The following is a 133,400-nucleotide window of genomic DNA, read 5'->3' as shown; positions in this document are numbered from 1 at the left end:
CGAGCCTATTGCGGCTTAAACAACTTTTAACTGAGAAGCAAGGAATCGTGGCGATTCCTTGCAGTGCCCGTGACTTTTAAGCTCAATGCGCATGTGCATTGAGCTTAAAAGCGCGTGCACAGCCGCAATCGCCGTCAGCCGCATTCCTCCGACACCTTTTGAAGTGAAGCTTAGCTTCACTTCAAAGGCCCGGCTTCTTAACACCCACATGCCGCTCTCCCCGCTCCGCCCCCTCCCCTGCCCGCCTTGTGCATTTCTCCCGACTGACTGTCTGCTCTCTGTAAGCCCGGCTTCTTAACACCCACATGCCGCTCTCCCCGCTCCGCCCCCTCCCCTGCCCGCCGTGTGCATTTCTCCTCCACCCCCTCCCCACAGCAATGCCCTCCGTCTTGTGTTCTCATTCCCGCCACCCTTTTAAATTCAACTGCTTTCAATCCAACAGAAAGCTTTTACCAACGCAGCACTGTAATCCCGTTCAGAGGCCTTACATGTCATCACGTGATTGAGTAATTTCATTCGATGCATTGAAAGGAATTCTGAGGACATTGTAAACCTCAGCTCGGTTTTATTTTATTTTAACTTCAAGAATGCTTTCTGCCGTAGCTGTTTGTTTATAGGACACTTTTGGTGAATCTTATAAACATCCTCTGCCTCTGCCTTTCCTTTGTTGTCACGCCTCTCACAACAGCCCCTGACCCTCCCACTCCCCCACCACAGAGCGTGTCTCAAGTCCGCACTTTCACGGCCGTGTCTCTTTCACGGCCAATGCTTGTCTTGACATTTTTCGTAGAACATTGAAATATTGCTGTTGGACATTTTTAATTAAAGCATGTGTAAAAATGATAGCAAGACATCTGCATTCATGTAATTTAACCTTAAAAAGCATGGGTCGGCAGGGCCTTGGAAAACGTGCATTATGTGCTCGCTGCATAATATACCGAAAATGGACACATCTACAGATAAATAGACATAAACATACAAGGAGCGTGTCTCTCGGCCGCACTTTCACTTTTACGGCCGTGTCTCTTTCACGGCCAATGCTTTTCTTGACATTTTTCGTAGAACATTGAAATATTGCTGCGACACATTTTCAGCAGAAATGATGGTACACTGCAAGGATCTTATTTCAAAAGACAGCCAGGAGCATGTGATGTGGAGAGAATATCAATTCATATATTTTTAAAGTTTGCATCTAAGCGTCATTTAACTGGCATTTTAAGTTTCCTCTTTGTTTATGACAAGAACGGGTTGGAAGTCTGTCTTTGGGAAATCCTCGCTAATGGCAAATTCAGAAATTCAGTTCCTGCAAATATGCAGCCAGCTTCTGTTCACTATCCCACTTCTCATTTTAACACATAATTTTATTTTCTGCAAAAACATATGACAGTATACATTTAATTTCTTCAAAAACGTGTTTAATAACTTTCATTTTTTTATTACAAGTGCACTCGCTCTACACCGCGCCCGTGTGATCTCTCCAGCTGGTGCACAGCAGTGCATTCAAGCCGCTTTCAAGTCATGCAAACATGGGTGGGCCCTGGCGGGAGAAAGTGTGAAGGACGAAATATAACCCTAGCCCTTTCTGCTGAGTCACAACACACTGCTGGAACAGTTGGCAGCATTACCTATCTCTGCTCCTCCACCCTCTCGCTCCGCCCTGAGCAAACCGCGTCCACCATCTGCGAGATGAAGGAGTGTTGCACCCTGCTAGTGTGAAAGCTCCCGAATGCCCTGGTAATTGCTGACTGTTGCTGCTCCTGCACTGTCGCCGTGTACACTGTCACAACAGACGATAACAGTTTATTTCAGGAAGTGCTCACGCATTCACCACCTTTGAACAGCTCAACCCACAACAGACTCACTTTAGATTATGATTGTGATACAACATGGTAGAGTTCTATGCCAGGCTTCACCTCCGGGACAGTTTGTGTGCTCCTCTGCAATTCTGGTTTTGGTCTTTCCTCGCCATCTGCTGCTTGCCCATTCACATCCCTGCCCCCCCCTTCTCTATGTTACTCTTCCAACCAAATGCTTTTTTCCACCATTTGCTTACATCCTGAACACCCATCCCCTCCATCGCTGCTTCCTCTGAGCCTCTTCCCACTGCAAACAAAACAAGCATTGGCATAGCCCACCAGGTCTCGCTTTTGGGACCTTCTAAGTCATTTCTGATGGAGAGAGAGTCATTTTGTTAGACCCCCCACTCTATTCTTTCTCACCCTTTCTCTCTCTTGCTCCTTCTCCCACTCCCATTCCCTCTTCCCCCCTCCTTCCCTCACTCTCTCGCTCTCTTCCTTCTCTCTCTTTCTTTCTCCCCCTCTCTCCTCCCTCCCTCCCCTCTCTCTCTCTTTCTCTCCCTCCTTCTTACCTCCCCTCTCTCCACCCTCTCTTGCCCCTTCCTTCTCTCTCTCTTGCTCCCTCTCCCCTTCCCTCTTCCCTCCCTCCATCTCTCGGCCCTTCTTTCTCTCTCTCCCTCTTCCCTCCCTCTCCTCTCTCTCTCTCTCTCCCCTTCCTTCTCTCTCTCACCCTCTTGCCTCCCATCCCTACCTCACTCTCCCTCCCCCTTCCTTCTCTTTCTCTCTCCCTCACCCTTCTCCTTTCCTTCTCTCTGTCTCTCGTATATTCAGTGCTTTTCAAGTACATTTGCAAAATATACTTTTGTGACCTCTGTCACATGAAACTAGGGTGATTCTTCTCTTGTAGTTGCTTTCTTGATCTAACATGGTTGTTTTCTGCAGTGAGAAGATAAGAGCGCACGTTCCCCGAATGTCTGAGCTGGGTTCCGGGTCTTCCCGGCTGTGATTGGTTGTAAGGTGGAACACAAACAGAGGCAGAAGTTACACAGTGATGTTTCCCATATGCCGTTAAATGAGAAGGGGATGTTGATGAATAAACACGTTACAAATCTGCCCCACTCCACGCAAATATTCGACAAACACATCGTTTAAATACGTAGGGTGAACTTGGGGAGATACTAAAACAAGCACTGGCGTTGCCAATAGCTTTCGCATTTGGAAAGTTGGAGATATTGGTTTTGTAAATGACATTTTATATTTATATATTGTTATTGACAATGCCAATAACGATATATAAATATAAAATGTCATTTACAAAACCAATAGCTCCAACGTTCCTACTGCGAGACCTATTGGCAACGCCAGTGCTTGTTTAAATGATCTTCTTGATGTTGATGGCTTTGGTGGAGAACTTTGATACGAAAACGTTACGTGCTGTGGTTGTGGATTTAATTTTGTTTCTCAGAAGTGTTTCACGATTGATGGTTTTAACTCGTACTGCTGCTTTTTCAATACATGTCGCTGGATAACCTCTGTCTTTGAATCTTTTCTTTGATCGTTCTAGATCTTCCTCATGGGCCTCCGTGGTAGAACAAATCCTTTTACTTCTTAACATCTGCGAAAACTGTAGATTTTCTATTAATTGAGGTGAATGAAAACTTTGATATAGCAGCGTATTGTTGCGATCCGTGGTTTTGACAAACGTTTGGGTTTGGATTTTGGTTTCCTTCTTTGTGATTTTCACGTCCAGAAACGATATTTCCTCACTGTTTATGAGAGATGTGAGTTTAATTCTTGGATTCTTTTCATTCAATTCTGTGATGTTGTGTTACAGTGTGTTTCGAGAACCTTTCCAGATAAGGAAAATATCATCTATAAATCGTCTATACATAATAAAATCTTTGTACCACTTCTCATTGGACAAGATATGTTGTTCCTCAAACTGCGCCATAAATATGTTGGCGTATGTTGGAGCTCCTCCAAATCCCATGCTTGTCCCACTGATTTGCAGGTAAAACTCTTCTTCAAATTTGAAATAGCTGTGTTGTAAACAGAATGTTAGTAGTTCTAGTAACAAGGCTTTGTTAGCTCCAATATTTTCTAGTTGTAATAGAGCCCATTCTGTTGCTTCAATACCTTCCTTTAAGGGGATTGTCGTATATAGGGCAGTAACATCAATAGTGCACATAATCCATTGTTGGTTCCCATCCGTGTCAAGCGAGTTCATGTGATTCAAAAAATCTGTGGTGTCTTTGATGTTTGTTTTCCATTGATTGACAAATTTTTGTAGAAACAGATCTATATACTTTCCCAGTGGTTCAAACAGCGATCCTACTCCAGAGACAATGGGTCTGAAGGGGGGGTCGTATAGATGTTTATGTACCTTGGGTAACATGTATAGATGTGGTCGCTTGGGGTTCTGTTTCGTCAAATATTGTTGAGTTTTACTGGATATCCAATCCATTGTCCGTGCATGTTGCAAGATGTTTTCAAGGGTTGTAGTAATTTCTTGTGTTGGATCTTTCTCCAACAGTATGTATGTGGATTCATCGGCAAGATGTTCTTTCACTTTCTTAATATAATGGGCAGTGTCCATTATGATAAGGGCTCCCCCTTTATCAGCTCGTTGAAACGTTAAATCCTTTTTGTTCTATAGTTGTTGCAATATTTTTCTTTCTTGTTTGGAAAAGTTGGATCTCTTTTTATTTGAAAAGTCTAATTTTTGTATATCTTGCAAAACTAATGTTTCAAATAAATCAATGGTTTTGTGAGATGTGGGGGCGATGTATGTGCTTTTGGGTTTGAACTCCACATATTCTTTCGGTTCTGGTGGATTGATGTTCAGAACTGTGTTAGCAAAAAAATGTCTCAATCTGATGTTTCTCATGAATTTATAAACGGCTATTTCCGTTTCTGGCAAATTAGAATGGTATGTTGGGACAAAAGATGTTCCTTTGTTTAAAACTTTCATTTGTTGGTTGGTGAGTTGTGTAGATGAGATGTTAATTACTATGTTCTCTGACTCCGTAGGTTGGGTTTGTTCTTTTCTTTTGGCTTTTCCCCTCCTGATCAAGTAGATTAATTTGAGTCTAACTTCACACCAAGAAGGGAACGAAGGAAACTAGCAAGGAGTGCCATTGGCCACATTTCACTTTTTTCATTAAATGTACCCACTTGCCAGCCCCAAACTTTCCCTTGTCTTACATGTAAGACACCCCTTGGGTAGACCCAAGGTACCCCCATGGGCAAGGTGCAGTGTATGTTCAAGGTAGGACATGTTCTGGTTTGTGACATGTCCTGATAGTGAAATACTGCCAATTTCTTTTTCACTATTGAAAGACTACCTGTGCCATTGGCTATCATGGGAGTTGCTTTGTAACATCTTACAAGCATAACTTTCCATTGGGACAAGAGGAAGAAACAACGTTTAGACTTCCTTACTCAAAATGTAAAAGTACATATTTTAGTGAAGATGATTTTTATGTTGTGTGTTTGAAAATGCCACTTTTAGAAAGTGGGCATTTTCTCGCCTTACCGTCCTGTGTGCCTCATACCTAGCTGGTTTCACTGCTGTCCCTCGTGGGGTTGTATGTGGAGTCCCCCAAGGTTCCTCACTTTCTCCCCTTTTGTTTAATTTATACATCTACCCCCTTATTTTTTTGTTACAGCAGCTGGAGGTCACGGTGTTTAACTACGCCGATGACCTCCAGCTTATCTTTAACCTTTCCCATTCTTCCTCCTCATCCCTGAACGTCCAATCCATCATGTTGTTCATTCAGGATTGGATGAACTGCAACCACCTCAAACTCAATCCGGACAAAACGGAACTAGTCCTAACCGGAGGTGGTTGCAGTCCCTGGTCTTCCTCTCACTGGCCTCCCTCACTTGGTGTCCCTCCGATTCCGGTTCCTACGGTCAAAACCCTTGGTATTTTTCTGAACTCCTCACTTTCTGTTCACTCCCAGGTCAACTCAGTTGTTTCTTCCAGTTTTTTTTCCCTTAGAACCATTAGGAAGATCTCTCGCTTCTTCTCTCTGCCCGCTCTAAAGATCATAGTGATGGCTATGGTGCTTTCGCGCCTTGATTACGGCAACATCATCTACAACGGCGCCCCAGCCTATGCCATTCGCCGTCTGCAGCTAGTGCAGAATCAGGCTGCCCGCCTGATTCATGGCCTGCCTAAATTCCATCGCGTCACTCCTTTATTGCAGGCCCTGCACTGGCTGCCGGTGAAAGAACGAGCCTTGTTTAAGCTTGGCTGCACCACCTTTCAGGCCAGAATGGGCACCGCTCCGGAGTTCATCTGCTCCGCCATTATGCCCTACACGCCGGGCAGAGAGCTTCGTTCCTCTCATCAGGCCTTGTTAACCATCCCTCGTTTCAGAAAGAAAAAGGCAGGCGGAACAAAATTCGCAGTTCTCGCTCCTGCGTTCTGGAACTCCCTCCCGACGGAACTCCGCGGGACACCCTCCTACACTGAGTTCCGGAAAGGTCTAAAAACCCTGCTCTTTTCTCGAGCTTACAATGCATAGTCTTCCCTCTGCTCCTGTTGGCCCTCCTACTATTCAAAAGCGCCAAGAAACCGCGTGGTAAAAGTGCGCTATAGAAATATTTTAAAATTCAAATTCAAATTTGTGTATTCACTGTCTGGGTTCAGAGTGACAGGAGCAGGGATGTGCATTTACACTAGACAGACACAAGGGGGGGGTTCGGTGTGCCCTGCCTTTCCTGGGTGACTCATAGCCAGGCAGAATAGACCTGGCTGCATTTAGATTAATGGGAGGGGTTGTCACTTGCACCTGAATGGAATGTGGCTGCCTTTCACAATGCGGTCTCCACCCCCTGTATTGAACCTGGCTTCAGCAGAACAGAACTGGTGTACTTGTGCCAGGAAAACTTTGTTTGTGCCATCACCACAGAACTTCAAAGGGAAATGTGGTATAAATATTGGGTATTCAGACCACAGGATTTTCGAACTCTTTGGGATCAAGAAGCCTGCAAAGAAGAAGAGTCGGAGAAGCTGTGAGGACGAACTACCACTTTGCTGTGTTCTCTGCTGTGTTACAGTGGCTGCTTCTGTCTTGGGCAGTGAAAGGACTGAACTTTCTACACCTTCTTCTGCTGACTATCTCCAAGGGCTTGAAGTAGAGCTTGGCCCCTGTTCAAGTAGTCTCAGGAACAGCAAAGACTTTTCTTGCCTCTGGGTACTGCCTCTGGGACCAGGTGTCCCAGTTGCTACAGAGGGAACCCACAATCTGACGCCTTTACCAAGACCGCCGGCGGTACTGTGACCAGAAGGCACCACAGAGGGCACTGCCGCACTTCGCACCGCAACCCTGGTCTCACCAACGATGACGTCCCCTGCTGCCACCAAGCAGCAGCTTGCACCGTGACCTGTAGGCACCGCTTCACTTCACTCCGCCGCCCCGGTCTCACAGACAATGACGCTGACAGCTGACATCACCGCCACTATCAGCACTGTGATTTTGGGGCTCCCCTTGTAAGTTACATGAAGCACTGACTCGTCCTACGCCGCAGCCTCAGCATACCAACGCCAACCTCATCGACCACGGATCCTCGACGGACGTCGTTGCTTTCACTGTGACCATCGGCACCACCCCACTTTGCACAGCAGTCCCGGTCTCACCGTCGCTGCTGGATGACTGCCACGGAGCCGCAGCGTGCCCCGCGATCTGAGGGCACCGCACGCTGCACCACTTCGCTACACACCGCAGCCTCGACCCCCGCTGCAGCTGGCCCGCACTGCCACAGTCGGCCTGAAGAAAAGGTACTGTTTAAGGATTTTCCAATACCACAGCCGGGCAGCACCGCATCAGTCAGCAGGAACCGTGGCATTTGTTGATCCACACGCCACCGTGGTAGCCCCGATGGAGCTATCCACTTCAGAGACCCCCATTTCTAACACATATTATCACTCACATGAAACTTATGGCTAACCCGATAATCATAGAAAACTTTAACATAGTCTCCCCGAATGTCAAAGGACTGAATCATCTAGTAAAGAGACGTAAGATAATAGACTACCTCTATAAATCTAAAGGTGATAGTTTCCTCTTACAGGAAATGAGAATCATTGACAAAGAAGCATCCTCGCTCAAAAGCAACTGGATATCTGAAGTCCATTGCTCACCCACAATACACAGAAAACATGCATGATCACACTAATTTCCAAGCGATCCAACATTAAACTTGATTTGTGCTTCATGGATGAGATGGTAAATGGCTTACACCTAGCTTACAAAAAGGAGACTCTCTGTTCCACGTACTAAACATCTATGGTCCTAACAATGATGACAAATCCTTTTGAAAAAAAATCAGTGATACTCTAGTACTGAGTGAGGATTGCTGTGCATAAGGGTAGGGAGAGCCACCCTCTTCCCCAACGTGTGGATATCCACTGGTAAAACAGAACAGTTCCCTGCACGCGCTAACAGTATATCAATTATATCAATAACAGTGTGACAAAAGCTTGAGTCTTTGCTGTAACATACGCTTCAGTTTATTCACAACAGCCTTAGGCAGCACGTGTTTCGTCACGCTTACGGTTGTGCGCAGCAACTTTTTCAGGGCTAAGAAACAAACAATAGTACAGAATTGGGAATGAAAGGTATGCAACAATAGCATCCAATGTCAGTTTCCCATTGTGACAGACACATTTTTTTTTTTTTTTTTTTTTAAACCTTTATTGAAGCTTTCAAAAGCATTACAAGCACAGGCCTACAACCACAGGGGCCGGACGTAAACTCAGCAAATCAGATAGGAAATTTACTTATCAGTCAACAGCCCTGGCACCAGCTGTGATGCAAGTTACAGCGTATAGTAGAATGCAATATCAATAAACAGGATAATACAGAGGTTTCTATTTTTCTTTTTTGAAGAAGCAGTAGCGGCATTACTATAAGAGGCGCCACACCATATGAGAAGGAGCAAGTAGAGGTGGGGGGATGTACCTCGCACTGCAGTCGATAGAAGGTAACGAATAATATAGCCGTAGTAACGCAACGCCTAGCAGAGGCAGACAAGTAGTAAAGGATAATCTATTAGCGAGCGATCTAGTGCGAGTACCATCCAGAAAACCCACTCTTAGGAGACAGTAAAGTAAAAGCTAGTATAGACGCCCAGTAGAGTAAGGAGTAACTGAAGGATAAACAGCCAACCACCCTGAAAGGAAAGAAAGGAAAAGAAAGGGACCATAGAACAAAACAAACTAAAATAACAAAACCCCCCCGTATCGCCCCACCCTGCACCCCTGTAATGGCTACGGCCTACCCCACTAACAGCGTGCCTGTCGCCCCGAAACTCGCCCTAAAAGAAGGAAAAGAAAAGCAGAGGAGGAGAACAAAAAACACACACTCCCGGGCTCCCATGCCCCCCGCCATCAGCGACCTCCCCAAGACGTATTATCTACTGTTTAAAGCTAAGTATTAAACCCCAGCCTGGGGAGGACATCAACAAAACCATCCGACTCCCGTTACACTATAAGGTACAATCCCGGCACATATCACGTAAATTAGCAAACCCTAAAAGTCAAAGTCAACCCTAGCCAGTACGGTTCTTTACGAGAGCCATTGTCGGCCAGGCCACAGCCACCATGAGGAAATTGAAGCGTTCACAAAAGTTCAAGTCAATGAAATCGGATCGAAGACAGGATATAAGTTCGCGACATCCACAAAACCGGCAAGGAAGAGTGAAGAAGACTGGCAAACCTCTCCGATAGTCACTGAAGAACTGTTTGTGGTGATCAAAACCTTTAGCAACGATGTTACGCCGAGCAGGGTTCGAGCAGGGAAAGCTGACGATGATCATAGGTGCGCTATCTATGAAGCCAGAGTCATCAAAGCGGGCTGAATCAGGCTTCCGCACGGGGACCTCAAAATGGTAGGCAGAGTACTCCACGGGAACCACAGTTTGCTGATAGCATGTCGGAGTGTCGTCGTCCGGTCTCGGACAGACATTGTCCAGCGTTACAGACAACTGATGGCACATGGCGGTGATTTGAGAGTGGAGCGCCCCAATGGCGGCCAGTACGAACCTCAACGTTGGTGTGCCGTCCGTCCCCTCCATCTCCTCTCGCGAAGCGACGAAGCAGGACCCGAACCCAGGAGAGGACAACTCCAAGGAACCAGGCACACACGGAGCCGATGACAACAGTGGGCGCTCTCAAAACTGGCAATGGCGACACCTTCGCCGCTCGCGGGGCCCAGGCCCGTCAACCCCGGCCCCCCCAGCAGGGTCTCCGGGCGTCGGACCCCCGACCTCGGCTACCGATGTGCACTTGCGTCACTGAACCGTGTCCTTAGCATAGGCCGGATACTGAGCAGCGAATCGTAAATGCAAGTTTGATCCGAGTTCGGAAGACCAGAGGCAACCCTGGTCCCACAGCCGATGTTGATCAACTCTAACCCGGATGGTCTAGAAATCGAGGCCCCGGCTTCAGCCCTGAAGTAGGCCGAAAATAAAACAAGACATATCTTCGTCACCCGGTAAGTTGGAAATTCCAGGATTGCACCGCAGGAGTCAGGAGCACTTCATATGCACGGGAGTCCGGTGTGAGGAAAGGATAGAAAGCAGGATATCCGAGCTGCCGGCGGAGGTCGGCGGAGCCGGGAGCTTATGCGGCCATCTTGCTTCGCAGCGTAGCTTCTCTGTGACAGACTAAATTTGAAGGATCTGCTCAAATTGGCTACTCGAGCCTGTGCAAACCCATGCTATTTTAAATGTGTCACCTCAGTTGTTTAGTGACAAACTAGTGTAATTTAGGAAAAAATATAAAAACACTCTTAGATAAAATAAACTGGACGGGAGTTAAGGCATGCTTGTTCCTTGTGAGTCAATTTGTGACATACGAACCTAAACAGTCAACAGTGAATTTGCTAAAGTGAATTTAACATAACGATACCCCCTTAATGTTACCTGGTACCCGAAGGTATGTAGTAAAAAACAAAATACCTATTCTCACTACGTGAAGATCCTAGGGGAAAAGAGACAGGTAAAGAAGGAAGAAAAATAATAATAAGTAAACAAGCCCTGTAAGAGCAAGTTTATCGTGCTAAAGTGACCAGTTTGAGATTTGAGCCCGTAACTTACTATAACTACGCCACATTGCTGCAGCCACTTCTGCTTCCTCACGTTAGCCCAACCTTCCACTCTGGTATCTGTGCTCCTCTCACCTTTACTCCATGTTATACCGTGGGCAGCGTGGGGGGCTCTGTGCGTGTGGGGGTCTCTGTGTCCATGTGTGGGGCTCTGTGTGTGTGTGGGGGGCTCTGCGTGTGGGTGGCTCTGTGTGTGTGTGTGGGGGGCTCTCTGTGTGTGTGCGGGGGGGCTCTGTGTGTGTGTGTGTGTGTGGGGCTCTCCGTGTGTGTGTGTGGGGGGGGCTCTCTGTGTGTGGGGGGGCTCTCTGTGTGTGTGTGGGGGTCTGTGTGTGTGTGGCTCTGTGTGTGTGTGGCTCTGTGTGTGTGGGGGGCTCTGTGTGTGTGTGTGTGGGGGGGGCTCTCTCTCTGTGTGTGGGGGGTTCTCTGTGTGTGTGTGTGTGTGTGTGTGTGTGTGTGTGTGTGAGGGGCTCTCTCGGTGTGTGGGGGGCTCTCGGTGTGTGTGTGGCTCTCTGTGTGTGTGGGGGACTCTGTGGGTAGCTTTTTTTGTAGGTGGCTCTATGTGTGGGTGGCTCTGTGTGTGTGTGTGGGTGGCTCTATGTGAATGACTGTGTAGGTGGCTCTGTATGTGTGTTTGGGTGGCTTTGTGTGTGTGGCTCTGTGTGTGGGTGCAAATGCAATAGGTCTCGCATTTGCGAGAGATTAAGCTATTGTGTGGAGGTCTAAATAATGTAGGCCACTCGAGGTTTGGAGGGTAAGTTACTCTTTATCCGACCCGGAGCGCCGGGAAACACCACTGCTCTCTGTTGCGGTCGGCGCCAGCAAAGATGGCCGCCTTCCGCTTCCGCTAGCGCCCTTCCGGTTCCGGCCAGCAAAGACTAGACCGTCACCACATATCTCCCCCCTTTACACAACATTAACCAACCAACAAGTCTTACTGTCAGTCCATCTCAAAGTCCTTGAACCTCTCTGGAATTCTCACCCTTCTTCCAGCTCTCGTCCTCTTCACTCCCTCGCTTTGTTCACTGCTTTGTCCTTCTGACGTCCGTTCCACGGTCCTTGCCTTCACGCTGACCTCTCCGGTTCCATTTTCCCTTCTGCCTTCACCTTTCTCTTCCTTAGGCCCTCGGACCTCCTCGTTCTCGTTTCCCGTTCCATCTTCCACTTGCTGCATGCCTTCTTCTACTTGCTCATTTATCTGTCCACCACTTCCTTTCTCACTAGTCTCCACATTCTCTATCTTCTCGCCTCCCTCTGTTCCCCAATTCAAGATCTTGCTACATTTGGCCATCCTGTCCGTCGACCACACCTTTCCGTCGCTTAGCAGTGCAGATCTGGCATATGGTTCTAGTACTTGTAGGGGTGGGGTGAACTTGCTTTCCCCTTTTCTTTTGAGCGTGGGTATTTTCACTCTCACCCAATCGCCTCTATCCAATGTCACTCCTTGGACCCCATGTCGTTTATTGAAATGTTCAGTGTATGTTTCCTGCGCTCTTTCCAGGTTTCTCTTGACTACCGCTGGAGACCATTTGCTCTGTACAACCATCTTCCTCCACACAGCATTGTCCTTTGTGAAGGGTTCTCTTCCCCGTAGCACCTTGAATGGGCTGTAACCAGTGCTACCCGGAGTGATCCGGTAGGCCCATAACATTTTTGGTAACTCCTTCTCCCAGTCCAATCCATCGTTGATGGCCGCCTGAATGGTGCCCATGATCACCCTGTTGAAACGTTCAACTTGCCCATTTCCTGAGGGATGATATATGGGCGTGTGTTTGACCTCTATGCCATTCCTTGACACAAATGCTTCCCATTTTGCAGACGTAAATTGAGGTCCATTGTCACAAATGATCACCTTCGGGATTCCTTCCTTGAGGAACGCATTTCTTAGGAAGGATATGACGGCTTCCGTGTCCATAGCTTCCTGCACATCAATCTCCGGCCATTTGGAGTACTTGTCAATCAACACTACCACATATTTTTGTAGTCCTTCCTTGTCTAGAATGGGTCCCATGATGTCGACGGACACCATCTCCCAGGGTCCTTCTGGTATAGGGAATCGCCCCCATGGAGGTCTCATTACACTCTGGGATTTGTCTGCCCTTGCGCACGACTCACATTGTCTTACATATCTCTCCACCTGGGAGTCGATGGCTGGCCACCAGTACATCTGTCTAGCCAGGGCTTTGGTCTTTGTGATTCCCGGATGTCCTTCATGCAGCAATGCCAGTAAAAGGTCTATCACCCCTTGGGGGGCACCACCTTGTCGCCCCTTAACAGGAACACGGGATTCTCTCCCAGCGATATCTCGTCCCGCACTTCCCAGTATCTCCGTAACGTTTCTCTGAGATGTCTCTTCTCGGGCCATCCATGGACGACGTACCCTTTTATTGCTTCCAGATCATCGTCCAATTTGTACGCCTCTTCCCATTCTTGGGCACTTATTACTCCTTCCATGTCCTGAAAGGTGGCCATCACATAGTCATCCCAGTTCGGGGTCTCTTGCATGTCGGTTCTTTTCTTTGCAGCCGCCCGGCTCAGGAAGTCGGCCACCTTATTTTGTGGCCCTGGTATGTGCCACATGATGTCAATACTTTTACCAAGGGCTTGTGGTCAGTTCTCACTAGGAATTTTGCTCCCCACAAATATTGCCTGAATCTCTCCATGCCCCACACCACCGCCAGCATCTCTTTCTCAATGACGCTGAACTTTTCTTCATTCGGCGCCAAGGACCTCGAAGCAAAACTGATGGTGGACATCTCTCCCTTCTCCGACTTCTGCATCAGCACTGCCCCAAGACCTTTTTCACTGGCATCAGTGGTGAGGACAGAATAAGCATCAGGATCAAACCCTGTCAACGGTATCGTAGTACTGAGCTCTTGCTTCAGCTTGGTGAATTCTTCCTGTTCTGCCTCCCGCCATTGGAAGCCATTCTTCTCCTTCAGTAGTTGGCGCATGCAATGAGTTTTTGTGGCAAAGTTGGGAATAAATTTGCTATAGTACTCCGCCATCCCCAGGAATGATCTGACATCCTCCTTCTTCTCTGGGGCTGGCGCATCCACGATTGCTTGCAAGTTGGCCCTCTTTGGCTCTATACCTCTCTCACTCACCTCATGACCGAGGTACGTTACTGATGGCACCCCCAGCTTGCACTTGGACCATTCTGCCGTCAATCCGTTTGCCTGCAGGGTGCGCAGAACCTGATGCAATTTCTCATTGTTATCCTGTTTGGACGTTCCCATGACCAGGATGTCATCTTGGAAGAACTGGACGCCACCCATTTTCCTGAACAGTCTATGCATTAGATTTTGGAACACAGCAGCTGCAGATGCCAACCCAAATGGCATTCTAACAAATTTGTAGCAACCAAAAGGTGTGATGAAAGACGTGAGGTGGCTGCATGATGGATGGAGTCTCACCTGGTGGTAAGCTGAGGATAAGTCCAACGTGGAGAACCATCTGATGCCTTTCGTTTTTGCTAACATCTCATTGATGCGGGGAAGAGGGAATTTATCGACCAAGATGTTTTTGTTCAATTCTCTCAGATCGATGAATAGCCTCACCTTCCCATTTGGTTTCTGGGCCACCACCAAGGGCGAGAGCCACTCCGAGCTCTCTATGGCTTGTATGACACCGCTTTTTTCCAGTCTGTCCAGTTCCGCCTGGACTGCCTCCTGACATCTGAGTGGAATGTTCCTTACTTTGTGCACAACTGGCGTGGCTCCGTCTTTCAACTTGATGAGGTGTTGGTGTTTGACCAGTTCCCCTATTTGTCCTCCTAACACCTTGGGGTACTCCCTGCGCCATGCTTCGGTGTCGCAGCTCTGTTCCATGTCCATCAACAGAATCTTCTCCACTCCACCAGGGTTAAGTTGTATCCCTAACGCTCCCTGGTCCTTCCAACTGAGCACCGACGGTCCTTTCTCCGCCACATACAGCTTACACATGGCTTGACGACCCCTGAACTCAAACAGCAAAGGGCAGTACCCTAACATTGGTATCCTCTGCCCCGTATACGTGACTGGTCGTAAATCCATTGGACGTAGTTCTTCCTTCACCTTCGCCACGAATTCTCTGTCCCACACCTGTCTTTGTATTATGGTGATGGGTGCTCCGCTGTCCGCAATCATTTCTATGGGCACTCTTCCTATCTGCATGTCCAATTTAGGTTTGTCCGATTCCGTGCCTCCTACGTCTAGTATTTGGGCATCGATGTATAGAAACTCCTGCTGGTCGTCCTCGTCCGTACGGCTTGCCTCTTCTTCCTGTTGTTCCTGGTCCACGTACCTGACTGTGGTCCCTCTTGGCTTACGACGACATACCTTCTCATAGTGACCGAAGGTATTGCAGTATGCGCATTTCGCTCTAAATGCAGGGCATGCCTTGTCGTTCCCCAAATGCGCTGTGCTCCCGCACCGGTAACAACTTGGCCTGCCGCCTCTTCCTGGGCTGTTCCACCGGACTGTTGCGGACCTTTCTTGTTGTCTTGACTCCTTGTCGTGTCTTTTTGCTTGGTCTTCTCTCCTCTATGGTTCGTCATGATTCTGCAAACCGTCTGAGCGCCCACCGCGTCTTTTCTAGCTGCTTGCGCACACCTTTTCGACATCTCCGCTTTCTTCACCATGGCCCAAACCTCCTTCAAGGGTGCGTCGCCATTCACCCACAGCTTCTCTTGGACGTGCGTGCTCGTCGTGTGCATGATTATTTGATCACGGATGAGCTCATCGTGGAGAGGACCAAATTTGCATGTGAGGGCTAGTTTTTGGAGCGCTGACACATACTCATCTACTGTCTCACCTCCTCCCTGCTTTCTGTGGAAAAAACTGTGCCTGCCGATTGCCACGCACACCACGGGTCTGTAGTGCGCGTCCAGGTCTGAAACAGCATGGCTGAAAACATCATCATCGGTATCGTCTCTTTGCCCTTTTACGATGGTGTCGAACACTCTTATGCCTTCCGGCCCCAAGTTATGCAACAGTATTTTCAACCTCCGCTTACTTGAATAAGCCGCTCCGCTTTCCTCTTCAAGTGCCTCCAAATAGTTCTGGAAGTACCTCTTCCAGTCTTCCCAGGGCATCGCCGGCTCCCCTCTGGAAGGAAGAAACTGTACCATTTGCGTGAGAGACGTGGATTGCGCCGCCATTCTCCTGACCAAGTTGGGGTTAGCTGGAACTGGGTTGTCGCGATTGGGAGGACTGCCTGGAGCTTGGCGTTGGTCTGCGTCAACTCCACTGCCTCCGCTGGTCGTCGCACTCCCCGACTCTGCGGCCGTGGCTCGTTGGGAACGTGGCCCTGCCCCACCGTCACTCTCCGACCGTCCTCTCTGGACTAGTTGCTCTGCCAGCTTTGCATGGAGCTCAATGCCACGAGGTAGCGTGCCCCTCCTCACCGACTGCAAGGGGCCTTACCACTGCGTCCCCCTTCTCACCTTCTCCTGGGGCAGACCGAGTGTCACTCTGGGATTTATCACGCAGGCCGCGTGCGCTTCTAGGCTCATCCGGCCTTGCTGTTGTGAATGGTCCCCGGTACCCAGGTTGGAGGGAATACGTGGGTCAAGCAGCAGACCCTTCGCCTGTCTCTTATGTCTGGACACAATGTGTTTGACAAGGATTCGCTGCTCCAGTGGCCCCTTCGGGCTGTAGACACCACTGGGGAGGCAGCAGGCGTCACCATCTGCCCACGCCGCCCTCTGCCGCGCTCCGGGTCGGTATGGACGTCCTTCTCAAGGGCGGGAACGTCCTTTGCGTGTTTCTCGACGCCACGGCGGGCTCCGTGCGTTTCAAGAGCCGCCGTGGAGAGCACCACTCGTCGCCACTGTGGAGGTCTAAATAATGTAAGCCACTCGAGGTTTGGAGGGTAAGTTACTCTTTATTCGACCCGCAGCGCCGGGAAACACCGCTGCTCTGTTGCGGTCGGCGCCAGCAAAGATGGCCGCCTTCCGCTTCCGCTAGCGCCCTTCCGGTTCCGGCCAGCAAAGACTAGACCGTCACCACATATTGGCATTGTAAATGACAATGCCATTTATTTATATGTTTTAAAAACAAAAACATAAATAAAAATAATGTCATGAGCACTGCCAATAGCTCTAACTTTAACAATGCCGAGACCATTGCATTGTAAATTCTTGTTTTCACAGGCTGTCCATAACTTCTCTGTAAGGTGGAACATAAATGACTGAATGTAATGCAACTGGTTATTATATTATAAAGAGCATCAACACTTTCGGGTGAGGTACGCGCTATATAAAAAAGCATAAATAAACGGAAGCACTAGCAGCCGCTCAATCAGTGCCCACAGAGTAGTGCCCCAAACTGTCAGAACTGCAGCCAATCAGAGACTGCCTCATCATTCTAAATCTTTCCCGATCTGCGCCTAGTGGGAGCAGAGTCTAGAGCTGCCGACTTTGGAACCGAAGAACAACTTTTGAGCTTCGGTGTCTGCTCAACGTCCTGTGAGTCTGGACAAATTACAGTTGCACCACATTTCCTGTAGATTAGGCTCAGAGCACTGCGCATGCGCAATAGAATGTCGAGGGTAGTGTCTAAACTCTATTCCTGGTTGCTGTTTTGAGGTGTCTGCATCTTCCTGCCGGGGCCAGATGTGCGTTTCGCTGCTTTGTTCCATTTTACTTATTCCTGCTGGAAACGAGTAAATTGGTATCTGTACAGAAATGCCCCAACAAGAGTTCGAAAAGGTGAGTGACGTTGCGTGGTAAAAAAAAAAAAAGCGGAATCGACTTTTTTCCATAAATACGACGGAGAGCCTTTTCAGGAGCAGGTCTGGAAGTGGCACTCTTAGGATGTGAAAGCCGAGTTACGATATGTTTGTAGTCTGGCTCTATTTACGCGGGCTGAATTCCGTGGAGGCGGAGTGGTGATATATTATATATACATGACGACAGGTCTCAATGTAAGGCTAAAGAAGTAGTGGTGGGTGAAGCCACTATACATATATATTTTTTTTAAATGTGTATTAGTTTTTATTTTGACGTACTTGGACAACGAAGCAGCTGACGATATACATAAATTTAAAGTTTAACATTTCGCACAGAGTTACACATTAGTATATGTGCTAAAATTGACTACATATTGCGGAACTGTTGTGCCAGTATTGCAAAAGGGGTGAAGCCACTAGTTAACAGTTAAGAGTCGAGTGAATAGTTTGGCTTGGCTATTAGAGCCTCTGGTTGAACCTAGGCGTGAAAATAGTTAGCAAGTAAATCAGGCAACAAACATCGTGTACAAATAACCTCTTGTAATGATTACTCGTGCACCAGCAGAAGTTCAGCAGGTGCCTTGTTTCTTCAGAGCCCTGACACAGCACAGAGAACATTTACTCCGTTTATTCAGCCTCTCTTCCTACAACTGACCACCGTCACCTACGCCTAAGGTTCTAATTAGAACCTACTTACATCACAATACCTTGGGAATAGGTAGACGGTGTCCACCCCAGGTTATACGCAGATAACATTAAAGTAAAGCCACAACACATCCCCCTTTTTTCTAAATAAAAACATAACACTCACATTGTATACTGAAACACGGCGCTTATATAATGTATCCAAAATAAACATCCTATTACCTGGAAATAATACACTTCTCACTAGAACATAAGAATGCGTCCACATAAGTAACCCTTGGAAACATCACAATGCTTATTCGCTAACAAAGTCGCGAAACTTGTCAGGGCTCTTCACCACCCGCCCACACTTACTTTGTTCTCAACCTATGACTGCAGAACCATTTGTGGGTAATAATTGATCTCAGTAGTCTACTCCAATGTATTCAGGGCACAAGTTTTAAAAAAAGAACTGGGGGGACTAACCTAGTTAGACATCACGGCGCGCAACATCACTGCACATGACATCACAGCGCATGACATCACACATGGCATCACATGAATTGACATAATAGAAAGTGGCATCACAAGCCATGACTTTACAGGAAGCGGCATCACAAGAAGTGACATCAGATCTAATCCCCTCACTTATATGTTTAGCAGGTCTATCATGTGTACGTTTGAGTGTGTTGCGAAGATAATAGCACAGTGAGCTATGGAAGATGATATGTGACTTCTACAGCTTGCAATCCCCCAGTTTTATGTACCACATCCTTTACATTAATTTATAAAAGTATATAATGTATTGTAATGTAATATGCGCCTGCTGATGTAAAGCGCTCTGACACTCTGCATTGGGATGAGTAGGGCTATAAAAGAAAAAATAATGGTACTTAAATTATTTCAACGCTTCCTCAGGTGTAGTAAGCTCTATATAAATGCAATTTGCTTTGTGTAAATACCTGGAAGACCAACACATCTGACATTCTTACAGTGCATGCGTATCTCCTAAACAGGGACTGAACAAAGTGAAAAACTGCCTTTCTTAAGTATGTGTGAAGTGCTAACAAGGTGTGAGGCTTTGTTTCCCCTTTGCTTCCCCTTTGCTTCATTTGCATCCAGGTGTGAGGCTCCTGACTGCTCCCAGCCAAGAGACTCACAAAAGGAGTCCTGATGACCCCTCAAATTCGGCCTTTGTTATGGACCCAGAAAGCCCCGTCCCCGCCTGCACGTTGTTGCTTGTTGCAGATAGAAAGCAGACAACGTGCAGCCGCTGCTGAAAGTGTCCCTGTGTTTGGAAATTATACCGGGACGAGTTCGGCACTTTATTCAGTGGGCCCAAATTCTTGGCAGGGTGGATGGCGTTTACCCTGTGAAAATAGTGAGTGGACGCCGTCCATCCGCGTGTACCCCCAGCTCGTGTCCTGACTGTATTATTGTTACAACATGGCGCACACTACCCACCATCACTCTGCTCCACCTTTTTCCTTGGTTCATGCCTTGTAGGATTCTGTTCATCAGTGACAACCTCATCCATATCATGTACCCTTTAACCACCACCATTCTCTGTCATCCAGGCAATCTTATGATTATCAGGTGATATAAGGTGGTGTGTAGATGTGTGCTGTGGCTCCTCCTCCCCCTTACGCAAAGACAAATCAGAGAAATGCCACACTTTTACATGATTCAATAACACAGAATTACAAAAGTTTTTTCAATTAAATAATGTGAGAAACGACTTTGGCCTTTCTTCAAGATACACTCTTTTTAACTCTCACTCTGTCACCTATTCTAATGTGCACAGGTCTGCTTCTGAGTGTGGCATGATAATATTTCTTGCTCAAATCCTGTGCATCTTTCAGCCTTTGTTTAACCAAATCAGATGACCAGTTCGCTTTCTTGGCTGTAACCATCCATCCAACATTATCCTTAGTGATAGGTGTTCTACCCCTTATCAACACAAAAGGGCTCAGACCAGTGGATTCACTAGGAGCAATGCGATAGGCCCACATATTGTGCAACAACTCCTTCCTCCAATCCAAATACTGTGACAGGTGGATAGACCAAATGATGTGGTTAGGTGTGATGCACCATTCGGCCGTACGCTCTGAATGTGTCGGACTCCCAGTTCTGCAGTAGCACAGGTTCTTTGGGGTTTCAGGGCAAAGGGACTCGTCGCCAAATTTATAATGATTATTCATACACCAACAGAAGTTCAACTGGTGGTTTATTTCTTCAGTGCCCTGACACCGCACAGCGAACATCAGTGTCCGTTAGTCAGGCGCTCTTCCACTAACTGCCCACTGTCACCTACCCCCAAGGTTCTAATTAGAACATACTTAAATCACAATGCCTTAGGCATAGGTAGACGATGTTCCCACTAAGTCATACGCAGATGACATTAAAGTAATGCCACAACACTTCTCTTCAAAATTAAAAAATTTGTATATCTTTAACATGCAGAGATATTTCACCTTAGTAAATCAGATCATATTGCAACATGGAGGGGAATTTATTACAAGTGATAACAGGAACCTAGAAACAATCATGCTCCCTCCCTCCTTGAAGACCCCATTAGTGAATCAAGAGGCCAGTCAGTTGTCATGTGGATCGTCTATGTGGCCTAGGTTGTTATTCTAAATGAAGCATCATCAGAGTCTATTAAATCAAACGTGAGGGTTTTGTACCACACTAAACTTAAACTCATTTATTTCAAAGTGTTTTCATATGTGCTCATGAAGAAAAAGAAGGCATGACTTTTGGCAATAGTGGAAGCTGAGAATGATCCCAGATTTTCTTGTTTCACATTGTGAATTTCAGTCACTACATGGTTATCTCTTCGTCTCGCACTTTTTACATCAAAGGTCATTGCTTTGCCTTTAATTCAGGTGCATGAGGGTACAGTGTGGGTGTCATACTGATGCCACCAGGAAAACACAGTTTGTTTAGGGCTCAAGCGTCCAAAAGGACTTCAAGCTGGGCCAAGTCTAACTAAGCATTTGGCTCCATCTTCAAGTGGCTTACCTACCATTAAAAATAAATAAGGCAAGAGATTGATGAGCCAACCATTATATCTATCAGATTATTCTGATAATGATTTGTTATGTTAGGGTGGACTTTTCCATCCATGGTCACAAAGGAGACTTTATTTACTTAGCTTACCCCTAAAGAGTCAATGCTGTAGCGTATTTGATGTTGACATCTTTATATGCATTACCTCTAGAGTTTTCATGTTCTCAGACATTTTGCCTAAAGCCAATTGAAAGGTTTTAGCCATACTTATTCTTGAGTAGACACTTTCTTCTAACCATAATTCTTTTATTGAAGAAAAGAAACACACAACACAAGAATAATAAAAACATAGTTCAGACAAAACTATACTAACTGATAGAATAAGTGATGCTTCTTTACAGTGTCTATTTGATATAAAAGAACAATACCTTTTTATATAGAGCTTGCTTCTTCATTTTACAGTTTCGAAACATTACAAACAACAGGCATTACTTTTATTCATGTTGATGGCATTACTTTACTCCATGGTGGAAGGAAGAAAAGCTGAGCTTGCTCCACCAAGGTTCAAACCGGTGATCTGCAGATTATACAGAGATGGGAGCAGAATGTAGTCAACTTGAGTGAGCTGTCCAACTACAGAGAGGAGTCCTCATATATTAATTGTGTGTGGCTATGTTCCCAAACCATGCAACTATTTCAGGGAAACATTGAGACAGTTTACTAAAGAGAGTTTGTTCTGCTGTTTTAAATTGCCCCCATTTGCTGGGTCATAGGAGCATGATGATGACAAGGTTTTTCACTTTGAGAAACGACAGAAAAATCTAAATTAAATGATTAAAACAAAATTAGAAGATACAAGTAGAGGATAGATCACCCTGTTTCTCCCCTTTCCACCACCCTTCAATTTACATTTCATTGATAGTCAGTCAGTCACACAGCTTTATTCAATCTTTTGTAAATAGACCATAAAAGCACAACAGCTCATATAAAATTGATAGTCCATACTGAACACATCTATGACAAGGTTCCCCAATGTCAGGAGTGCAACTCTCAATTTTCCATATTTGTATTTTATCTAGTGTTGTACCTCGTAGGCCAACCGGGTCCATTTAAATCCCATGATAGTGTCCTCAAGCCTCCCATATTTTAGTATGGTTCGGAGCGCAGCCTCTAGCCTTGCATATTGGATTTTCCATACTCATGCAAAAATCCATTCCCTTCCTGCACTCCTCCTTGGAGGGAGGATTTTCGTCTTTCCACCGACTAGGTCTGCAGTCGAGCAACCACCAACCCCAACTGAAGCAAAGCCAGGTTGCATCCATCTGTACACAAGTTTATATTTATAAGCAGGATAACCATCTTTGTATTAGGCTGAAGTGTCCATCCTAACACAGATCCTAAGCAGCAAAGTACAGGCTCCCCGTAGGACTTCAACAAGCTGCAACCCCATATTGTGTGTATCAAGTTTCCCTCCAGTAAAGATCACATGAGGCATGTGGGGGAAGACACCGCACCAGTCTTTAATGGTTTTCTCCTCATAAGGTATACTCTGTGTAGATATTTCAGTTTAATAAGGCGCAACGTAGCTGCAGTGGCCGAGTCCCTCAGAGACTTAAAAATTTGCAAACATTCGTGACAAGAATTTTCAATTCTATTAAGGACTAGGAGGCGAGGATTATGCTTAGTCTCATTTCTTTACTGACACATAGCAGCCAATCACATTACAGTAAAGAAAAACAGAAATAGGGCAACCATAGAGTACACCCATAGTATATAAACAGTCTCAGAGGTAACCACTTCCTCTTTCTTTGTCCAAAATCCAGTAGGAAGAACTAATTAAACATCAGAAACCAAGGAAAACATCATTCGAAAGGACCAAAATCCGAACGTGGAGGCGGAGGAACTTCCAAAAGCCACAGGAACAGAAGCAGGCCAACGAGGAGAAGAAACTCGCAGCAGAACGTCCACAAGGGCGGAGCCGGAGGAACCTCACTTGGGATCAGAGCCTGAAAAGAGACACAAAGCCGTAATACACATCCTGTGTAATCATGAGCAAATAAAGGGTGGGTAAAGAAAAAACCAAAGCATTCATCACATTTCATTAGGAAAGATCCATGAAGTATTGCATAGTAACAATATAATAGATACAGGCATATACAACGGGTGGGATAATCCTCGCCTCCTAGTCCTTAATAGAATTGAAAATTCTTGTCACGAATGTTTGCAAATTTTTAATTCTATGTCAGGACAGGAGGCTCCGATTATGCTTTTTTAAAGCTGATCTACCACCACAGAAGCAACACTATCGATAGGCTTAAAGTAAAAAGTTTTAAACACAGAAGCAGATGACCAATCTGCAGCCTTCATGATATCAAACAGAGTAACACCCATGGAATAAGCTTTGGACGCCATCGCTCCACGTGCAGAGTGTGCGCCAAACACAGAAACATCAATTCCAGCTTCAGACATAAGCCCCCGCACCCAGCGCGCCAAGGTAGCTGGAGAAACAGGGCGAAAAGGCTTTTGTAATGCAATCAGCAGTTGACCCTGCATGTCTGAGCGCAAAGAAGCAGTACTCACCTCATAATCCTTCAGACATTGAACCACACAAAGGTTGGGGTGAGAAGGGAAAGAAGGATAAGAAATAGAAGGCGCATTAGATTTGGTACGTCTGGAGAGACGAAAGGAAACTCCTTCAGGAGTGAAGCTGCGACCCGCCAGATCCAAAGCGTGCACATCCGACACGCGCTTACAAGAGACCAAACATAGCAACATAGTCAGTTTTGCAGAAAGCTGCTTGCGAGATAAGGAAGCATTGGAAGGCCAGGCCTCCAAAAATCTGAGGACAACAGAAACATCCCACAAGGTAACATATTTAGGGGTGGGAGGTTTTGCAAAACGAACTCCTTTAAGCAACCTGGAAACAAAAGGATGTTCACCCGCGGGTTTCCCATCTATGTGGGCATGACCCGCCGAGATAGCAGACCGGAAACCGTTGATAGTCGAATAAGCCAGACCAGAGGTGGCTAAGGAGGCCAAGAAATTAACAATCATGCTGATATCAGCTGAAACGGGATCAACTTGTTGTTGTGAACACCAATCACACCAACGCTTCCAAGACCCCTTATACCGTTTGTGAGTATTGGGAGCCCAAGCTTCACTAAGGAGCTTGGAAGCGTCGCTTGAAAGGCCCGGGAGCGACCAGCGATCCCCGAGATCCTCCACGCGAGAAGAGGGAGGGAGCCTGAGAGGATCAGGGGATGAGGACCTCCGAGAGGGTCCAACAGGAGATTCCACAATGGGGGAAGGAGAAACGGTGGGGCCGAACACATTTCTAGAAGGACCGGAAACCACGCTTGAGCCCTCCAGAGAGGGGCAATCAGAATCAGATCCGTCTGAAATCGTTTGGAGTAGGCCAATACCCTGGGAATCATTAGAAATGGAGGGAAGGCATAACAGAGGGTCGATGGCCACTGCTGGAGAAAGGCATCCGTGGCCAGAGCCTGAGGGTCCGGCCTCCAACTGTAAAAATGCGGAAGTTGCGCATTGAGGCGTGAGGCAAAGAGATCTAGTTGGCAAGGACCCCAACGCCGATGGAGAGCACGGAAGACCCGGGGATGCAGCCTCCAATCGCTGTAATCCCGAAGGTGCCTGGAGTGCCAGTCCGCTATCTGATTGCGGCATCCCGGAAGGTACTCCGCAATAACAGTGATCTTTTTCTGCAGACAGAAGTGCCAAAAATCTTTGGCGATCTCCGCCAGGATTCTGGACCTGGTCCCGCCCAGTTTGTTCACATAGCGGACTGCCGAGATATTGTCCATCCGGAGAAGGACTCAACAACTGGTCTGTAGGGGAGAAAAACATTTGATCGCAAAGGAACCCGCTAGGAGCTCCAGACAGTTGATATGAAGTTTCAATTCCTGAGGGGACCAACGACCCCCGGTCGAGACCGAGCCGCAACGGGCTCCCCAGCCCCACCGACTGGCATCGGATTCGATCACCAGATCCGGAGACACACCGAAGAGGGCTCGGCCGTTCCAGGCCTCCATGTGGTCCAACCACCACTGCATCTCCCACCGGACCTCCTCCGTAAGAGGAATCTGATCGGAATATCCGAGGCCTTTCCGGAGATGAAGAATTTTCAGGCGCTGCATTGCCCTGTAATGTAGGGGACCCGGAAAGATCGCCTGAATGGATGACGCCAGCAGACCGACTACACGCGCCAACGACCTCAACGACACAGTCGGTCTGGAAATAACAGACAGCAACTCTCTCTTGATATAACGCATCTTTTGGTTGGGCAAGAGAAGTTGACAAGTAACCGAGTCGATCTGAAAGCCCAGGAAATCGATACGCTGGGCTGGAACCAAAACCGATTTCTGGACATTGATTAGAAACCCCAGAGACTGTAAAAGAGTGATGGATAATTCCAGATGTTGAAGAAGTTTGAGAGGACAATCCGCCATAAGGAGAATATCGTCCAGATAAATAATCAACCTGACACCCAGTGACCGAAGATGTTCCACAACTGGTCTCAACAGCTTCGTGAAGCACCATGGTGCTGACGAAAGACCGAACGGGAGAACCTGATACTCGTACCAGACTCCCTGCCAGAGAAACTGGAGAAAACGGCGATGAGGTTTGTAAATCGGAACCGAAAGATAAGCATCCTTGAGGTCCAGTCTGACCATCCAATCCCCTTCTCGAAGGAGATCCCTCAACAGATGGATGCCCTCCATCTTGAAATGACGATAGACGACTCCGCCGTTGAAGTCTTTCAGGTTGAGAACAAGACGAGCACCGCCCCCTTTTTTCTCGACCAGAAAGACAGAACTGGCAAACCCCTTCGGATGACGGGTGGTTGGAATCACCGCCCCTTTTTTTCAGAAGAGAGTCTATCTCCTCGGAGAGACAAACCTGATCCTGAAGAGAAAAACGCAGACAAGGAGGGGGACAAGTCTGATGCATCGGGTGATAGAATTCTATTCTGAACCCCTGAACAGTTTGTAGCACCCAAGCATCGCCGGAGAGCAAGCGCCAATTCTGCAGGAAAAATTGAATGCGACCCCCCAACATCACATCGCATGCATGAATCAGGCTCACCTGTAGGGTGGGAATCTTGGTATTGTCCCTGATGACCACCGGAACGTCCTTTGCCATACTGGCCTTTTCCTTTTCTAGAAGGATAAAAGTTTGCGCGGGTGGAGTAGCCAGAGTCGTATTGGCCACCACGATGCTGCGATCCACCCCTCTGGGACTGTTGCTGAGATCCACGGCCGAACGACCGTCCCCTTTGTCGTCCGGCCTTGGTGAAAACCGGACGCATGGCCCGGCGCAAGGAAGCTTGTGCCCTATCAATGCCGCTAAAGGCAGAGACAAACTTAGTCAACTCCTGTAGAAAAGGCTGGCCAAAAAGAAGACCCTGCGCCTCTGGACCTGCCTCAGAGGTGGCCAGCTCCGCCAACTTTGGATCCAGTTTCAGGAGAATGGATCGACGACGTTCTGCTGAAATGGCACAATTAACGTTCCCAAACATGCATACGGCCCTCTGTGCCCATTCGATTAGCTCGTCAGGGTTAACTGTCGCCGAGGCTTCCTTGGCCTTGAAACCTAGGTCCAGGATCTTGGATAGGGGACCCAACATGTCCATTAGCTTGTCTTGACAAGACCGCCAGGAACGGTCCAGGCCTTTCTTGGGGTCTTTAGAATATTTTTTAAGGTAGGTGACCATCATAGGGTCCACCTCCGGGGTTTCAGCAATATGGTCTGCCAGGTCAGGCCTCGGGCACTCAGAGCGAAGCCGAGCCCGGACAGGCGCCTCAAAGGGTTGGCGAACATGCGCCTCCAGGTAAGCTGCCACCGCTGGAGCGGGCAGCCATGACGTGGAATGTGGATGGACAATGTCCTCAGGTTCGAAAGTGAGAAGGGGGGGACGCTCAAAGGCGTCAACAAAATGCTCCTTGCGGAGACGCTTTTTAGGAGGAGAGTCATGACCTGAAGAGGCTTGACCATGGTCTGACCCCTCCGCATAAAGAGACGCAGAAGACTTGGGTTTGTCTGAAGATAAAACCTTCGCCAGTCTCTGAAAATCTAATTTGTGAGGGTTACCAGGAGACTTTGCGGATTTTTGTGAAGGAGGCAACCAGCCCTGCTGAATGGCATATTCATTAAGATGGCGTTTAAGGGGATTAATGGCCCTTACCAGTGCCTTGTTAACTGAAAGTTGAACACCATTATCCAACTCCTCCACTAAGTCATATGCAAGAGAAGTATCTTCCTCCTCATCATAATAACAGTCTTCATCTTCTTCATAATACTCAGCCATTGCAACAATATGCAAAAGTCAATGCCCACAAGACTGTAGTAATATATGGAGTATCTTAGATACCAGTAATGGGGGAGTGTGAACCCCAAAGCAGGCTCAAACTGAGGTAAAACTCGATGCAAAAAACAATTTGAATGTGGAGGGAGAAAGCCTGCCGTCAAAAAACACTCTAGGCAGAGCCTATGCACAATGAAATACAACCGAAGCTCTTTCCTGAGCTCCGGCGTCAAGCGGGGTCAAAAGTTCAGGGCTGTGGGCTTGAGCACAGATTAACAGCGGTCCTTCACTCAACCGGCAGGAGGGCGTGTGAAGAAAAAATGCCTCGAGCCGGAAATAAAGCAGCGCGCACGCGCGACGCTGAAATGCCACTGAACAACACCGGCTCGAGAGCGCTCGCGCTCCCAATGCGAACCGCGGACCCCTGCTCCCGCTCCACCGAAAGCGACCGGCACAAACGGCCAGGCACTGGGAGGCGAGCAACGCGCTCCCAACAAACGCGCCGAAAACGGACGCGAAAACAGTACCAGCACACCGAAAGGCGGACCACAAAGCATACACAAGCCGCGCGCAGGTATCATAAAGCAGCGCAAGATAAGGCAAGTGCACAAACAATCATAACAATAAGATTTACAACAGCAATATAAGCATTAAAAGGGAAATAGACTTAACTGGCTGCGGAGCAGCAAAGAAAGAGGAAGTGGTTACCTCTGAGACTGTTTATATACTATGGGTGTACTCTATGGTTGCCCTATTTCTGTTTTTCTTTACTGTAATGTGATTGGCTGCTATGTGTCAGTAAAGAAATGAGACTAAGCATAATCGGAGCCTCCTGTCCTGACATAGAATTTGTAGCCTCTCCCCATTCCTCACTTGTGAGTGAACCCAGATCTCGCTCCCAAGCCAAGCACAAACGTACATCAAAGGTATTTGATGTTGTTTACCTGGGAGTGATACATCTGAGCTACTTTGTGGTCCCTAACAGTAGCTATGCCTCCAGGGGATTGAATTCTAGACGGTCATCCATCCTTGATATATATGGCATTCTCGCATGTCGCAATTGTAACTAGCGAAAAAACTGACTACGATGCAAGTCGTATTCACAGTCTGGAGGTTGTGGTAGGATTAAACATAGTTTTAAAAAAAAACTTTTTTATTGGTAGGTCATACGGCTACACAGCGTTTGTGCCTACAACCAAATCTTGGCCGGCAGCGTTGTTATCTCCTATGCATGAGGGCAGCCCAATGAGGGTAGCATACAGTGAAATCAACACAGCAAGCCGCCTACAACCGCATCGGGCTGGCCGCGTAATAATGAACAACATAAATAATACAAACTCTGTGTTTGGCTATAGGTCAAAGCAATAATGTCAGGTTAGTAAAAAATAACATATCACATTGCTCCGTAAGATAATCATCATTCAAGAAGACAGTGCATGTGGTAAGGCATCTCAGGTAGTACAAACAATTCACATCCCCTTATCTGGCAATAGGGCAGCATTCTGGACCTCTAGCCCACGGGTGGAGGGAACCGCAATGAACCTCAATTGATGTACTGAAGGGGAGTTATACTGGCCTCCTCCCCCAGCCTCGTCCCGCAAGTAAGACAGCAAGGGCGCCCAAATATCCCTGGGCCGAGATGTAATAGGTAAGAGTTCAGCATATAGTGCATTTTGCTCCTGGCAGAATATCATATCATTAAGCCACTCTTTGAACTTAGGGGCTCTCCCTCTGCCCCATCTGCAAGCTATTCGTCTTTTAGCCATCAAAAGTGCCAGCGCCGTATAACGACGGTATGCCAGTGGGACTTGCTTCACATAGCTCAGCAAAGCCACCAGTGGTGAGGCTTCTATATTTACATTACTAGTTCAATAAATAGGGCGCGCAGGGCTGTGACCGGTTCTGATAAGGAGAGCAGAATGTCGTCTGCGTATAGGCTAATGGTGTGGATGTCCCCCCCAAATGTAATCCTGGTTATAAAGGGATGCCTTCGGACTCGCAGTGCCAGAGGTTCCATATAGAGCGCAAAAAGGAGGGGTGACAGAGGGCACCCCTGCCTTGTGCCCCTGCCAATGGGAAACGAGAAGATGTGTGACCATTAACTCGGACCGTCGCCATGGGGAAGTGGTAGCAATTTAAAACTCGAGTTCGAAACTTCTCGCCGAAACCTGCAGCCATCAGTACCATCTCGAGATAAGGCCAGTGCACCCTATCAAAGGCCTTCTCTGCATCGGTGGCCAGGAGCATATATTCGCCCTGGGTACGGGATGCCTTTTCTATCAGGTGTAAAATGCGTTTGGTGTTGTCACTAGTCTGCCCTGCGGTATAAAGCCGGCTTGGTCGGGCTCAACAAATTGGGCCATATATGGAGCCAGACGGGCTGCTAGGATTCTGGTGTACAGTTTAATATCTACATTTAACAGAGAAATAGGCGTCTATGCCCAGCACTTCGTCCTATCTTTCCCTGGCTTCGGAATAACCACTACCGCCGCCCCTAACATCTCCCTTGGTATGGCGCCCGTGTGCTCGAAGGTGTTGAAGAGGCTCGTCAAGACGGGAGCCAATTGTTTGCAGAATAACTTGTAGAAGGCGGCCGTATAGCCGTCAGGGCCGGGTGATTTACCTAATTTGAGTCGAGAAATCGCTGAGATAACCTCCTCAGTCTGTATAGTGCTTTCTAGGTAATCGGCCTGGGATTGGTACAGGGCGGGCATGTGGGCCAGTGCTATATACTCTGCGCTGTGTTGAGCATCGAGAGAATCTCCGGTATAGAGATCCGCGTAAAAATCTCGGAACGTTTCAGCTAACACCGCGTCATCAGAAATAGAGTCACCCCCGGACATACGAATGGTCTGCACTCCCTGGCGTTGTCGGGCTTCACGTAGATTATTGGCAAGGAGGCGACCACATCTGTCCCCTGTTGTACAATAGAAATGTCGGAGTCTGAGAGCCGCAAACAAAGCCCTGTCCTGGTCTAATGCTGCGAGCTGCTTCCGTTTTACACAGAGCTGCCGCCAAGCATGTGAAGCCCCAGTTCTTTGGTGCAGCTGCTCAAGCTCTGTGACTCTCTGAGTGAGTTCCGCTCTCTTACGACTCCTCTCCTTGTTCTGAGCAGAAGACATGGCTATGAGTTCCCCCCTGATGACCGCTTTTAGTGCCGTCCATTGAGTCGCCGGAGAGGTGTCTGTGTTAGCATTGAGGGTGATAAAGTTAGTGATAGCCTTCTGGATTTGTTCAATCACTGTGGGGTGGTGTAGCAGTGTGTCCCGCAGTCGCCAGTGTCTAAGGGGTTGGGAGGAGCACGGCAACTGGAAGGTGGCCAGGACCGGGGAATGATCTGACAGTGAGGCCGTCAGAATTTCAGCGTCTGTTGCGTAGGCTTGGAATGAAGTAGTGCTGAGGAAATAGTCAAGGCGGGCATACGTCTTGTGGGCCCCTGAGTAAAAGGTGTAGCTGCGGGTACGTGGGTGGAAGTGTCGCCAAAGGTCAGAGAGCCCTAGGTCCTGGAGGTGTGTTTGCCCTGTGTGTGAGAGTACTCCTACTTGTGTTGTCTTCTGGCAGGAGCGATCTAGGTCATTATCAAAGATAAGGTTAAGGTCTCCACCCAGTAGCAGGTGGCGGTCCGAAGCTTTGGCCGCTTCGCGGAGGGCGGTGAGGAGAAACTTGACCTGCCCTTCATTGGGCGCGTAGACAGACCCAACGACAAACGTCATACCGCCCAGCAGGAACTGGTATGTGAGCAGGCGACCCCTAATTTCTGCCACCTTCTGTATGACCCTACCGGGGAATGAACGGAAGACCTGCAGACTTCGAGGTGCAAGAGGAAAACAGTGGCGTAGGGAAGAACTTGGACCTCAGCCTGTGATGATCTTTAGAGAGAAGGTGAGTTTCTTGAAGGAGGCAGATGTCTGCTGTGGAGTGCACTAAATAGTTCAGGACCGCTCTGCGCTTAATTGGGTTATTTCAACCCCGCAGAAGCATCAAAGGGGTTTGATAGTGGAGTGTTGCTGTGAGTGCAGCTGGGCATAGTATGCATCAAGGTGTAAAAGGCCTGACCAATAGATCGTAAGGGGAAGCATCTCAAAAGGGCAGGTAGGGAGGGTGGACGAAGGAACCCAAACTTAAAAAATCCCCAAAAAACTGGTAACAGATCATAAGTCCCAACGAGGAACAAAAAACCCAGTCCATGTAAAAAAAACAAGTTCTGGAGAAAGTGTCTGCCCTCCCGGAGGAGCTGGGAAGTCGTCGAAGTGGGGCTCATAGTGTGACCAAGGGGGGAGATTCGGGTCCCCCCGCCTCCCACCCGTTGTCAGAAAGCCGTTGTCAGGGACGAATAGGTGTCAAGTCCTCATTAGTGGTAGGGCTTGGTTCCGCCAGTGCATCAGTATCAGAGGTGAGTGCATCTTGCTGGCTTTTTACTATTTCCTGTTTGTCCGGTTTTCGGAATCTCTGCCGTCGTTTGGGTCACTGCCACCCTGAGGGAGACGTCTCTGGCACCGACTCAACGCTCTGCCGGTCATCCTCCTCGTTGGGCACCGCCAGGCCTAACAGTTGGCAGGTGTCGATGAGGGAGTGCATCTGACGAAGTGGTGAGCAGCCATCACAACGCGGGCATTACCACGCGCTGCCATTATGACGCTGCTTTTACAACGCAAGTCGCTGGAGGGCGCTGTTGGAAAAGGAATAGTTTAATTTTCTATTCCAACACCTTCGCTACTGTAAGGTGGGCTGGAGTTGGAATAGAAAATTCAACTATTCCACTATCCAGCGCTTACAGCGCAAGTCGTTGTAACGACTTGCGTTGTAAAACAGCGTTGTAATGGCACACGGGGGTAAAAGCCCGTGTTGTGATGTCGTACAACCGATGAAGTTTACCATTAAAGCGAAAAATTAGGCGGAACGGGTGCCCCCAGGAGTATGTGATGTTTTGTCGCCTATGGTGATCTGTCATTGGGTGGAACTGCCATCGATGCTGTAGGGTGATCAGGGCCAGGTCCTGGTAAAGCACCGGTGGGTGTCCTTGGATAGGAAATAGGGTGAAGGGACCTTGCTTTTGAGAGGATAGCCTCCTTGGTTTTAAAGTCTTGCAAACAGACAAGGATATTGGGTGGTGGGGCGTTGGGCGTCAGAGGTGGACCAACTCTTTGTGCCCTGTCCAGGACAATGGTAGTGCCGGCAGGAACCGCCTAGGTGTGGCGGAAGAGACCCTCTGTGAAGGCAAATAGATCTTTGGTGTCGTCGTGACTTCCACCCCCGAATACTGATGTTGTGGCGACGGGACCTGTTTTCTAAGTCTTCCAGGTGTGTTTGGACGTCCAGGTGCTGATCTTGCAGGCGTAGGATCTCTTGCTGGAGCATGGCCACCTCTGTCGTCACGGTGTCGCTCTTGTCCTCTAGGGATCCGGCTCGCTCTCCCACACTATCCATATCCATGCGGATTTCTCGCATCTCGGCAGTTAGTTCTGTTTTCACAGTTTGTATATCTGCCCTGAGTGTGTTGAAAAGCTATTCCAGGAACGCTTTGGTAATGAGTTCGCCTCCGGTGTCGGGTTGAGCCTGAGGAGTCGCCATCTGAGAAGATGTGGCTGGTAAATCAGGGATGGATTGCGCTCTTCCAAAGACATCCTTCAGGGACTTCTGTTTCCTCGTTCTGGCCGAGGACATGGTCGTGAGGTCCTCGGTATGGAGCCAATGTAGGGGCACCGCCGTTGGACACCCCACAGTTCAACAGGAATCTCCAGGTGTCGAACTAGCCACCCTCTAGGGAAGGCCACACGCTCCTGTGTCTCCTAGGCACCCCTGCCGCTCTGTAGGAGCTCAGGTAGGGCGTCGCCGACCAGGCCCGGCTTGAAGCACCCACTCCCACCGGGGTTTGCCCCAGACTGTGGGGATCCACAGGTGATGTGGAGTGAGGCCCAACGGGCTGAGGGGTTCACCTATAGCCAGCCAGTCCCAAAGATCAGTACCACTGCAGGGGGGTCACGATCCGGAACCAGTGTGCCCCAAGGATCTCCGTTCTACCACACCGTCCGCTGGAGTGCTAGCACTCGCCCCTCTGCCTCCGCAGCTCCTTGAGCAGCCTCTGGCCGCTACTCCAGGCTCGATCCAGGTTCAACAGGCCCGCACCCCCACTCAACCTCCGTAGTGTAACTCTCCAGAAGGCATCAGATGGGAGGAGTGCGGGCACTGCGGGGGCCTTGGGCTGCTCAGAGTACGTATTGAATGTGAGAAGCTGCAGCTCTGTGCAATGGCCCCCCACCGTGGAGGAGGTTGTGTGTTCCTGGGGAGCAAGGTTGAGTCACTGCCTCTCTGGTGTAAGGATTGCGGAGTCTCCCAGGGAATGACCCGGCTGTCTGGGCTAGCGGTGCGGAAACGTCACTGTCCTCGCCGGGGACGTAGGTGCCTGTTGGGTAGGTGCCAGAATCCGCTGCTATCTCCCCCAGGTGCCACCTGCGTAGGGGCGCCCTGAAGCCCAGGATGAGCCCCAGGTGTTCCCACTAAGCAGCGGGCTCTCGTTCACCGCCACTCAGCACCGTGTGCGCGGTCTCCGCCCCCGCCCGATCCTCCTCTGCCGATGGCCGACTGCCTGCCGGGGATCTCGCTGGGCCTCGCGCTGTGTGGGAGTATGGCGGCGACGCCGCTGCATCTCCTCCTCCGTCTCTACTCACTGCATTCGCCTGGGCCGTACGCCTTCCGCTCCTCACTAGGTAGGGTGTGTGCCTTTTCCTGGTCCCGGGAAGTGCTTCAGTGTGTCGTTGGGCCATGCAAGAGCTCCTTCACCGTTGATACCCGGCCGGTCTGCAGGTCTCCTCCCCCCGCTCTTGGTTGCGGGGACCGGTTATGGCCGTCGCCGGAACAGGGCCGCAGCCGCCGATGCGGGGGAGGGAGGGTCTCACCTCAGTCACTGCTGGAGGCCACCGCTGTCCGGAACTCCAGCCTCTAGGAGTTTCGAGGTAGGCGGCGCAGAACCCCAGGCGCGGTGGGGGGCGGCCCGCGTGTCTTCCAGTTCGCCCGGCAGAGGCCTCTGCGCTGGAAGCTGGCCTCGACGGTATCCAAAGTGGCCCGTCCCTACTTCAAGGCCTAGGCCGCCGCGCGAGCCACGCAGGCCACGCAGGCCACGCAGGCCACGCAGGCCACGCAGGCCACGCAGGCCACGCAGGCCGGCCGCTCTCCTCTCCACCTGTTTTCAGCCGCTGACGCCTGATGTCCGCAGCCTCCCACCACAGGCATCGAGGGCACCGATGCTGTGGGGAAGTCCACCGGCACCGGAATCTGCTTTCCTGACCCTCTTGAGGACTATAAGATGCTATTTTCGGCAGGCGGCGAGAATGAGCTCCGGAAATCGTGTCGTACCTCGCCGCCATCTTGGCCACGCCCCACTCATCCACACTTTTGGAGCCTCTTATGTCCCTAATTGCTGAGCATTGTCTGGGTGTAAAGTAGTATATCCCTACATACTCCTGTCATCGGCATGGAAAGGAATTGCAACTCCAGAGCTGGGTTAGGAGCCTTTAGATCTGTCACGGTTTACTGCTGCTTGCATTTAATACAAGCCAATAGAATCTCTCCTCAAAGTTGCCTTGAAGGCCTCGCAGAGGGCGCCTGTTGAGCTGACCGAATCTTGACTGATATTGAAATAAGTAATACTGGCATCCTCACCTGTACTTTACATTCCCTATCTTCAAGGTACCATGTGTTTACTCTCTATCTCATTCCCGGCTGATGGCTCCCCAAGTCGAGGTAAAGCTCATCTATTGAGTTGTCAGAGACGCCACGAGCATGGATACTTGTTCCTGTTACCTTATGCAGTTCCACCTTAGTTTCTAAGAAATAACGTAGGCGAGAGAGTATACCAAGAAGCTTGTTAAGAATTTATCAGCTTAGGATGTGAAAGATAACATGTAGGGTATATTAAGTATCAGACAGAAATACATTTAAAAACATTTAATGTAACCTAGAATGCAGGTGAAATATCTGCAGTCTTTTTGAAAAATCTAGTGATATTTTCATATTGCTGTGCTTGCGCTCATATACCATGTTTATCTAACTAGGGAGCACTTACTTAAGTGGCATTCTTTTAACTGAAGAACCCAATTTAGATCTCCTTGACTTACCCAACGAGTCACTTCATGAACCTACCCGAAGTTGATCTTATTTTGTTTTGATGCATAGCTCTTCCTGTACAGTGTAGCAAATCTGCCTTTTCTTCATGGCCACCTCCATATTCTGCATATGCTGTAGTTTAAATGCATGCTGTGGCACATGGCAGGGAAACGCATTTGCTATGTTGTAATAGCCCACTTGTATGTTCATAAACCACCCTTAAACAGATAGGTAAAAAAAAATGTGTGTGATGATGCATCCACTTTTGGAGGCGTGCATGTGTTAATGGGATTTGCATATTGATAGGTCATTAAGCCAACTTGTATTGACTTTGTCAATGCTTGTTGTTTCTGTGATCGTGAGCAGGCAGGCGCAGTCCAGCAATCTTGACTGTGTCAGCTTGAGAAGGCAGTGTGTATCTCCTGCAACCCTGGTTCTTGTAATCATGAGAAGGCAGTCTGTCATCAGCTCTGTTGGCTGGTTGTAGTAGACAGTAATGAGTCTTTGTAATGCGCACTCTTGGATGCGAGTGACCGTAAGCAGGCAGTGTGTGTTACTGAGCATCCAAGCTGTATCACCAGAATTCTTAATCCTGAGCAGGCAATTGGTTTCACCAGCAGTCTTGGCTCCTGTTGACGCAGACCAGGCAAGCTGCTGCGTCACCAGCACTCTTAATGCTACGGTTATCGTCTGTGTCGCCAGCAGTCTTGGCTCGGTGTGATTGTGACCACCATTGGCTCTGTAAGCGGCAAGAGCCAATACCTAGCGCTCTTGGTCTTCTGTGATTGTAAGCTGTCAGTCTGTGTCACCAGCACGCTTAGCTCTATGTTAGTGAGCAGGCGGGCTGCGTCACCAGCACTGTGACTCTCTAAGATGATATACAGGCAGGCATCAGTTGCACCCCTATGTTCTGTCAGTGTATTTCCGATCTAATTAGCTGGCTGACATACCTTTCAAGAGTGCGCAGTCGCCCCAATGATAGTTGTAGTTTCATTTTCTGAATTCATCCGCTCCCTTTAACGAGAAGTATTTTGCACCTTCTGACCAGTAGAGCACCTACAGCACATACTTACCTCTCTAGGAGCTGTGCAGACTTTTAATGAGAGGGGTTCTGTATTTTAGGTGTTTCCCACCTCCCTCAAGCCTCTCCATCTCTAGATGTACAGTACATGGAGCTCCTAATGGGAGATGCAATTGGAGTGAGATTCACAAAGGGGAGATGTTAACTTTCAATTTACCGCCTCTTGTGTTTTCACAAGCTGCTACTACCAGTGCTTTCTCTGTACTTCTTCAGAGTGAGCGTTGTCGTACACCGTTTAAACAAATCTTTTAGAACTTACACTACAAAGAGCAAACTGCACTATAATATTCATAGTTTTGCTCCAACTCAGAAAGCACAAAACCCTAAGTATGTGTTCATAGTTGTGAACTTTAGCACTTCGTAGGTCCCATGACTGGTGAGGAATGATGGGGGAATATGATTAGTACATGAACATAGACTTGAAATATTGGTTGAATGTATTGAACCTTCACTTCCTTTACAATAATGTGTCATCCTCCAGGAAACAGTAAAATAGCCAACAACAAAAGCTTGTGCAAGGCGTAATCTCTAAACCCTGCATCTTCTGTGTAATTTGGCCATTGTCATCTACTCAGTGAGGGCCTCATATTTCCTGAACCATTGCGTTTTCTGTGAAGAAGTTGTCCTGCTTGCATGTTAACTTTTGTATGTTTTTCGCGAGACAGAAAACGCAATAGTTCTGGACATATGAGGCCCTCACAGAGTAGTTGACAATGGCCAAATTACACATCTCCCATCATTCGTCACCAGTCATGGGACCTACGTAAGCGTTCAATGCTGAATGGGGCATACTTTATGCTAAACACAGGGAACTCTCAGGAATTGATTCTCTGTTCAATTGAAAGCGATTGCTATCATTGGAGTTCATAACTGGTGGTGGTTTGGGCCTCTACGTTTTCATTTTCAATTTTATAATATTTTAAAGCAACGATCATCATATGATTTCTAATAGGCTTTTGTGTGCTGATCATGGAAAAATATTGGAATAGATATTAATATACAGTATTAATTTCTCTAATATATACTTCCAGAAACACATCTGTTCGGGAAAAGGTATCGTATGAGTTAAATGATGAGCAATGGAGTTGTTCCCTCTTAGGATCATGGTCTTCAGACAGGTGGAGAAGGGCTCATTAATTCCAATAATGACTTATCTCGCCAAGTTTAAGTAGTATCTTCTCAGCGTCATTCCCCATAGCATGGCATTTGTTTCCTGATTTGGAGGACAAGAGCCCGGCTCCACTCATGCTCCATTTCTAATGCTGCAGAACCTAAACCCAGCTTTTTTTTACTAATATATACTTCCAGAAACACATCTGTTCGGAAAAAGGTATCGTATGAGTTAAATGATGAGCAATGGAGTTGTTCCCTCTTAGGATCATGGTCTTCAGACAGGTGGAGAAGGGCTCATTAATTCCAATAATGACTTATCTCGCCAAGTTTAAGTAGTATCTTCTCAGCGTCATTCCCCATAGCATGGCATTTGTTTCCTGATTTGGAGGACAAGAGCCCGGCTCCACTCATGCTCCATTTCTAATGCTGCAGAACCTAAACCCAGCTTTTTTTTACTCAAGTGGCGGCTTTCACCTATGTTTGCTGACTGTGTTCCAAACACGTAAGGCTCCCTCTGGCATGCCTTTGGACACCATCTCGCCTGTGGGATCTTTGACCATGCCTCTGCCGTCAGCCTTTGTTTATGCACCGGTAGACCCCCTGCATGGATGCTTCTGATGCTGTCCTGATCCTAATAGCTCCTCTTCTGCTGCCAAAGGCCTTGCCAATTTGTTACCAATACCAGTATCAGCCATGGTTCTTGTTCCCGAACAACGTTTGCGGCACACGAGGAAGGCCATCCTTAGATTTCCTTCTTGCACAATTTTCAGTTGAACTTTCATGTTGAGAAGGACAATAAAGAGGGTGACACCATTCTCTTATGAAGGAGCCTATTTTGATCTTCAGAACACCAGAGACTTAAATACTCCTCTTGAGTTTGACCCTAATGCCCCTTGACTCTTCCTTCATATGTCAACTTTTGTTTTAAGGCCGTCCTATGCCAGAAGTAAAGACAAACATACAGACAGAACTCCTCCAAGTGGTTTCCTCCACATCGGAATCCACTTTGCCTTTTTATGAGGCCCACCTAATCGTTATCTCTGCTTGGATTAGTCAGTCCCCCACTCAGGGTTTCCACAGCCAAATTGTTCATTGTTATTGCCTGGCTTCTCACGCCCCAAAGTTTCTATCATCTCCTCCAGTGCCTAACGGTCCGGAAAATTCGAGCTCATTATTTTTCCGGAATCAATGCTGGCTCGTCTCAATTCAATAGTTGTAATCGATTGTCACAAATGAAAATGTATTATTCTCTTCATGGAGCCTGGCTTTTCTTCATGTACTTACAAAAACGGTGAGTTGAAGTGCACTCCTTTTCATCATTGTTTCATCAGTTTGATCATTTGATGCGTGCATCCCGGTAACGCGGTCCGCCCTACGGCAATGTGGGTAAAGATACAATCTGATTATTTGGGAACGTATTATCGCTCCCATGGCGGAAGCACTGCTTTGCATCGCAAAAACTATGCCACAATTAATTCCATTAAATCATTTTATTTAAGTTATTCCAGTCTTTTAGTTTGCCATTTCAGTACATTTTGTCACATGAAATCCATTTTATGTATAAAAATCTGAATCTGTAGGTATGCCCATCCAGGCCTTTCCTCTAAAGCAGGAAATGTACATATTTCATCCTTAGTAATTTGTCATTCCCAATGCATTTCGGGCTGCTTCATCGCCCTTCATCACGGGTTCACTACAAATACAAACAACGACTGTAGACGGTATGTTTAAACTTTTAAAACATGTTACATACTAAACTAGTGAATTGCTCATTATATATGCATTTTAAAATGCCCCAATCGACGTTCTCCCTCTAATAACAACCAATGTAAGACCAAGATGCAATACCACCCTGTTCTTCTCTATCTCAATCCCACGTTGTAAAACATGTTGTAAACCAAGTGGGAATGTCACCCCACTGCCTCAATGCTCAAACTACCCCGTACTCCTTAAACCAAACCTCATGGAGACCCTCCCGTACCTGTGAGAAAAGACAGAATGAGATCGGGACATGCACCACTGGTACGGGAGGGTCTCCATGAGGTTTGGATCCGGGAGCAGGCCTGGCGACTCTTTTCCTTCGTACGCAGGCTGCTGCCCCACAGCCCTCAAGCCGCTCACGCCTAGGCCTGGGATCGATACATTGACCCAGTATCTGCCGGCTGCAGCAGGCATGCAGCTTTCCGAACAGTGGGAAGCTCTGCATGATGAAATAAGATCTGAACCGTCGCTGAAGATGCACTGGGATGAAAACATGGCCACTGGAATTGTGCTACTGCGACCGTGGAGTTTCCTCAAAATCATTGATTTAGTCGCATTTGTCACATAATCCATTATCTATTGCATACTCTACATATGTGAACTGAAAAATTGTTTCTAGATAAAAATTAATTTGAAAGTTATTTTTTTTTTTAAAAGGCAGCAGTGTGTGCTGCCGCGCAAAGGAAAACTTTGCAAATATTGAATGGTCACTTTTATATTGCTGTGTTAGTGTATAAACCTAGAACTAATTAGTTGAAACTGTTGCCCAGACAGAGTTAACGTGTTTACTGATAAAATAATCAAGTAGTATTGTCTACAAATATGCTGCATTATGTGCATTTTGTTGCCGCATAATTTTGAAGCTCCCATGTTTCCTTCGCACTATCTTAAATCCGGAAATAGATTACACCCCGCTCCCCTCCCCCTGTTCTGCCAAAGACGCTGTCCCTGTCCCCGTGCTTCGTTTGCACTATCTCAGCACTTCCATGAGTGTCCTGTCATTAAGTCCTGGCATTCGCTTTGCTATGCAATACCATTAGCAAAGCAAATAGCTTTAACTTAATCAAAGGTGAGACCTATTGCATTTTCAATGCTGGTTACACACTATGGAAGTGCATGTTTTTTCCGTCTGGCTCCCTTGCTGTTATTGCTTTCCCACCCCCCTATTCTTGGGCCCTGTGCTTCCCCATTCCTGAATTGTCCTTTACCCTGCCAGCCCACTTTCTCTTGTCCGTGCTCTTCACCATCAACAATTGTGTGTGTTTTCCGCCCATTCACACTTTCCATTGTCAATGTGTTCCCATCATTGTTGTCTCTCAGTTGTGCTTCTCTTCTCACCCGCATCTTTCTGCCTTGCCGTCTCTTCCTCCGTATCGTTTGCCCACTCAGTGCAACCCAAGCCACTCCCCTATCTGTTTTTTGTTTTAACGCATGTTAGCGCTATATCAAAAAGCACATTGGCTCTATATCAGAAAAATGCATTATGTTTAGCTTATTAGTTATTAATCCATCTTGAATTGGTAAATAAAAAGAAAAAAATGCTTGCCTGATTTTGTTGGCACGCACTCTTTTTTATTTTCAGCCAAACTGCACTGCAGTCGCACTGCTTTACAGCTTGGCTAAAATTATTGCTAAAGTTACTAAGGGGCTCATTATGATGCCGGTTGGACCAGCTTCTGCGGTCCTGTCGGAGGCAGTCGGACTACCGCAGTCTTTCGGAAGCAGTTGGTCCGACTGCCGTATTACGATGCAGGCATCCTGTACTCCGACCCACCGCTGAAAGATTGCTGACTCCGACAGCCTTTCTCTGAACACCGAGATGGCGGTCAGAGAAAATCAGCATCCATAGGTCAGTATTGGGGTCTCCGACCGCCGTCCATTTTACAATTGGGCTTTCAGATGACCTGACTATTGCGGTCTGACCGGCTGCCTCGAGTTATCGGAAACAAAGGATTTGCGGTGCATACTCACCCCAATCTGCTTCTCTCCAGCAGTCTCAGCTGTAGATCCTTTCCTCAGGTCCCCCTACACCTGGGCAGCTGAACCCCGATGACTACGATCCTTTGGGCGCCGGAATCCAGGTAAGTCCTTCTGCTGTATGTACCCCCATTGACTGGACTGTGCACATTCTGCCACACTCCAGCAATGGGGAACGTGGATTTCAAGGCATATCCCCCCATATGTCATGCATGTGTGTACAATTCACATGTTTTCAGTGACTTTTGTACGCATTTGCAGTAACATATTCAGAGATATTTGCTCTTCTGTTATCTCGACCGCCGTGGTTGCAGCAGTCGCATCATAATACGTGCGGGGAGCAAACCTGGTGGTCGGAAAAGGCTCGCAAGGATGGCCGTCGGATGGCCGGTCCGACCTGCATCGTAATGAGGCTCTAATTGTTATTGGCAAGACCTATTGGTTTTTCCAATGCTTATTTGTTTTTATGCTGTTTAGCAGCGCTGGCATTTTGCACATCATTCCCCTTGTCCTCTGCATCCATTTAAAATACAAAGAGTCATCTTATTTTTTTTAAAGTTTCAAACCTTTCCGTTTTGATCACTCAATCTGATTAGTTAATTTTTTTAGCTGTAGAACAACCTGCATTTTGGCGCACTATAAAAAAGAGCTTTAACGATGATGGTGAGGCAGAAGGCTTAAAATGAAGGCCTGGCCATAGTTTTAAGCCCAGCCTCCCCTCTCATTGGTGGTAGTCCTGGATATCTCCCTGATGTACCATTTAGTCCCTCACTCTTGATGCCTCCAAAGCCTATGGGGAAAAAAACAACATGCCCTCCCTCAGCAGTGCTGAGGATGTGCCCGGCACATGCAAAGGAGCCCCCGCCATCCTCCTGGTGCAGAAATCTCCTTTCAGCCTCTACAACGATAATCCAGGTTCCCAGCGTCCATAACCCCACCATCTATTCAGCACCAGCCTTGGGGTGCCACAAAAACAACATGCCCCCCTCAGCAGTCCTGAGGGTGTGCCCGGCACATGCAAAGGAGTGTGGCTCACTGATTAGAGCGGCAGACCCTGATGCAGAGGTCTGGCCCGGGACCAGGGTTCAATTCCCGACGCGGCAGGGTCCTGAGCCCAAAATGTCCACGGACTCGATAATTCTCGCCTCGGTGCCTATTCTAATCATGGGGTCCCACGCTGCAACTCTGGGCAATAGTTGCTTAATCTCCACTACGGCGACCTACCCGCTGCGGGATGCCTGGCTTTCACCCTGGGGCTACCCAGTAGGGGTTATCTCACAGGTAAAAGCCAGGACGGGTTCCCAAGGCAAGCGCCTTGATGCCTTCGGGTGATACGTGCGCTATATAAGTCGCAATACAAAGGAGCCCCCGCCATCCTCCTGGTGCAGAAATCTCCTTTCAGCCTCTACAACGATAATCCAGGCTCCCAGCGTCCATGACCCCACCATCTATTCAGCACCAGCCTTGGGGTGCCACCCTTGGCTGTGGATTTAAGAATTTCTTCTTGTCTGATAATGCAGCAAAGCAATTTCTTCAGTAGCTGATATTATATTCTGTCCAGAGGTGTCTCCTTGTAATGTGTGAGAAGCCCAATGGAAATTCTAGTCCTGATAATTAGATTGGACTGGAGAACCCAACTAACAGTGGCAAAGCACAAAGGAAATAACACAAGATGTAACATGAAAGGTACATGTAGGACTATCTTGTCTCACTTAATTCCTCCAGTCATTCTCTCATATGAATTCTGATTTTGCAGATACCTCTTACATTTCACGATGCAGCTGCCTTTTTCTCTGAAGAGGAGTGGAAGCTTTTGCACGAATGGCAGAAGGAGCTTTACAAGAACGTGATGAATGAAATCCACCAGGCCTTGATGTCGCTTGGTAAGTCTGCAATATCTGACTGTAGATATTCTAAATTGAGTGAAATGTCTTTCGTGGACCTCCTCTCAAGAAAAACAAGCATTGGCAAATGCAATAGGCATGGCTTGCATTTTGATTCGCGAATAAAACATATTAAAAAAAAGCCTGCTGTAATGTAAAATGAAAACAAAAGTGATTGTTTTCTTTACAGCACACATTAACTTTATTTATTTATTTATTTATAGTCTTGTAGCGCGCCTGAATCAGCCCCGAAGGGGTATCTCTGCGCGTAGCTTCTGCAAGAGTGGGCCAAATTGTAGTAATGGTGAGATAGAGAGAATGGCCGGATTATTATTGTGCGAACAAGTGAGTCTTTAGTTTTTTCCTAAAGGAAAAGAGGTTAGTGATCAGCCTCAGTTGGGGTGGAAGAGAGTTCCACAGCATAGGGCCTTTGAGGGAGGGTGCACTTTAACATGCATGTGTTTTTTTTATTTTTTTGGGACCCCCATCGGCAGAAAGTTTCACAGAATTTCTAAGTTTTCATATTACAGATTTATGCTGTACAACAATCATAATTTTATCACCTAACAGTAGAACTAGGCTTTAGAAATATAGAACCCGAGCAACTTTGCCTGGCACTAAACCGGTTTAAAGCGAATCCAACAAAACCTTGGATTTTACTGGAACAAAAAACGTCCTCAATCCAACCCAACTTGATATTATGGCCTCCGAACACATATAGGTTCTTCCACAACACACCATTATTCTCTGTGTTCACACTGCTGGAACCTTTGTACCTGTTGACAAGGAAAGAGGGAGTTACGTTCCACTCTTCTCCCATAACACCAATTATCCACAATCCAGATTTCCTTCCTCGAGTTGTAGATCAGTGATTTAAAAAAATAGTGAGCAGTTCACCCACCTGGAGCAGTGGAACCGTTTTAGGAGGGAGAGCTGCTTGACAGGCATATAAACACGCAGGCAACAGTTTAACCTAAGTTGGTCAGATGAGTGACAAATCATTCAACTGATACATTGGCTCAGTAAACGCGATATAAGGAACAAGCATTTGCAATGCAATAGGTCTCGCATTAGGAAAGTTTGAGCTATTGGTATTGTAAATGACAAATTTTGTATTTATGTGTTGGTTTTAAAAATAGCGAAATTAATAGCTTTGTCATTTACAATGCCAATACTTTTAACTTTTGCAAATGTGACACCTGTAGCATTTGTAATGCAATATGTGTTGTATTTATGTGACTTACATGTATTGATATTACAAATAAGAATTGCTTTTAATTTTTTTTAATAATTAATACTTAAATAAAAAAGTTATTGTAAATTATAATTGCAATAGCTTAAACTTTTATAAATAATTTTTGTGAAGATTATGTTCAGTGTATTTTATTGTGACGAAAATCCAAGCACAGAAGTGAAATATTAACATTTTTTTGTGACATTTGTAATAAAGCTTGAAACATTGAGAGAACATATTTGAACCAGTTGTTGTTGAATGGTTGCACAGATTGATGCTGTGGTGGCACTGAGTGATGTTGTAGTGGCGACGAGTGATGCTGTGGCGTTCAGTGATGCTGTGGTAGCGCATAGTGATGTTGTGGTGCCTCTGAGTGATGCAGTGGTGGTGCTGAGTGATGCTGTGGTGATGCGATACATAGATAGAGTGTAATTATGTGGCGTGTAACTATGTTGCACTGAATGGTATTTGGAGTGAATGTTGCATTGAGTGCAGTGTAATTATGTGGCATGTAATTATGTGGCACTGAGTGGTATTTGGAGTGTATGTTGCGTTTAGCGCAGTGTAAATATGTAGCATATAATTATGTGGCACTGAGTGGTATTGTGTGGAGGGTATGTTGTATTCATTAGAGTGTAACTGTGTGGCATGTAATTATGTGGCAGTGAATACTATTGTTTGGAGTCTATGTTGCAATGAGTGCATTGTAATTATGTAACATATAATTATGTGGCACTGAGTGGTATTGTGTGAAGTGTGTGTTGCATTCAGTAGAGTGTAATTATGTGGCGTGTAATTATGTGGCACTGAGTGGTTTTTGTAGTGTATCTTGCATTGAGTGCAGAGTAATTATGTGGCGTGTAATTATGTGGCACTGAGTGGTATTTGGAGTGTATGTCTCATTGAGTGCAGTGTAATTATGTGGCACTGAGTGGTATTTGGAGTGTATGTCGCATTGAGTGCAGTGTAATTATGTGGTGTATAATTATGTGGCACTGAGTGGTTTTTGGAGTGTATGTTGCATTGAGTGCAGAGTAATTATGTGGCGTGTAATTATGTGGCACTGAGTGGTATTTGGAGTGTATGTCGCATTGAGTGCATTGTAATTATGTGGCACTGAGTGGTATTTGGAGTGTATGTCGCATTGAGTGCAGTGTAATTATGTGGCGTGTAATTATGTGGCACTGAGTGGTATTTAGAGTGTATGTTGAGTTGAGTGCAGTGTAAATATGTAGCATATAATTAAGTGGAACTGAGTGGTATTGTCTGGAGTGTATGTAGTATTCAGTAGAGTGTAATTATGTGGCGTGTAATTATGTTGCACTGAGTGGTATTGTTTGTAGTGTATGTTGCATTGAATGCAGTGTAATTATGTGGTATTTGGAGTGTATGTTGCGATGAGCGCAGTGTAAATATGTAGCATATAATTATGTGGCAGTGAGTGGCATTGTGTGGAGTGTGTGTTGCATTCAGTAGAGTGTAATTATGTGGTGTGTAATTATGTGGCATTGAGTGGTATTTGGAGTGTATGTGTCGTTTAGCGCAGTGTAATTATGTAGCATATAATTATGTGGCACTGAGTGGTATTGTGTGGAGGGTATGTTGTATTCAGTAGAGTGTAACTGTGTGGCATGTAATTATGTGGCACTGAATGGTATTGTTTGGAGTCTATGTTGCAATGAGTGCATTGTAATTATGTAACATATAATTATATTGCACTGAGTGGTATTGTGTGAAGTGTGTGTTGCATTCAGTAGAGTGCAATTATGTGGCGTGTAATTATGTGGCACTGAGTGGTTTTTGGAGTGTATGTTGCATTGAGTGCAGAGTAATTATGTGGCGTGTAACTATGTGGCACTGAGTGGTATTTGAAGTGTATGTTGCATTGAGGGCAGTGTATTTATGTGGCGTGTAATTATGTGGAACTGAGTGGTATTGTCTGGAGTGTATGTAGTATTCAGTAGAGTGTAATTATGTGGCGTGTAATTATGTGGCACTGAGTGGTATTGTTTGGAGTGTATGTTGCATTGTAATTATGTAACATATAATTATGTTGCACTGAGTGGTATTGTGTGAAGTGTGTGTTGCATTCAGTAGAGTGCAATTATGTGGCGTGTAATTATGTGGCACTGAGTGGTTTTTGGAGTGTATGTTGCATTGAGTGCAGAGTAATTATGTGGCGTGTAACTATGTGGCACTGAGTGGTATTTGAAGTGTATGTTGCATTGAGGGCAGTGTATTTATGTGGCGTGTAATTATGTGGAACTGAGTGGTATTGTCTAGAGTGTATGTAGTATTCAGTAGAGTGTAATTATGTGGCGTGTAATTATGTGGCACTGAGTGGTATTGTTTGGAGTGTATGTTGCATTGTAATTATGTAGCATATAATTATGTGGCACTGAGTGGTATTGTGTGGAGTGTGTGTTGCCTTCAGTAGAGTGTAATTATGTGGTGTGTAATTATGTGGCACTGAGTGGTATTTTGAGTGTATGTTACATTGAGCGCAGTGTAATTATGTGGCATATAATTATGTGGCACTGAGTGGTATTGTGTGGAGTGTATGTTGTTTCCAGTAGAGTAATTGTGTGGCGTGTAATTATGTGGCACGGAGTGGTATTGTTTGGAGTGTATGTTGCGTTGAGTGCAGTGTAATTATGTAGCATATAATTATGTGGCACTGAGTGGTATTGTGTGGAGTGTGTGTTGCATTCAGTAGAGTGTAATTATGTGGCACTGAGTGGTATTTGGAGTGTATGTTGCATTGAGTGCAGTGTAAATATGTGGCGTGTAATTATGTGGCACTGAGTGGTATTTGGAGTGTATATTGCATTGAGTGCAGTGTAATTATGTGGCGTGTAATTAAGTGGCACTGAGGGGTATTTGAAGCGTATGTTGCGTTGAGCGTAGTGTAAATATGTAGCATACAATTATGTGGCATTGAGTGGTATTTGGAGTGTATGTTGCATTGAGTGCAGTGTAATTATGTGGTATTTAATTATGTGGCACTGAGTGGTAGTTGAAGTGTATGTTGCCTTGAGCGCAGTGTAATTTTGTAGCATATAATTATGTGGCACTGAGTGATATTATGATGAGTGTATGTTGTATTCAGTAGAGTGCAATTGTGTGGCGTGCAATTATGTGGCACTGAGTGGTATTGTTTGGAGTGTATGTTGCATTGTAATTAAGTAGCGTACAATTATGAGGCACTGAGTGGTATTGTGTGGAGCGTGTGTTGCATTCAGTAAAGTGTAATTATGTGGTGTGTAATTATATGGCACTGAGTGGTATTTGGAGTGTATGTCGCATTGAGTGCAGTGTAATTATGTGGCGTGTAATTATGTGGCACTGAGTGGTATTTGGAGTGTATGTTGCGTTGAGCGCAGTGTAAATATGTAGCATATAATTATGTGGCACTGAGTGGTATTGTGTGGAGTGTGTGTTGCATTCAGTAGAGTGTAATTATGTGGCACTGAGTGGTATTTGGAGTGTATGTTGCATTGAGCGCAGTTTAATTATGTGGCGTTTAATTATGTGGCGTGTAATTATGTGGCACTGAGTGGTATTTGGAGTGTATGTTGCATTGAAGGCAGTGTAATTATGTGGGATGTAACTATGTGGCACTGAGTTGTAATTGGAGTGTATGTTGCATTGAGTGCAGTGTAATTATGTGGCGTGTAATTATGTGGCACTGAGTGGTATTTGGAGTGTATGTTGCATTGAGGGCAGTGTAATTATGTGGGATGTAACTATGTGGCACTGAGTGGTATTTGGAGTGTATGTTGCATTGAGTGCAGTGTAATTATGTGGCGTGTAATTATGTGGCACTGAGTGGTATTTGGAGTGTATGTTGCATTGAGGGCAGTGTAATTATGTGGGGTGTAACTATGTGGCACTGAGTGGTATTTGGAGTGTATGTTGCATTGAGTGCAGTGTAATTATGTGGCGTGTAATTATGTGGCACTGAGTGGTATTTGGAGTGTATGTTGCATTGAAGGCAGTGTAATTATGTGGGATGTAACTATGTGGCACTGAGTTGTAATTGGAGTGTATGTTGCATTGAGTGCAGTGTAATTATGTGGCGTGTAATTATGTGGCACTGAGTGGTATTTGGAGTGTATGTAGCATTGAGGGCAGTGTACTTATGTGGGGTGTAACTATGTGGCACTGAGTGGTATTTGGAGTGTATGTTGCATTGAGTGCAGTGTAATTATGTGGCGTTTAATTATGTGGCGTGTAATTATGTGGCACTGAGTGGTATTTGGAGTGTATGTTGCATTGAAGGCAGTGTAATTATGTGGGATGTAACTATGTGGCACTGAGTTGTAATTGGAGTGTATGTTGCATTGAGTGCAGTGTAATTATGTGGCGTGTAATTATGTGGCACTGAGTGGTATTTGGAGTGTATGTTGCATTGAGGGCAGTGTAATTATGTGGGGTGTAACTATGTGGCACTGAGTGGTATTTGGAGTGTATGTTGCATTGTAATTATGTAACATATAATTATGTTGCACTGAGTGGTATTGTGTGAAGTGTGTGTTGCATTCAGTAGAGTGCAATTATGTGGCGTGTAATTATGTGGCACTGAGTGGTTTTTGGAGTGTATGTTGCATTGAGTGCAGAGTAATTATGTGGCGTGTAACTATGTGGCACTGAGTGGTATTTGAAGTGTATGTTGCATTGAGGGCAGTGTATTTATGTGGCGTGTAATTATGTGGAACTGAGTGGTATTGTCTGGAGTGTATGTAGTATTCAGTAGAGTGTAATTATGTGGCGTGTAATTATGTGGCACTGAGTGGTATTGTTTGGAGTGTATGTTGCATTGTAATTATGTAACATATAATTATGTTGCACTGAGTGGTATTGTGTGAAGTGTGTGTTGCATTCAGTAGAGTGCAATTATGTGGCGTGTAATTATGTGGCACTGAGTGGTTTTTGGAGTGTATGTTGCATTGAGTGCAGAGTAATTATGTGGCGTGTAACTATGTGGCACTGAGTGGTATTTGAAGTGTATGTTGCATTGAGGGCAGTGTATTTATGTGGCGTGTAATTATGTGGAACTGAGTGGTATTGTCTGGAGTGTATGTAGTATTCAGTAGAGTGTAATTATGTGGCGTGTAATTATGTGGCACTGAGTGGTATTGTTTGGAGTGTATGTTGCATTGTAATTATGTAGCATATAATTATGTGGCACTGAGTGGTATTGTGTGGAGTGTGTGTTGCCTTCAGTAGAGTGTAATTATGTGGTGTGTAATTATGTGGCACTGAGTGGTATTTTGAGTGTATGTTACATTGAGCGCAGTGTAATTATGTGGCATATAATTATGTGGCACTGAGTGGTATTGTGTGGAGTGTATGTTGTTTCCAGTAGAGTAATTGTGTGGCGTGTAATTATGTGGCACGGAGTGGTATTGTTTGGAGTGTATGTTGCGTTGAGTGCAGTGTAATTATGTAGCATATAATTATGTGGCACTGAGTGGTATTGTGTGGAGTGTGTGTTGCATTCAGTAGAGTGTAATTATGTGGCACTGAGTGGTATTTGGAGTGTATGTTGCATTGAGTGCAGTGTAAATATGTGGCGTGTAATTATGTGGCACTGAGTGGTATTTGGAGTGTATATTGCATTGAGTGCAGTGTAATTATGTGGCGTGTAATTAAGTGGCACTGAGGGGTATTTGAAGCGTATGTTGCGTTGAGCGTAGTGTAAATATGTAGCATACAATTATGTGGCATTGAGTGGTATTTGGAGTGTATGTTGCATTGAGTGCAGTGTAATTATGTGGTATTTAATTATGTGGCACTGAGTGGTAGTTGAAGTGTATGTTGCCTTGAGCGCAGTGTAATTTTGTAGCATATAATTATGTGGCACTGAGTGATATTATGATGAGTGTATGTTGTATTCAGTAGAGTGCAATTGTGTGGCGTGCAATTATGTGGCACTGAGTGGTATTGTTTGGAGTGTATGTTGCATTGTAATTAAGTAGCGTACAATTATGAGGCACTGAGTGGTATTGTGTGGAGCGTGTGTTGCATTCAGTAAAGTGTAATTATGTGGTGTGTAATTATATGGCACTGAGTGGTATTTGGAGTGTATGTCGCATTGAGTGCAGTGTAATTATGTGGCGTGTAATTATGTGGCACTGAGTGGTATTTGGAGTGTATGTTGCGTTGAGCGCAGTGTAAATATGTAGCATATAATTATGTGGCACTGAGTGGTATTGTGTGGAGTGTGTGTTGCATTCAGTAGAGTGTAATTATGTGGCACTGAGTGGTATTTGGAGTGTATGTTGCATTGAGCGCAGTTTAATTATGTGGCGTTTAATTATGTGGCGTGTAATTATGTGGCACTGAGTGGTATTTGGAGTGTATGTTGCATTGAAGGCAGTGTAATTATGTGGGATGTAACTATGTGGCACTGAGTTGTAATTGGAGTGTATGTTGCATTGAGTGCAGTGTAATTATGTGGCGTGTAATTATGTGGCACTGAGTGGTATTTGGAGTGTATGTTGCATTGAGGGCAGTGTAATTATGTGGGGTGTAACTATGTGGCACTGAGTGGTATTTGGAGTGTATGTTGCATTGAGTGCAGTGTAATTATGTGGCGTGTAATTATGTGGCACTGAGTGGTATTTGGAGTGTATGTTGCATTGAGGGCAGTGTAATTATGTGGGGTGTAACTATGTGGCACTGAGTGGTATTTGGAGTGTATGTTGCATTGAGTGCAGTGTAATTATGTGGCGTGTAATTATGTGGCACTGAGTGGTATTTGGAGTGTATGTTGCATTGAAGGCAGTGTAATTATGTGGGATGTAACTATGTGGCACTGAGTTGTAATTGGAGTGTATGTTGCATTGAGTGCAGTGTAATTATGTGGCGTGTAATTATGTGGCACTGAGTGGTATTTGGAGTGTATGTAGCATTGAGGGCAGTGTACTTATGTGGGGTGTAACTATGTGGCACTGAGTGGTATTTGGAGTGTATGTTGCATTGAGTGCAGTGTAATTATGTGGCGTTTAATTATGTGGCGTGTAATTATGTGGCACTGAGTGGTATTTGGAGTGTATGTTGCATTGAAGGCAGTGTAATTATGTGGGATGTAACTATGTGGCACTGAGTTGTAATTGGAGTGTATGTTGCATTGAGTGCAGTGTAATTATGTGGCGTGTAATTATGTGGCACTGAGTGGTATTTGGAGTGTATGTTGCATTGAGGGCAGTGTAATTATGTGGGGTGTAACTATGTGGCACTGAGTGGTATTTGGAGTGTATGTTGCATTGAGTGCAGTGTAATTATGTGGCGTGTAATTATGTGGCACTGAGTGGTATTTGGAGTGTATGTTGCATTGAGGGCAGTGTAATTATGTGGGGTGTAACTATGTGGCACTGAGTGGTATTTGGAGTGTATGTTGCATTGAGTGCAGTGTAATTATGTGGCGTGTAATTATGTGGCACTGAGTGGTATTTGGAGTGTATGTTGCATTGAAGGCAGTGTAATTATGTGGGATGTAACTATGTGGCACTGAGTTGTAATTGGAGTGTATGTTGCATTGAGTGCAGTGTAATTATGTGGCGTGTAATTATGTGGCACTGAGTGGTATTTGGAGTGTATGTAGCATTGAGGGCAGTGTACTTATGTGGGGTGTAACTATGTGGCACTGAGTGGTATTTGGAGTGTATGTTGCATTGAGTGCAGTGTAATTATGTGGCGTGCCTTATTTGGCAGCTTCACTTCTATTGCAGTTGATACAGCCCTTTAAAGCTGCCCGGGTGCTTACTGCTGGATATAGGTCCATATTAAATAAAAAATAAATAAGTACAGACATTCACTGAGCCCATTGGCATGAGGAGTCAATCAATTGTCAAGTGCCTGAATGCACGCAGCATCCCATTAGCCAATTATGGCTGTCTGTGTTTGCACTGGACAAGCACATAATCAAAAAGTTGAACACGAAACTACAAATCCCATAATGCAGTGTTCCTGGCAAAAAAAAAAACAGAACTTGGTAAGTGGAAAACCAGTTTCTTGCATTTACCACTTAGCATATTTTCCTTACAAGGAAAGTACATGATAAGATTAGCAAGAAAGAGTTTCGATCTGCCTGCAGCTGGAGATATCACAGTTTACCTAGATATATGTATTTTCTAGTTTACCGTCCAGCCACTTCAGCATTGTTATCAAAAAACATGAACCTCCGAAAGCAAATATACACCGTTCTACGCTATTTGTGCTTGAGGCTACAGTGTCTGGTTAATGGGAGTGTTCTTTTTACACTCCTCAGACATTCCTATCGGTGTGAGGAATGGAGCAGTTCCGGGAACTCCCATGGTTACGCGGACACCTCACAAAGAAAGAAACGTGCTGTGCTGTGTCTTAATTGCTCTAGAAAGAATAAAAGTTGGGCATTACCGGTTATTGGAAGAATAGTTAAACCGTGTTAAAAATTAATACCACCTGAAATGTTAAAACCAAAATCTGAAGTTATTTTAATAAAGTTTGCATGCAGTCAACTAAAAGCGCAATACATGCAACAGTAATGTAAAGGTCCCAATGGACCTTAATCTGAGCGCGTTTCTGATTTAAAAGGCTGGCACGAAATAAGTTAAGCGCATGTAAATTAGAAAGGAAAAAAAAATGAAAAAGCTATTAATATTGGGATAGAGTTTACGACCTGCACAAACCACACAGGTTAAAGATGCAATCTGGCTCGGGGACAAATGCCCACAGGCAAGACAGCAAACTAGAGAGCGCTAGAGTAAGAGTCTACAAGGAACAAGAGCGGATGCACCGTCTTCTCTTGGTGCCCTCTGTCTCCAGCTCCAATGCCTAAATCAAGAGCGGACGCACCGTGTTCTCTTGTGCTCACAGCTGCTTGGAAACTTTAATACGCCGAACACGGAGAAGCTCTCCGCATCCCTGCCTTTAATTCACTCCCAGCCTTCTATTTTCCTATTGGCCTCTGATGAATCCTCGGCGGCGCTGGGCTTTGGTAACCTTTCACGGTCGTTTTATTAGAGGCTTCAAACAACACCAGATAAAGACACCCTGCTTGTGATTGGAGTCACTTAAGTTTGGAATCTGCTTAATTCCGAGGAAGTAGGTGAGAACGTGACCTTTCCCGGCGAAGGCGACATCCTCATCAATCAAGGTTACCTTGTACTGTGGCAAATCTATCTCTGCACGCAGAAAGCGCCAGGGATCACACGGCGCCATGGGTAGCTAGCCGGGAACACTTGTGGACTGAGGGTGCGCAACGATTCCGTGACTGAGAGGCGGGGGTGGGGGATGCTGCGGCATGGGCCGTGCTGCGAGGACTCAGGCTGTGGAACAAACAGCTATTTCCAAAAACAAGCGCATTGCTCTGATCGGAGTACCATTTTGAGTTGAAACAAAAGACAAGTCAAAACGAAACCTAAGAGCCGACTTCTACCGTAGACAGCTCACGTCGCGCGGCTCTTAGGTTTCGTTTTCCTAAGCGCATGGCAGAGTCGCGCTCGCACACATTCGCGTTCACGAGGTCAAATCCGAGATGGAAAGCGCGTGCACCTCCCTGTCCCAGCGCGTGCACCTCTCCCATTTACAAAGTATACTAAAGTATACACGAGGTCCCTTCGCTACGCTCGACCTAATAAAACGGGTAGAGATAAAACACTACTTTAAACATTATTCTGCCAGGGAAGAACAAAGAAAGCAATCTCCATAAACTGATTAATATCATAAAACATAACAATAAAATTCTTACTTAACAGCTTGAGAGAAGGATTAGAGGGCAGATATCTTGGGGGCAAAAAAGTCATAACATATGTATATACCAGTGGCAAAATCATCAATATGGTCTCAACACAAGGGAATATAAAGTATTACCAGTTGGCACTTTAACCCTACAAGTTTGAAAGCGATGTTTCAGAGCTCAGAAGTGTGTTGGAGGGGAGATGGGGAAATTGAATCTCCTATACATGTGGTGGACATGCACCCACATCCAAAATAATTGGAAGTATTGCACAAGATTAAAATTAACAAGAATTGAGGTCCCAATAGACCCGGTAATAATCCTCCTTCGGGGATTCGGGTGATTACAGCTTTTATTTGTCAACGATGACAAATAAGTTAGTAAGACATCTGTTATTGGCTGCAAGACTAACTGTATCTTATTTTAGAAGTCTCATATCCCTGCCCACGTCTCACTATGGTGGACAAAGTTATGGCATATATATCCAAAGGAGCAGCTTTCAGCCCTGGTCAACGTTAAAATGAATACATTCGGAAAAAACGTGGCCTATTTTTATAAATGGTCTATTGGAATAGAACAAGTACAGGAGGTAGCTATTCGATGCCTTCTTTGATTATTAAAAAGTACATTTTAAGAGGGCTGTCTTCCACTCAAGAAGAAAGTGGTCATGACAATTATTGATGACTGATAAGTTTAATGTATTCATGCTGATTATCAATGTAAAGGTGGGACTATTTATATGAACATTGAGATCAACGTAAGTGACGCTAACTTGACCCCGAGCCCCAACACCTTTTGTAAAGATATAACTTGTGTCCTGTATAGTCAGTGCTCAAAAAACTACTCAACAAAGTTGTTTGAAAAAAAGAGATTATCCTAAATAAATCAGATAACCTTCCACAAGAGCTAAGATGGGATGATTTAATATCTCCCAAGAAATACATTTGTACTTGAGTATCCTAAAAGTTGAGAAGTTGTACACATTATGTTTTCGACTGTTATTTGTTATGGTTACCAGGACACTTAGGCATAAAAATGACAGAGGTACATTCATAGTAAATCTTATCACAATGAATTTGCTACTACAATGCCCTTTCTTAACTCAAGCTATCCAGTACTAGCTTTCATGTGGCGAGGTTTGGTTCACGGTGAGTGGCACACCCTACTTTACTTAACTATTATTATGTATCAGCTATCTTGTAGACTATTTCTTACTTGTATTACTTTTAGCATTACAGCTGTGGTGGTGTTGTATCCACAATTGGATTTTTTGTTTACGTTTAATTACTAGTAATTATTTTAGAAAATAAACTTCACAGTAGTGTGAGCATTGCAATATATTGCTAAGAAGCAGGGTTGTAATGAATGTACTCTTCACTGGGAAACAGCCAAGTTTCCCATCACCGCACATTACAGAGACTTCTTGTAAACAGTGTACAGAGGCCAATGTTGTTAATCTTCGCGCTGGTCTTATCATCTTTATGTCCTTTAAATATTTACAGCATCTGTGTGAGGTTTCTGCTTTGGCTTACTGGTATAAATATCTCCAGATTGAACATATGTATGAAAACGATAAGCTATTTAGGTACTTAGTGACTAGTTCTAGCTTTTTTTGTGGGGGGTGTTGGGCACTTATTCCAAAGACTTTCAATTCAAAATTCGATTACTGGCCTTGAGAATTTGACTGTGATAGCACGCTGGAAATAGATAAACTGGGTTGATAAAACTTCAAATGAACGGTTATCTCTAATTAAATGAATGCTTACTTGTAATCTAACCTGGAACCGAGTTCAGAAACATGTGCCTTTTCTTCAGGTATAGTTTGCATGATATTTCCAAAAGGATACTTTGGGTGGCCACAAAATTGCTATTTTTCAGCGGGTGCAAGATTTGGTAATGGGGGGCGTTGGATACGGTAGGTTCATTTGAACCCATTGTTAGTCAGGACAGTTGTTCCCTACATGAATATTGAAATGCTGAGATCCCTGTGAACATACTTCATCCATAGTGTGAAGGAGCGACTATTTACTATTTGTCAACACAGTCATGGATACCTGATTGAGCAGTAGAAGAGCATATTGTGTAAATGTGTCAGGTTTTAAAATAGTATCATGTTTAATAGTGGGGCTGATGGATAAATTCAAGTAAAGGTGGCGAAAATTATTGATGATGCTTATATTTCATGCTGCAATTAGTCCTTTCTTGATGTGCTCTAGATCAGCGGTTCTTAACCTTTTGACTTCAGTGGACCTTCCACTGAATCACTTCTGGAATCCAGGAACCCCGGCCTAAGGAATTTCAGTGATTTGAACATCAAAACAATACACAAAAATACAGTAATAAATGTGCATCAAAAATGACACAGACTATAAAATATTTTATTTAATTCACAAACAAAATAAATATCAAAATCGAAATTTTAATGGGAAGGTTGGAACTTTCAAAATGTGGGATTATTTCTAAAAGACAAAGCAATATCCCAGAATCTAGCATATCCTGCTAACATGTTTTGCTCCTAATGCCTGCCCTTTATTTTTGTTTCACATGCAAGTTCTTCAATCGGGTCTATCAATCATCCGCACCTGATTCTTTTTGCTGTATTTGCAGTGCTCTTAAAAATCAAGCTAAGGATACAAACTGAAAGTTTAGCACCCACTTTCAAAGTCCTTCAGATTTAGAGAGTGTTTTAAAAGTTTCAGTTTTGCTTTCGTATGTGTATATAATTTATGTATCTGCTAATTGTATTTCACTTTCCAAAGAGTCGGGCATCGTGGACTGACAGGGGTCCGCAGACTCAAGGTTAAGAACTGCTGCTCTAGATTCATTGCTATCTTTTATTCAATAACAGGTCCTCTTATTTCAAACTCTCTTCTGACTTTGAGAGCTAAAGAAAAGGAAGATGTGTTTCACACCGCCCCCGAAAGAAGCCTTAGCAGAAATTGTTTTTCAGGTAAGTGAGAAGTAAAGACATATTGGTATTTCCATCATAAAATGTGGAAATGTGAGTTGTCGTTACAGCTTTGCATTTCATTAGAAGCAGAACCCATTATGCCATGTTCCTCCTTTGCAGACCCCGTTACTGTAGATAAAAACCCTGAAAAGACTTGGGCCCAGATGCATGAAAGGAAAATCTGGTCGCAAAGGGGCAGATTCTCAGAATCTGCCCCTTTTCGACTGGTATTTTTGCATTTGGTATGCATCATCCCAAATGCAAAAATCGCAATTTAAGGAATCTCTAAATTGAGATTCCTTAAATTGCGATTGCATTTAAGGAATCCCAAATTGAGATTCCTTAAATGCAATGCAACAAAGTAAAAAAATTTGCGATTTCGCTAATAGGGGGAGCAAATTACCATGAAGTTGAACTTCATGGTAAATTGCAAAAACTTTGAAAAATGCACTTTTGTGCATTTTTCAAAGTTTCATGTTGCGCACACACATGCCCTTAGGGCATGTGTGTGCGCAACATATGTGCACAGATTATTTCAGGGGTGCAACAGGGTGTCCTTTGGACACCCTTGCACCCTTCAAATTGCATTCTCAATTTGCGATTCGCTAATTGCTAATCGCAAATTGAGAATGTCTTCCCATTCATTTCTATGGGCCTCTAGGCCCATAGGAATGAATGGGGAGGTATTCCTTAATTGCGACTCGCAATTAAGGAATATTAAGAAATCGCAATTTTTTTAGCGATTTCTTCATGCGTAGCATTTTGCTATTCCTTATTAGCGAATCCTTATTTTTCGCTAATAAGGAATCACAAAATGGATGCTTGATGCATCTGGGGGTTGCTTTTTTATTTCATTGTTCTTCATAATGTGCATTATAAGCCAAGTACAGGATGAAACTGTATAGTCACATGAATGTTTTACGGTGTTCATTTCTCCCATTCGCTACAGACTTGGCCACCAGCTGTGCTGTTCTGTAGTGGGTCTGGCCTGTATTAGGCCTGGAAGAAACTTTAATTTCGCCAGAGTAATTGGAGCAGTATCAGTAACTTTGCATTACTCTTGTGACATGAAATTCCCCAAAATGATGCAATTACGCCTGTTTGTGTAATTTGGGAGTAATTTGAGGGAAAATACCTACCCAAGAACACGGGAACAGAGTGTGAGTGGCTGCCGGCTGCTGTTGTTCCTGCTCTGTTGCATTTAGCACTATTTTCTTAGTGCAAAATGCATCCTCTGGCTCATTTGGGACACATGGGAGCATTTTGCGTTAAGAAAATAGTGCTAAATGCAAGGTTTCAGTCCTCACGTAAAGTAGTGTAATCTCCCATAATTTTGCAGTAAGTTCATGTAATTACTCTACAGCAAATTGCGTCTACCCATAATGCATTTGGAGGGTCCCTTCAATGACCCTCGGGGTTTTTATACATGCTGAGCTGCCTTGTTTTCGTACAGGGCTTTGATGCCGGAGCATTTTTAAATCCAACTTTAAACCGTTAACATTTGATCCTTCCCTTTATCCCAAGTGAGGCTACCATGGCCAGGACTCTTTGTGGAGTTTCAATAATAAACGCGGTTCAGTATAATCCTCCTACTGTAGCCCATAGCAAATTATTTTCTTTTCATACCCATTCTCCTGAACCTTGGATGGATTCTCCTATTCACTATACATATTTGATCCATCAGGGATCCTCACAACTTCCGAACGTAAAATATTTTTTCCTTATTCTGGGTTCAATACATATGTATTAATTACTGCTGGTTAGCCTTAAACAAACTCTAGATTTCTGCAAGATTCCCTATTAGTAAACAATTTTACGGGAGACACAATGGGAGACTTTCCTTTACAGGTGATTTATTTTATTTAAATACTCCTGCACGTTTCTATGAAAGACACTTTTTCCCAGTGCAGGATTTACATTGCTATTTGTGAGATTTGTAGGCTCTTCCTTACACTGCATCTATACTACTGTACCATGTTACCCTCATCAAGCTCTAAGACTTCATTCCCTCACGTATCAACCCTACCTGCTGTCAGTCACTGGTCAGCAGGTGGTTCTCCCTAAAACAGTGTCCCTATAACATAGTAACTCTCCCAAAATCCTATGATTTTATGGTTTATCTCAAACCTCAGTGGCTTGCTGTTGTAAAATATTGGCTCTACCATTCTGGACACGATACCAGGGACCTAGGAAGAGCTACAGTTGACTTTATTTCTGACAGCTTCATAAGAATCTGACAGTCCAGCAAGTCTTGTAACACACCCCTCCCCTACCCCACCCACCAGACACCAACTCAAAACTGACTCCATCTTCTCTTGCCACAAATGAGAACCAGTTTCAGCAGCCTCAATATTCATCATCCTACTGGGACATCACAGGCACTGCTCTGCATAGTTTGGGTCACAATGATCAATTCATGATACATGGTGGATTTTGCACATTCACACCCAGTCATCTTCCCCTAAATATATAAATGCAGTTATGTATAGACCCGCTATAACCTATACAGCATAGTATATACATGAAAATATCATCTGGTTATATTTTCCTTTGTTTTCTTCTGAAAATCGTTGAGTTTTTGATGAACCGAGACCAAGTCCAGTATGAAACGGACACACATATCACCCCTCCCATCAATAAAGACACATGCAGATAGATTGACAATCTGTGTATTGATTTTGTGGCATGTTTTGTTTGGGCCAAGGTTGAAGTCAAGTGCTGGTTGATAGTTCTTTGTGTGTGTAGGATCAATGTGCATTCATTCAGGACACTGACACACAACACTCCCACCACCCTGAGGCTTCAGATCAGGAGGCCAGCCAACTAGCCCTTGGAATCATTCTGGGTTCTAGGGTCAAGAGATGCAGGTCCAGTCCTTATTATGTAAGCAAGAGGGCAGTAGATCAGCACGGCAGAACAGGGGTCCAGCAGAGTGGCTGTCCTTCAGCAGCACAGCAGTCCTTCCTCCTGGCAGAGTATCCACAGGCCAAGAAGTGTACTGAAGTGTTGGTGTCCGAGCTCCTTCTTTTATACCCAGTTGTACAGTTGGAAGTGGGGAGAAGCTTCTAGAGTCATGCCTTTGAAGTGCACCGATGCTCTTCCATCCCTGCCCTGGCGCCAGACTAACTAAAGGGAGTATGCAGCCTTTTTTGTGGCGACAGGTCACAGCCTATTCAGGTGTAATTGAGGCTAGGTCCAGCTCCTCCCTCCCATCATGTCAATGATTGCCCATTCAGTAACACCTAAGCTCCCACTGTGAGTGTCAGTCTAGGAGGAATACACAAAGTCCAACTGCCAACTACACCCAGTCAAATGACAAGAGACAGGCTGCAAGCATCAAATGGTTAAGGCAAGAACATGCCAACTTTATAAAAGGCCTAATGGAGATAAGCACTGCTTAAATGTCTAGGAACAGTTTGTTTCTTGAATGACTGAAAAATTGATTAGGTCCTTCAGTCGCATTTATATTGCATGATATTAATTTCTTCCCCATCTGATTTTTTCTCTATTTTTGATTGTAAATATATTTCATCTAAAAAGTGCAAAGAACTATTATTTGTGGTGATACACAAACTATTGTGCAAATGTACATATGAAATGTTTGGATTCATGTTTTGTTTTCTATATATTGTGTTGTTGTGATTAAGTACATGTTGTTTTTTTGAAAAAGTGTATGTTAAATGTATAAGGTATGTCTTTTTCGTACAAACTATTTTCGAACAAAAAATAAATAAATGAAATGGTATAAATAAATAATACCAAACAAATCTTTAACTAAAGTTGATTTGTTACTCCAAATAAGGAGACGTTACAAACATTGTGTACGGTCAGCATTGTTTTTTCTAAGAACTTTATAAAAGTGGCATTTTCAGGATTATAATTTAAAATCCGAATTCACCATAAAATGGGATTTTAACCCCTTTGATGCTGTGGACGGTCCCCGGCAGTCCCACGTGACAGTGGGCATGTGCGGAGGACCGCCGGGGACCGTCCAAACCCCTCCCACTCATTAGAATGCCAGCACTGCGGCGGAATTCGCTCTGCAGTCAAAGTGTTAAATTAGGACTCCAGGAACACCACACTTGAACCAGTTACATCTTCTCGTTTAGAAATTAGACTTATAAAAGGTAATAAGGCATTTCCAATGTTATTCTATATGAAATAAAGGCTTTGCAGTTGTGAAAAACAAATTTAATAGTTTTTCACTAACATGACATGTAAAACTTAAAAGTACATATCCTGCTTTTTAAATACATTGCACCTGTCGAGGGCCTACCCTATGGTTGACTTATCTGTATTTAAAATGAAGGTTTGCGCTGGCAAAAGGTTTATTTTGCAGGTCGAAATGGCGGTTTAAACTGCACACACAGGCTCTGCAGTGGCAGGCCTGATGCTTGTTTGAAGTGCAACTTAGGTAGGTGGCACAATCAGTGCTGCAGGTCCACTAGTAGCATTTAATTTACAGACCCTAGGCACATGTTGTTCACTTTACTGGGGGCGTATAAGGAAATTAAATATGTCAATTGGGGATAAGCCAATATTCTACTTAGAGGAAGAAGCACATGCACTTTAGCACTGGTTAACAGTGGTAAAGCGTCCAGAGTCCTAATTCCAGCAAAAAGGAGGTCAGGAAACGTGGAGGAGTAAGGCAAAAAGTCAGGGGAAGACCACCCTAAGGCCGACAGGTCTAAGACTCGGTAAGCAGTGCTTGGCCCTGACTAAGTAATTTGTCAAGCACTCGCTCATCTGAAGCATCAAAACAGACCCCATTTCTTTGCCACAGCTCTCAGTTACTGCGAATGGACCATGTTCTGTGCCCTGTGCACACTGAAGGTAGGTATTGAGCAAAGTACTGGTGATCTGCCGAGTGCATGCAGGGCAGAACTAATGCTCCTTCTTTTGCCTTATGGGTACTGATTGTGGGGCAGTGGGTAAGGACATGGTCCTAGTTAGTTCTCAAACGAGCTTAGGCTTAGGCCCACAATGTGGCTGACACTGCATGGAGGGGAGGTATTGCGAGTCAACTCGAAACTGAAAGCAGTTGTACTATTCCAAACCGAACACTCTATGCAGGAGTGTGCACAGCGTGTGACTATAGTACTACATGGGGCAAACCGATAATTACATGTTACTAACAATTTCCTTTAGAGTTATCACCCTTCTAATTGCAAATTTCTGGTTTATCTCAATTTACTGTAGGATGTTTTCAGGAACACCTAGGTATAGCCGGATACTGAAATTGGTCTTGGGAAAAAAACACATGCATAGATGAATTTGGCCTGTACATATTTGGCTAAAAAAGGCAGTATTTTTCCTAAAGGGCGCAGTGTTTTAATACAAGTGGAGGAGACAGAATACACTTCAATAAATGTTCCGCATTTAGTAAACTGGCTACTGACTTGACGTTGGTAGCTAGAGTTGGTGGGATGAGGGAGATTAAAGTGTGTCTTGCAGATAGTTTTGAGCTTCCCAGAAAGCAGTAGTTCTCTTTTGTTGCAGTTTAGTTCTAGGAAGTAATCACTCATCCAGTGTTGTTTGCCCCAAGCATCTCAGCTAGCACACAAGGATAATTATGTGTGTTCTGATCAAGGCTAGCGGTGCTCTGGGTTTTATCCATTTAGGACTGTGGAGAGTAGCCTAGCCAAAGGAATGTGTCGCCTGCGCAAAAGATTTTATAAACACTATGGGTGAGAATGAAATCCTTGGGTCACAATCTGTATGCCAGGGCTCAAATGGTTGTTAGGATGGGAGGTAGTATTAAATCTGGAGAGAGCCCTTGTAGAAGATTCATGTGTATTATAGTAAAAAAAGCATTCTCAGGACATTATGTATATATATATATATATATATATATATATATATATATATATATATATATATATATATATATATATATATATATATATATATATATATATATATATACACACACACATATATATATATCGAACTCCACAGTCCTGTAGCACATGGACCCAAAGGTAAACACGAGCACAAACAGGTACAGACCACAGCGATGGATAGTGCAAAATAAAGTGCCTTTATTTCGAGACGGGTAGCAGCCTGGAGAGAACCCTTCTAGAAGATTCATGTGTATTATAGTAAAAAAAGCATTCTCAGGACATTATATATATATATATATATATATATATTTTTTATTTTTTATTTTTATATATATATATATATATTCACTGAAAATGCTGGCCCTTACCATGGGGGAAGCCCCAGAGGTCCCGCCGACTCCCCACCTCCTGGCGGAGCCGGCATTGCTTTTGAGCAAGGGGAGTTGATGACATGCAGCTCCCCTTACTCAAAAGCAATCCTGCTTTGCTTCGTAAGGTGGCGGTCACTGGGGCTGCGGGGCCCCAGCAGGCCCCCGCAAATTAATTTGGTGAGTGCCCCCAGGACCTGGCCCACCCGGGGGCTTTAAAAAACGAAGCGCGGGCTGTGTTGGCAGCCAATCAGAGTGAAGCTCGTACCCGGGAGGGTTCGCGAACCCTCCTCGGTGCTCGAATATCTATATTTTTCTTTTTTTAATTTCTCATGAACTACCAAACGGATTTACACCATTTTAAAAAAGGTTTCCTTTAGAACCAAGGGCTACCTTTTTGCCAAATTGTGTGTAATTCTGTTCAGCAGTTCGGGCTGTAGCCTGTTCCAATTTTTCCTATAGAAATTAACATTACAAAAACGCGTTTTGGGACCCCCCCTTTTTTTCTCGACCCCCGCATGACGAATCACCCAGAAACTTTCTAGACAGGAGTCGACCTGAGCGGGCCTTTAGTTTTAAAACTTTCAAGACGATTCGTCAAACGGTGCCCAAGATATTGGCAAAAGAAAAAATGCTTTACCTATGGAAACTAGGTCCTTACTATAACTATTGCTAGGTAATATATATATATATATATATATATATATATATATATATATATATATATATATATATATATATATATTCACTGAAAAAACCATAGGTTTCACACCAGTTATAGTTAGGTGGAAATTTTACTCGCATACAACCATTGAAATTCCCACGTTATAGTTAGTTGGACTCACTATAACTTGCGCGTGCAATGCACTGCTGATGACGTCACATATTACATCACTCATGACATGGTCAGTGACATCACTCATGACATCACTGATGACATCTCAAATGACATCACTGATGACAACATCCTTGTGACAAAGTGGCAGACCTCCTATCAGCATAAAATAACCTTTGACACACACATTCAAAAATAGAAACTAACATTTTCTTAAAAAAGGAGAAACCAATACCAATTACAACAACTTATTAGGTAATTCCAACATCTACATACACATCCACTCATTCACCAACAGTTCTATATAGTCACTCATGCATGTACTTACTCATAATATGTACTCATACACCTATACATCCTGTTACACACTAATACTCATCCATATAGTTACTCACACACAAATTCACACATGCAAATAAACTATCAAAAAACCATTTACTTGATTATACTGCTATATACACACCACTACACATACTTCTATAGAAACGGAAACATATTTACTCTCTTAAACAATCAATTATAAAAACACATACTCACTAACCCCCCCGTTCACACTATCATCCACCCATACAGTCTTGCACACATGCTGTCTTCAAAATACATACAAATAGTGAGTCACTCATTCGTGCATCTGTGCTCTAAGTAATATCCCCCACTGAACCATACAGACACTGATACTGATACTCAAAAAAACAACTAATAACCCATATACACACTCATGTAGCTACTCACCAACCCATGCAGCCACTTATACACAAAGTGAGACACAGATACAGATATTTAAATATTTAAACATTACTCGCTAATATATGTATTCACTAAGATACATTTAATAAGTCAGTTAACCAATCAATTTTACACAAAAAAAACCATCCATTTAGACATTTATTTACCCATTTATTCTTCCATCAACCTTTAGATATACATATATAAAAAATATTTATTTTTCAGAAAGATACACATTCACTGGATGATGTCATCAGTGATGTAATTTGAGATGTCATCAGTAGTGCATTGCACGCGCAAGTTATAGTGAGTCCAACTAACTATAACGTGGGAATTTCAATGGTTTTATGCGAGTAAAATTTCCACCTAACTATAACTGGTGTGAAACCTATGTTTTTTTCAGTGAATTTAATAGGTTTTTTAAATGCTAATTCCTAACTATAACTGGTGTGAAACCTATGGTTTTTTTCAGTGAATATGTATACATATATATATATATATATATATATATATATATATATATATATATATATATATATATATATCCTAGCAATAGTTATAGTAAGGACCTAGTTTCCATAGGTAAAGCATTTTTTCTTTTGCCAATATCTTGGGCACCGTTTGACGAATCGTCTTGAAAGTTTTAAAACTAAAGGCCCGCTCAGGTCGACTCCTGTCTAGAAAGTGAACTGCAATTTATCTTCGTGTGGCGAGGTTCTTCGAAAGGGATTTCCTGTTGTGTGAGATGTAAAGGCGGCCTTCCCTGGTCGCGAAGAACAGCACACCGCGGCAAGCGGGTCAGCTAAGGCACTACTGCAGTGTCTAGCGTGAATGAACGAAGACGAATTGGTGACTTTACAGGGAGACACCAATTCATAACAGCTCCGGTTTGCAGCCACAAAGCAGGGCAGGTCCCGCCTTGGAGAAGTGCTTATGTTTTTATGGACACTTGAAAATGCGGCAAGAGCACCCACTTGGGCAATACTTTGGGGCACACTACATTACCCACAAGGCTATGCATATGGCCACGCCCACATGGACAGGTATTGGAAATAAAAGTGTACTCCCAGCAGCGCTTGCAGCCGTTTTGTATGAGAAGCCACTGAAGAAAGGGTTACACCTGAAACGCGTCTGGCTCGAATGAACTTTATTTTGCTGCTCTTCGATGGTTCCTGCTGGCAGGCTGTTTGCCAATAAAGTGAACTGCAATTTATCTTCGTGTGGCGAGGTTCTTCGAAAGGGATTTCCTGTTGTGTGAGATGTAAAGGCGGCCTTCCCTGGTCGCGAAGAACAGCACACCGCGGCAAGCGGGTCAGCTAAGGCACTACTGCAGTGTCTAGCGTGAATGAACGAAGACGAATTGGTGACTTTACAGGGAGACACCAATTCATAACAGCTCCGGTTTGCAGCCACAAAGCAGGGCAGGTCCCGCCTTGGAGAAGTGCTTATGTTTTTATGGACACTTGAAAATGCGGCAAGAGCACCCACTTGGGCAATACTTTGGGGCACACTACATTACCCACAAGGCTATGCATATGGCCACGCCCACATGGACAGGTATTGGAAATAAAAGTGTACTCCCAGCAGCGCTTGCAGCCGTTTTGTATGAGAAGCCACTGAAGAAAGGGTTACACCTGAAACGCGTCTGGCTCGAATGAACTTTATTTTGCTGCTCTTCGATGGTTCCTGCTGGCAGGCTGTTTGCCAATAAAGTGAACTGCAATTTATCTTCGTGTGGCGAGGTTCTTCGAAAGGGATTTCCTGTTGTGTGAGATGTAAAGGCGGCCTTCCCTGGTCGCGAAGAACAGCACACCGCGGCAAGCGGGTCAGCTAAGGCACTACTGCAGTGTCTAGCGTGAATGAACGAAGACGAATTGGTGACTTTACAGGGAGACACCAATTCATAACAGCTCCGGTTTGCAGCCACAAAGCAGGGCAGGTCCCGCCTTGGAGAAGTGCTTATGTTTTTATGGACACTTGAAAATGCGGCAAGAGCAACCACTTGGGCAATACTTTGGGGCACACTACATTACCCACAAGGCTATGCATATGGCCACGCCCACATGGACAGGTATTGGAAATAAAAGTGTACTCCCAGCAGCGCTTGCAGCCGTTTTGTATGAGAAGCCACTGAAGAAAGGGTTACACCTGAAACGCGTCTGGCTCGAATGAACTTTATTTTGCTGCTCTTCGATGGTTCCTGCTGGCAGGCTGTTTGCCAATAAAGTGAACTGCAATTTATCTTCGTGTGGCGAGGTTCTTCGAAAGGGATTTCCTGTTGTGTGAGATGTAAAGGCGGCCTTCCCTGGTCGCGAAGAACAGCACACCGCGGCAAGCGGGTCAGCTAAGGCACTACTGCAGTGTCTAGCGTGAATGAACGAAGACGAATTGGTGACTTTACAGGGAGACACCAATTCATAACAGCTCCGGTTTGCAGCCACAAAGCAGGGCAGGTCCCGCTTTGGAGAAGTGCTTATGTTTTTATGGACACTTGAAAATGCGGCAAGAGCACCCACTTGGGCAATACTTTGGGGCACACTACATTACCCACAAGGCTATGCATATGGCCACGCCCACATGGACAGGTATTGGAAATAAAAGTGTACTCCCAGCAGCGCTTGCAGCCGTTTTGTATGAGAAGCCACTGAAGAAAGGGTTACACCTGAAACGCGTCTGGCTCGAATGAACTTTATTTTGCTGCTCTTCGATGGTTCCTGCTGGCAGGCTGTTTGCCAATAAAGTGAACTGCAATTTATCTTCGTGTGGCGAGGTTCTTCGAAAGGGATTTCCTGTTGTGTGAGATGTAAAGGCGGCCTTCCCTGGTCGCGAAGAACAGCACACCTCGGCAAGCGGGTCAGCTAAGGCACTACTGCAGTGCCTAGCGGGAATGAACGAAGACGAATTGGTGACTTTACAGGGAGACACCAATTCATAACAGCTCCGGTTTGCAGCCACAAAGCAGGGCAGGTCCCGCCTTGGAGAAGTGCTTATGTTTTTATGGACACTTGAAAATGCGGCAAGAGCACCCACTTGGGCAATACTTTGGGGCACACTACATTACCCACAAGGCTATGCATATGGCCACGCCCACATGGACAGGTATTGGAAATAAAAGTGTACTCCCAGCAGCGCTTGCAGCCGTTTTGTATGAGAAGCCACTGAAGAAAGGGTTACACCTGAAACGCGTCTGGCTCGAATGAACTTTATTTTGCTGCTCTTCGATGGTTCCTGCTGGCAGGCTGTTTGCCAATAAAGTGAACTGCAATTTATCTTCGTGAGGTGAGGTTCTTCGAAAGGGCTTTCCTGTTGTGTGAGATATATATATATATATATAGATAGATATATATATATAAATATATATATATATATATATAAAATTTCTATGGCAAAATGAAACCCCTCATTTTGTTCCTTTTCAAATTAAATGTATTAAGTGTTACCACTTTATTCCAATCAAGATGACTTCAGGTGTGCCATACTTTTGTCATAAGTAAGACTGTTAGCGTTCTAGTTGTTCTTTAGAACACTCTGGGACATTCTGTCATTGGGCTATAGTTGGGCTACATCTGGCTGATATTTGGGCTACATTTGGGCTCTTTTGTCTCTGGTGGCCATCTTGGGAGACTGCATATCAGAATTTTTTTAATGAAATATAAGAGGATTTGAGAAGTCACTCAAAATGTGCCCTAATTTTTCTTTCTTCAGCACTAATCATAATTTCTATGGCAAAATGAACCCCCTCATTTTGTTCCTTTGCAAATTAAATATTTTAAGTGTTAACACTTTATTCCAATCAAGATGACTTCAGGTGTGCCATACTTTTGTCATAAGTAAGACTGTTAGCGCTCTAGTTGTTCTTTAGAACACTCTGGGACATTCTGTCATTGGGCTATAGTTGGGCTACATCTGGCTGATATTTGGGCTACATTTGTTGTTTTTTTTACTCTGGTGGCCATCTTTGGGCTACATTGGGCTACATTTGGGCTCTAACATATATATAGCCCAATGTAGCCCAATATATATTTTTTCAAAGTTAATTTTCGTAAAAACCACTGGAGCATATATCTTGAGACATAGCAAAGGCACATCGGGGTACCAGTCCCTACAATTTTGCCAAGTTTGGTGGAAATCCATTCAGCCGTTCGGGCTAAAAGTGAGTCCAACCGCCCTATGGAAATTAACATGGGGAAAACATGTTTTGGGACCCCTCTTTTATCTCGGCCCCCGCTTGACAGATCCCCCTGAAACTTTCAGGGAAGGAGCGGAGCGCAGCGAGGCAAAGTTAAAGAAAATTACAGGCAGATCCCTCATTCGGCGCCAAAGTTATTCCCAATAGAATGTTGCGGATTTCCTATGGAAAACAATCCTAACTATAACTACCTACTGGCGACCGCCAGTAGGTAATATATATTTATATATATATATATATATATATATATATATATATATATATATATATATATATATATATATATATATATTCACTGAAAAAACCATAGGTTATAGACCATATATAGTTAGGAATTAGCATTTAAAAAACCTTATTTTACTCACACAAAACCATTGAAATTCCATATATAGTTAGTTGCACTAACTATATATCGCGCACCCGCAATCCACTGCTGATCATGTCACATATTACATCATTCATGACATGGTCAGTGACATCACTGATGACATCACTGATGACATCTCAAATGACATCACTGATGACATCACTGATGACATCATCTAGTGTCTGTGTGTTTTTGTAAAGTTTAAATATGTTTTACATATTGAAGAATGAGTGGATGTATGGAAGACTGAGTGTGTGTGTGGCTGGCTGGGAGGTGTGTGACTGCATATCAATGTGTACTTGTATCAGTGATTGTATAAGAGAGTAAGTATGTGTTAGTATATGTGTGAAAAGTATGGTGTTCTGTGTTTAACTGTATAGATGAGGAAATCGAAGTGTGATTGATTCTTCACAGGACTGACTAGGTGTATGAGTGCATATGATAGTGTTGTAATAACGAGTGACTGTATGTATGAGTGATTGTATGGGTGAATGAGTGAATGTGTGTGTAGACGTAGGAATCAGTGAGTGCGTATGTAGTAACTGGTATTGGTGTGTCATGATGTCATCAGTGATGTCATTTGAGATGTCATCAGTGATGTTATTTGAGATGTCATCAGTGATGTCATCAGTGATGTCACTGAAGTATGGTGTTCTGTGTTTAACTGTATAGATGAGGAAATGGAAGTGTGATTGATTCTTTACAGGACTGACTAGGTGTGTGAGTAACTCCATGGATGAGTGGCAGTGTGTGAGTGTCTGCATAGCTGTATGAGTGCATATGATAGTGTTGTAATAATGAGTGACTGTATGTATGAGTGATTGTATGGGTGAATGAGTGAATGTGTGTGTAGACGTAGGAATCAGTGAGTGCGTATGTAGTAACTGGTATTGCTGTATCATGATGTCATCAGTGATGTCATTTGAGATGTCATCAGTGATGTCATCAGTGATGTCATTTGAGATGTCATCAGTGATGTCATCAGTGATGTCACTGACCATGTCATGAATGATGTAATATGTGACATGATCAGCAGTGGATTGCGGGTGCGCGATATATAGTTAGTGCAACTAACTATATATGGAATTTCAATGGTTTTGTGTGAGTAAAATAAGGTTTTTTAAATGCTAATTCCTAACTATATATGGTCTATAACCTATGGTTTTTTCAGTGAATTTTCAAGGTTTTGTAAATGCTAATTCCTAACTATATATGGTCTATAACCTATGGTTTTTTCAGTGAATTTCATAGGTTTTTTAATAGCAAATCTTTATAAAAATAATACATTTTAAATCTAATTTTATATTTTATAATTTTTTTATTTTTTTTTAATATTATTTTTAGTGCGCTCCCGGGGCGCGGACAGGTGAACGCACGGGTAAGCGCAATCTGGCGGCGCGCCCCGGGGCGCGTACTAATGCGCGTCCCGGAAGCGCTATTGCCGAGAACGAAAACAACATCGTGACGTATCGCGTAGCCGCCACGCCTTGCGTCATAAGACACGTATCGCGTAGCCGCGAGATGCGTCTTATGACGCACCGCGTAAGCGCACCCGGAAGCGCATACGATCGCGCAACGTAAGCGCCCCGATGCGCTTACGATACACGCCCGGGGCGCGCCCCGGGGCGCGTAGCGTAAGCGCGTCAAACCATGTGACTTTAAAATAACACTTTTCATTGGTTCAGAACTTTTTTTTTTCCAAATTGTGTGAAACCCACCCATTTCTCTCACTATTGCTTTGTACTTGGAGAGAGCAAGAGCTGTTGTGTCTACTCTATCTCCTACTTTTCTGATCTCCAGCAATGGCTGCAAGAGAGTCATCCAGCAGTGATTCAGAGGGATTTTTAGATGAGGACCCTCCTCAGCAAAAGAAAAAAACCCATTTCATCTGGAAATTTTACGACATCCCAGAAGGACAGAAAAAAGTCAACGCTCCCAAAGTAACATGCAAAATATGTGGGAGTAGTTTATCCAGAGGCAATCCTCTGAAAAAATATAGTTTTGGCAATGCCAATTTGATCCGGCATGTCAAAAGAAGACACCCTAACAACTTTGCCAGGGAGAGTGTCAGAGAGCTGGCACGGAATGTACCAACAGATGGCGGCAGCACCTCCACTGGTGGAGCAACACCTTCGGGACCACCCCGTGGAAGAATGATCCCTAACATTCAGCCGGTGTTTGCGGGCATCAAATTTTTGTGCGCAGAGTGTGACGAACTGCTCTGCTATGGGGAGCAGAGTGTTGAACTGATTGCCCTAAAGAAACAGCAACACCGCTGCTCTTCCAGTCCCTAAATTTTCAATTTTTTTTGCTCCTGTTGAGCAGTTTTGGAATCCTTGTTTTTGTTTTTCCCTTGAAAAAAATCCCAAAAAAATATAAAATTGTTTTAAAAAGTCTAAAAAAATATAAAACAAAAAAAACAAAAAAAAAATATATAAAACAACAAAATGAAAAAAAAAGTTCTTTTCAGAACTACCTCCAATTTTTAAAAAGAAGCTTTATTTTTTTAAAAGTCTGTCATTTTTAATCTCCATGGTACGCTCCCCCGTACGCTCCCCGGTGCGCGTACCGGGCGCTCACCCCCGCGAAAATCGATTTTTTTTAAATTTTTTTTTTTCACCCGCGGGAGCCTTTTATGGCCCCCACATGAAACCTAGGGGGTCAGGGGGTGTGTACCCTGCTCCCTCTTGCTCATTTCCCCCTTTGATTTTTGCCACCTCTTGTGTCTCAATCCTACCGAGACACAAGATGGCGGCCGCTGCGGACTGTTTCGAATGTTTATAGACACCCGAGAACCAATCAGCTTGCCGTGCGCAGATCGCGTGGCGCGCCTGGAGCGCTCCCCTGTACGCGTACCTGGGAGCGCTCCAGGCGCGGCTCTAGATATATATCTTTTTTTGAACGTTAATTTCTCAAAATCCACTGGAGCACATATATTGAGACCTACAAAAGGCACATCGGGCTACCAGTCCCTACAATTTTGCCAAGTTTCGTGGAAATCCATTCAGCCGTTCGGGCTAAAAGTGCGACAGACCGCCCTATGGAAAACTCAATGTTAAAAACACGTTTTGGGACCCCCCTTTTTTCTCGGCCCCCCCTTGACGAACCCCCCCCAAATTTCCAGGGGCTGCTCAGAAACAAAATGTTCCATTTTCCAGAAAATTTCAGCCAATTCCGTCCACAAACGCCAAAGTTATTAGACATAGAATTTTCAAAAATCCCATAGGGAAAAAATCCTAACTATATATACCTACTGGCGACCGCCAGTAGGTAATATATATATTATTTTTTTCATCAAAGGGGATTCTAATGCTGATAAGTCTAGATGTGTTGTGGTGGTAAATACTTATGATATAGAACATAAACAATGATTTGAAAGCCTTGTACTTGTGTATGCAAATTGAGTGACCTCTGGCATCACACTTAGGGCCATATGTATGTACAGCTGGTCGCAAATGTGACCAGTGTGGTAATTTGTGAAGCGACCTATGTACTAATAGGTCATTTTGCAAATTACCGATTTGTATTGGGTGGGAATTCGACCTACCTCATGAATTTCAATAACGTCGGTCGCAAATTGTGACCCACTAGGAATTGCGGCCCTGACAGGGATAGTGGCCTGCTGAGGTCAGGAGACCACCATGTCTGTGATTGCTTTTAAATAAAGCATATTTTTCTGTAAATGCAACCCGTTTACCTCAAAGAAAAATGGGATGCATTTAAATAAAAAAAACAAATTGTGTCATTTTTATTTTTTAAGAGTAGGCAGTAGTCCATTGAACCAATGACTACTCTGAAGTTTTTTTTTTAACATTCACAATGGGGAAGGGGTTTCTTGGGGACATCTTCCCATTTAAGAACGGGTTGGCACCTCTTTGGAGGTACCAGTAAAATATGACTGTTTTGTGACCGCATTTTGGTTGCAAAACAATAAAAGCTACCACTACGATTCGGAATTTGGAGGTGACGCCCCAAACACACCTCTTCCAGATCCTGAATCAGTATTTGGTCGCAAACCCAACTTGCGCTTCCGTAGTAGGTTACTGAATCACCATTTGGTGTTTGTATATGTAAAAAAGCATTTTAGTGGTCGCAAATGGGTGGATTCTGTGAATCGGTCTGTTTGTGACATCAAAAATGCTTTGTACATCTGGTCATTAGTTTCGTTTCCTTTTGTGCACTTATTTTTTTAACTTGTCAATAAGCTGAAGAATATGCATAGTCACTTTTTTATGTTTAGTAATGTGTGTTTCTGTTAAAGTTTGTTTTAAATTCCATACCGCGCTCATCAAGGAACCAAGTGAGCAAGATATACTCCTAGGCTCCTTACAGTCAAGAGCACTATTCTAAAGAACAGAAAAAGGCACTGCATTTTAACTCTTATTCTAAGATCTGGAAGTGTATGATATGTTTGGATAGTTTTAGCTAGGTTCACAACTAAACAGTGTTTGCTCTACTCTGCGAAAGAGAAAACTATTTCTTCACAAGAGTGACACAATATTGTCTTAATATAAACCGAATGGATTTCTGTCTTACAGGTGAAAAGAATTGCAAGTCTGATGCATTGCTGCGCATAAACGAAGAAGAAAATCAGTGTTTGAGAGAATCCTCAAGAAATGGCCAGCGGGGAAGCACTGATTGTCATAGCACAGGTCAGAAGAACAGATTAAAGGTTTGACCAGTCCAGAATGAATGTTTTTCTTCGATTCATAGACTTGCCAAGATTTCAAAATATTGTACCCTATAACAGAATTTGAAAGGTCAGACGCACATTATCTTCTAAATTGGAGAAAGCAACCCAGTCATTTGTGCCTGGTAACCTGAACACTTGACAAACCAACTGCCTATTTAAAGTTTACAGCTCCCCTGGGGGATCATTTTGTTTGACCAGAATTGGTTTGTCCAACACAGCAGGAGATTTTTTGGGCAGAAAGAGTGCCTACCACATCTCCATGTTTTGCCTGCTTCATCTTTCTTTATATTTGACGGTGCACAGTCAAAATATCGAGTCAACAATGTCGATTTGCACTAATATCGAGTTAGAAACATCGAAGGTAAGAAATATCGATGTTCTAAATATTTTTAGGTTTCAGAGCTAGGTTTGGGTTTTGGGGTACAGGGGTATTTTTAGGTTTCAGGGCTAGGTTTGGGTTTTGGGGTACAGGGGTAGTTATAGTGATTAGACATAGGTTTGGGGTACAGGGGTAAAGGGGTATTTTAATGGTTCAGTTTAAAAAAAAAATACTTTTAATAAATTACATTAATTTAATAATTAATTACAATTTTAAAAAAAAATGATATACTTACCTATACTTACGTTGTAATTGCATGCGTTGTAATAGCATGTGCGATGTAAAAACATGCGTTGTAAAGGTAGTTCGTTGTAATGGATCCTGCGTTGTAAAAATTGCGTGGTAAAGGTCGGCGTTGTAAAAGTTTGTGTTGTAACGTCATACATCCGTGGGGAGTGTATGAAAAATATAAAATAAAATAATATTTTAATCACATTTTTTTATATAAAATAGATTTCGAAATTTTAAATTTTAAATATGAAAATTACAATTTTAATTTAGAATTTTGAAAATAGAAAATCAAAAAAAAATTTAGGAGCGGGATGTTGGGTTTATAGGGGATAAGGGTGGGGAGTGTATTAAATATATACATTAAGAAATTTCAAAATAACAATATATATTTTTATAAATTATAATTCGATATTAAAATTTTGAAATATGAAAATTTATTTTAAAAACATGAAATTTGAAATGTCCTAATTAAATGTAGATTGGAGTTGGAATAGTAAATTAAATAGGTTCAGTGTCCAGCACCTACCCTAATTAAATGTAGATTGGAGTTGGAATAGTTAATTAAATAGGTTTAGTGTCCAGCAAGTACCCTAATTAAATGTAGATTGGAGTTGGAATAGTAAATTAAATAGGTTCAGTGTCCAGCACCTACTCTAATTAAATGTAGATTGGAGTTGGAATAGTAAATTAAATAGGTTCAGTGTCCAGCACCTACCCTAATTAAATGTAGATTGGAGTTGGAATAGTAAATTCAATAGGTTCAGTATCCAGCACCTACTCTAATTAAATGTAGATTGGAGTTGGAATAGTAAATTAAATAGGTTCAGTGTCCAGCACCTGCCCTAATTAAATGTACATTGGAGTTGGAATAGTAAATTAAATAGGTTCAGTGTCCAGCACCTATCCTAATTAAATGTAGATTGGAGTTGGAATAGTAAATTAAATAGGTTCAGTGTACAGCAACTACCCTAATTAAATGTATATTGGAGTTAGAATAGTTAATTTAATAGGTTAAGTGTTTATTATTATTAAAAAAATATTTTATATTGGATTTGGATAAGTAAATGTTTAATGTTAAGTGTCCAGTATCGAATTAAATAAATTGTATATTTATGTGTGAATAGTAAATTGATAGTAATAGTTCATTATATATGTAAAATAATAATAAAAATAAATATATATTGTAAACATTTTTATAAATTTATATATTGGTATTAATTATTTAATAATGGGTAGTAGACAAAAATGACACAGTTTTAAACACATTTTTTATTTATTTGTTCATATAGTAATTAAAGCAAATAATACATGTATAAAAAATTATTTTATACAATTTAAACAAAAAAATAAATCTAATTTGGCACCAATTTCTTTTTAATTTCGATACCTTTGCAGTAAATTACATTTGTGATATATGTAAATTATATAGTAAATGAGAAAACATTGAACAATATATTATATAGAGTATATACATTTTAAGAGAAATTACAATACATCACAATTGTTAATAAATGATATAGTAATATATTTGTTACATATAAATGTGAACTTCAATATATGTTATATATGTAGATATATTTGAAAATAACAACATAGATAATATTTATAGTTCATATCATACAATGTATATTTTACAAACATGTTAAATTATAATATCTGTTATATATTTTTAATTTATTAATATTAATTTTATAATATTAATATTAATACATTAAACATATTAGTCACAATTTGTATATAAGTAATGAAAAATAACACTTTTATTTTCAATAATTTAAACACAATATAGTTTGTTTTATTATAACATTAAATATTAAAATATATTAATAATTAATGTAATAATAAAAAAAAATATCAAATTAATATTTTTGTAGAAAAATTATTAATACATGGGATAAATACAGCAAAAATAATTATACAGTTTTAACAAATTTCTATTAGTAAAACAAATTAATTTGACATTTATTTAACTTATTTGGATAATACTATCATTTGGGAGTTTTATTTTGTAACCGCTCTTAGTCTTTTTGGGTCATTTTGGAAGATTCAAGCTCGCGGTTGGAAGCTACTTCACGTCTGAGAAGGTAAGATTGCTATTTGTTATATTTTAACTAATTTAAGGGAATTTTGAAGGTAGTACTTTGTTATTTGTTGTTTGTGGACTACTATGTTAGGGTTAACTTCGTATGTAGTTCGTTATTAACGTTTTTACATTTTCTTAGCGTTTTCTCAGTAACGGCCTTGGAGTTATTGTGTTTGTGGCTTTTTATGATTTTTTGGTTAGATATATGTATGTTCTAGTTATTAATAATGTATTATTCTAAGTTTTATGTAGGTGGGAATGATTTTTTTTCTCTTGTACGTTTTTGGAAACAGCCATTTCCGTTTCCGAGCTGTTACGTTTTTTTTTTTAAAGAAGTGCATTTCAGTTGTTGTAACTGCTATGTGTTTTACACTTCGTTGATTTATTTGGGTTTCTGGAGCGTTTCTTAAATTCTAGAGCCTTTTTCGGGTTTTTTAGGGAATCGAATTATTGGGATTTCAGATGTATTTCGAACAGTTGTATTTTTGCATTGTATTGGGCCACTTTTTTTTATGCTGTGGATTTATTACAGCATGATTGTTATGGACCATTGGATTTGCTAATTACGTTGTTGTGAAAAGGTAAATGCATTTATGTTATTAAATGTTGTGTGTTGGGAAATGTTCAATTTAAAAAAAAATCTGTTGAGTTAGATATTTTTTTTGTCTAAAAATTAATATATATTTATAATTTTTAGAAAAAAAAAATATCTTATAATTTGTGAATAAGATGGTTTCGTTACATTTAAGGCATTTTTTAAATGTCCAGAAATTTTTTGGGTTATTATTTTCAGTTTAGTGTTTTGGCTATCATTTTTAAGTATTCTAGTCCACTTGTTGTGGGGTAAAGTTGTACTTGTTGTTGTAAATATTGGTACATTTGGGCTGTTTGTCTTGATAGTTTGGGTTTTAATTGTAGAACGGATTGCTCCATTCTTAACTCTTGGAAACTTTGTTCTTTTTTTATTGCTGTTAGTAGTTTGTGTAGTGTAGGAGTTGTTCGGCCAGTTGAAAATAGAAAGGCATTATGCTAACCCTCCACTGCGTTGTTTGTTTTGGCCTCTTGATTTAGGGTTGGTTGATATACATTCCACCAAGGAATTAGGAATTTAGGCTGTCGTCTGTGGCCTGACCGGTGTAGTCTCCCCACCCAGGTATCCTCAAAATAATCCAAAAGTGGAGCCAATTTTTGTTCATTTTGTGTATAGAAAGGACTTTCTATTAAAAGATTATAGTGTTCATCCACATCGGTTATTGGCACGTATGCTAGGGCAATGAGGTGTTTTATTTGGTATGCAAATGTAATATTGGTTGCATATTCAACACTAAGGGGTCGATTCCGATCCGGTAAAATGCGCTCCGAATCGTCGTACGGAGCGTTTTTTCCCCGTACGAATCGTACCCGTAAACGTCCCGTACGTACGACGAAGTACGATCCGTACCAGGAGCCGAACTCCGTACGAGTCGTACAGGACTCCGTACGACTCAAATCTCCGTACGAGTCTCACTCGGAACCCGCTGTACGCGACATCACTACTGTTCGCGGCTGGTTTTTACGACCCAGCAAGTACGATTCGTGTCCGGTACGCACCGTACGACCCTTTTCCTACGGGAGCCGAAAACAGTCGTAAACGCAGAGTTCGCGCCGAAACAGGTACGGAACGCCCCCCCCCCGGGTACGGCACGTACCCCGCATGATCGCAGGGGTACGCGCCATCATGCGGGGTATGTGCCGTACACCCAGCATACATGGGGTACGCACCGTACCCCATGTACGGTGGGTGTACGGCACGTACCCCATGTACGCTGGGTGTACGGCACGTACCCCGCATGATCACAGGGGTACGGCGCGTACCCCTGCGATCATGGGGGGTACGCGCCGTACGGTGTGTAGGTGATCGTGCGCTTTTCCGTACGAATCGACGTGTACCGTACGAATCGCGACCGGGTCGGACGATCGGGATCGGAATCGTCCAGTCGTACGGCGTCCGTACGAGTCGTACGGAAACGGCTCCGGATACGAATCGTACGGACGGGGATTTTACCGGATCGGAATCGACCTATAAGTGTTAATTTTTGCAAATTTCTCCATATACATTTGTTAAAATGGAAGTAACATCCTTGTATGGATGTGTGTGGATATATTTTAAGGATAGAATTTATCATTGCTTGTTCAAAGTAAATTATAATTTTTAGGGGAAAGAAGTCTCTTGTTTCTTCTTTGATTTTGTTTAATATTTCAGTGTATGTAGAAGTTTGTTTGTTTGGTAACAAACAATAGATGAATGGTATGCAGGTATTGTGGAATTGGCCATATATAGTATATAATTGATAGAATGGTTTAGGGCATATGCTAAAAGTGCCATCCATCATCCATGTTTGACTATCTGTTAATTATTTTAGGTTGGTGTTTGTTGCAAACATTATTATCCTTTTATCTTTGTTGTTGTTGTCGTACAAGATAAAAGGTTCATCATTATGAGTTATGGTAAGCTCAGGTGGAATTATGACATCTTCAAAAGTTTTAGGTGTTGCTATTGTTGGTCTACTAGATTTTTTGGTTCTAGCAATAGTTCTTTTTATAGCAGCTATAGTTGGTAACTGACCTCTTGCCTCTCTAGGTACTCTAGGTATTAATTCCTTAAGTATTACACTAGTTGGTAAGTCAGAGGTTTTGCTTAATTCCTTAATATTGTCTAGAGTAGATCCAACCTCTATTTCAGAGATGTTAGGTGGATGGTTATGTTCAGTAGTATTAATCACACTTGTTTCTCTGGTTGTTGCACGACCATAGCATTTGTTGGAATAATACTTAGTACATTTCCAGTTAACTTTAAGGTCTTTTTGTTTTTCCTGAGTATAAGTATACCCCATATAGCATAACAAAAATTTCCCTTTCTGAGATGAGATAAATCTTGCATCTTCTGTCATTGTTGGTTTCTTAAATCTAGAAAAGGTGTATTAAATATTATTAGAAATAGTCATTTTATTAGAAGAGAAAAAAAATAAGTATGTAACATTTGTGGGTAATTACCTATTCCAAAGTAGTATATTTTCAAAGGAGATCTTTTTGTTGATTGATGCTTTAATAGATTGTAGTGGTCTGTTGAAAGAAAATGAAGCATATTTTAGTGAATGTTTATATGTGTATTTTTATAACACATTTGCTAAGGTACAATGTTTTATTATGAAAACGTTTGCAACATTTAATCTGATGTATATATCATTTTAAAAAAACTGTTTTAAATATACAAACAGTTAAATATTAACATTGTGAGTGTTTAAAATACAAATATTAGTACTTGGGCATGTTTTCTATGCTTACCTAGTTTTAATTTTTAGTTGTTGATGGTAGATTGTTTGTTGTTATGTTGCAGCTTTAATTAGTAAAGGTATCTGTGGAAAAAAGTAATGGTATGATGAATCTTTAGTTTAGTTTTTATAATAGAAGTTAAATTTTTTTAAACAAGCATTTCACATTTTAAGTCTTTGAAAACTGTGTTTAATAAAAAACAAAAATTAGACATTTAAGTAGGAATTTATGAGTTAGTTATAACATTTTTACTATTGATTTTGCATTTATTTAGTGTTTAAAAAGGTAATTTAATAAACTTACTTTTCAAATTTGTTGTTGTACTTTTCTCGAAAATGTTCATCTGTTTGTTAACCTTGAATCTGTTTTTGGAAATATGTAGAGATAGATAGAAAAGCAGTTTTAGATATTTACAATGAACGGCAGGTTGCAAATAATGTAACATTTTATACTGAAACATAACATTACTTACTTTTAGTTGATTTGTAGTATATTCGTATGAGAACAATATTTAGGGTAGTAGAAATAAGTGCATTTCTCCTTGAAGCTGAATAATTTCTGCTGGTTTTTGAGTCTTAATTGTAGCTCTTTATATAGGGTATGTTTAATTAGTGTTAGTTTGTGATTGGTTAGAAACCTAGAAAAGAGTTCCTATTGGTTAGTTTGAATTTTTTTCATTTTAATAGTTTAATTTGCTGAATTCGAAATGTTTATTCAGAGAGTTTGTGTATTAGTAAGTATTTTAAATATAATATAATTAAATAGTATAGCTTTAAAACATTTATAATATAAAAAAAATATGTGTATATATAACAAAAGTAATATTTAATTGTTACCATAGATTTAGTAATTTAATAATATTTTTTTGAGAGATATATTTATTTAATAGTGTTTATTATGTAAATACGTAGTTATATGGGTATAATGTTAATTTATTTAATGTGTATAATGTTTCTAGAAACTGTAAGAATAATTTAGAAAAGTCGATATTTAGGTAATGTCGATATTATTGATGTCTATATTTTGGTAATCGATGTTTTTGTATTGTGGTATATATATTAATGACTGTCGATATTTTGTATTTCGATATAAGTGTGATCGAAATTAGTTTACTCGAGATTTTTGTATATCGATATAGTGAGATCGATGTTTGAGTAAATTTATAAATAAGTATAGGATGTCGATGTAATTGTAATCTATATTTAAGACACGATATTTGTGTAGGTCGATTTTAGTGAAATCGAAATTTTGTCAGAGATTCATATTTGACCAAAGCTAACCCCAAAGTTGAGTATTTTAATCGCTATTTTGGTAGTACAGATCTCGACTTTCTGTATCCAAGATGTTTTTTGTGCATTGCATTTTCTCCAAGCGCATGGAGTGTTTTATTGATTTTTACCAGATCTTATCCACCGTACTTTGCATGGTCGACGCTGGCAAGGGAAATGGGCGTTGGAAGGCCCACCTTAATTAGGGTGGGACGCCCAAAGTATAAAAGATGGCGGCCTTCTAGCGTATGAGCTACTACCAATGATTGAGTGCTGCGAGAGGTTATGCCGGTTTTCAGTTACTGGTTACCCACCTCTAATTGGAAGGAACTATAAGTTTGTCGAAGTGGACCCCCTGCCCATTAATGGATTGAGCTCCAAGTTCCCCTAAGTTGGGGAACAGTAACCGGACAGTGCACTGCACTAGAAGTGATGATACCTCCTTGTAACTGACTTGGTAAGGGTTCAGCATCAGGCTTGTAAAGAGAATAATTTATGCATGCTAAATTAAGTATGAAACTGACAATTGCTTGCACAATACAGGTACATTTCATATAAACACCTTGACTAACAATTCACCACTGAATCCACGCCATGAATACGAGTGTGAGTGATCGTGTGGTTGAGTCTGTGAGAATTTGTAGGGAATACTGTCTTAATTCTGTGTGGTTAAATTTATTGTCAGAGAATAAGTCCGCTGGTAATTGTGCTTTCTCTTGTTTGTTCGTGTAATTATTATTAAAACATGTAAAATTGTGGGCACGAGGTGTAGGTTTGTTGATATGCTGACAAAGTGCTTTTCTCAGAGATTAAATACGTCTTAAATGACTGTATAATTTGAGGTTCTGTATTGTGTTGTGTTAAACTTCTTTTCCTTGTCAAGGTATGATTCTATTTTATTTCAACTGCTTCTGGGCATCGATATACATACATTGTCATATGGACCTCTTAAATTACATTATAGGTATTGACACGACTAGTATCATAATACAGGCAAGGGCGCACTCCAATATAAAAGCATGGCTTTTGGCTACATTAGTGGAGGTGGTATTGATAACCGTAAGTTAGAATTTCATTTAGTTTTTTTAGTTTACCTGTCTTAATCATTAAGGGCCAGTGATACTAAGATACTGGTCATAAAAAGTGGTTGAAAATTGCAAATCTACTTTTTATGACTGGTATCTTTTTGTTGTGAACCGACCTATGTACTAATAGGTCCATTTATAAAATTCTGAATAGTAGTAGAGCGCACACCAGCCTACCTATGCATATTAAATAAAGGCAGGTCGCAACTTGCAATCTTAGAACGGATAGCCAACACCCTAATAGGGAGGGCATGCAGAGTCAGATTTAAGATTGCTATGTGGTCCCTACAACATCACATCTGGGGGAAAACCTGACTACGCTACAGGAGATTTCTTGTTCTATGATGGCTGATTGGCCAATGATATCCAATCCCAGCCACCTCTTCCAGTAACCCAGTCCATGTGCTTGATGGAGAAGGGTGGATGGGACAAACCATGTTTCCAAAAGGCACAAGCAGTCTTCTGTCTTAAATGAAATTGGGAATAGTTGCTGAAAATATATGGGCCCAGGCTACTGTTGTGTTGGTCCCGAACAGTGGTGTAGAGCATTGCTTTTGTGATTTTCAGATTGTGAAAATTAGGTCCTGATTTAGAGCTTGGTGGAAGGATACTCTGTCACAAACACGACCCATTCCACGTCCGTTATATGCCACTATATTCTTCGCACATGGTCGATGGAACATCCACGAGTATCCCATTCACCAAACTCTAATTAATGCCCTTTATGGTTTGGAACCTTCTAAATGCGAGGAAGGATGAGCTCATGACGTTTCGAGATCCCAATGTGTTTATGAATGTGCAGGTATGAGCATTTATTAGTGTGTGCCATGCTTCCTGATAATGGCTTCAAAACACTGAGATTGGAGTCTGATGGATTAGATTTCCAACATTCTCCCATGTAAGTTCACACTGGTTTGCCAACCTTGTTGCTTCAAGGTCCCTGGATTTGTTAGGAACTTTCCACGTTTCTTTTCTATTACATGCCAATCCGCCATTTAGGGCTGCGTTTTTTTAATATCCTTCTTTTGATTTTTATTTTGCAGCTGGCCAGTTGTACAAATGATATAAAGTTACTCCAAAGACGGCTTACAACTTCCTTGCTCATACTAAACAAGCATTGGCAATGCCAATAAGTCTGGCTTTAACGAAATGTTGAGTGGTAATGTAAAGCATTACAAGTAACTAGCATGGGAATAGATATGTATTTGTGTGGAAGCAATGAACTGTAGAATAATATTGGTGTAGGTTAAAAAAATTAGGTGATTGTTGTTTTGTCAAGCCAGACCTACATTTCCATGTAGGTTAATGTATGCGATCCTCCCATCTGTGCTGCTGCCAAAGGAAAACAAAATGAATTATCTTGTGATCTAAGACACTTTAATAGCATTCCGATGTCATGTGTGTGTCCCTGAAAATTCAAGCTTAGGCAGCTGAATAAATAAACAAAATGATCACAGCTGCATGGAGGGCAAGCCCTTTTTTTGTGGAAGCACTACATTTTTGCCCAATCTAAAAATGTACTCCTGGCCCCCAACTTGCAGGTGGAGTCAAAGCCCCTTTCTAGTGATGCTTACATAATCATCTGGCGAAAGTTGCGCTGTCAAGTAGGACCATAAACACTACAAATTGGGGGCACCTTTGTATGGTTGTTTTACTGAGCCGATTACTTTCTATATTGTTAACTGGTCCAGTGTCTCCACTTTTTTATCATGCTTGATGTGCAGAATAATTTGTGGTGTTATGTTAATTTTTTTCAGTACTAACTTATCCATTTTCAATACAGAGGAAGAGTCCTTCTTAAAAATAGTTTCATTCAGTATCAAAGAAGAACCCAATTCCTACTCCGTGGACCACCACGATGCAGAGAAAATATGTGTCGCAAGTGAGTATAACTTGCTAAATTGCAGGAATAAGGAAGACTCAACGTCATATGCCCCTAAATGAGGCATATTTTGTTTCTAATTTCTGGTAGTTCATCAATGTTAAGTAATTTCTTATGATTCACTCGTTCTTATCTGCTGTAATTATTCGCATCCGTGCTCGGGTGCCTTCTATAGTGGAACTACATAACAGGGGGTCACATCTGCAGCTCTTCTGGAATCCGAGGTGCCTTATTTCAAGGTCTGGCTCACTGCAGTGCAGCTGTGGATAACTCAACAGGCTTTTCCCCGTCTGTATTCTAAAAAGCAGATGATCGTACCTGAGCGGTGTGGAATGAGATTTGGAGGTGCAGAGGATGGCTTGTGGGTGCCAAACGTGGTTTAGGGCGTACAGAGTGTGGCTGACGGGAGTACAGAGTGACTGGCAATATGTAGAGTAGCTTGGCTGGTGATTTGCAAAGCTTGGCTGGCTTTATGTTGTGTATGACTGAGGGCCTGCAGAGTGGAAAGGAGAATAGAGGATCATCAAATTTAAATATGTGCTCATTCATCCAGCAATCCTCCACTGCCTTTATCGATGAAACACAAATGGACTTACCTTACTGACATCTGAAAAAAACATTCTGTGGATTGTGGTGTATTATATTGTATGGTTGTGTGACCTCACTGTGTAATACACTCACCAAAACTGTCTTGGGTCCAGTTAGGCTCGTTTGTAAAACCTCTTATTCAACCCAGGCTTAAACAAAAGAATAAGCATATAGTATGGAAAGGTTGACCGAAGGGCGCAGCATCAGCGCCTAGAGACTGGTTATGGTAACTTTCTGCTCTAGACCCTTGTACCACATGTGAGGAGGAGGCGGAGCGGCAAGCTGCGATCCGCAGTCTGTCAAAGCAGAGGGGAGAGGCGAGGTGTGCGGCGAGGTGTGCGGCGTGTAGCTGTGGCGGTACCCAGCAAAAGAGACGCAGGAACCGTGACCGGAGCCCGCGAACACACTGGAGCGCAGGAGTGCTGATCGGTGCCGGGCTGATTGAGAGAGGTGAGAGGTGGCCGAGGTGAGCCGAGGCGGAGTAGCGGCGGCTCCCATTCCTCTCATTCCTGCTCCTACCCCTGCTGACCCCTGAGTTGACTGTTACGGTACCCGCGCGCGGGTTGCCGTTGCTCCAGCCGTCACTGTTATCACTACCACTGCCGCCGATCGCGGCTCACTCGTGGTTTGCGGCTCGGCTCTGCCGCGGCCCGACAGCCCGTTGTTGGCTGCTGGTTGTTCTGCCACAGTTGGGGCTGCTCCCGGATTGCCGCCATTCGAGCTCACGGCCCACTTGGAAGCCCTGGTCGGCTTTGCTTGGCTTGGGTGTTTCTGGGCTGCCTCGGCTGAACTGGGAGCTCCGTGGCTGGAGCAACGCAGCCGGACCGCACACCAAAAGACGGTGGCACTGTGGAGCAGCAGAGCGCGAGTGCATTGAGTGCATTGAGTGGAGACGCCGAAGCTGAAGCGGTGTGGAGCAAACGGCCGACCTTGTGGACCGTGTGTGCACTCAGTGTGGATAAGGTGGAACGAGGTAGCGGCGAGGCAAGGGGGTGACCGCGGCACCTGTGCAGTTCATTAGCTGTGAGAGGATACAGTCACATAGTCACACAACCAAGAGCCTGCGATTGTGACTGTGCTTTGACTGATTGACGTATCCCCCGCGACCGCCGCGATTACTCCCAGCACCTGCGGTGTTTATTGAAAGGACTGTGTGCACGGTGCACTGGGCCATTAATTTTCCTTTCAGCTGACATCAGCCACCAGCTACCATGAGATCGGGCAAAGAAAGACGGAGCGTTTCCACAGTAGTGAGCAACCGGAAGAAGAAAAACAAGATACTCAAGGTGCCCTCTGACAGCCAGGAGAAATTAACAAGATCAACAAAAGTTGGTATAATTACTGAGGATGACATTCTAGTAACTCTGGCCAGGGAAACTGAAGCAGAGGGTTCAGTGCTGGACCAAACCGACTCACAAACCCCCAATCCACAAAAATAAAAATAAAACGTCGTTCAACCGAAAATGTATTCCAAATTTGCCTTCGTAAAAGACGCTGGGGTAGTGTTAAACCGCATGAGCACCACTCAAAAGGGCCTTCCCTCCCCATTGCTCCCGGAAATAATTGTCTTAACAAAACATGATGGCGCAGACCCAGCACGAGCCTCATCACCGGTATCGGCATTGGCGAGTTACCTGGATAACGAAAGCCCACCAGAGCCTTACAGGGACTCAACGCCCATTCCAACCACAGCAGCAAACAGCCGCCAATGCACCGAAAATGACGGATGCAAACCCAGGCATCAAAACAAAAGCTCAGAGGCCAATAAGGAAGTGAGTGTAAAAAGAGGCCCAGGGGCAGACGAGTACGACGACCAAGTCAAAGAGATATCCCTCAACGAGCCCTTAGAACACCTTTTCTTTATTTTTTTTAATTTTTTTTTAAAGACCTTTATTCAGCGGATCAAATCATACATTCCTCGCCTACAACCCGGCGGGCCGGCAAACAGTAAAAAAACTAGTTAGTTTCATAGAACAAAAACACAGCCCAGTGCCGTCAACCCGGGGGTACGGCGGCGTTACAGAGTGCAAATTTATGAGATCCCGAAGGATAATGCGGGATTAGGAAGGTCACATTTTACAGTTTAGCACATTTAGAACACCTTTTAACTCAAATCCACTCTACTCCAGCCAAAAAATCAGTGTTGGTGTCCATGGACCCGGCTTTGGAGCTAAACACCTTATTTCAATCCAGCCATCCTGGCACAAGCATGACCCAGCACGCTTCGCTAACAACTGCAAACATCGTTGCTTCAGAGCCAAACATTTTAACTCAAGCCAGACCTTCTGACTTAATCACAATTCAGCACTCGGGACCAGCAGCCGCTAACAGCACAGCTTCAATCTCCCACCCCCCTATAGGGAGACAGGACGGTCGCAACACAACCAACGAACAAGAAAAAAGAGTTGGTTGGACCCAGCACCCACCCACAGATCAATTCAGAATAACTAACACATATGTGAACTGGGCACAAACCAAAATCACCTCTCCAGAGAATAATTTATTAACAAACCGCAGGCCAGGTCCCCGGGGGCAGTTGGAACCAACTCATTCTCCCTGACAACTGAAGAATGGGAGAAAATGGTGGACACATATTCCCAGGGAAAAGGTGCTATGCCGCTTCAAGACATAGAAAACAAAACTGAAGATTCCCCAAAGGCTCAAAAAACAGAAGAGAGTGGTTTGTGGGCATCACTTCTAAACACCATGAACCTCGTGACAAAAGCAATGGAATACCATTCGGATAAGATGGACATTCAACTAAACCTACTAACCCGCTTAACCACTCATGTCATTAACTTCGACACTAAATTACTAGATTTGAATGAGCTGATCAAAAGAGTTCAATCAAAAACCACAATCAACCCGCCAAGCTGCACATGTTACTCAATCATCGAAAAATTAACCACCTTACCAGAGGTAATGAGCGAGCTCTTAACAGACATAAAGTCTGTAAACAACTCCCAAAGAGCAGCATGGACAGCAGTAAGCGACGAGAGAAAAAACCCAGACTATGAAGCGAAGAAAAAGACGAGGTTGCGATTACTTCCAAGGCTATCATGGATTTAAATAATTTAAAATCCAATCCCAAGGAATCGAATGAACAGAGATCACAACAAACGGGATGGCCACCCACGCTTCAGCAAGCAGACCCGCAGCAGGGTAAGACCAGAGAGCCGCCAGTTATCCTCGAAAACGGGGAACAATCGTGTAACAGACAACAGACAGCAAAACAAAGAAGGAAAATGAAGAGAAAAGGGAGAAATAAGACAGGCTCTATAAAAACCTACTTCCTACAAGCAAATAAATCGGTGTCAGAACCAGAGACGGTTCAAGGAAGCACGAAGGATGAATCAAGCCCAAGGGCTAGGGAGAGCCCTTCACCCGCCCCTGCTCTTAAGGGTCCAGAGACAACTTCTTCTAAGAATATACATACAGAAGCTCAATTCATAAAGGGATCTGAAGAAGGAGGTCGCAAACGAGACGATTCGGGGACAACAAACAACAGTGCAAAAAACCCCTTATGTCCACAGACAGTGGGGCCACAATTTGCGGACAACTTACTCGCTCAATCAACTGTAGGCACTAACCCTTGGGATCCTCCCATCGGCATGTCTTCAACAGCAAGAAAAAAAGAACCCAATGTAATGTTCGATAAGGAATCATTGATACGGAGAGAGAGAGTCCTTGGACCACCCCAAAGTACAGTCCTCGAATCAAAACATGGACATACTCATGAGAACAACATGCACGAACTCCGTGACCCAACTGCCAACTCGGGTTCACCAACACAGAGAGAACAAGGTCCACAAGCCTACAGTATACCCCAAAGCACGGAACGGGCAGCAAACCCTGAACAACGGCAGGAGGCTACCATCCATGATGAGTATAAAACAATACTCTTCATACCTGACTATAGATCTAAAGGCCGCGAGGACATCTCAAACCAAAGTAATATCCTACCAGTCTTGAACTCGATTACATCCCTAGGTACGCTAACTTCCCAAGATCTGGAGACTGTCGAATTTACCACGATCAAACATCTATCGGACCAGGAAATAACAAAAACAACCGGGGGGGGGGGGGCGTGGCCAAGATGGCGACTTGAACAGACGTGGATCGAGAGGCTCCCCGGCCCTAAGCCCCAATATCACGTTATCTCTAGCTGCCACCACCAGTACATCTGCCCAAATCAAGCTTGAACCTCTCTGCTTCCTTGGAGCGCTACCGGTCGGGTCTTTCTGGGCTATTGATCGCCTGTGCCCCCGCTTTCCCAGCCGCCGGAGAGGACAGCGCAATGGCGACGAAGGTTTGAGCCCTTCCGCCGCGCGGTCGCACTGCAGTGGCTGCACGCACCGGACCGGAGCGCCGTGGGAGCACATACCGGAACACAGAGAGGCGAACTCGGTGGCCGAGTGTGATAGCCGGGAGACACAGTGCGCCCCGACCCCCTCCGGACACAGTGCGTCCCGCCGGAGGACCCCCGGCAAATCCAGGCCCCGGCGTGGGCCTACCAGGCGGCCGAGCGGGACCGGCCCCGGCGGACCTACAGCGCCCATACCCTGCACATTCCAACCCTGCTCCATTTGGGAACCACGGGCCAGATCTTTGTGAACCGACGTACACTGGCGGCCCGCAGCTTCCGCTGCTGACGCGACTGGTGCACCGGCGAAGAAGGTTAGAGCCCTTCCGCCGCGCGCCTACACCTCGGCGGCTGCGGGCGCAGACCGGATTGCCAGGCCTGCGAGCGGCTGCCCACGGAGAGGTGACCAGGGCGTCCAGCGACGGAGTACCTGAGGGATCAGTGCTCCCGGCCTTTTCCGGGCGGACCGTGCCCCGCCAACAGCCGACCAACGAATCCAGGCCCCGGCGTGGGCCTCCAGACGCATAACCGCGCCTTCTCTTAGCGGGCCTACGGAACTTTGGGCTGCACGGGGCACCGGCCTCCGGTCTTGCGCACTCCCACTGATCTTCCCCCACCTCATCGGCGGCCTCTAGGGGAAGCGCGCCAAGATCGGCGACTCCGCCCCTTCGGGGCCTTAAGCACTCCGGCGGAAGCCCCTTGGACAATTTAGGCCCCGGCGTGGGCCTACCGGGTGGTGCGCAGGACCAGCCCCACCGCCCCCACAGAGCCATACAACGGGCGGGGCGTCGGTCGCCCGCCCCCCACAACTCACCGGAATCCCCCTCGCACCTCCGACCTCCAGCGGGGGGATCCCACCTGTGCTGGGGCCTACTCACCCCGGCCCCTCCGAGAACTGCGAGCCCCACCGGAAGCCTCCAGCCACTCTGCGCCCCGGCGTGGGCCTACTGGGTGGTCGGAGAGATCTCCATCCATCGCGCCACCCACAGTGGACATCCTACTAAGCGGCATCAGTCCGCCGCCGGGGGAGCCCCAGAGCCTCCCTACCCCCTGGCCTGCCGGCGGAGAGACGCACCGGCGACGTGGGATGCCACCCAGCTGCACATCCCCGCATTGGTAACGGCCCCCTGGACGGGGGGCATAAGGTGAGCGGCGCCCTGCGACCTGGACTACCGAGCACTCTCCCCCCCCGGGTCCCTGCACTCCCTGTTGGGTGGCCCTCAACTGCTGCGGTCGGTGACACAGCCCTGCTAGACGCTATCCTGAGCCCTCACTCGCCAGAGCCGTCAATTCCGGCTTCCTCCCTGTTGCCTGCTATCTACCGTCCACCGGGTCCCCCACTCAGTCACTGGGGCCGTCTGTGGACCTCTCCGTGACATCTAGCCCACGAGATCTTCCTCCAGCTGCTGCCGGGGCGCTGCTCTCCTGCCTGGCGCCTAAGCACTCTTCCTAGGCCCGCGTTGCTCTTCCTCCATCAAGCATATCTTTGCTCGGCGCGGCACGGTGGCCCCAGTCCGACTACTCTGGTCACCTCTACCCTCGCTACCTCACTAGCTACTACGCACTCTGAGTGCTGCCCTTGCAGCGCCCCACGAAAGACTCTTCCTCCAGACCGCCGCCCCCGGACCGGCTTGTGGAGCTTCTTCTCGGGTCGCCGATCCTTGACCCTTCGCATGGCCCAGGCTCTGAATCATCCGCTACCCCTCACGGTTAGCTTCGCCTACGTTGCTGGGCGATCACTCGACAGCCCCCGACGACACCCATCGGCTGGCCCCTCGCCCTGTTCCGGACATCATGACGCACTCTAATCGCAAAGGGACCCGGAATGTTGTGGAACTCATGCATAAAGCAGCGTCGAAAGGAGACAAGACCCAGCCACAGTCGTCCCCGAAACCCCCCGCGAGCCCTCAGGCGCCGGACGAAGACTCCGCTCCAATCACGAAAGCCTTCCTGGCCTCCCTCTTCAGCACACTGCGAGAGGACTTCCAGACTCTGAAACAGGACCTGGCTGGGGACCAACGCGAACTCCGTCGTGACCTTGATGGCCTGGGTGAGCGGGTTGCCTCTCTGGAGGACGCTGATCAGTCCCGCAGTGGAGAGGTGGAGAGACTCCAGCAGGAAATCCTGCGACTTCAGGATCAACAGGTGGATTTACAGTCGCACTCTGAAGACTTGGAGAACCGCTCCAGGCGGAATAACATACGGGTCAGGGGTGTTCCGTTGAAGGCTTAAAAGGACAATGTGACCAGCTACCTTCAAGACCTATTCAGAGACATCCTGGGAGAGCCGAGCGACTTTGAAATCCGAATCGACAGGGCGCACAGGGTGGGCATGGCACGCAGGGCACCTGCACCACCTCCGGACATTCTAGCGTTCCTCCCGGATTTCCCCCTGAAGGAACGCATCCTTAGAGAGGCCAGGAAAGCACAGCCCATCAGATTTTGCGATGACCCTGTAGCCCTTTTTCAGGATCTCTCTAACATCACCCTACAAAAGCGTAAATCCTTCAGACCTGCGACGAACTTCCTGCGGGATGCCGGGATACCCTACTCCTGGGGCCACCCATTCCGTCTGATCTTTAAATGGAACGGCTCCCTTCACCAGCTTAGATCACTCCGTGACACCTGTTCCCTACTTGGGATCGACATGCCGGAAAGTTCAACCTCCAGAGACGCCTCTCCGTCCCGGTCGCAAGAGGACCCGTCTCAGTTCGCCGCGCACTCCGGGGTCGTGGAGGCTTAACGAAACCCTCTTACAGAAGCCGGCGGTAGCCCCCCAGCTTCATAAATGCATCTCAGACTACTTGGCCACCAACGACACCCCTGATGTGTCGGTGTCATCCTTATGGGGAGCCTTGAAAGCTGTCGTTAGGGGGAGCTGATAGCAATATCAGCTGCAGACGCCAAACTTCGCAAAGATAAGAGGAGCGACCTCTCCGACAAAGTCGCGGAGCTGGAGAGAGTTCACAGCCGCACTGGTGCCCCGAGAATTTGGCGCCAACTTAAGGCTGCCCGGGCTCAGTTGGCTAGCCTCGACACCGACAGGGCAGAATTTGCTGCTCTTCGCCTCCGTCACACGTACTACGTGGGGGGCAACTGCACCGGCCGGCTCCTGGCCAGCGCCTTGAAAGCCAAACTCCAACGCTCCAAAATTACGACGCTACTGGACGACGCCGGCGATGCAGTTACTGAGGACGCACAGATCGCCTCGGCCTTTCGCTCCTTCTACGCCTCTCTATATAGCGCGGATAAGACGTCGCCGACAGCCATTGACACCTACTTGCGATCTGCCGATATTACACCGTTATGTTCGGCGAGCGTGGAAGCCCTTGATGCCCCCATTCGCTCCGACGAGATCCTCGCTGCCATTGCACGCATCCGTCCGCTTAAATCCCCGGGCCCTGACGGCTTCTCGTCGGGCTTTTATAAATCCTTCGGCCAGGTCCTGGCGCCTATCCTCGCCAGGCTGTTTAATTCCTTTGAAGGGCCGAGTTCCATCCCGCCCGATATGCTTGCAGCCGACATTGTGGTCCTGCCTAAGCCGGGCAAACCCCCAACGCACTGCTCCGCGTTCCGCCCCATCTCCTTACTCAATCTAGATCTGAAGCTGTTCACGGGGGTACTGGCGGCTCGCCTAGGTCCCTGCCTCCCGGGCATCCTCGAACCGGACCAATCGGGCTTTGTCCCGAACCGCCAGTGCAGTGACAACACCAAAAGACTCATGCACCTCGTGGACAAAGCTGATTTTCAGGTCTCAGACTCTGCCCTATTAGCCATCGATGCAGAGAAGGCTTTCGACCGTGTCGACTGGACCTATTTACAGGCTGTGCTACGGCGCTACCACCTGGGCGACCGGTTTCAGGCCTGGATCGCGAGCTGCTACCACCGTCCCTTGGCACGTGTCCGGCTGGGTGGCCTCAAGTCCGACCCCTTCGAGATACAGAGAGGAACCCGCCAGGGATGTCCCCTCTCACCCCTCTTATTTGCTCTATACGTGGAGCCCTTAGCGCAGAAAATCCGCGATAATCCTCACATTACAGGAATGTCTTTCGGCAACGAACCCCACGTGGTGGGACTGTACGCGGACGACAATCGCCGCTTTGGACCGCCCATCTAGCTCCATACCGGCGCTTCTGGCGGAGCTGGAACAATTCGGCGCGGTATCAGGTTTCAAGGTTAACCAGGGGAAGTCCCTGATACTGCCCCTTGGCAGCCATGCTCTTCCTAATAACCCACCACCTACCTTCGGATGCCACCTGCGGTCCACCACTCGGCTTCCATACCTGGGGATTACCCTGACCTCCTCCACGGTCTCGACGGTCAATCACAACTACTCTACTTTATCATCCCAGATCCGGGCCGATCTCGCGCGTTGGTCAAAGCAACCCCTCTCCTTACTTGGCAGGATCGCGGCGGTAAAGATGCCGGTCCTACCCAAGATATTATACATCTTTCAGACCCTCCCGGTGTCGCCGCCAACGGGAATGCTAGCTGACCTCCAACATGATCTTCACCAATTTGTGTGGGAGAAGAAACGCGCCAGGCTACATCGACGAGTAGCGCACAGGACTGTCGACGAGGGCGGCCTCGGGATCCCAAACTTGCTGCAATACTTCCAGGCCTCGCAAGTTCGGTATCTAGTGAAGTGGTACCGGCCCGAATCAGAGAAGAGATGGCTCTTTCAGGACAGAGCCATGGCACAGACCTCCCTGTGGAAGATACCGTTTCTTGCTCGCCAGCACAGGCCACGTTATCTCCTCCGCTCCCCTATTACTCGGACCACTATGGCAGCCTGGGACATGGTAGCGGTCAAACGGGGCCTCACGACCTTCCCATCCCCACTTACCCCGCTCTTTGACAACCCCGCATTCCCGCCCGGCACGGACACTCGAGCTTTCCTGCAATGGCGTGACACGCCTTGCCGATCAGCTGGGCACCTCTTTGATGTGGAGGGGTTCCTCTCTCTCGCCGACATCTCGCGAGACTATGGAGTGGATAACCCTCACATGTTTCAATATTTCCAAATCCGCCACTGGCTCTTGCGGCCGGACGTTGCCCCTCTGGTCGGCCGGCAAATGACACCGTTCGAACGCTGGCTCGTGTCCAAGGTCTCAGATAAACAGCTTATCTCAGACCTCTATCGGATGCTCTATCCTGCTGCCGACCCTGCTAAAACTGCTGGACAGCGGCGATGGGAAGCCGAATTCGGAAGACCTCTCTCCTCAATAGAATGGAACCACATATACTACAGGGCCGCCCACACTACCCGCAATACCAAAGCCAGGGAATCGGCGATAAAATTGGCTATCTATTGGCACCTTACCCCAGCGAGACTCAATCAAGGCAACCCGACCCGAAGCGCGCTGTGTTGGAGAGGATGTGGCAGCCGGGTTACACTGACTCACCTCCTGTGGGAATGTCCCGCCTTGCAGGAGTACTGGAAGGTTGTCCTGGACGATATTGATTCCACGTTCGACACTGAGATCCCACGCTTCCCAGCATACACACTCCTAGGGCTTCCCAATGCACTTACATTCCCCTTGAGATCAGTTCGCGGCAAACAGATGGGCATCGCCATGCAGGCAGCGTCGCAACACATCCTGTCGCTCTGGGGCTCCACTATCCCACCCACCCACACTGGCTGGCTACACAAGTTGTGGTTCACGTTAGGCATGGAACGGATCCAGGCCACACTCACACATACATCTGACGCATTCCGAACTACTTGGCAGCCGCTCCTGACGTTGCTCTCCAGGGAATTCCATGAAATCACTTGCCCGAAGTACCTTCGTATCCTACGCCTTACAGACTGCATGATGGACCGAACGCGACCCGAGGCACCTTGATACACTTAGACTAGCTATAGCTCACACGATTACTATGGAAGAATGGCGTACTGGTGGGGTGGGGGGCGTTAGAGTTGGGTGTTAGGGGGGGAGGCGGGTTCTTAGGGCTGGATTTTTTTACTTGTTGCTCCGACTAGGGGCTTCTCTCGACCTCCGGGCACCACCTTTCCATCTGGGCATGATCATCCTGCTCACCTAATGCTTATTAGAGAAGACGTGTCTGTCTGTCTCGCTTGCCTACTTTGCCTGTTGATTGTCCATTGCTATGCCATGCCTGTTTTTTCTGTTCTAAAACTCAATAAAAATACTTTGAAATTAAAAACAACCTGGAACTCAGGAGAATTGGCGAAAAAAATCTTAAGAGAAGAAAATCAACTAAAAGCTTGGGGGATTCGAATCAAACCGTACCTCAATCCCGGCTATCCTGTACCATTACTCCGCAATCTCCACAAAAACGTTAAATCGACCCTCAACAAACGCCGCCCTGACATACTCAAAAAATCTATACTGAGAGGAGAACGCGGAAGCTCAGCCAAACGAAAGGCCCGAGCATCCCCCTTGCAAAAAAACATTGGTCTCCTGATCCCAAATCAAGAATGGGACTGGATCGCGAAAACAATAAATACTAGACAGTCAGACCAATGACAATCTGAAGAGCGAATCAGCAGCTCCTCAAACACAAATCTGCCGTTAAAACTGTGTTCCTGGAATATAAACGGACTAGGAGCAAAAACCACCAATAAAGATCTATTGTTATACTTTCAGCAGTATGACTTAATTTTGCTACAAGAAACCTGGTCAGCAGAACCGTTCCATCTGCAGGGCTTCAAAACATTCCACCTCCCAGCTAGGAGAACTTCAAAATTTGGACATGAGAAAGGTGGACTATCCATATACACCTCTATACAAACAATAAAGTACGCAAAAGAACTGCTAAATAAAAACACTTCGGGAACGGAAAACGGGATCACTGCAGTTCTGCTAGAAATATCAATAGCGGGAACCGAAAGACAAGAACTAATTCTCGTCAATACCTATTTGCACCCAAAGGTAAAAAAAACGGCGCTAAATTCTTGGTGTCAGAACTGAACAAATTAATAACCGAAGTGGAAACTTCGAACCTTATTGTCTCAGGAGACTTTAACATGTTCCTTTCGAAGTCAGAAAAGAATCATCCAACGAAAGACCATTTGGATACAAGGGGGATCCCCCCACTGGAAGTGTGTCCATGGGGCAAACTAACGAATCTATCAAAAAGCCTAATTGAAGACTTAACAAACCTAGGCCTGATTTCGATAAATGGGCGATCGCCGGGGGACCAACCCCAAGCAGCAACTTTCTACAACTCTATTTCCAGCTCGGCGATCGACTACACCTTCCTATCTTTTTCACTGTTTACATTAGTACAAGACTTTAAAATTGGTACATCCGACTGCAGCGACCACCTCCCGCAAGAATTGACATTGAGGGCACAAGGGACAGCTCTAACATTTCCTACTAATGGCCCAAAGCTTTCGACCTCAACAAAATGCAAAAGAATCAAGTGCAACATTAGTGACCCTGAACGATTGGTGAAAGAAGCGATGACGTGCTGGGAAAGTGTTGCAGCGCTGAACGTCAATAAAATAACCGCCTGGGAGTCCTTTCTGACAACCTTTGGCCTAATGAATATCAAATCCAACTTCATTAAAGAAACTGACGTACGGACAAGCCAAAAAATATTCGCCTGGCCGATTAGTAACCCCAAAAAATATTCTCAGACTCCTCTAACTTTCAATCTAAGGCAATAAAAACTGCTATTAACAGAACACTTCGCGAGCTTCGGAAAGATGGGAGCGACAACAACTTAGTGACCAAATTAAGATCACTAAAGTGTAATAAGAACAAAATCCTGTGGCGAATCAAGCAGGAATCCACCGAAAAAACTTGGGCTAAACTGCTCTATGACTCTAAAAACAATAACAGTGCAAGATTCTGGAAAACTGTTAATAAAATAGAGAATCCAAACGTCCCTGGAGTGAACTCCCATATCACTGAGGTAACCTGGGTATATCATTTGATGAAACACTTTAATGACGAAGTGTCAGGCAAAGGCAATCGAAGTCCAGAGTTTGGTCAGGCGAACCCAACGGCCCTAAAACCTCTAGTCGAGGAGTCCAACTTTCCAGGCTCGACTGTGCAGTTGAAGGGTCGAATTGCGAAAGGGCGGAAGGAGGTAGCCCCAGGCCCAAATGGAATCCCTCCCATCCTTTACAAGCAAGATCCAACTTACTGGGCCGAACAATTGCTCCCACCCTTTGTAGAAATCTGGAAGGCTGAGCAATTTCCGTCCTCCTGGAAGAGTTCAATAATTGCACCAATCTACAAAAAAGGCAACAAAAGCGAGGGTAAGAACTACAGGCTCATAGCCCTTATGGATATAGATGCCAAATATTTTTCGGGGCTTTTCTTGGAAGAACTAATTGTTTGGGCGTCAAGCAAAAAATTAATCCCTATTAACCAGACTGGATTTCAAAAGAACTTAGGGACCACGACAAACATTCTAGCCCTCTCCCTGCTGATAGATGCTACAATCAAAATCAAAAAAACATTATATGTGTACTACATCGATTTCTCAGCCGCATTTGACAGCATTGATAGAGGAAAACTGTGGACAAAGCTTTCAAAGTGGGAGGTTGATCCCAAATTACTGAATCTATTGATTTTACTGTATACAGATACCTGGATCCAAATAAAACTGGGGACCGGCAACTGTCTGTCAAAAGAAATACCGACAACAAAAGGGTTGAAACAGGGGTGCGTCCTTGCACCGACCCTGTTCAACCTTTTCATGTCTGACCTCTCCAAAGATCTGGATAACTGTAACCATCACGCCCCAAAGTTAGGAGGTTTTACGTTGTCCAATTTATTATATGCGGATGATTTGATACTAATCAGCCAAACTCCAATAGGACTGCAACACCTTATTAACACAACAAGTACATTTTCCGAAAAGAACGCGCTAAGCATAAATACAGAAAAATCAAAGGTGATGGTATTAAACCAAAAATCAAAAAAGCAAGTATTTCAATGGTCTCTTCATGACCATAAAGTGGAAACAGTTAAAGAATACAAATATCTGGGGATAATCTTTGACACAAAAGGCTCATTCCAGCGACAAGAAACACCAATAAAGAACAGAGGGATTTGTCTTGCCATCGCATTAAAAAGCATTAAAAACAGAATAGCGGGCCCAAATTTAATCCCCTTGCTGGACATACTTCGTGCAAAACTGCTGCCGTCGATAACATACGGTAGTGAATGCATGAGAGGGAGAGATGAGGTAACCCTAGATAACGTTGTAAGCAAAACACTGCGAATACTTTTCACGCTCCCTCCATACACCTCCCCTGCACAGTTAAGGCTGGAGTTCGACCTACAGAAGCAGAGAATTGCATGAAAGGGTGCATACGCAAAATGCTGGCACAAAGTAAGGAACGCTGAAATAGGCTCTCTGAATGCCCATCTCTGGAAAGAGCTAGAAACAAACAAAGACTCCCCTGCAATGGTCTACCTCCAAGAAGCGATAAACTCCCTTGCGCTAAAAGACCTTTGGGACTCGAGTGGTTCACACAAATGCTTTAAGCTCCTTGTCAACAAATCTGTGAAAATAATCTCCTGGGAAGAAGACAAAGCAGCACTAACCAGGAGGTCCCATGGGTGGTTTGTGATTCAAGGCTACACCAGCGCCTCACCACAGACATACCTCAGCACCGGCTTCTCATGGAAGGCGAAGGAAGAATTTATGCGGTTGAGAATGGGGGTAATCCCATCAAAAGAACATCTCCCCCCGTGGAAACGCCTGGAGTTCAATCTTAAGTGTAGGCTCTGTGATAACTCAAAGGAGGATGTTCTGCACTTGTTATGTAGCTGCAAGGCTTTAGATAGAGCCAGAAGGAGCCAATTAACACAGCTCTGGAATCAAAGTTGTGTGCGAACTCGTCGTCAAGCTCTGCTGATCAGCTTCAAGGGAGAAGATATCCAACTAGCCTGTAGACTAGTGCGCTTCATGAAAATAGTTAACACGACCCTAAACCCAGTGGCTAGTGACTGAACTTGATTTATCAAGATCTGCTCTGGTACCTTAAGACAATTCTTTCTTTTGATATCTAAAGACACAGCAAACTGTGAAAGGCTTTTTATAAAAATAAAAAAAGACACAGTACTGTATTAGATCTATTGAGATCTGCTCTGGCACTTTAAGACAATTCTTTTTTTGATAACTAAAGACACAGCAATCTGGGAAAGGCTTTTTATACAAATGCACAGTACTGTACTAGTATATATGATTGGTTTCATTCCTTTCTTTTTTAACTTTTCTATCGCTTTTATCTGCTTTGTATAACTCTTTGATTAGGCATCGCCTTCTATTTTTTCTCTGTTTTCTTAAAAGAGTAATTGCAAAGATTTTTATTAATCGCGCAATAAAGACTATTATTATTATTATTATTCAACCCAGGCTTAAACAAAAGAATAAGCATAGAGTATTTAGACACGCCAAACAACAGAATAAGAAAGTCACACAACACGAAGAAAATCTGACACAAATTTATAAAAATAAATGATACTTTAATACATTTTTAGACACCAAAAATGATCCAAATCCACTAGAGGGTTCCAGAGATATAGATTTTAAAGTAAAACATAAATGTCAGCCTTTAAGTCCAAAGTGCATACAAGCATTGGTAATTGTAAAGTTTAAATACTTTTGAAAAGTTTCAAAGAGTTATGTTTGATTACTCCGGCCTGGACTGGGTGACCAATTCCGACAGGGAAAAGGTCAAGGGGGATGAGTAAGGAGTATTTGGACAGTTACATTGTTATCAAAGCAGTCTCATGTTTAGTTCCATGGTTTATGCAAGGACCGCCTTAGACTTCAGTGGGATAGTCCTGATGCTGAAAAGATGTTCTGGATGCTGTGCTGTCAATAGGTGCCTTCCTGGGATTGTTCATGGGTGAAATGGAGTGACTTGGGCAACAGGGATTGGTGTCTCTTGAAGTCCTCTTTGAGACCACTGAAGCACAGCAACAGCGGGGCTGGAGGCCTGAAGTTACTGCAGGCCCAGCGGTATCCTTTGATGAAGCTTAGTGTCCCTTGTTGGTGACAAACCTGCACTCTGACGACTCACCCAGGTCTTGAAGACTATGGTGCAAACGTTTGAGTGGCGAGTGGTGGTCTTCTTGGCTGCATAGCGGTGGTCAGCAGCTGTTTCCTCAAAGTGGCAACTTCTGCGACACTGAAGCTGGAACATAGAGTCCGCCAACTGACTCTTGGAATTCATCTTTGCGGACTGGAGCTCTGGAGTGACTTTTCCAGAATTCAGGCTCCACTAGCACATTTCTCTCTTTGCTAGCCCCAGGATCAGCAGGTGCAGTCTAGTGGTTGGTGTAGTTTCTCTTTCCAGGTCCAGGGTACAGCAGGGCAGTCCTTCTTTGGTCCTTTCTCTAGTCCAAAGTGATCTGAGGTTCATGTTGACATATTTAAGCCAAGAAAGTTACCTTAGGGGGTGATGCGGTTACTAGCCAATGGGACAATGGGCTACCAGGATCCTTGCTACTCTATGACGACTTCCGGCTATATGTGGCATCTAGCAATCCCAGAGGGCACTATTCTGCCCTCTCTCAAGATGTCTGAACCCTTCCTTGGCCATGAGGGGCTTGATAGGGTTTTAACTCTTAGGACATATACGACTATATCCCCTATGTAATAATTTACAGCTCCCTGCCTAAGAGCTTGCTAGACCTTCCTTAGGGGATTCTTACATATATTGTTACGCGATGTGCCATAGGTTTAGATGGCAAAGTCATATTGGCAGTTTAAACCCCCCTTCCAATCTGCAATGGCAGGCTGGGAGCCATGTTGTGATTATTCACACTCAGTGCTACAGCCCTGGGTGGACCTTTCACTTACACGCCCTGGGTAACCTTGGGAACCATATACTAGGGACTTATAAGTAAGTTAATTTATGCCAATTGGGGATAGCCAATTCAACATACCCTCCCCCCCCGTGCCTTGAGACCCTCATGGGTGAGTAGTGCGCTTCACAAATGCCTGATTGATTGAGCATACGTTTTGTAAAGGGTTAGAACTCTGGCGCTGAGGTCTGGTTAGCAGGCCTCTATGTACTCTTGAGTCGATACACCAGCAGCATCAGTCCAAACCATTGGGGGAGATCATGCTAAATAGGCATTCTTTTACATACATTATTTTGTATCTCCTTAACAGTGGTATTGGCGCTTAATTCATATCTCAATTGCCAGGATAATGTTGAGTTAATGGTGATTTATTAACCCTACTAAAGATACTGGTATAATTTACATAAGAATGATGTGATATCTTGTCCGGCAGGATTCCCGTCACCCAGTTCCAAGTCTGAGATCGTCTTTGCAGATTGTCCTGGCACAAAACGAGAAGACAGCAGAGTCAGTCATTGCACCAGTAAGTATAGTATCATAGTTGTGTTCTGTTTGGACAGTTGATTACTCCCTTTGGGTGCATTTGGAATGGCCATGGCCTCTTCATCGCTAATCACAATTTACTTACTTATTTATGCCTACCACCCCTCCTGGGGTGTATAGGCAACCAACAAGGACTCTCCAGCCATCTCTGTCCTGGGCTTTTCTTTCAGTCTGACTCCAGGTGTATCCCATCTCTTTGCAGTCAGCCTCGAACCCTCGACACCAGGTATTTCTTGGTGTTCCTCTTTTCCTTTTCCCTTGAGGATTCCAGGTGAAGGCTTGCCTGGTGGTATTTGATGTGGGCTTGCGGATGGTGTGACCTATCCAGCCCCAGTGTCTTTTCATGATTTCTTCATGAGTAGGGAGTTGGAAAGTCTGCTGACATAGGTTGTTGTTGCTGATGGTGTTTGGCTGGCTGATTTGGAGGATTTCCCTCATACAGGTATTTATGAAGGTTGTTGGTGGTTGTCACTGTTATAGTCCAAGTTTCTGCTCCATACAGGATGGATTTTACATTGGTGTTAAAAAGCCCGAGCTTGGTTTGCATTATTAGGTCCTTGGAGCTCCAGATCTACATTAGCTGAATAACGGCAGCTCTTGCTTTGCCTATTCTTGCCACCCTGCTTGTCTGTGACACACAAATAATGGACGGAATGCGGAACAAATGAAACATTCACCCCCAGTCAAGAGATCTGGTTAAATCTATTGTTCTTTTGCTCACCATGCCATACCAGTTTAGACCATAAGCAAATCAGTCTTGACCCTGTGCCCAATGGGAACAGTCCAGGCCGATATGCTAGGCCAGGTCCTCCCTGGACTGGAAACAAGCATCCTAGGACCGGTTTCGGTCTTTCAGTCCTCATCAGCCAGCTTGACTCCAGTGGCATGGAGAGCACGAGACACACGTCTGGGCATACCCGTCCCACTCGGGGTGACAAATGCAAAAACAACAATTGATGGACAGAATGCAGAACAATGTCGTACATTCACCCCAGTACAGAGATCTAGGCCTTAATCCATCATTTTTCTGCTCACCATGCCATTCCAGTTTGGACCCAGCCATATGCAAATCAGTTTTGACCCTGCACCCAGTGGGAACAGTCCAGCCCGAAATGCCAAGCCAGGTCCTCCCTGGACTGGAAACAAGCATCCTAGGACTGGTTTTGAGGCATCACCCCTCATCAGCCCGCTCGGGCCGTGGACGGCAGGTGCAGAGTGGTGCAGATTTGCGGATTCCGGCCAAGGCCAGAGGTTGCAGATGAACAAATCCGTTCTTCACGGGAGACAAAGTCTTTGTGGATGAAGGCAGGTCCTCCAGGGTTTTTGAGGTTGCTGGCTGCAGGACACACCGGTATTTCGCAGGAGCAGGTTTGAGGTGGAGACAGGCCGTAGGACTGGGGCCAAGTCAGTGGGCGTCTTCCTCTTGTTAGCTGCTGCACGGCTGTTAGGTCCCTTTTCTTCTTCTTCTTCTTGTAGTTTCTTCTCGTCTGTGGAAGCAAGGTTCAGGGGTGCCCCTATATACTAGATGTAGGGGCATTACAGGTAGGTAAAAGGCTTGGACCACTGGGTCCCTTCCCTGGGGTGAGTACACCCCCTATTATGCCACCCTCCAGTGGGTGGGAGGGGGCATGAGCCTGTCCCTGGTTGGCTGAGTTCCCCCAACTTCAAGATGACGTGGACTGAGAGTTGTGCTTCACCTCACTTCCTGCCCTCTCCCCCGACACCTTGCTCCACCGCTCTCTACCCGGGACGACGCTTCACCACTCGCCGTGCAGCTCCCAGACAGCTGTCGCAAGACCTGTAGTAAACAGAATATGGAGGGTAATTTCTCTTCCTCCTTGCCATTGGTTAACTTTGGCATTGCTCTTCTTATCCGGCTTATTGTTGGCTGGCGATCCGGTACATCACTTCCGTTTTTGTAGGAAGCAGCACCGACCAACCACAGTTTAGTTACGTTGCTGGCTATCTTTTAATTTAGGGACTGCTTGTTTTCTTTGCTGCTCACATTCCGTTGGCACATCTGCCAGCTTCCTGCCCTCTCCCCCAACGCCTTGCTCCACCGCTCTCTACCCGGGACGACGCTTCACCACTCCCCATGCTACTCCCGGACAGCTGCCGCTGCCTCATAGCCCCACCAGCGTCGCAGCTGCTGGCCATGGCGTGCCATGCTAACTCGACCCGCCATACTCCCAGCGCCGGCTCTGGCATCCTGTGTGCCACTAACTGACCATCTGACACTCAGAGCTCCTGCAGAAGCTGCACAAGCTGAATGCTTACTCGAGCACCAACATCGGCGCCGGAACCTTGGGCAAGAAGCATACATGCTCTGCGAGCCGGAGCTGGAGTGCTACGCACAGTACAGCGAACCTCTGGGCGAGCAGTAGCCGCGACTGCCTGCCAGCCTTGCAGTCCATGCATGGCGGGCTCAGCTTTGGTGACAGCTGTTTTGGCCTTGTGTGGCATAACAGATAGGGCGGCTGACTTTCACACTAAGAAACCGGGTTCGAGTCTAGCGGGAGGCTCAAACATGCTGTAATTCTGGGACTGCGATTCAGTTTATTAATGCGCTTGTGCGTCCACTGGGAGCTGTGTATGTTGAGCCTCCCAGTTCCCCAGCCTCAAAGAGGACTACTCCAGCTGTTACGCCACATCCTTTAACTTTGTCAACACACTCCATACGAGTGTGTGCGTTTAAACTCTGTCTCCTCCTTTTTTTATTTTTTTTATTTATTTATTTTTTCATTTTTTATCCCGTGGTGGTGGGAGACAGGTTAAACAAACAAACATAAATCTTACATAATTTATACATAAGAAATTATACAATAATAATTAAAGGACGTTATTAATTTGCCAACCACTTTTCAAATGGTGTCCAGTTCTTAGAAGCAGTTAAACGTCTTTTCTTTCCTCTGAACGCCTGAACAGAAGCCTCTAGTTTGAACCAGGCCAACATCCTGGCCTTCCAATGACAAAAAGTAGGAGATTCGGGATTTATCCAGAGCGATGTAATGCAGAGTCTGACCATGGCCATAGCAATAAACAGAAAAGCGTGCAAATATCTTGTTCTTTCGGGGGCCATAGAGTATTGATAACCAGTGATTACCATTTCCGCCGAGATTTTAACTGAAGTTTGAGTTATCTGGGTAAGAAAAGTTTCAATTTGATTGATAAAGAAAGATAACTCCGGACAGTCATAGAACATGTGAACAGAATCTGCAGACGGAAATTTACATCTTGCACAAAACGACCCTCTGCCCCCACTAACAACCCCCCCATCTGACAAGTTTTGCAGGCGTATAATAAAGGGTAAACATAGCCATATAACTTTGCGAACGAAGAGTACCTGAAACCAAAACAGACCTGGCTAAAACCAGCGGAAATTTTAAATCAACAGAGGGTACTCCAAATTTAGTTGCCCACTTATTATTCTGATCATCTAAATCATCTGGAAGTTGAGATAGAAAAGACTGGTATAAACTGCCAATTTTTACTTTCCTTCTTATTAATTCAACTATATCAATTTTTTGAAACATTGTTAAGTTTACAAGGAGCTTCTTATCAAGAAAACTTCTAAATTGCAGGTATTTAAAAAAGTGATTAGACTGCAGATGGAATTTCTCCTTCAGAAAAAAAAAAGAAGCCATTTGCCCGAGATCAGCCAGATCGACAATCTCCTTCAAACCAAGAGATGTCCAGGTAATAGCCACCCCCTCTTGAAATATTAATGGAAGTAACCCAGAAACATTTAATGGGTGTAATAGTTGAGCTTAGGGATATGAAAATGACGACGGACTTTTTGCCAAACCGAGAATAATGCCCACAGAACCTTAAATGTAGTTTTTTTTAAATAACTCGGTTCGAGGATACGAGTTAATACACCTTTTGTGGCATCTCCCAATGATATTGAATATATTGATGGTGACAGATGTAACGGAAGCTCAGCAGCGTCTCCTAGCAAAGGAAGAGCGAAGTGTTGGATCATAGCTGCCCAATAATAATACATTAAATTCGGAACTGTCCAGCCCCCACGATCCTGCGGGAGATAGGTCCACTTAGCCGCCCTCCTTGGTTTACGATATGACCATAAGAATCGTTGACATATCCTTTCTGCTCTTATTAAAATTAAAGTGGAGATTAGAAGTGGAATAGACCTGAAAAGATATAAAAATTTTGGAAGAACAAACATTTTAAGAATATTACATCGACCAAATAACGAAAGATGTAAATGATCCAGCCGCTCTAACTTATTATGAAGTAAATCGATAATAGGGGGGTAATTCAGGTCCGGGATCTGATCTACATCTGGCGAAATTTGAATACCAAGATATGTTGCCTCTGTAGTTATAGGAACATGAGAAAGTGGCATAGCCGCGGATTGCAAAATTTGCGTCTTTGCGATATTTAACTTGTAGCCCGAAATTGAGCCAAATTGAGCTGCCAGAGTCTCCAATGCAGGAAAAGATCGAGTGACATTATCAGTTAATAATATAATATCATCGGCATATGCCAATGTCTTGTATTCAATTCCATGAACACTGATAGGAGAAATAGTCTGAGATTTTTCTATCAAACATAACAAGCATTTACAATGCAATGGTTTCGCCTTTTGAAAAGTTTGAGCTATTGGCATTGTAAATTGGCACCATGTGGTATATGGCACCTTCAAACAGTCCTTATATTGTAGGCAATAGCATTGCTACTTCCCTTCACCCCTGTCAGCAGTATAGATTTACATATCCGAGCATGCAAAATGTTGCTGGCACATAAACCAGCGTATGTTCAAGAGGTCATTACCATTTGACCTATGCTCATTAAAAGATGCCGTTTTGGAATGTGTGCACTCGTCTTGTAACAAAGATACACAAGAGGAAGATTGTATAGCCCTTACAACCGCCACCCACCATACCAGGTCCTCAATGGATAAGTCTTGCACTGTACACGTAACGTAATTGTCAAGAAAACAGCCCCCCCCCCTTCCATGCCATGTCTGACACCATCACCCAGTAGATACCTGAGCCAAGCCTACTCCACATTCTGGGACTTCTTGTTAAATTTTTACTGTCGTTTTCTGAAAAACAACTGGGTGAAGGAGTCCTACGTCACGCTGACCCTTTTAGAGTGGCTGGTCTTGTGGCCACTCCTGTCAATAGGCACCTGACAGTTTTCGAGTCTAGAGAATTCATTCAATACTCACTGCATCCTACGAGTTTTGGTCTTGGCTCACTTTAAAAGAAACAATGTGCCAGAAATCGGTGTTTTTAAGAAGGAATGCCCAACCAACGAATACATTACAACTGCTCTTTCAACTCTCGGGTCAGAGGGGGTAGTTATAGTTTACTACGTAAACATACAGGCGCCCCAGTGCTCCTCCCAGTTGCACAGGTGTCTCTACAAGTACCTGCTAGCACTCACCCAGGTCAGCAGGTACCCACAAAGCTCGTTCTTGTCCAGACTCATGACTGCACCGGAGGGTTCTTTCTGCCCCAGGTCCAAAAAACGCGCTACGATAAAAGCCTACTCAACCTGTCCCTCTGTACTTTCCGTAATGCCAGCTGTAAACCAACGAGATGGAGACTCTATGGACAGAGCGGCGCGAGTCAGGTTTATACGCGAGGACCGCAGACAGGTGTCTGTTTACTTGCCAGATCCGGCGCAGCCCAGCAAACTAGCGCTATAACAGTAATGAATGAACATAGAAAAGGGACGTATGGCGGTCATCTTGCGTTGGGATGGTTTTTATCATCTGTAAGAGTAAGTCCTGCCCACAGAGATGGTGGCGGAAGCATACGTAGCCGTAGTCTTGCATTGGGTTCTAAGAAGGCTGTCATGTTGATTTGAATTGAACTATTTGGACTTTCCTGACAGCAAAGTGCTATCCTTTTCACACACCCCTCGCACAATTTTGGTGGTCCTTTTATATTATTTGCAGTCAAGAAAGATGGTCAACTTCATCTTTAGATTTGGAAATCTTGACAGGGTTGCTCTAATGGTAATGGAGGTTGAGTGACTTGCAAAGCGAACTCTCATGCAGATCGTGCTCAGAGTGACTCATAAATCGAAGGACATAACTGTCATGTTATCAAGTCCACGTGTAATTAGCTGCCACAGTCACCGTTTTTTCTTTCCAACATGGAGCGTGTAGTCCTGATTTCACTGGGATAATAGGGCTACAAGTCGTTGAATGCGAAAACAAGTGAGGTCCCGGGCCGGCAGCCAATCTCAGCGCGGCCCGGGGAATGACGTCACGGGGCCCCGGGCCGGCAGCCAATCACAGCGCAGCCCGGGGAATGACGTCACGGGGGTGTCCCGGGCCGGCAGCCAATCACAGCGTGGCCCAGGACAAAGGGGCGGGGCTTAAAAAAAGCCCGAGAAACGCCCCCGAATCGCGTTTTCACAGGAAAGCGTGATTGACAGCCTCTGTCTCCCAATGGCTAGCCTCCATTTATGGAGCTAGCCACTGGGAGACTGAGGCGGAACCAAAGCCCCTATGTAGAATCATGAGATTTCGCCGTGGGCGGGGCAACTGCTACGCAGTTGCCAACGCCCAGGGCGAAACCTAAAAAGGGATCGATAAATAAGGCAAAAAGGAGGGGAGAACAGGGGCATCCTTGTCTGGTGCCCCTGCTAATAGAAAAATAATGTGATTCATTACCAGAGATACGAATTTTAGCAGTTGGGGATATATGCAGAGCTTGTAGAGCCTGGATGAACTCCGATGTGTAACCCTTCCAGCGCAAGACATCCCATAAATACCCCCAGGTGACCCTGTCGAACGCCTTCTCGGCGTCCAACAGGATCACCCCGAGGGCGGAGTTTGTAACCTTTGCCCAGTCTAGCAGGGCAACAACACGCCTGATGTGATCCGTCGTATCCCTGCCGGGAATAAACCCATGCTGGCGAATAGAAACCAGGGGAAGAATTGTTTGAGTTAAGCGAAAAGCCAATATCCTTGAATAGATTTTGCTATCCTTATTGATTAGCGCTATCGGCCGGTATGATGCAGGGTTTAATTCGTCCTTGCCTTTCTTTTTAAAGAGGACAATTGTCGACTGTCGCCAAGAATCAGGGACAGATCCAGTCTGGGCAAGGCGGAAAACCTCTAACATTTGCTGTTTAAATATTTATGAAAAAGTCTTATAAAATTCTAAATGGATAAGATCCGGCCCAGTAGCTTTACCATTGGAAAGGGATTTCATAGCAGTTACAACTTCCTCCCAACTAATAGGTTCTGCCAAAATTTGATTCTGATCGTCTGTAACCTTCTGAGTATCCATAGATTGAAAAAATTGGTCCAGGCTAGTTTGTTGTTGTAAAGTTATATTCGTATCCTCTGTATATGGGATCGAATAAAAGTCAACAAAAGCATTTACAACACCACTGGGTGTGTCTTGAATAATACCAGACTGGTCCTTAACCCTGATAATCTGATTAGCTACGGCCCTTTGTTGTAAACGTTTTGCTAGAACCTTACCAGAATTTCCCCCAGCTCATACATAGAAGTTCGAAATTGGAAATACTTGGTTGCTATATCTTTATAAAAAGGCTCTAGTAAATTGGACTTTGCTATAGCAACCGATTTCAAACTTACTGCTAAATCTGCCCCCATACAAATATTAAGACTTAAATCCAATTCGGCTTGTTGAAGCGCTGCTAGTCTAGTTTTGACAATTTGCTGCTCACTTTTCCAACAATAGGAGGCAAATCTCTTAGTTTCACCGCGCAATGCGGCTTTAAATGTGTCCCAGACAGTACTGACTGATGCGGTGCGACTATTAATTTAAAAAAACTCTGAAATCCAAACAGTGAGCTGTTCCTGATACAATTTATCTAATAAAAGTTTCCTATCGAAAGTCCATGGCCTGATTTAATTAACAGGACGATCCCATGGAAAACTGAAAATAATGGGATTATGGTCAGATATGGTCCTTGGGTTAATTTCGATCTTAGTAGACCCTGCAGCTTGAGCAGACGTAAAAACAAAATCAGTACGGACCATTTTGTTATGGGGTATTGAATAGAAAGTGTAGCCCTCTTGATTTGGATAGTGATAGTGCCAAAGATCTATCAGACCATGTTCAGTAAGAAGAATCCGGAGCGCCTTATAAAATTGAGGCTTTCGTCCAACATATGCGCTATGCTTGATTATATCTAACTGACTAGGGATATTGATATTAAAATCCCCGCAAAAAAACATTGAATGGTCCCAAGTAGCTAACTCTAAATTTAAATTCCTCAGGACCTGCGGGTCATCAAGGTTAGAAGCATATATCGAACAGACAGAAAGCAAACGATCATTAACCAATAATTCTACTACTAACCATCTGCCAGAATTATCTTGCTTTATCCTTCTGACCCGCCCAACTCCGGTTTTTAAAATAATAGCAACACCCCTGATTGTAGAAGTTTGGCGAGTGCAAGCCACTAAATCATAACCAAAAAATCTGAGATGAGCATGGCTACCCCAAGGGATATGGGTTTCCTGCAGGCAGATTAAATCCACCTGCATCACCTGCAGCATCTCATAAAAAATCCTACGTTTTTTAGGGTCATTCAATCCACAAATATTCCAAGTTGCACATGTCAATCTAGGAGCCGCCATTAAGTTTAATCAAAAACAAATAGCCCTGGAAACCTGTCTCCTCCTTTTTTATGTTTTATTTTGCACTTTAATATAGTGCAAACTCGACATGAAGGTTTTGGAGTGCTTGACATGAGAAGCCAGTTGCATTACAGATAGGCACATTTATTTTTAGGTATGGTGAAAATAAGTGATTTGCCCAGAATCAAAGGATGTTGTCCCTCCAAGACTCGAAACCTATTTGAAGAATAGGGTCTGTGTGTGTGCTGGGGGTGGGAGGAAGCTGCTTCAGTCATGGCGAAAATACCATATTTTGTAAAAACATTTTTGTGCTGTACAGTTTGTTTGCCCCTAGCTTGAATTAGCGCAAATGTAAATTGGTTGATGACTGCGCAAACTCGCTCGTAGTGGCAATTACTACTCACGTCTTCACAACCAAAACATCATGACGTCCCTCTAATCAAGGATGTTTTATAAATATCCACTTTCTTATGCTTTGACACAGAACATGTTAACCTTGTTCTGGTAACATGTTGCTGTCTCAAAACCTGCTGTGATAATGCAATTACTAGTTTTTTTTTTTCAAGCGTGTCTTCACAAGCTGGTAAATATAACATGCCATGCATGCTGTAAATTGAACACGCAACCCCTAAGCAGGTCTCCCTCAGAATGGCGGCGTGACTTGGTCTTTCTAACACCAACCAGGAACATCATGCCAATGACATATCGATTTTCCCAACAGCAAGACTCCGAGGGCTCCCAAGGGGCTGGATCACACACACCTTAACATTTCAGTTAATTACTGTGACACTGGGAAAACATTCAAGTCTAGAAAGATAGCTATGGCAAATCACAGCGGACTCACTATAGCTTGAAGAATGCAAGCACTGACAAAGCCAATAGTTTTCACTTTAGTATGCTTGTATTGTGAGGAGCTAGCATGCCACCATTTTAGAAAGGACACTCCTGCTGTCTCTGATAACTCATGCACTATTGCAGGAAAATGACAACATTTAGAGGCGCTTGCTGCTCAGGTTGGAAGAAGCTGGACACTGAGCTAAATAGAATGCTAACATTGTTAGCAGCTGTTATATATTTATTTTCAGCATATATTGCATTAAAATGCAAGCATCAGGAGATTTAGTTATGCACACACGTTTTTGTATTTATTTAAAGATCTCCAAAAAGTTTGTATTAACATGCCCTGCAACATTCCAGCCCCATTCCGAGTAAAGGCAGAAATGTAACAATTGCCTTTAGTAGTGTCTGAAATAATTACGACACAAAATATAGGCTTTAAAGCTTACCTAAAACTTATTGCTGTAACTAGCCGAATATGTTGAGAACACATTCTTAAAAAGAATAGAAATTTGCCAAGTCTACGGGAGGGTAAGTTTAAAATTTATTAAGGACGCGGAGGTGAGGATTATGCTAATTCTTTCTTCGCTTTATTACCAAAGTTTCAAACAGCAGCTTATCTCAAACATGTATAATAAACTACATTTCCCACAGAACTAGGGAAAAAAGAAAAGATAGTCTCTGGCCAGTCCTTCCACAACGTCCATGGCCCTTATCCAATAAATCATTCTGTCACTTCCTGCACTTCCTCTTTCTTCGCTGGATGAACTTCCCCATGTTTACGCATTCTGTTTCGCACCATCGTTGCCTGAAAGAAACAACACCAATCAAACACGTAATAACACCATAAAAGGCACAAGAAAACAAAATTGCAACCACATCCAGGCATGAAAACACAAATGGTGGAACGAATAAGGCAACAGTTAGCCAATCATAAAGAGACCACCCAGTCCAATCCCATGACCCCTTTATAACAGATAAAAAGATTACTTACATCCATACGGGGAGGGATAGCAACCAACGAGCTTGCAGGGTGGGATAATCTTGGCCTCCGCCTCCTTAATAGAATTGAAACTTACCTTCTCGTAGGCTAGGCAAATTTCTATTCTAAGTCAGGACCGGAGGTGAGGATTATGCTCTTTTAAAGCTCGTCAATGACCACCTGAGCCACATTCAGCAGCGGTTTAAAATAGAACCTTTTAAAGGTAGATTCCAACAACCAATCCGCTGCCTTCATAAGGTCTTCTTACCGAACCCCTAGGTTGAATGCTTTCGAAGCCATCGCTCCTCGTGCCGAATGCGCACCAAAAGCTCTCGAATTAAAGCCCGCCTCTTGCATTATCCAACGTACCCAGCGGGCTGTAGTGTGGGATGAAACCACTTTAAACAGCTTCTTAAGGGCTATCAGGAGTTGTCGTTCGCCTGGAGGGCGGACTTCCTCCGTAGCCTCCTCATAGGCTTTCAGACAGTGAACCACACAGAGCTTTGGTGACTCCTCAAAAGCAGGATAAGAGATTGTACGGGTATTGGACTTAATACGTCTACTCACTGTGAAGGTAACACCCTCAGGGGAGAAAACCCTCGCTGTAATATCCAAAGCTCTGACATCCGCATGACACCAGACATAGCAACATTGCTAATTTAGCCGACAATTCTTTTCTAGAAAGGAAACGGTTCGGTTGCCAAGATAACAATAGATTCAAAACCTGGTTAACGTCCCAGAGGACTGAATAGCAGGGTTCTGGAGGTAACGATAGCCTAATGCCCCTGAAAAGTTTACAAACAGAAGGATGTTCCCCCAAAGGGGCTCTATCCAACGGTGCATGACCCGCTGAAATAGCTGAACGGACCGTGTTCACCGAACTATACGCCAAGCCGTTCTTTGCCAAATCCGCCAGATAATTAAGAACATGCTTTAAATCTGCGACCATGGGATCCACTTCCCGTCGCATATACCAACATACCCAGCGCGTCCAAGCCGATCTGTATCGTTTGGAGGTGCTGTCCGCTCAAGCTCTGGAAAGTAGAAGTTCAGCGTGCTCCGAAAGGCCCGGCAATCTCCAGCGTTGCCTGTAATCCGCCAGGCCCATGAGCTGAAGTGAACCGTCCTCCAGCAGGCGGTGAGGAACTCCCTCCGGACTCAACAGAAGATGGGGAGTTCGGTGGAGTTGGATTGGAAAATCCCAAGAAAGTTCTAGAAGAACCAGAAACCAAACTTGTGACCTCCAAAACTGCGTTATCAGAACCACGGAATCTCCCTGCCTGCGAACCTGGGCCACCGCCCGGGTGATCATGGATAATGGTGGAAATGCATACCCCCTCTCCTGACTCCAATCCTAAGTGAAAGCATTGGTCGCCACCACCAGCGCATCCGGCCTCCAACTGAAGAACCAGGGAAGTTGCCGGTTGAGGCGACAAGCAAAGAGGTCGATAGAAAAAGGCCTCCAGCGTTCTTGCAGGCAACGAAAAATCTCCTGATCCAGCTTCCAAACACTGGCGTCCCGAAGGTAATGGGAGTGCCAATCCGCCACTAATTTCTCCCGCCCTGGTAGGTACTCCGCCATGACTGAGATCTCATTGGAAAGGCAAAACTACCAGAACTTACTTCACCATGTTCGCCAAGGCTTTGGATCAAGTGCCGCTCAGATGATTGGTATACCTGACTGTCGACACATTGTCCTTTTTTAGGAGTACCGAAGCCTGAGCGCGATCCTTGGTCCAGCAGCGGACTGCAAAGGAGCCCACCAGAAGCTCCAGGCAATTGATATGAAGTTGTTGTTCTTGAGGAGACAAATTTCTGCCGGTGGAGAACTCCCCAACCCCGCGCGCCCCAGCCTGCCCTGCTGGCGTCCAACTCTATCAACAAATCGGGCGCGGAATCGAAGATGGCTCTTCCGTTCCAGGCCTCCGTGTGGGATAGCCACCACTCTAACTCTTCGCGCACCTTGTCTGTCAAAGGGACCGTCTGAGAATACGTCAGGCCTCTCCGCAGATGGTGTGCCTTCAAGCGCTGAAGGGCCCGGTAATGCAAAGGACCCGGGGAAATCGCCTGAATGGAGGCCGAAAAGAGACCCACCAGGCGAGCTATCTGATGTAGAGAAGTCCCCTGTTTGGCCAGGGTTTGACGGATCTCGTGCCGAATCTTCACCACCTTCCTGGAGGGTAGACTTAGCGAAGACGAGACGGAGTCTATCTCGAACCCCAGAAAGACCGCCTTCTGGGTCGGGACTAGGAGGGACTTCTGGTTGTTGATCACGAACCCCAAATCCTGAAGCAAAGACACTACCATCTGCAGGTGACTCCGCAGTTGTAAAGGTCATTGGGCTAAGAGAAGAATATCGTCTAAGTAGACGATCAAGCGGACCCCGTGTGCTCTCAAGTATTCCACCGCCGGCTTGAGGACCTTGTTGAAACACCACGGGCCGAGGAAAGCCCGAATGGAAGACACCGGAACTCGTAAGCTTGTCTCCGCCAAAGAAATTGAAGGAACCGTCTGTGCGGTGGAAAAATCGGGACCACTAGGTACGCATCCTTCAGGTCCAGTCACACTATCCAATCGAGTGGCAGGAGGACGTCCCTGAGCAGATGAATGCCCTCCATTTTGAAATGCCTTTACACCAGCCACTTTTTCAATTCCCGAAGGTTGATAACCGGCCTCCGACCCCCGTCGGTCTTGTCCACCAAAAATAGGTTGCTGAGAAAACCTCCGGGATGGACTTCTGTAAGACAAACCGTCCCTTTGCGGAGCAGGTTGGCCACTTCCTTGTCTACCATAGCCGCGTCTGCCGCACAGAAAACTATTTGGTATGGCAGACGTCCTGACGGGGGGAACCGTAAAACTCTATTTGGAACCCCCTCACTGTTTGAAGCTCCCAAGCATCCCTGGTAAGAGCTTCCCAAGCGGGGAAGAACTGCGCAAGCCTGCCCCCAACTCGCACATGCGCAGTGGGCAAAACACTCACCGTTAACGTTTCCGTCGCCGCTTTTGTAACCTCCTTGGCCTCGGAAGCGTTGCCCTCTTGTCGGGTAGAAGTTGTTAAAATGCTGATCCTTTTGGTACTGCCCACTTCTGGAGCCTTGCTCCCTGCCCTGGGGGTTTGGTTCTGAGCACGGCCGGGCGGGCGGCTCCTACCCCGACCTGCCCCGCAGAAAACCCAAGGACTAAAAACTCTTTTAATATTCGCCTGGGCCTTGTCTAAGGAAGTAAACGTGGCGATGAACTTGCCCAGTTCTTTAACGAAGGGCTCGCCAAATAAACCCCCTTCTGCTGTTGCCTCCGCCTTAGAACAGGCTAAGACACCAAGTTTGGGGTCAACTTTTAGCAAAAGGGGCCTACGTCTCTCCGTTGAGAGGCCACAATTCGCATTGCCCATAAAGCAGATTGCCCTCTGCACCCAAGCTGACAGGACATCAGGATCAATCAAGGAGCCCGAACTACGGGCCTCCACCGCCATATCCAGGATTTTTGTCATCGGACCAACGGCGTCCAATAGCTTGTCCTGACACGCATGCCAGGAACGATCTATCCCTTTTTTGGGGTCTTTGATGAACTTAGCTAGGAAGGTGGCCATCTTTCCTCCAATCTCGGGGGTAAGTGCCACCTTACCTTCCAGAGTAGGTCGGGGACAGTCCGCTCGCAGTCTACTTCTGGCCTCATTCTCTAAAGGTTTCCTGAGTCGGGACGCTACGTATAAGGTGGCCTTCTCAGTGGGAACCCACTCATCCGACCTAGGATGCACGATATCATCCGGGTCTAACATGTTGGCTATGCCCGCCTTAGGTGGCCCAGTAGAACCCAATGGACGCCAAGACCTCGAGGAACCCGCTTCATCATCAGACACGTCCGGAGTGTCCCCTTGCTGAGTCTGAGGCGAAACCGGTTGGGGGTCCGAACTTGGAGGAGCAGACTCCTGGGGAAGCACTATGGGCGCCGTGTGCTCCAAGAAAGCCTGCTTGAGACGTTCAAAGGCATCCTTATCAACCTCCCCATCGCACTTTTTCTTGGGGGGAGGGGAACCCTCTCCGGCCAGCTGAACCGGCTCTGGCGCCCCCTGTGCCACCACCGGGGTAGCCTGGGGAGGCTGCCCTACTCTGGCGCACAACTGCTCTATCTTATCGGCCAAACGCTGTTCCATCGGGGTCATCAGCTAGGTGGCCTCCCTATAAATGGAGGTATCCACCTAGTTATAAAAGTCATCATCCCACTGTAGGTATGAAAAGGAGTCCTCCACCTCATTATACTCATGCTCCATGGCTAAGTAAAAACACCGGGCCCAATACTAGTGAGCAGACTCACGCAGCTCGCGAGAATGTAGTGGCTGAGGGTCTCTCAGGATATTAAGAGGCCAAAGGCACACAATTATATGGGACTGTCAACCCCAGGACACCACAACACCCTCAAGGTACAACGGGGTAGCTGCCTGGAACGGGTGTCAGTGTAATAGAAACTCAGGCCCGAGGCATAACACACTTTTTTACTGACCCTGTAGAAACAGGGTGTTAGGGGCTCACACTCCCGGTGCAACCTCACTTCTTCCTACCCGCTTATGAAAATGGGCGTATGACAAAAAGGGGGGCAGCAATACAGACCCAGTCTTGCTGGGCGCTTAAGGCAGCATACGGAGCGCGGGCAGAAACAGTGACCGGAGCGCTTCTCAACTTGTCCTGACTGAAACACGCTCCGTAATCACCGAGTCTCCACAGCGCCCTCAAGCGGGCGGCGGACCGCACTGCAGTCCTCGAAAGTAAAAATAAGACGCTTATAGAGCGCCGAACGTTCCTGTGGCAACAAGGAATCTGGGGAAAGAAAGCACCGAAGAGAAGCACAAGGCAATACATACCCCAGTAGAATACACAACTGCTCAAATGAGGAATATCAAAGCACTTCTCTTTAGCTGCAGAGCGGCGAAGAAAGAGGAAGTGCAGGAAGTAACACAACAATTTATTGGATAAGGGCTATGGACATTGTGGAAGGACTGACTAAAGACTGTCTTTTCTTTATTCCCTAGTTCTGTGGAAAGTGTAGTTTATTATACATGTTTGTGAAAAGCTGCTGTTGCAAACTTTGGTAATAAAGCGAAGGAAGAATTAGCATAATCCTCGCCTCCGGTTCTGACATAGAATTGCCATTTTTCGTAAATTTTTCTCTGGTTTGCATAAGCGCTGTAGCACATTCATTTATTCATAATAAGTGAGGGATACAGATAATGCAGATTGGATATGTCTTAGTGGGTTACATCAGAGAAGCGTTCACATTTGTTCTTCGAGGATCCCTGGCTGCAGACTAGCAATCTTAAACTGATAGCCCTCTCCCCGCTCAGCCCCCACTCCCAGCGCCCGGAACAGCTGCTTTCAGCTCAGCAGCAGTAGGCTCTGCTCCAGTTAGTACAATGGTATAGCATTGTCATGAGAGAATGCCTTTTGTTGTCTCGGATGGTGGTACAATGACAACAAGCATATGCAATGCAATAGGTCTTGCATTCACACGAGTTTAAGCTATTAGCATTGTAAAGGACAATGCCTTTTATTTATGTTTTGGGTTTTAAAACATAAATAAAAGGCATTGTCAATTACAACACTAATAGCTTCAAATCCCGCAAATGCGAGACCTATTGCATTGCAAATGCTTGTTGTCAGTGCTAAAGCACATCAGGAAAAAAGCATTGGCAAAGCCAGTAGGTCTGCATTGAGAAAACAAAGGTCAACATCTATTGACTTTGCCCACGCTTGTTGAAAGCTGCTGCTCTGTTATGCTATCACACAATAATTGCAGTTATTACAACCTCTTTTCAGGCGATGCGGCCATCACATCTGTTCTTCCACAGAGCTATGGAAATGAGCAAGAAAGGGATTTCCTGCAAGAGCCAGAGACCGAGAGAAGAAATTCAGGTCAATAGAATTCATGGGTACTTAGATATTGCATGTAGGACATTTGTGTGTATGTCATGCAACTAGAAAATTCACTTGACGTTACTGAACCCTCTAATAACGACCTACGCATCATTGTTAAATGAGTGGATTAGAGAAAGCCATTGAGTAATATTGTCTTTAATGGATGATTTTACCCTACCCTATTTGGATTACATGGTTAAAGAACAGCTTGCATAAAGAGAAGGTTTGATCTCACCGCACACTGTGGACACAGACATCAGAGCAGATCAAAATAGTGTTGCTGATTAATTTAATTTGGAATGTTCTCCCTCTAAACTTTGTCAATGTAATTCCAAATTTTAGGGTGTTACACAGTTCAGATCACATCCTATCTTGATCTTCTATTCATTTTTTCAAGTTGTACTTTTAACCTATCTCTTCAGATTTTCAAACAAAGCGTACATATTACTTACCTTGGTGACTCTTGCATTAGTTCTCCTTCCACTAAGCTCATAGCGGAAACATCCATTAACCCAGTGTTTTTACAACACAGCCTTTAGCACCCATGCAAATTTTGGTGCCTTTACTACGCATAATTTTACCCAGGCATGGTAAGTATAGTTAAGTTAAGTGTGTGTATGTATGTATATATCTAGTTTTAGTTAGGTGGGTATGGGTATAGGCAGTGCATAATTTGTATAAACAAAAAAAGTAAGTGCCAGGGCCCTTCTTGGGAGGACACTACCTCCTGCACCACACATTGCCCCTGCCAGCACTGCTAATAGCGGTTCAAATTGAACTACTAACATCACAACACTACAAGTGTGGAAATTCTGCCTATTTTAGGCCATACAAAGCTATAAAAAATGGTGTGAGTGGCATGTAATATTCTTCTATAATGTATATTGACTTACTCAACCCTGTTGCTGTGCTCATCTTAAAATTGTGCAGACATCGCCACTATGTGGTGGACTATCACTAGAGGAGGTGCTGACAATTAAGTGCTGGTGCTGAGGATCGGAAACCACTGCCTCAAATTAAACACTGGGCATAGTGTAGTAAGGGAATTTTTAAGGGAATTTTTAGGGATATTGGGTGATAAGTGTCATTATAAGGGGGGGTTGGGATTACCCCCATTAATAAATAAAATTAATGAAAAGAAACTCAAATATTTTACACTTGCACATATCTATACTGTTTATCTCTCTCTCTCTCTCTCTATATATATATATACCGTGTGATCAAGCGCTCTGTGGAGCGCGAAACGCGTCACGTTGATTTATGGAGCAATAAACTCAACTTTTTTGGACTTGTTCGTGGATTGTGGTTTGTACTACCGATGCCCGAGTGCTCGTTAAGGAACGCCGTTTGGACGAGGATATATATATATATATATATATATATATATATATATATATATATATATATATATATATGGATTTTCTTCTATTTGTCTCATCATGTTTCATTGCCTAGTATGCTGTTTGGGCTTGGATCTGCCCCTTGGCTCTCCCGTGATCATGTGCTCAAGGATCCTTAAAATGGATCCTATGCTGCTGCATTTCGTGAACTTTGTATGGCCCTTCGTGGATCAAAGAGCTGCCCTTATATTGTTGGACTTCTCTGCCACCTTCACTGTTGTTTCCCAAAAAGTTTTTAGTGAGTGTTTTCACTTGATCCATATAGAAGCCCACACTCTGCAGTGTTGTGCCATTAGTCTTGTAAGACTAAAGGCGAACAGTAACCACGCCCTACTACTGCTCTAGGCTCAAGAAATTGAATTGTAGAATGCTCACTGTCTTCCTCGAGCTTGACACTTTTTAACATTATATCACCTCTTTTCTACGATTGATATGCTTTGGATTTTTCTTTTTCACCTATGCAGGCGACACAAGGCAGAATCATACACTTGAAGTTTCAATCTTCTGAAATTCAAACTTGTTTCCAAAATTATTATTTGACAGTTTCCCACTGGATGTGCCACAACACTACCAAGCTCCATGCTAACAAAACCATAGTCCTTATTGTTAACCTGTGGTCTGATTCCTGGTGGCAAATCAGATTGAGCATGCCCCTGCTTCACCTTCTTTGGTGTGCAACCGTGGGCTCATTATGAACCCGGCACACTCTTTGACGTGTCAGATGGGTAAGTTGATGTGCTTCTTCTGACTGAATAATTCATCCACTGAGATATCAGTGGTTTTGGGCTTCTCCAATAAAACTAAGATTACATTCCATTCCTTCAACTCCCCTGATCAGGAGGACACCAGGACCGAGAGGCACTGGGTCAGTTGCATTGTGTGAGAGAGAGAAAGAGATAAAAGAGAGAGAGAGAAGAGACAGGGAGAGAGAGAGAGAGAGAGAGAGAGAGAGAGAGAGAGACATGTTTCACTGCCATGGGCGTTCTCTCCAGTCTTCTAATGGAGAATTGTTTACATCAACGCTTTGGGGAAATTGTATACATCTTTCTTGTCTCATAATACCTTAAGATAACATCTTGTAGTATCTCACAACTGTCACCCCCTGGTACCCCAGCCTATCAGAATGACTAGTGCACCCCCCCACCCGTGTTTCTCAGCCCTCTGCAGACAGGAGTTGAAGAAATGCAAAAAAGAAAGAAACAAATTCTATGCATCTAAGTTCGCCTATCTGGAATGATAATCTCCATATCCATCAGACTTCCCCAACCCTGCCCTAATTTAGGAAAGAACTGAAGATAGTCCTCTTTAAAGAACACTACATTGCGATGGAGTAATAGTGTATGCTCACTGTCATTAAACAACCACCCCTCCAGTCGCACACTGACAGTCACTTCGACTTTGATCCTGTACAGTGCTGTGCTGACTCCCGGCTAGATTCGTGCTGTACAAATACCACACCCATGCATACTTAGATGTATGGTAACTAGTCTAGCATGAAAAGGGATTCCTCTTTTCCCCCCACAGAAAAGCATGTATTGTTTTGCATCAGAATCAAACATGCTTTTATGTGTTTTGTTGTGTTCTTTTTGTACAGTATTTGAAGGTGGTGAAGTTGTGAGATGGTGGCAGGGAAGGGTTCCTAGTGCACATACCCTATTTCTCCTGCTTTGTTGAGTGAGCATCCTTCGCCTTGCCGGACAATGTTGATAGTTAAAGGCAAGCATCAAGATGGCAGGCCATATATACTCACTTGTTTTGCCGGAAGCTAATTTCTTATTTTCCATACCATTTTATGTCCTTACATTTTGCTTGTCACTTCTTGTAGCAGTGCATCAATCGTGTGTGTTGCACTACAACCTGGGGCTTCTCAAGGGTGTGGACTTTTTCTCAAAATGCATAAAGCAGTTTTGTCTTGGCATAGGACCCCATGCTCCTGGGAAGCCTCTATTCACAAAAGTGTCTCACTACTACTGATTACCTTCAGTACAGAGGAAAGGCAAGGTTCAGTCGGTGCTGCAGTAAAAGCCGTTGGATTTTCCATCCTTGCGGACCCTTCTTCAGGGCCCTGAAATTTAAGGTGGTAGGGGCCTTTAACTCCTGCAGTGCCAGGGGCATGTGAGGAGAGTAACCTCTTCGGATGATTGATCTGCAGATGGCAGGGAAAGGTGTGTAAGCTAATAGAAGACACATACTTAAAGGTGTATTTACAAACTACATTTTGTAATACGTTTAGTAGTATTGCAATATTACTGCTCACATACTCAAAGGTGCTGTTCACAAACCTATGCGTGAAGGCCTATGCCTTCTCCTGTCCTATGTTTTATGAGCAGAGATCTTCGCCTCGACTGCAGAAATCTTCTCACATGTACGCCTACATTTTAGCATTAAATGTGGGTTGAACAGGGGTGAGTGGCTGGAAAATGGAGGATATTTTCAAATAAATGGGAGGAGGAAGAAGGGGTTAAGTGGGGACTAGGGAGGGGTTTAGGGAAGGACTTGCACTCACAAAAGAGTGAGCCCCTTACTAGTCACAAACTACCGACCTCATTAGTACATTTACTCCAGCTGAGACCAAGAGCAAGTCCAGCACCTCCCATAAACACTTGGGCACTTAAAAATGAAACCCCATTTAAAATGTTAAAATTCATTCTTTTTTTTAACTTCTGAGATATATTTATACATTTTATTTTGATGTTAAAAACATTCAATATTATTTATAGGTAAATATTTCATTATAAAATATTTTAAGAACATTTTGTCTAATTAAAATTAAATATAACTTTGATTTAAAAAAAAAAGTATTATTCATGTCAATGTAATCTATTCATACATTTTAATAACTTTGAATACATAATAAATATAACAAAATTACTCTAGGCACGTTTTTGAATACATCTTTTAAAAATAATTCTAATTTAATATGCTTCAAATAAATATTTAATTTAAACTTTAGTTAATAGTGCTGTAGTTTTTTAAAGCATTATATTACATTTAAAATACATATATAAAATAATTTTACATAAACGTTTCATATGAAAATATTTTTGGGGTAACTTAAATCTTTACAAGCTTCCCTATACTTTACCATAGGGAGCACTCTGCCCCGATTGTGATGGGCCTCAGCCAAGTGTGCAGAACATAAAATTATTGGTATAAAGTCACTAATAATAGCAATTTTATGGTTGTATTTGATGTTTTTACTGACTCTGACCCCTTTTCAGGGGGTGGAGACATGTAAGTTTACAGTTTGCAGTAACTTTACACTCTGAAATGCTGAATATTTTAAAGTACTACAGTTACTACACAGTGTAAGATTATTGTTACACATGTAAATCTACTCATGGGAAAAGTTACCTTTGTGAATAGCCCCCTTAGTGTTCACCCTTAATTGTTCGGTAAGAGTTTACACATTACCTTCATAGCATTTTAGCAGTTCCCTACTCAGGACACCATAGCAGCCCCACTTCCATGACACAAGTCTGAATAGTGGACCAGTGCGACTTGCAGCTCTTTGCTATATTTTCCTGCCACACATGTAGATTGGCAAAAGTATTCTTTAAATCCTCCTACTCTGTCTATTCCAGATTGATTCTCCACATTCTGTCTCTTTACTGTCATCCTTTTTGATATGAACCATTTTATTCTCCGCGACCTTCAGCTACTCCCCAATAACGTGTGTATCTCTGCTTCACAGACACATTCTTCATCTCCTTAACCTCTTAAAAAGAATTAGATAAGAAAAACACAAAGGCCAAAGTTTGTCTAAAAGAAAGGTGCCTCATGCAGTGTATAGCCAGCATAGGTACAAAGGCACACAGACATGAGAGCACTGCCTTACTCTGTTACAATTCACACTCAACCGGAAATGTCACAGTGATTTCTTTTTTTTATCTTTTTTTTTTAGTCCTCATTTATCTTCAAATATGCTTTAAATTCAAGGATGGAAATTTTCCACCCAACACAGATAGCCAAATATTTGGGGGGTTTCCTGTCACTCCATATGGAGAGAAGGGATACCATAGATCTCCGGAAAACTACCCCTTCGGCTTCATTATGGTGGGTCCAGCCCTAATCTTGATTCTTAAAAGGAAGTGCTCCAGTGTCTTCCCCAACCAATGGGGTCTGTTTATAGCATAATATTTAATCATTGGACCACACAGTACAAAAAGTAAACTATATCCATGTCCGGCATAGTGACCAAAATATATGTGTAGGGAAAACAATTAGTCTGAATATCAACAAAATTTCAATCACCCCCGACCCAATTTTTTTGAAATCTAAACCAAAGAACTCCTCTCCACCCACTTATCCCAGATTTCCCAAAATTTGTTTTTTTCCAACTTTGTACCAGATTGGTCCAGATTTGATACCCTCTGAATGGAGTGTAACCACTCATCTTCTGTAGGTGGGCATGCTAAAATCCATTTGATACACAGTTCTCTTCGAGCAAGAAGTATCAGAGTAAAGAAAAATGCTCTATGTTTTTTTTGTTAAAAAACCACTGATTAAATCCCTCGGAAGTATCCCAAATATTATAGCCACCGTTATTCATTTTATTTCAAACCCCATAACATTTTAAATAGTCTTACCTACTTTCCGCCAATAAGAGTGTATTACCGGGCGACTCCAGAACATGTGCACCTCGTTTGCTTTATCTTCTCCACATTTTGGACACTTCTTAAACTCTTGACTTCCCATTTTCGATCATTTCTGGGGTGTCCAGTAGGCTTTGTGTACTGTGAAGAGGTGTTTTTTTTAAAGGTGCAGCATTTACATAAGACCATAAAAAAGACATAGATACTTGCCCAATTTTTTCGAGGTCTTCATGCGGAAAGTCCTTCTTTCATTTTTCATTGAATGAGGCCTGCATATCTACTCCATTTTGGGCTAATAACCAGTACCACTCTGATACTTCTTTTGGCTTTGTTTTGTAAGAACAGATTTTCAACGCCAGTCCCGAATTCCCTTTTTAACTCTATACCTACAGATCTTTCCCAACTGCTCAACTGATAATATTTAAACTTTGAGACTGAGTTCTCACAAACCGCCGAAAAATGGGGCCAGGAAATCAATTCCGCTTTGACAATCAATTGCCCCCAAGTAGTGATGTCACTGGTGCAGAGGGGAATTGCAAGGGCATCTTCCAAGCACAAAGGCATTCCTGGTGAATCCCAGACGGTTGCTACCTCGTTGTAATAAGGTATCTTTAGAAGGCTTCTAACCTGAACCCAAAGCTTCATAGCTGAGACCAGTATCTTTAATTTAACCTTCTTAAAATATTTTGGACGTCCAAATTTTAAAAGAAAACATCCCGCTTGTTGAGAGAACTCTGTTGTTAGAGCCTTATATAGTGGAGAGAATTTGCTTTCCAATAATAATGGTCGAAAATCTTTTAGGTGGAAAGCGCAGAAATATAAAAATAAGTTGGGGGTTGCTATGCCTCCATAAGCTGTTTTCTTTCTAAGTTTCTTTAGGAAAATTCTAGGATTTTTGTTTCCCCAGATCAAACTTGACAAAAACGCCTGCACCTTTTTAAACCTCATTTTTAGAAAATCTAATGGAATAGAATTAAATAAGAACGTATACTTTGGCAAAATTGACATTTTCAATACATTTGATTTACCTAATAATGAAAGTGAGAGCCCCCCCATGTTTGTAATTGTGTTCTAACTTTTTTTGTAACTTTTTCAAAATTAACCGTAGCTATTTTGTCGATGTTTTGGACTATTTGGATGCCAAGATATCTAATCTCCTTCTTTATATATGTGCTCCTAAAATTGATATTCCATTTCATTAGTTCGGTTTTTTGTTGGTTAATACTGTACCCGGAAACTTTCCAAAACTCTCTAATTTTGCCCATATCTCTGGAAGCGATCTTTCTAGATTGCTGTTGTAGATTATAAGGTCATCTGCATATAACCCAATTTTTTTCTCCCATCCATTACACCAGAAGGGGATAATGTTCTGGCAGGCTGTCAATATGCACTCTAAAGGTTCAATATAAATGTTAAAAAGTAAAGGGGACAGGGGACACCCCTGTCTTGTACCCCTTCCTATTTGTATTGACCTAGTTAATTTCCCATTGATCAGGATTTTAGCGGTGGGATTTTTATGAATGGCTTTGATTGCTGACAAAAGATTTTCACCTAAGTCAAGATGTTGAATTACTTTAAACAAAAAAGACCAGTTGACCCGATCAAAAGCTAATGTAACAGTGATGAAGGGTATATGCCTAAATATCATTCTCCGGGGATGCTTAAAACACATATAAATTAGTACATTCCTGGTTCTTTGTTCAGAAATAAATATTCTTTAAATACGTCTCTTAAATTATTTTATTTCTCAGTTCTGCGCATCACAATTTTGGTTAACAAATATATGTAATGACGAAAATGTCTGACATGATTGGTGTTTCATAAATGAAGATTAGTGAATTTAATGGCAGACTTTGAGCCTAACAACTTAATGTTTTGTGGTTTTAAAGTTTTTCTTATATGGTGATTGCTCAATTGTTACATTTTGTGACTGTTTAAGGTGTCAACAAATCATCCATGAACGCTGGGGAACAGCATCATTCCAGTAACTGGGAGCGAACATACGACTTTGGTGAACTTGGGACAAGTTTCAGCCAGAAGTCAGAATATTTTAATCATCCTGTTATCCATCCTGGCAGGAATGAATACGCCTTTACCGACAGCAGGTTCAATCAAGGATCAAACATTGTTAGTCCCCAAGGAGCCCTCAGAGCACAAAGAACATGTGCAAGGCCTGAAGATGGGAAGAATTTCAACAGTTCTGCAGCCACTATTCCTCTAGACGAAATAGACCCTGCATTGAAAATTTGTATGTGTAGGCAGTGCGGAAACATTTTCAATCAGTCAGCAAGCATGCAGGAGCAAAAAAATACATGCTGTGAATGTGAGCATGCTCTATGCCAGTCAGCCTACCTCCCCAAAGATGCAGTGGAAGATATGGAAGGTAAAACCCACACATGTAATCAATGCGGGAAGAGTTTCAGAAAGTCACAGGCTCTAATAAGACATCAACGAATACATACAGGGGAGAGGCCGTACACATGCAATGAATGTGGAAAGACTTTCCGAGAGTCACATGCCCTGGTGATTCATCAGCGACTACACACTGGAGAGAAACCATATTCTTGTGATAAATGTGGGAAGACTTTCAGGCAGGTATCACACTGTATAAAACATCAGCGAATGCACACCGGCGAGAAACCCTATATTTGTCATGTCTGTGAGAGAAGGTTCATTGACTCATCAACCCTGAAGCGACATAAACAAATACATACCAGAGAGAACATGTGAAGAGTCAATAAAAATAAAAAGAACTTTCACAGTTTACCAAGATTGATCCCTAATTGATAAACATATGTTACTTTAGTCTAATAAACTGTGAGTGTAAAAAGGGTGTATCTGTGACTGAGAGGCAGCAACATTCTTTCAAATAATGATTATGTGCCTGTAGAGAACAACTGCAGGCGATTTCCAAAGGTCTGTGGTTCAAAGAAATCTGAAGGAAAACCACTGGTATTATCCCATTTTTATAGTGCAATATAGCATTTTATACTCATATAGGTTTATTTATTTACTTATTTAAAGGTCTCCCAAGGTGCAGACTTAGCCCTGGGAAAAGGTGCCAGAGAGTGCTGTACAGACACTACATTCATAAATACAAGTAGAACTGTTTCCACTCTGGGAAAGAGGTACTAGAGGTGTATATTGAAAATAAATTGAAATACTGAAGTAATTAGAATGATATGTACACAAGCAAAAACTGATACATTTATATAATCAGGTTACCACAAATATATTACAACGGCCTAAGTGGTAGCCCATTGATTACCATTGGTTAGCTTTATGGACACTCTCGTGTGCTTGCTTCCTATTCGTCAGCTTCTGTAAGCGTCCTTCTCTTTGAGTGTTTTTCCTTCCCCTTCAGCATTAACACATTACTTATGTCCTTTCACTGCTTTTTTTTCAGGAACTTTTTTTGCTTTATGTTTATGCACTCTGTGAGAGTCTGGGTTTTTCACCTGTTCTTTCATGTGCTTCACCCCCCTCTGTGCCCCTACTCTAATTCCATCTGTTGTCCATATGCTTGCCACAGCCCACCACCCAAACCACCGTTGTCCGCCTGCTTGCCCCCAGGTCCTCCCACCCACAGTCCATTTCTCTCTGCTTGCTTCCAGCCCCTCTCGCCCACCTTCCATTGTCTGTCTGCTTGCACCCAGTCCCTCCTGCCCTCCATTGTCTGTGTGCTCTCCATTTGACTGTGCTTCTTTGCTTCCTTCCGTGTAGCCTTGAGGGAGCAGATTGCCAGAAAAAAAAGCATGCAGATGGGCCCAGCTTTGATGTGCTTTAAAAAAAACTGATTAGCACTGTCTCCGTTATAGCCCTTTTGCTTTTTATAAATCTTACCCATTCTGCACGGCAGACATTGTGCTGTACAGCATAGCTGCAAAATATTGCCATAGCCAATATCTCTTGTAGGTGAGCTCTATTGGCTTTGCCAATGTATGTTCTCTGTGTCAGGGAGAGGTTGGTCTACTGACCCCTATCCTGTAAAGTTCTGCTGTTATGTGAACCCAAGACCTTTGCCAACATCTATGTACATGTTGAGTGCACATATGCAGTCCAGATGAAGGACGTGTATGGTAGTAGGACTGTGTGTGTTGTGTGAGTTTGAGTACTGATTCTAGTTATATCCATTTTGAATGCCCTGGGTTAGCATGGCACAAGATGAAGATAGTTTTCCCAGATGGGAAGTGTAGTTCCTGTTGTCCGAAGGTGGAGTCTCAGACACTGAAGTGGGGAGAATGCAGACAGGGCTTCTTTTAGAAATTCCATGAAGTCCTGGTTTGTAGTTCTTCCAGAGTACTGTCATTTGGTAGATTGTAGCGGTGTGGAATTGAACTGCAGTTGCTGTTTTGGAGGATAAGAAATTTTGTAAGCAGAACCTTCTCCTTTATCTGTTCCTAAATACTGCTTCATGAAGGCGATGACAGCCACGTGTAGAGATCTCCTGCTTCATTGTGTCCCTGGTTATGGATAGTCCTGCTTGGAACCAGCCAGATTCTTACCTGCTTTGAGAACCATTATTTTGCACAAAGGCTGCATCTGGAGAGCAGCTTAAAATAACCAATCCAAACCGGTTCTGAAGCCTTAGACCGTGGTTCCAAGGGCCCTGTCAGAAAAATGTATATACAAATGAGATGCAAACCAGCCCACTTGGTTGTAGACCCAGGTTCTTCTTGGTCAAGGAAGGAAGTAATCCACAGAGCTTTAAAGAGCTGCTATGCATTCAGGCCTGGTGTCTGCCAGACTTCCAGAGGTAAGGAGACATCACAACGTCTTTACTTTCATACAAACTGCCTGCCTGATGACAGACGAAAGAGACTGTCCAGTAGGAGAAGCCTCCTGTGTTCCAAGCATAACCAGCACCCAGAGAAAGCTGAGTTTGTCCAGAGTTTGAAGCCAGAGTGACCTGTGATGTGACTGGGTCATCTCGGTCACTCTGTGTACTTTCCTCGTACACTACATTTAAGGCTGTAATAGAACAAATCCTTATGTCTTCTGACAGATTGCTGCAGGCTGAGAGATGGGAGCTGATGCTGCTGATGAAGTAAGGAAAGAATACTCCACTGCTGCGGAAAAAACCTAATCAGCCCGGAGGATACAACTGCCAGTGGATAACACCACCAGGAAATCGGCCTGGAGGGCACAAATGCAGGATAAGCCACTTAGTATGCATGCCTTTACAATGCGGTCGTTACAGCCCCGTGTTGTTACATCGCATACCTTTACTACGTAAGTCAGAACAACGACTCGCTATAGGGGGCCCTGGATGTTGTAATAGTATAATTTACTATTCCAACTCCAGTTGTGCAACAGTAGGGAAGGTATTGGATTTTAAATCCAACACCTTCTGCCCCCTAACGCAAGTCGTTGTTCCGACTTGCGTTGTAAAGGTATGCATTGGCTCGCATGTGTGGTAAACGGTGTTTACCCAAATGAAACCCCAGGATGCTGCTATAGCTGGTCAAAAGGGCTGGAGGTGCGGAGACCAGGCATTGCTGTGCAGGCTTGTCCCACGGATTACCTTTGTGACCATCGCCCTGAGTAAGGCTGCCTGTGTGGCTAACACCTGGGAAGAGCTCCTGCTGTGAGGGCAGGAGGCAACCTGGACCCACAATACTGCTACTTATCTCAGCAGGCAAATACGCAGGATCTAGCTTGCAAACGTGACTGGAGACTAAATGCATTCAGAGAAGTGTGCCATGCTTTCTTAGACTTTTTTGCCATGATGGGGGTAAAGAAACATCAAACTGAAGCCGCACAATGTACATGTCAGAAAAATGGAGCCATCTACACCTGTGCTTAGACTTTGCGTAATACCCGAAATGTGTTGAGGACCATAGTTACGGGGTCTCAACCATGGTGAGAGGAGGAGTGGGATAATACAAAGGTGCAGGGAAGTAGGGGGTAGCTGGTTGTAGTGCCTCATAGCCTAACAAAAAATAGTTTTCAACTCTGTATGTCTATTCAATTAACTTTACAGTAAGTACTTACGTCCCTGCGGAAAAAGTGAACGCATTTGGCTGTACATTATGTGACTGTGTCTGTTGGTGGAATGTTGTTCTGAGCTCTCAACTCTGACACTTCCTCCCTGATAAGCTGGTGATTGCTTTCCATGAATGCCTGGAGATTCAAGTGTGGAAAGGGTTGTGCTATGCCCAGTTTGCAGAGCATAGTAGATGGACCCCGGGACACCAGTGGCAAACAAACTCCTCCATCATGGTTGGGGCTGTGTTGCCCCTGTTTGCCTTGTGACTCCATAAATGTGGTCCGACAGTTGGTGACAAGCAATGTAAGATCTGCTAGTTCCAGTTCTACCTTCTTAAACAGGAGCATACATTCAGCTTAAACATAACAATTCCTGTGCAGTAAAATGGCCGCTACAAAATTGGCGAAAACAGACTTGACACCTGTCCTTAGGTCCCATAATGGATTTGTGTTTCACGAGAAGGAGGAGGGCTCCCAGAAGCAAGGATAGAGAAGTCTGTGGGTTTTATTAAGCACCAGTTATAGAAAGTGGGTGATAGGAAATAAACTATGATGGGCTCTGGTAAATATACCATATTAGGTATTCGGGGAGGGAGTGCTAAAGTGTCAAGCTCTCTTAACCACTTAGCACAGGTTTTCCCCAGATGTGACTCTGCATTTGTTTTCTGTGCTTTCTCCAAGACATCAACTCTAATTTCAAGGGTCCTTTCGCCACTTACTCCAGGAGTTATTATTTTTGGTGGGTTCAGTCTGACTCAGACCCAGAGCAGTTTGCTCTCCAGAAACCTAAATCTGAGGAAGAGGAGAAGGCAGGAAGTTTAAGAGGGAGAAATTGACATTAGCTGACGAGGAATAAGAAAAAAGGTGGTGGGACATACAGGAGGTATAAGCCCCAGAGTAAAAGAGAAAGGAAAAAAGATCAGGGAAGCTAAATATTGAGAGCGTGAACAGACTAAGAGAAAGATCATTTCAGACTGGCAACATGTGAAACTTGGATTCATAGGGTCTTGCAAGATTGGAATGAATGGGTGAGAGGAATAAATGGCAAAGAGTTTTATGTAGCATGTGCTCTACGCCACTTAGGCAATACCTGACTGCCTTGACAAAGAAGCATCCAGCAAAGCTTGCAATGTTGTCAGACAAGTGTTTAGTTAACAAGGTTAACAAAGGGCTGGAGAAGCGAGATAGGTCTATAGTCAAGGAGTGCTTTTACCATGGCATGTTTCCGGTACAATTCCTTCGGCTCTAGAGAGAGTTATAATTTTATGTACGGTGGGCAGGTTCAGGCCGGTTACTTTGGCTAAGATGTATGGGGGGGCTGGGTCTGAAGGTGATCCTGACTTGACTTTGCTAAGGGTCGCTGAGAGACTCTAACATCATGGATGGGAAATAATGACTTCATAGAAAAGAGAGGGACCCTTTGGAACCCAAAGGACTAGGATTGAAGCATAAACTCAAAAAGGAATGTCCTCTGGGAGTAATTTTGAACCTAACTTCACCACAATACACCATACATAAAGTCCTATTTCAAACAACAAACATTCTTCATTCAACCAGAGGAATCACTGTTCCAATCAATTGTAAATTTATTGCCACAGAAACCTACACATTATACATTGATATAATCACTGTATTAAAAATATAATACAAGATTAAAAAACATTTCTTACAAAAAGGAAAAGAAAAATCATTTCCCCTCAAAAAACAACAATATCAGTCACAATACCACACATTTTAAAAAAACAACACAAGAGTTAATGAAGACATTAATCTTTGTAATCAGGTGCCATAACCAATACCATAAGCTGTTCAACATCACCCTGATGTCTAAAAATTCATCCACATTTGGGGTAAATTAAGAGCGGTGGGTTTATGGCAAACAGGCGTCAACGCGTTTTTAAATCTTGCATTTTTTTACTAAAGTGATTATATCAATGTATAATTTGTAGGTTTCTGTGGCAATACATTTACAATTGATTGGAACAGTGATCCCTCTGGTTGAATGAAGAATTTTTGTTGTTTGATAGGACTTCATGTATGGTGTATTGTGGTGAAGTTAGGTTCAAAATTACTCCCAGAGGACATTCCTTTTTGAGTTTCTGGGGAAATAATATCGACAGATCCAACTTTCTTTCTCTCTGTTATACTTGAGATTGGGGTCTGGATCAGGTTTCTGAAAGGTAAGGTAGATGTGAATTGTTTCATTGAAATTATTATTCTATCTGACCCACCCAGCATTAGGCAACAAGTATATCTTGGTTGTAGTAGATCATCCTATCAAGTACCCAGGAGTACCTCTGAGGAGCATGACTGTGATGGTAGAAGCTAGGGCACTCCTAGGAATCTTAAGTGTTGGAGTTCCTATGACAGTGATTAAACAGTTGGGAACCAACTGTGTCTCCTCTTACATGATAGAGATTATAGAGCAAGATGGTGTTAGCTTTCCCTTCCCCATGTCAGATCATCCTCAAACTAATGGGTTGATAGGAAATTATAACAAGACCCTTAAAAGCATGAGAAGCTTCAGGATGAAGCGGAATCTTCTTCTGGAATGCCTAATATTTGCCTACAGGTAAATTCCACAGAATTGAGTTGGGTTCAGACTCTTCAAACTTCTCTTTGGGTACCCTGTGTCTGGCCTACTTATTTGATTCGCAGAAAGGTGAGAAGGAACTTCAGAGTCACCTCAGAAGCATTTTGTGGACTGTGATTGGTGTCAGAAGTTGATGGCTCAATACATGAGTCTGGTAAAAGAAAATCTTCAAGCAAGAGCTGATGAAGACATGGTATGACCAGAAAGTGATATTGACAGGGTATGAGAGTCAGGAGGTATTGTCCAAGTGGTGTGGGTCATGCATCGTAGTAAAAGAGGTTTCTGAGGTAAACTACCAAGTGGACACAGGTGCCACAAGGGAGCAAAAGTGTGTGTGTTCCTTCGGAACTAGATGAAGTCATATCTCCAGAGGGATTTCACAGTAAGCATCAGGGCAATGATAAAGGAGGTTGCGGAAAATAGTGAACCACTTCCTGCCTTTTTGCACAGTAATGTGAAGGATGGTTCTGTGATTGTGGTTCCACTTGCCCCTGACTGACTCCTGAGCTTGAAAGCGAGTATAAAGAGGTACTGGGAC

At 44.4% G+C, this 133,400-nt stretch overlaps 1 protein-coding gene across 3 annotated transcripts; it reads left to right on the top strand.

Annotated features, from left to right (window-relative positions):
- Positions 1–17,258: 17,258 nt before the first annotated feature.
- LOC144763310 (uncharacterized) lies at positions 17,259–127,111 on the top strand. 3 transcript variants are annotated; one of them, XM_078648787.1, is made up of 8 exons: positions 17,259–17,357; positions 43,370–43,496; positions 57,303–57,404; positions 74,271–74,384; positions 84,567–84,665; positions 101,850–101,939; positions 118,188–118,283; positions 126,221–127,111. In XM_078648787.1, exons 2-8 carry the CDS (start codon positions 43,463–43,465, stop codon positions 127,009–127,011), a joined length of 1,326 nt encoding a protein of 441 aa, XP_078504913.1. In that variant the 5' UTR covers positions 17,259–17,357; positions 43,370–43,462; the 3' UTR covers positions 127,012–127,111. The 3 variants fall into 3 exon arrangements, with proteins under 3 accessions (XP_078504913.1, XP_078504911.1, XP_078504912.1); XM_078648785.1 differs by lacking the exon at positions 17,259–17,357 and adding an exon at positions 17,397–17,600; XM_078648786.1 differs by lacking the exons at positions 17,259–17,357; positions 118,188–118,283 and adding an exon at positions 17,454–17,600.
- The last annotated feature ends 6,289 nt before the right edge of the window (positions 127,112–133,400 follow it).

Source organism: Lissotriton helveticus, chromosome 6 (assembly GCF_964261635.1).
Source record: "Lissotriton helveticus chromosome 6, aLisHel1.1, whole genome shotgun sequence".
Lineage (NCBI taxonomy): Eukaryota > Metazoa > Chordata > Amphibia > Caudata > Salamandridae > Lissotriton > Lissotriton helveticus.
This window is presented reverse-complemented; position numbering and strand designations above follow the sequence as displayed.

Coding starts and splice junctions, on each gene's coding strand:
- LOC144763310 (XM_078648785.1), top strand. CDS start 17,577: ATGCCCCAACAAGAGTTCGAAAAG. Junction 101,940..118,187: donor CAGAGTCAGTCATTGCACCA/GTAAGTATAGTA, acceptor ACCTCTTTTCAG/GCGATGCGGCCATCACATCT. Junction 118,284..126,220: donor GACCGAGAGAAGAAATTCAG/GTCAATAGAATT, acceptor TGACTGTTTAAG/GTGTCAACAAATCATCCATG.